Source organism: Mustelus asterias, chromosome 23, assembly GCF_964213995.1.
Source record: "Mustelus asterias chromosome 23, sMusAst1.hap1.1, whole genome shotgun sequence".
NCBI classification, from domain to species: domain Eukaryota; kingdom Metazoa; phylum Chordata; class Chondrichthyes; order Carcharhiniformes; family Triakidae; genus Mustelus; species Mustelus asterias.
Genome location: NC_135823.1, coordinates 27,438,735 through 27,575,986, shown reverse-complemented (window position 1 = coordinate 27,575,986; position 137,252 = coordinate 27,438,735). Strand labels below are relative to the sequence as shown.

General features: G+C 41.9%; 1 protein-coding gene across 1 annotated transcript; it reads right to left on the bottom strand.

Annotated features, from left to right (window-relative positions):
• Positions 1-25,514: 25,514 nt before the first annotated feature.
• Positions 25,515-116,254, bottom strand: gna12a (guanine nucleotide binding protein (G protein) alpha 12a). The gene is made up of 4 exons (XM_078240162.1): positions 115,773-116,254; positions 77,449-77,664; positions 40,441-40,491; positions 25,515-33,883 (listed from the first exon to the last, which is right to left on the bottom strand). Exons 1-4 carry the CDS (start codon positions 116,043-116,045, stop codon positions 33,314-33,316), a joined length of 1,110 nt encoding a protein of 369 aa, XP_078096288.1. The 5' UTR covers positions 116,046-116,254; the 3' UTR covers positions 25,515-33,313.
• Positions 116,255-137,252: the final 20,998 nt, after the last annotated feature.

The window sequence follows — 137,252 nt, the reverse complement described above, 5'->3', positions numbered from 1 at the left end:
GTGGGGATGTTTGTTGGTGACTGCATAACGTTCAGCACCATTCGTGACTCATTGAAACATAGAAAAAATGAACAGGAATAGGCCATTTGGCCCCTCCAGCCTGACCATTATGATCATAGCTGATCATCCAACTCAGTAGCCTGATCCCGCCTTCCCCCCCATATCCTTTAATCCCCTTCACCCCAAGAGCAATATCTAACTCCTCATTTCAACCTGCTTCCATTTCTTGGTGGAAAGAAAAGACTTGAATTTATATTGCATTTTTCACAATGTCCCAATTAAGTGCTGTACAGCCAAAGAAGTACTTTTTGAAGTATATATTTTGGTTGCAACATCGGGAAATGTGACAGTCAGTTTGCAAAGTGACCTTCCACGAGCATTAATGTGATAATGACCAGACAATTTGTTTATCAACGTCGTGATGTTGTTTGAAGTACAAATATTAGATGCTGGAAAGAACTCCCCCACCTTTCTTCAAAATGGTGTTGTGGGATCTTTTACATGGCCCTGAAAGAGAAATGGGGTCCTTGGTTTAACTTTGGAAAGAAGGCACCACTGGAGTGGGAAGTTTACCCCCCCCCCCCCCCCCCCCCCCCCTCCCCCCCGCCACGCCAAGCTTTCAGAGACAGGAGGACTACAACTGAGCCCAGAGCTAAGACAGGGGGTTCGGATGCTCGACCTGTATTGTAGCACACCAACACCATTTCCATAGGTTTAAGGTAAATTTAAAGAATGAATAGGTGAATTCTAGGCCCCACGCACCCCGACATTCTCTCCTCCACCTTCTTCTGTTGGGAAAAAGTTACAAAAGTCTGAGGGCACGTACCAAACGACTCAAGAACAGCTTCTGCTGTCAAACTTTTGAATGGATCTACCATATACTAAGCTGATCTTTCTCTACACCCGAGCTATGACTGTAACACTACATTCTGCACCCTCTCCTTTCCTTCTCCTCTGTGTACTCTATGAACGGTATGCTTTGTCTGTACAGCACGCAAGAAACAATACTTTTCACTATATACCAATACAGATGGCAATAATAAATCAAATCAAACCAATTGGATAACATCCCAGTGTAAATCCCAGAGAAAATGGGTCCCATCCCAAAATTCACTGCTGACAATCCCTTTGCACTGAAATCATGCCCCAAAGCTGATTAATTTTGGGGTTACCCAGCTTGAACTAAGAACACGAGGCGAGTTAAGCACAGGAACTGCAGACATCAAATTGGAAGGGGGAAAATGACGTGTGCTGTGATTTCTGCACCAGATTTTATGTTCTTCCTTTTGGGATGGGTGAAAGGCAGTAATTTATCTAATTATACGATCAGGTCAGCTATGACTGGATCAGGCACACGTGCAGAGCCCAACACGTTATAATTTTCAGATGAGAAGCTGCATCCAACCGTCATTTTCTGTGTTTGTCCTTGAAGTAAAAGTAAAAATTCCCGATTTGTCACGCAATGCTGCAAACCCTCGGCACACACTATTTTAAATAGGGCATTTATCTATTGTTCGACACAAAGGAAAGCCTGTCTCCAAGTACATGACCTGACCACAAAGAAACATTGTGAAGTCTTTCCATAATTCACTAAAACCCTACAGTTTCAGCAGTTCTGCCCTTGAACCCCCTATTAGAAGGGTCCATTCAACTCTGTGAACTCCATTCAGCTGCTTGGTGACCTCTTTTAAATGCTTTACTAGATGGAACCACAGAGACCAAGTTGTGCCCCAGTGTAGGTACTGCTTTTCCATTAGCTCTGAATGTTCCTCCATGCATCTAATTGAGGGGGGAAACAGAGAATGCTGAAAAACACGCAGCAGGACAAGTGGCATCTGTGGACAGAGAAATACGCTGAATGTTTTGTCAGAACTGGTGGGTATTTACGATTTAATAGTTGTTAAGCAAGTGCAGAGGCAGGGAACTGGAGGTGATTGAGGAGGAAAGGACAGAAGCTCAGGTATATGTGATAGGGTGTAAGGTTGTGCTGTAGTGGTGATCTCCTACTCTGCTCGTTTCCCAATGCCTCCTGCCCTTCATTGCTCATAAAGAGCCTCTCATTTTTAACTTTAGTGAGCAATGTGATGAGGGGAGTAAGTACGGCCGGAATTGTCCATTCTCACACATCCTGCTACCACTGCCAGCGAGGTCGGAGAATTCCGGCCTACATCAGGTCGTTTCCTGTTGCCTCACTTGCGTATTTAAAGGAGACAAAAATTCTCTTCCCAAAAGACGACCTAAATCTGATCCAACCAGACCACAAGAAACTACAGAGGGTTGTGAACGTAGCCCAGTCCATCACGCAAACCAGCCTCCCATCCATTGATTCTGTCTACAGTTGCTGCTGCCTTGGAAAAACAGCCAGTATAATCAAGGACCCCCACACACCCCGGACGTTCTCTCTTCTACCTCCTTCCCTCGGGAAGAAGATACAAAAGTCTAAGGTCACGTACCAACCGACTCAAGAACAGCTTCTTCCCTGTAGCTGTCAGACGTTTGAATGGACCTGCCTTATATTAAGCTGATCTTTCTCTACACCCTAGCTATGACTGTAACACTACATTCTGTACCTCTCCTTTCCTTCTCCCCTATGTACTCCATGAATGGTATGCTTTGTCTGTATAGCACGAAAGGAACAATACTTTTCACTGTATACTAATACATATGACAATAATAAATCAAATCAAATTAAAACCTGGAAGCAGCCATTATCCCTTTAAGTTCTTGCTTTGCTGCCATCACCACTGAAAATTCACCGGCCCCACCGTTGTCTTGACTTATAACCCTGAGCATGGGGTCCTTACCTGGGCCTGGGGGATCTTGTGAAAGGACAGGGACGACTATCAAATGACCCTGCAACCCATTGCTGTAAGACAGGAGAGATTAAATGACAAAAAGGATGGTGGTTATGGAGAATGACTAAAGTTGGTGGTAATAGGAACGAGGGAATGAACCTCCTAGAGGAGGTGCGAATTATTAGTAGCAGAATCATCCCCAGGACTCACTGTCTGAACAAAATCGCAGAATTGTTACGGTGTAGGAGGAGACCATTTGGCCCATCATGTCTGCACTGGCTCTCCAAACAAGCTTCATGATTTAATGCCATTCCCCTTGCCCCTGAACATTGTTTCTATTCAATTAATCATCTAATTCTCCCTTGAATGCCACGATTGAACCTGCCTCCACCACACTAAGAAGTTTAACAACACCAGGTTAAAGTCCAACAGGTTTATTTGGTAGCAAAAGCCACACAAGCTTTCGAGGCTCTGAGCCCCTTCTTCAGGTGAGTGGGAATTCTGTTCACAAACAGAACTTATAAGACACAGACTCAATTTACATGAATAATGGTTGGAATGCGAATACTTACAACTAATCCAGTCTTTAAGAAACAAAACAATGGGAGTGGAGAGAGCATCAAGACAGGCTAAAAAGATGTGTATTGTCTCCAGACAAGACAGCCAGTGAAACTCTGCAGGTCCACGCAACTGTGGGAGTTACAAATAGTGTGACATAAATTCTGATTCTAGGATCGCATGATAAAGACTCAGGAGGAAAAAAGCAGAAATATTTATGTGAAATAGTGTGACATAAACCCAATATCCCGGTTGAGGCCGTCCTTGTGTGTGCGGAACCTGGCTATCAGTTTCTGCTCCGCGACTCTGCGCTGTCGTGTGTCGCGAAGGCCGCCTTGGAGAACGCTTACCCGAATATCAGAGGCCGAATGCCCGTGACCGCTGAAGTGCTCCCCAACAGGAAGAGAACAGTCTTGCCTGGTGATTGTCGAGCGGTGTTCATTCATCCGTTGTCGCAGCGTCTGCATAGTTTCCCCAATGTACCAACCGGGATATTGGGTTTATGTCACACTATTTCACATAAATATTTCTGCTTTTTTCCTCCTGAGTCTTTATCATGCGATCCTAGAATCAGAATTTATGTCACACTATTTGTAACTCCCACAGTTGCGTGGACCTGCAGAGTTTCACTGGCTGTCTTGTCTGGAGACAATACACATCTTTTTAGCCTGTCTTGATGCTCTCTCCACTCCCATTGTTTTGTTTCTTAAAGACTGGATTAGTTGTAAGTATTCGCATTCCAACCATTATTCATGTAAATTGAGTCTGTGTCTTATAAGTTCTGTTTGTGAACAGAATTCCCACTCACCTGAAGAAGGGGCTCAGAGCCTCGAAAGCTTGTGTGGCTTTTGCTACCAAATAAACCTGTTGGACTTTAACCTGGTGTTGTTAAACTTCTTACTGTGTTTACCCCAGTCCAACGCCGGCATCTCCACATCATGTCCACCACACTTCCAGGCAGTGCATTCCAGACCCCAATCAGTCGCTGTGTGAAAAAGTTTTTTCTCAATCACATTTGCTTCTTTTGCAAATCACTTTAAATCTGTGCTATCTCGTTCTTGACGCTTTTACGAGCAGGAACAGATTCTCCCTATCTACGCTGTTCAGCCCCCTCAGGAAAATTGGTTTGATCTGAAATTGTTGAACTCAGTGTTGGGGCCAAAAGACTACACGGTTAATGGAAAGATGAGGTGCTGTTCCTGAGGTGTTTAAAATGATTAAAATAGTTGATGGTCTCCCTCTATCTGTCCCGTTTCCTCTGGCCAGGGAGCCCAGAACAAGGGGCACAATCTTAAAATTAGAACGAGGCCAAGTGATTCTCGCCCGGTGGGGGAGGGGATGACGGACGGAACCTATTCTCACCAGTGAAGCCGGCTGCTGAGCTCCAGGGATGCCATTGCGTTGAGGCCCCAATCTCCCAGTATACAGTGCACACACAGGGAGATCTCCTGTTACTCCCCCAATCCTCCCTCATGGACATTGGGACCCACTGCCGATTGGTCACTGTGCCGGACGGACTCCCTTGGGCCCCCCTGCACACACCTCCCCCCCCCCCCCCCCCACCCCCCCACTGACCGATTGCCATCCCAAACAATCAACTCCCCCCCCCGTCCCATCCCCCCACCTCCCAAATGACTGATCAACCTCCCCCGTCCTAATCACTGCCCCAGCCGATCCTCCCCCTCCAATCACAGAGATTCCCTCTTCCCTCCTCTCCTACGGAGCTTCCCCCGACTCCCCGTCAGCGCCCCACAACTTCAGACCCTGCCCCTTCAGGCCTCACCCCCTTGGCACTGCCCAGTGACAGAATGCCAAACTGACACTACTAGGGAGCCAGACTGGCACTGCCCAAGGGGCACTAGCTACCCCTATCCCCAACCACCCAGGGGGCTTATTCCCACAGATGAGGCCACCCCCATTGGTGGGGGCCATATGTGATCCTCACCGGTGAAGTGAATTTTAATGACAAACATTCAATAGAACGGTGACCTATCTACACCTATATTCACCTGTGCCCATTACGTGCCTACGGTTTCTTCATCTTCTTCACCCTCAAGCTTTGTCAAGGTGTATTCCCAGGATCCACAGCTGAGGTTGGTTCGGCCTGCTGACTTCAAAGCCCTGCTGCCTGAAATGATCTTGGCGGGTATCCCCTTGGGGGCTGGGACCGTGAAGGTCCAGGCCTGCTTTCAGGCAGCATGAATGTTTGACTGCCACCCTCCTCATTGTCAGAGGCTGGAGGTGTGTCACTCACAGGGAAGGGGGTTTGTCAGATGAGCTGGAGGCACCTAGGATGCCCTGGTTGGAGGGCCCCGGCCTGTATTCCTGCTGATCCTCTGCCCTTTGGGCTCCCGGGGGCCCCTGTGCTCCTCCATGGGATGGCGGGACAGCAGGAGTGAGATCAGAAGCCCCACCATCCTCTGGCACTGACACTCATGGATTCCCACCAGTGCCTGCACCATGCAGTTGAAGCCTGGCACCATGGAGGTCATGAGCTGAGCCGTGGTGCGGATATCTGCTGCCATGGATGCATTTCCTGCACCAAGGTCTCCACTGCAGTCACCACCCTCGCAATGTTGGCCTCGGTGCACTGCAGTGACGGTATCATCATTTTGGATAGAAAGTGATGGGACTTCTCCAATCGGCCTCGCACTCTGAGGAGGGCTGCTGTCATCCCCTCCTGATACTCACAACTCTGCCTTTGCAGCTCCAGCAGCTGTGGGACGACTGGGCCCAGGGGCACATCATTGGCAAGGGGCTCAGCAGAGTCCTGGGCTCCGGCATCCCTTCGAGCGCTATTTAGAGTTTATTGAAATATTGATTTCTAATAAATGTATATTAAAAACCTTACATTTTTGCATATTTCATGCTTCAACCTTTTCTATTATAAACTCCGATATCCGCATTAATGTTGTAAACCTCTAAGTAAACTTGTCACCAATCGCGGCCCTGTTGCATCTCAGTCTTGCATGTTCCAGCTCCCCATCCTGTACTGTTTGAGAAACCCGAACGTTGCACCGACTCTACATCTCTGCTTCCCAAACAGCAACAGGTTACCCTCCCCAAGCCCTATCCCATCCTCACTTATGGCAGGCCGCCATCTATTTCAGGCAATCAACACGAACCATTTTCCATCACAATAGGAGTTAATTACAGAGGCATCATTCACAATTTATTAAGCTCTCCAGCTATTTTGGGCAGATTTAGTTGTTCAATAAGCTCGAAGCACCTTGTTAAAGTGCAATTATTTTAATTATTTAATCCGCTGTACTTGCTGATTTAAAAGCCCTGTTGATTTCAGGAAAAGTCTTCCAGCAGCTCTGTGCAGTTCATTAAGGTGCCATTACCTTGGGTCACTTACGGTCTGCTAATCAATCGTCAGTGTGAAGCAACCTGTTAAAAAAGACTTGCATTTATAAAGTGTTTTTCGGATGCCCAGGCCATCTGTAATTTCGGCGGCCTGGAGAAGTCTGTGTTTCATGTTTATGTAGAGCTCGAGGTTGGAGCTCCTCCACTACCTGATGGGGCTGTTTCTCATCTTCTGATTGCACTTCCCTGCCATGCTCCTGATCTTTGGCCATCCAGTGCAATGGGGTTGGGGTAGATCGGCGAACCTTCTCATTGAACTGCTCCTGGGCCCAGTCATTGACAGATCCTGGCAATGGGCAGTCAAGGAGATTGCTCAGCCTGACTGCCTGCCTCTCTTCCACGGTTACGTCTGTGCCTGGATGCCCCTGCCGAGAGAGCACGCAGCATCCACCAGTACGCTTCAGGCCTTCCACGACTCGTGCGCATTATCAACTCCAGGAATGATATTTTAATTTAAATTATTTCCTTCAAAGTTTGGACTTGTTCTTGTTTCATTTGTTTTCATTACAATGGGTCAGTGGGGCCCCTTTCAGTGAGAAACTTGATTGGTAATGGATTTACAAAAGAGGCATAAATTGTCTTTTGCAAACACAAGGGGGGAGATACTCCGGCCTCCCAGCCGCGTGTTTCCTGCCGGCGGGAGGTGGCGAGTTGTTTGCTTGTGGTGGGATTCTCTGGTCCCGCAGCTATCAGTGGAATTCCCATTGACATCACCCCACACCGGTCGGAATCCACTGGCGGGGAACGCTGTCAGCAGGGCCAGAGAATCCCGCCGGCATGAAACAGCCGGAGAATTCCGGCCAACATGTCACAAATTGCTTTACAGGAAATTATGCAGAGTCATGGAGTCATAGAGGTTTACAGCATGGAAACAGGCCCCTCAGCCCAACTTGTCCATGCTGCCCTTTTTTTTAAAACCCCTAAGCTAGTCCCAATTGCCCACGTTTGGCCAATATCCCTCTATACCCACCTTACCCATGTAACTGTCTAAATGCTTTTTAAAAGACAAAATTGTACCCACCTCTACTACCACCTCTGGTAGCTTGTTCCAGACACTCACCACCCTCTGTGTGAAAAAATTGCCCCTCTGGACCCTTTTGTATTTCTCCCCTCTCACCTTAAACCTATGCCCTCTAGTTTTAGACTCCCCTACCTTTGGGAAAATATATTGACTATCTAGCTGATCGATGCCCCTAATTATTTTATAGACCTCTATAAGATCCCCCTCAGCCTCCTATGCTCCAGAGAAAAAAGTCCCAGTCTATCCAGCCTCTCCCTATAACTCAATCCATCAAGTCCCTGTAGCATCCTAGTAAATCTTTTCTGCACTCTTTCTAGTTTAATAATATCCTTTCTATAATAGGGTGACCAGAACTGTACACAGTGTTCCAAGTGTGGCCTTACCAATGTCTTGTACAACTTCAACAAGACATTCCAACTCCTGTACTCAATGTTCTGACCAATGAAACCAAGCATGCCGAATGCCTTCTTCACCACTCTGTCCACCTGTGACTCCACCTTCAAGGAGCAATGAACCTGTACCCCTAGATCTCTTTGTTCTATAACTCTCCTCAATGCCCTACCATTAACTGAGTAAGTCCTGCCCTGGTTCAATCTACCAAGATGCCTTGCATTTATCTAAATTAAACTCCATTAAACATGTGTGCATTACTTTTACTCCACGTGTACTTTTGAAGCATTGTCATTGACTGCAGTGTGGGAAACATGACAGCCAATTTGCACACAGCCAGCTCCTACAAACAACAATGTGATAATGGCCAGATCATTTTTTTAAAATGAATTTTGATTAAGGGATGAATTTTGGCCAGGGATAACTCCCATGCTCTTCCTAAAAATGGAATCTTCTTCGTCTGGCTGAGAGGGTAGAAGATAAGTGAAAGGTGGCACTTCTGACAGTGGAGTGTCAGCTTCTTGTTTCGATTTTTGCACTCACGCCTTGGACTGGGTCTAGAATCCACAACAGTTCTCGATCAAAGGCGAGAGTGGCAGTAGCCACACAGTGTCTGATATATATAGCCCACGGGAATCCACTTCACATAGCTGGCAAATGGCATAAGCATCAACTATAGGGATGGAAGCTGCATATGAATAAAAATGCGTGACTTTAAAACGGGGACTGAATCACAGCGTGCCTTGCTCTAAATATCCTCCACCCTGACACCATTACACCCCCACTGCTTTCAATTTAGGGCTGCTCTTTTCCTCGATTTCCCATGTGCAATACCAGGGAAGGTTGATCGGGGTATATATAGTAAAAGTTGTGTTGAAAACATTTGGCTAGTTTACTGTGCCGCACTATAATTTGAACTGGGACCCCGCCCAATGGGAAAGTAATAATGTGTAGTTATTTTTCATCTGGGCAAATTATCACTTGCCTTGGCACTAAAAATAATACTCCGTTCCCTGTGATCATGGGTTCAAGTCCCCTGGGAGAGAAAGAAAAATTGGGAAAACAGAAACGGATTAAAGCAACAGACAGCAGATGGTGCGCAGTGGCAAAGCATGTGTACGTTACTGCAGAGAGCACAAGGTCTGACCCTCAGTTTGGTTATGGGGAATTCAAAGTAAAGGGAAATTTTAGCCATTTATTCTAGATGTTTTCCTCACCCCCATCCTTTCACACATATAGCAGTTTTTCTATTCCTCCATTACTTTTGTTGGTGTCCTGTGACATTGAAGTGTGATTAACCCAGATAATGAGTGCTGGTAGCCTAAGAGTGGCACAGTGGTTAACACTGCTGGTTCACAGCGCCTGGGACCCATGTTCAATTCTGGCCTCTAGTGACTGTGTGGAGTTTGCACGTTCTCCCCATGTCTGCGTGGGTTTCCTCCGGGTGCTCCTGTTTCCTCCCACAGTCCGAAAGACGTGCTGGTTAGATGCATTGGCCATGCTGAATTCTCCCTCAGTGTTCCCGAACAGGTGCTGGAGTGTGGAGACTGGGGGATTTTCACAGTAACTTCATTGCAGTGTTAACGTAAGTCTACTTGTGACTGATAAATAAACTTTTCTGAGCATGATGGCTTGATCAGTCATCACCATTATTATTTTAACTCCACACATGTCCACTTTCGAGCAAGGGTCATTTGGACAACTGGCACTGTTGACTGGACCACTCACTGCTTCCCTCCTCTCCCTCCCCAGCCCGAGGCTGCCCTGGATCCAGGACTGCCAACCTCACTTGCACACATTTCTGAGTTTAATGGCTGTCACCAATGGTTGCCCAACACATCCGTTCTCACAGCTCACCCACTTCCCATACCAACTGTAAAGTCAATGCGTTCTTTATAACGTGTTTGAATAATTTGTGGCCAAGCCTTTTACCCTGACTCCAATATTTTTATAAATAAGAAAAGGTGAAAAAGTACAATATCACTTTCAATCCCCAATCATTTTCTGACTGGAATACTCACAGTAGTGACTTGGAAATTGATCTTCAATCCTGGGAAAGTCCAGGTCAATCCTGGAGGGTGACAAGCCTCCCTTGCTGGTTTGGTGGGTGCTCCAAAACAACGAGATTGAGCAAAATGGGCAGCACGGTGGCACAGTGGTTAGCATTGCTGCCTCACAGTGCCAGGGACCCAGGTTCAATTCCGGCCTTGGGTCACTGTCTGTGCGGAGTTTGCACATTCTCCCCGTGTCTATGTGGGTTTCCTCTGGGTACTCCGGTTTTCTCCCATAGTCCAAAGATGTGCGGGTTAGGTTGATTGGGCAGGCTAAATTGGCTCTTAGTGTCAGGGGATTAGCAGGGTAAATATCTGGGGTTACAGGGATAGGAGCTAGATGGGATTGTGGTCGGTGCAGACTCGACGGGCCAAATGGCCTCCTTCTGCACTGTAGGGATTCTATGATTCGATGAAAATATTCTTTAACCAGTGGGTGGTTAGAAATCAAAATTCTCTGCAAAAAAACACATCGTTAAAGAAGTGGCCACAAGTTATTTTAAAATAGAATTCAATAATTGCTTTGAAGGGGACATATCAGAGGTCACAGTGGGCAGGAGAGTGGGATGAGACAACACGAAGAAAAACACTAGCATGAGCTGGTTGAGGGAATAGTCGGTGTCTGTGTTTAATAAGGGCAGAATTCCCACTCATCTGCCATAATTTTGGAAGAACACTCATTTACACACGTACTACACTCTGCCAGAATTACAAGGGCAAAACAAAAGAGGAGGAGCAACAGTTTAAAAAAAAATCAGATTCAAAGGGTCTTTTAGACCCAATTGCCTCATACATTGATCAATTACGGTTTGTCTATCAACATCATTGCTGCAGGTTCACTCACTCTGACTTTTGACCCAATGATAATGAAGAAAAGGCGACATCCTTCCAAGTCGAGATGGTGCATAAAGTGGAGTTATTCCCATGTACCTGCTGTCCTTGTCCTTCTAGTCATGATGTGGAGATGCCGGCGTTGGACTGGGGTAAACATGTCGATATGCGCGATCTTCTTGGAGATCCTCTCCACTTGTCCTTCTAGGCAGTGGAGGTCACAGGTTTTCCGAGACTGAGTACGAGGTATCCCTGAATTATCCAAACAGGCTAACAATTTTTTTTATAATGACGGGTTACAGGAAGTAAGGTCAGAGACTGCTTAATGGAGTATAAACACAAGTTGAGACTTTAGGGCTGGATGACCTATTTCTTCATTGCAAATTCCACGCAAGTCTCTGGACAATGCAAATTCATTTGTGCTCACTCACCCATATTGGGTCTTGGTCATTAATGCCTTGATTTTAACATGCTTCGCCCAACTTTATTCCTGACATTTAGCACATTAAACAACATTGTTTAAAGGAGGGGTTGAGATGGAGAAAGAGCTTTCAGTTTGTCTGACAACTTAATTTAAATTGTAGGTTGAGGATTGCCTCAAGATAATATGGGCTTGTAATTATATGTTGTCTCAATCTCTCAAATATCACAAGGCACTTTTCATAAAACAAATCACTTTGAACTTCAGTCACCGTTGTTATGGAGGTAAACAAGTCATAACATTATCTTTAAAGCTTTAATTTTACAATCATGTTGCCAGGAAGTCACAGTTAACCTAAGGGTTTTGGGTTTCTTCGTTGGAGTTTTAATCTGTTGACTTGTTCTCCATGTTTTCTATAACCTTCCTCCACATGTACATCAGGAGAGATTTAATTTTAATTCTCTTTCCTGAACTCCCTCTGCCTCATCCCAATGAAGATCAACAAAAGCTTCATCTTTCACTTGAGCATTTAACAATGCTGGCCTCAACACTGAGTTTAATAAGTTCAGACCTTAACCACAGCTCTCATTTTCATTCTGTAAATATTTATTCCTCCTCATACCCATTTTTCATTTCTGTACTTGTCCCATCAACACCTTTTGCCTTACACCATCATCCCTCTTGTCCTTTAATCACTCCTGCTTTCTACACCATCACAGGCTTTCCTTTTTATTCACCACTTCACCCCTCTGAACCCCACGCCACCTTCTTTTCTCTGGTTGCCTATTTAATTAAAAACTTCTAACCTTTTCTAGTTCTGACGATCTGATCTGAAACATGGTGGCATAGTGGTTGGCACTGCTGCCTTATAGCGCCAGGGACCTGGGTTCGATTTTGGCCTCAGGTGTGGAGTTTGCACATTCTCCCCATGTTAACGTGGGTTTCGTCCGCGTGCTCCAGTTTCCTCCCATAGTCCAAAGATGTGCCAGTTCGGTGGATTGGCTATGCTAAATTGCCCCTGAGTATCTCTGTTGGAGAATTGATGCAGACTCAATGGGCTGAATGGCCTCCTTATGCACTGTAGGAATTCTAAGATGTTAAATCAGTTTCTCTCTCCACAGATACCACCTGGTCTGCCGAGTGTTTCCAACATTTTCCTGTTTTTCTAGCAGATTTCCAACATCTTGCTTTAGAGATTTAATGTTTACTATTTGCTATTTTGGAGCATGTTGACTGCTGAAAATAAGCTTAATCGGATTCACTGATGGATTTTAGCTAATTAAAAGTCAGTTTCAGTAGATATCAATCACACCTTAAAGTACAAACACTCACTGCTCCAATCAATAACTGAGGAATTTGCTGTTAAAATTACTTAACATAATGCAGTTAATATTTCAGTGTGCTGGTCATACTGCAAAGAATATAGAAGAGGAACACCTGGTGAGATATCCAAACCACACAGCCAAGTATATTCCATTAATGTATACAGTACATGTATACAAATATGTTAACATGTAGTACATGCATTGCATCTATAATGTACGCATTACATTTGCATTAGGGCACACAGTACACACATTACAAATGCGTTAATTTGGTTTGCACACTGTTAGCTTTAAAGATGACAGAAACCAAAGAAGGCGTTTCTAAACCCAGCTAAAAGCAAAATACTGCGGATGCTGGAATCTGAAACAAGAACAGAAAATGGTGGAAAATCTCAGCAGGTCTGACAGCATCTGTGGGGAGAGAATAGAGCCAATGTTTCAAGTCTGGATGACCCTTCGTCAGAGCTGACTAAGGGTCATCTAGACTTAAAACGTTGGCTCTATTCTCTCCCCACAGATGCTGTCAGACCTGCTGAGATTTTCCACCATTTTCTGTTGTTGGTGTTTCTAAACCGTTCGGTTTCAGCATTTCTGTCGCAGGCTCCAAATTAGTTTTTTTGTGTCCTCAATCAGCAAACAGACAGCTCAATGTTATGGGTATACAGACTATGTGGCACGGTGGCACAGTGCTTAGCACTGTTGCTTCTCAGTGCCAGAGACCCGGATTGGGTCACTGCCTGTGTGGAGTTTGCATGTTCTCCCCGTGTCTGGGTGGGTTTCCTCCGGGTGCTCCGGTTTCTGCCCACAGTCCAAAGATGTGCTGGTTAGGTGCATTGGCTATGCTAAATTGCTCCTCAGTGTACCCGAACAGGCGCCGGAGTGTGGCCACCAGGGGATTTTCACAGTAACTTCATTGCAGTGTTAATGTAAGCCTACTTGTGACTAATAAATAAACTTCAAGATGAAAAATGGGCTCACAACACAACAGTCACTGCATAGCACAAAGTCAAGATCTATCTCTCAGTTGCAGTAACCAGAATCCACTCACCAGCCACATCTAGAACCTTTCCAGCTTTGTAAAGACTGGGTAATACAGGAGAGTGACAAATGGACTTGAAAAATAATCCTGGACCTGGATGTGCAAGGTCCGAGCTTCCACTGGGATTGTCATGGGACCCGGCCAGGGCCAAGTCTTTGCCCAGAGGTAGAAGGCTGGAGTGAAGATATCCTCATTTGATGTGCCTGCGGCTTTAGTTGATGAGGATATGGTACATCTTTGAAGTAAGAAGTTTAACAACACGAGGTTAAAGTCCAACAGGTTTATTTGGTAGCAAAAGCCACACAAGAAATAAACCTGTTGGACTTTAAACTGGTGTTGCTAAACTTCTTACTGTGTTTACCCCAGTCCAACACCGGCATCTCCACATCATGACATCTTTGAAGGCCATTGCACCCAGCTTCCTCACTTTGGGATTAAAGAAACAGCATGGCCATGAAAAGATTTAGGATAATCAAATTTTATTTGTTTTCTGAGAGTTCCATTCAGGACGAAGGGTGGAAGACACAAAGCGCCAGAGGCTGCAGTTCCATATATCTAGGGATGGCGTGATGGCAAACACACTTCATGCTAGCCTGGGCATCAAGGCTGAACTTCACAGCACCCAGGGACAGGCAAGAGTTTGTATAGTGAAGTGTGTGCCTGTGTGCTGTAGTTAAAGGAAATGACCTACATTGACCTTAGGTATTCTAACAGGGTCAGTGGCAAAGGTAACCAACCGACTGATACAACCCCTCCCAAAGGAACTCATCGACCTGTGAATGAAGTCAAGTATTATAATCTAAATCGACTGAGTTTTCTTTTCACTCCTGCGTCAGTTGAATATTTATTTTTTAATACATTTGATTCATAGCTTGCTGCTTGAGTCATATGGTTTGTCAAAGGGTGTTTACCATCAATCAAAAGGCTGAAGAAACGGTGCATAAACCATTGAGATCTATAATGGAAAAAGGGGTTTACTGTTTGCCTGGAGGCTGTTTTCTTAGATTATTAGTGTTTAAAGCCAAGTTTTGGTTCGTAGAAAGTGCATGCTTGCTTTTGGAAGCTGACATTTGCTGTAAACTTGAATTTAAAATTTATCTGGTAAGAGTCAGAAATGTGATTCCTCCACCGGCTGCCCTTCTCTACCCCTGTAACCTCTTCTGCCCTACAACATGCCAAAATCTCAGCACTCCTCCAAAGCAAGTCCCTCCCACATCCAGGTTTCATTCGCTCTATCTGTGGAAGCCATGTCTTCAGCTGTCACAGCCCTCCCTAAATCTCCATACACTTTTATTCCTTTAAGTTCTCGGATTCCCTCACTAAACTCTTTCCTCCTTTAAGTTGCTCCTTAAAACCCACCTCTTTGGCTAAGCATTTGGTCATCTTCCCTGACATCTGCGTATGAAGCTCAGCCAAAATTTGTGAAGCGCTTTGGGGCAAATTATGACATGAAAGACAACTGCAAATTTTTGTTTTTGGATACAGGCCAATCAACCCTCTCAATGATCACAGAACTGCTTTTTTTGCAGGCTATTATACCATGTATAGGATTTCATGTAACATTTATTTTAGTTGCTAGAGTAATTAAACAGTCCTCCACAACACCACAAGTGTCATGACTTATAAAGCTTAAAATAATGTATCTATTGATGATATATGCTGGTGGGAATTAAATGCTGCAATTCAATTATATTCATAAATCATTCAAGCTTCCTCGTGATCAGAATCCAGAACCGAATTAAAGTTTTAATTTCCTACAAGCACCAATTATTTTTTCTCAAAAATGTCTGTATTAATACCGCAGCCCTATTAAGACAAATATCCTGACACTTCGTACGATACAGTGAACTGTTAATATATCATTGTCGCATTTCTAATTACATTAAGCCTATATTCATTTGGTTTTAATTTTCGGATGTTGGGCAAACAGAGAGTCTCTATCATTTCCTATTAATTTACATTTTTAACCAAATGCATGTCAGTCAGGAGAACCCGACTTTAATTAAATGAATCAATCATGCTTATTTTCTCTACAGCGCCAGTTGCTTTGTGGCATCTTGCACAGGTGGCCTTTTTTAAAAACAAATGTTGGTCAGCAAGTTGAAAAGGAAGGAATTTGAATTTATACATGGCCTCCATAGAGCCATGATCTGAGTCAGGACATCCCAAGATGCTTTTCGGCCATTGAGGTACTTTACAACAGAGTGGCCAGCATTTTCTGCCATTGGGATCTTCCTGTCCTGTTGACGCGAACCCCCCTGCTACACTGGGGAAGGATCCCTGTTGACAGTGGTGGGACTAGTAGATCCTGGCCAATGCCAGGTTGCCTGTTGTTCTTAGAATCCCTACAGGGCAGCAGGAGGCTATTCGGCCCATGGGGTCTGCACCGACTCTCCAAAAGAGACTCTTACCCAGGCAAGATCCCTGTAATCCGTGCATTTACTATGGTTAATCCATCTGACCTACACATCTTTGGACACGAAGGGGCCATTTATCGTGGCCAATTCACCTAACCTGCACATCTTTGGACTGTGGAAGAAAACTGGAGCACCCAGAGGACACAAGGAAAATGTGCAACCACCACCCAGACAGTCACCGAAGGCTGGAATTGAACCTGGGTCCCTGGCACTGCGAGGCAGCAGTGCTAACCCCACTTACTCAAAATAGCTTCAAAGAATCCTGCATATCCACCAATGTGTACAGAAAAAGCCTCAGCTTAACATCAGGGGCAGACGGTGGCACAGTACTGTCACTGGACTAGTAACCATGATGTGGAGATGCCGGCGTTGGACTGGGGTGAACACAGTAAGAGTTTTAACAACACCAGATTAAAGTCCAACAGGTTTATTTGGTAGCAAATACCATTAGCTTTCGGAGCGCTGCTCCTTCGTCAGATGGAGTGGAAATGTGCTCTCAAACAGTGCACAGAGACACAAAATCAAGTTACAGAATACTGATTAGAATGCAAATCCCTACAGACAGCCAGGTCTTAAAGATACAGACAATGTGGGTGAAGGGAGCATTAAGCACAGGTTAAAGAGATGTGTATTGTCTCCAGACAGGACAGCCTGCAAGTCCAGGAGGCAAGCTGTGGGGGTTACTGATAATGTGGCATAAATCCAACATCCCGGTTTAGGCCGTCCTCATGTGTGCGGAACTTGGCCATCAGTTTCTGCTCAGCGACTCTGCGCTGTCGTGTGTCGTGAAGGCCGCCTTGGAGAACGTTTACCTGAAGGTCCGAGGCCGAATGCCCGTGATTGCTGAAGTGCTCCCCCACAGGAAGAGAACAGTCTTGCCTGGTGATTGTCGAGCGGTGTTCATTCATCCGTTGTTGTAGCGTCTGCATGGTTTCCCCAATGTACCATGCCTCGGGACATCCTTTCCTGCAGCGTATCAGGTAGACAACGTTGGCAGAGTTGCAAGAGTAGGTACCGTGTACCTGGTAGATGGTGTTCTCACGTGAGATAATGGCATCCGTGTCGATGATCCGGCACGTCTTGCAGAGGTTGCTGTGGCAGGGTTGTGTGGTGTCGTGGTCACTGTTCTCTTGCAACTCTGCCAACGTTGTCTACCTGATACGCTGCAGGAAAGGATGTCCCGAGGCATGGTACATTGGGGAAACCATGCAGACGCTGCGACAACGGATGAATGAACACCGCTCGACAATCACCAGGCAAGACTGTTCTCTTCCTGTGGGGGGAGCACTTCAGCAGTCACGGGCATTCAGCCTCAGACCTTCAGGTAAGCGTTCTCCAAGGCGGCCTTCACGACACACGACAGCGCAGAGTCGCTGAGCAGAAACTGATAGCCAAGTTCCGCACACATGAGGACGGCCTAAACCAGGATGTTGGATTTGTGTCACATTATCAGTAACCCCCACAGCTTGCCTCCTGGACTTGCAGGCTGTCCTGTCTGGAGACAATACACATCTCTTTAACCTGTGCTTAATGCTCCCTCCACCCACGTTGTCTGTATCTTTAAGACCTGGCTGGCTGTAGGGATTCGCATTCTAATCAGTATTCTGTAACTTGATTTTGTGTCTCTGTGCACTGTTTGAGAGCACATTTCCACTCCATCTGACGAAGGAGCAGCGCTCTGAAAGCTTATGGTATTTGCTACCAAATAAACCTGTTGGACTTTAACCTGCTGTTGTTAAAACTCTTACTGGACTAGTAACCCAGAGGCCCAGGCTGATACTCTGAAGACACGGGTTCAAATCCAGCACAAAAATCTGGAATTGAAAACCAGTCATTAAATTATCAATTGCTGTAAAAATCCATCTGGTTCACTAATCCCCTTTCCTTTAAGGAAGGAAATTTGCCATCCTTACCAGTACTGGCCTACATGTGACTCCAATGCGATTGACTCAATGGAAATGGCCCAGCCGGTCACTAGGTTCAAAGATAATTGGGGATTGGCAACAAATACCCACATTCCAAGAAAACAGCACCTCCAACATTGCAGCCTTCCCTCAGTACTGCACTCAAGCATTAGCCTATATTATGTGCTGAAATTTCTGGACTAAAGCTTGAATGCAACTTTCTGACAGGCTCAATGTATAGCATACTGGCTGGCCATGGTTGGCATGCATGATTTCACTATGAGGAGCATCCTACATAGGCCACAACCTATACTTAAGACAATTACATACACGCATTTCTGGCAGGAGTAATTGGATGTCAGGAGCAGGGCTTCTGGGATTTCACTACCGCAGCCCCACTTCCAACCCTCAATTTAGTAAATGGACCACTAGGGGGAGAGTAGCATAGTCATTATGCTGCTGGACTAGTTCAGCAGTTGAAGAGTTTATATTCAATTCATAGAATCCCTACAATACAGGAGGCTATTCAGCCCATTCAGCCTGCACTGACAACAGTCTCACCCAGGCCCTATCCCCATAACCCCACTTGTTTATTAATCCCCCTGACATATGTGGTGATTAAATTAAATCTAGAATGAAAAGTTAGTGTCTGTATTGGTAACGACACAATGACTGGATTGTAGTTAAAAACTCCCGTTTCATTAATGTTCTTCAGAGAGGGAAATTTACCGTCCATTCCCAGCCTGGCCAATATCTCTGTCCATCCCACAAACTGGTGACTCATAACACCTGAAATAACCTAGCAAGCCATTTTGCTACAAAGTATAAAAATAAAACCACTGTACAGACCTCCTGGCATTAAATTAGCATTGGATTCAGTCCAAAGATGTGTCGGTTAGGTGGTGAATTTAGGTGGTAAATGCATGGGGTCATGGGGATTGGGGGGCAGGAAGGGGTAGACGGCTGGGTAAGGAGAATAGGTGCAGACTTGATGGGCCAAATGGCCTCCTTCTGCACTGGAGAGATTCTATGGTTCTATGACAAACACCTACTTGACCCTACAAAGGCCTCCTTATTAACATGTGGGCGCTTGTGCCAGTGTTTGGAGAGCTGTCCCATAGACTGGCCAAGCAATTACGCGATTTAATCACATTCGCGGAATCATGCTTTCAGTCAACGTTCCAGATTTCTCCACCATCGTCCCTGGTTATGTCCTACCCCTGGCAGGTCAAAACCACCACAGATGGCGGCAAAGTGGTTACAGTTGAGAGGGAGTGGTCTGGAAATCCTTAATACATACGCTGGATCCCATAGAGTCTCAAGACAACAAGTCAAACCCTTGTTTCAATTACCACATATGCCCCTCCCTCAGCTGATGAAACGGTGTTGCTCAAATTTGAATATCACTTGGAAGAAAAACTAAGGCTAGCAGGGGTATGGTGTGTACTCTGTGTGGGGAAACTTTCATATCCATCATCCAGTGTGCTCAAGCAGCACCACTACTGACTGAGTTGCTCCTTCATAGGTCAGTACAAGGACAAAGACGTTAAGGTAAGCTATCGAAGGCAATTTTTGGCATCCCATTTTATTAAGCAAACTAAAGTCATGGACAACATACAATATCAAAGCACCGAGATGATAATGGATTAGAAAGTTAAACCCCACCAAATTTTTGTTCAATTTATTATTACATCCCAGATGAAATCAGAAGCTCCATCCTACATTTTTGAGTTGCTGGAATGAGCCGTAAACCCAAAACCTCCAGTCTTGGAGACAAGAGTGACACTTATAAACTTTATGGATCTCATGCATTTTCAGTTGCACAATGCTAAATTTTGATGCTTCTGTCTAATCAGAATCCTGAGTGGTGTATTTACACAGTGGTATAAGGAATTCACTATCATTTACAACTTCATACTGAACCATTGCAAACAAAGTGGGTCATGAGAAGTGAAAGCTCAAAAGTAGCAAAACGAGCAAAATCAAACAGGTGAATGAAAACACCAAATAATTGCTGTTGAAATGAAACAGTCACTTTTGAATCCTTCAACTTGACAATTCCTCCATCATTGAATACAGTGAAGGCTGGAATAGACAAGGGATATGGGCAGGGAAGTAGTTGAAAGCCAAGACCAGCCATAACCGTAATGAATGACAGAGCAGGTTCAGTGGGCCATTTGGTCTATTCTTGTTCCTATTTCTTATGTTCTTGGCTGCAACCTGCAGTCTAAAAGTGTGTCCTCAAAAGGGTCTCAACATTGCCTTAGTAGAGATTTACTTTATTATTGAAGTCTGGTTAAAACTTAGGAAAGCATTTCCTTCACATTGCCCTCCTTTCCTGAAAGCACTGCACCTTGTACATACAAACTAGGAGCGGTAGAACATTCGGTCTCTCGAGCCTGCCCTACCACTCAATAAGATCATGGCTGATTTGATTGTAACCTCAAATCCATATTACCACCTATCCCCAATATTGCCTGCCATGTCAAACAGGAATGTTGTGAAACAGAAGAGTCATCATACAACGGATCCTCATCTTTTCTTGGAGGATTTTGCCAGTCTGTAGCTGGAGCAACGTGTTTTCCAAATGACATAGCAGGCAATTCATATCCCTTAGCTTTCCCTCAATTGGCCAAAATTTGTGAGCCTCAACAAATGGCATTTGTGTTCAACCATAGAGGTCAAAGACATCTATTTTTTTCTAACCCAAGATCCCCCAATGTGGATTTCCAGCAGTGAATGATCATGCAACAATCAGTAGCAGAAACTCTTGCTGATTTCTCAATTTTTCACCACTGCTGTCCTGGCAAGATGAGGCAACAGCATAGATGGGGCACAGAGAAGGGTAAAACAGGGGTAAGGGGCTGGGGGAAGCACTCTTAACATTTTAACCTATAATAATTCCAGGAGTCAGTGCTTTATTGCACAAAATAAAGCAAAACCACAAGCCTGTGGCGAACACAAACAGGCCCCCATTGGGACAATACAACAATGAACTTCTTTTGTGGGGCCTTCACGAACAACCTTAGCCGGTACTGGAATTGAACCCGCTCCGTTGGCATTGCTCTGCATCACTAACCAGCCGTCCAGCCAACTGAGCTAAACCGACCCCCAGCAGCACAAAACAATCATGGACTTACTCAGGAAACTGCTTAATAAAGGGCTCGGTATATGAGCTCCACCTTCTAAGGTAATTATCAATCACCAGGGAGCATGTATTCTACAAGTCCTACAGGGAGATCAATCTGGGATTCCCCATGCAAGTCCTGGGGGTCATCACAATCAGAAACATTTAGTTACTATGGTTAAGTTTTACCTTTGCCCACATGGTCATTAATGAACAATGATGAGTGAAGAACTTGAACTGGCATCATTTCTTGAATTGGCAGTGGAATATGCAAGTTCATACTTGCTTTCATCAGGATATCAGAGTCTGATGAAGGAAATCACACCGAAGCTCAGGCAGCACAGAATGAAAAATATTGAAGTCATGATCTAGGCCCAGTCTGCTTCTCGCCCAGTGAAAGGCAAGGGAGCAGATTTAAAGTGAAATGTCACTATTACATTCAGCCATAGTGAACTGCAGCAGCTTTTCAATTTCACAGTAATAGAATGATGATTCACTCACTGGTAACGCAGTTATAGCAACTTGTTCAATGCTCATGTGGAAAGCTCTATGGGATAAATCCTGTCAATCTCATCTGACATCTATTTCAAATACCAAGACTCAGGCTGACAATATCACTGGACAGAAACAACCAATAACTGCCAGCTTGACCATTCTTTTAACTTGTTCAAACAGAAAATTAACACCGAGTAGAAGTGACCTATACGCGGCCCACAAAACACTTTCAAAGCAACTTCATGGTATGGTCCACTGCTTGCTTACAAGTGCCTCAAGTTATTCAGGCAAAAATATTCTTTCATGTCGGAGACAGCTACATCCCTGTACTCTATGCAAGCATCAAAGTTGGAATTAAAGTTTATTTATTAGTCACAAGTAGGCTCACATTAACCCTGTAATGAAGTTACTGTGCAAATCCCCTAGTCGCCACACTCCAGCACCTGCTCGGGTATACTGAGGGAGAACTTAGCATGGCCAATGCACCTAACCAGCACGTCTTTTGCGACTGTGGGAGGAAACCGGAGCACCCAGAGAAAATCCATGCAGACTCAGGGAGAGCGCACAGACTCCACACAGTGACCCAAGCCAGGAATCGAACCTGGGTCCCTGGCGCTGTGAGGCAGCAGTGCTAACCACTGTGCCACATGCACAGACAACTGAAAAGATTATACAAGGCTGCGTTTACAAGAGTGGAAAAAAATACAATGGTTGAATTCTCGACCATGTTTTGTGACCTACTAAACTATTAAGATTTTTTCCTCAATCCCACTTATTTTTCAGTATTTGAGTTGTGTCCCTGGGGGCTTTGGATTTACATTTGTGACTCATTATTGAATGTCAGAGTTCAGTTCAAGGTCTGTTAGTCAGCCCTAAGGCTCTACTGTGGGAGATGCAGAGTCATTAGTGAAATCATATGATGTGACTTGTGACTTGCCATGAAAATGACCCATGTTGGGTTAAGTACCGTAGTCTCTGGAACAGAAATGAAGCTTAAAATTTTGATGTTCAGTGGGGGGAATAAAGCTAAGTTGCAAATGTAACCGTTGCACAATATTTTGGATATTTCAATTAATCACATCCCTAGGCAAATTGAACTGAAGATTCCCTGAACAATTTTTAAAACGGGTTGATTTAATAGTCCATGAAGTAATGGTGAATAAGATGGAGTACTTTGATCATTGGCCAGGAGCAACTAATGCTTTCAAAGCATGAACTAATTGTAGCACCTAAAGTCTTGGCACTACCACTTAGCAAGAATAGTTCTTACTCCACTTCCCCAGTCATGATGTTAAACAACTTTTCATATCTCGACAATCTGCTCATAGTGAAACAACTGAAACCTGCTTAGCGACTAGATAGGGTTCTTAAATCTTTAGAAGTGATAAGAATCTTAGAAGATTCTAAGATTCTTATCACTTCTAAAGATTTAAGAACCCTATCTTCCCTAAGAATGCTTCCTCTTTTGTGAAAAAAAACTTGTGGGCATTACACCCAAGTGCATTCTGCACTCTCCTTTCCTTCTCTATGAACAGTATATGCTTTGTCTTTCTACATTCCCAGCTTTTCCTTACCACAAAGTTTTCCTTGTTTTCTCAGATTGCTTGCTTGATTTTGTGGATCTATTTATAGTTTTCCATTTTAAGCTACTCGTAAGTTTAGTGGATAATTTAATTCTCTCCTGTGCATAAATTTCCATCTTTTAACTTCTTTTCGATTGAAGGATCCCTTTTCAAATGAACGAGATACCTTCATCTATAACGCCATAGAATTCACATTAAAGTACTGCATGCAAAGAATGTTTTAATATTGCTTTTAACTAAAGATATTTACTTACAGATATAGTGATCTTCATGCAACTCCCAGTGCTCCTCCATGTCCACTCACTCCTAGGTGCGACATTTAGTATGGTTCACACCTAACCTTCTGTGCTTTGTAAGTTATGATGTGGAGATGCCAGTGTTGGACTGGGGTGAACACAGTAAGAAGTCTAACAACACCAGGTTGAAGTCCAACAGGTTTATTTGGTAGCAAAAGCCACTAGCTTTCGGAACAGGCTGTCCCTTCGTCAGGTGGGTGGGAGAACCCACCTAACTCCCACCCACCTGACGAAGGGACAGCCTGTTCCGAAAGCTAGTGGCTTTTGCTACCAAATAAACCTGTTGGACTTCAACCTGGTATTGTTAGACTTCTTACTGTGCTTTGTAAGGCCAGCCCTGCTCTCTGCTTTCACAATTTGAAAAGTCTCTGCAGATTCCTCAGGGGTTTGCAGACCCCAGTTTGAGAACTGTTCTTTTAAATGCACCAACTTTGGAGCACCTGATTATCAGAGGGCAGAAGCCGATAGTAAAAATATCTCAGAATCTGACTATTTCTCTACTGCACATAAGTAGGCCATTCGGCTCAGCTGGTCTATACTGGCATTCGTGCTCAACACGAGTCAAGACCCACCTAACACCATTAACATATTCTGTCTCGTATGCTTATCCAGCTTCCCCTTAATAACTGGGGCAATTGGGGATATCTTCCTTGGTTTGTTGATATCACTAAGGCAGGGGAAAACTAGGTAATCTATTTAAGTGTGTTTGGTGCTGATCCCTGGATGCAAAAAGTGGGAAGCCTCTTACTCTCCAGGAATGACATCCTTCACCCTAACACAATCGGAATTGATCAAGCTCCGTGAATTGCGATGATCATCAACTCAAAAATATTCCTAACATCCTGCATCTCAAATTCAACATTACCAGCGCCACATTTTCTATTTGCTTAAATCATTTTTTTTTTTAAAAGCGCACCATTTTTGTGACACCGTTGTGGCATTTCTCACTTTTGTGGCAATCCTGTAAGGGGATATCTGATTTATGCTTGTGCGTGAGAGTCTAAAACAATTTCATAACAGCCAAAAAGTTAGTTTGCAACCCCAGAGTTCAACAATAAAGTGGGGATGGGCCTGGATTAAAATGCAAGAGAAGTAGTAATGCTGTTCTTCTATTCAATAAGTATTTGGAGAACGAACCAGGGTCTGGCCTTATTTACTAGACTCAGCTGCCAGAAGGCGTTAAAGGTATGATGCTCTTGGGCAAATGATGAGGTAAGGGGAGAAAGAGAGCACTACACTGGAGAAAGCCTCCAATAAAGTCTGGGGAAAAGCACCAGCCGTTTCCTTTGAGGAAGGTGCATGCCCTGGAGAATCCTAAACAGATGGAGGGGGTGGTGGGGAGGGAGAAGGGGAAGGAGGCGCAAGGAGGGGTGGGGGGTGGGGAGAGACAAGGTAAGACGGACAAAAAGCAGCAATTCAACATGTCTGATCACATAGCCAGTTTGATTCGTACTGGGGCGGCACAGTAGTTAGCACTGCTGCCTCACAGTGCCAGGGACCAAGGTTTGATTGGGTGACTGTGGAGTTTGCACAGTCTCCCCATGTCTTCATGGGTTTCTGCTGTGCGCTCCGCTTTCCCCCCCACAGTCCAAAGATTGAGGTTAGGTGGATTGGTCATGCTAAATTGCCCCTTAATATCCCAAGATGTGTAGGCTGGGGGGGATTATTGGGGTAAATCTGTGGGGTTAGGAGATAGGACTGGGGTGAGCCTGGGTAAGATGCTCTATCACAGAGTCAGTGCAGACTCGATGGGCCAAATGGCTTCCTTCTGCATTGTAGGGATTCTATTTTTCTATGTACATACACCAATTTTTTTTTTACTAATATTCAAAATAGACAATCACACAATGTCAACATTTAGCAGCAAAAGCGAGAGCCAACTTTTTAAACTGCAGTGAATGCATTTTTCAATTTTTTTTATTATCAGATTGTACAAGAGTTTACACACTTTTTTAGAATATGTTGGAATACAAAACAGAGTACACAGCATTTTCCAGGTTACAGGGTACTTGCAGAGTGATATATCGAGGATGTGGTTGGAGTGGGTGCAGGTTTAGTGAGTTGGGACTGAAGCATATGGTGAAATCCGTTTCCAGATTAAACTAATATTGCATTCCATGTGTCAAGAGTTTGGCAAAAAAAACTATATCCCACTATTCAGCACCTCAAAAGTACAGAATTATACAAATGGAGGACATTAAATACAGGCAACTACAATCCACATAAAGTACACTTTAATATTTATAAAGTCATATATACATAAAACATAATAGAAAGCAATTTGAGCTAAAATACAATTTATACAGTTAACAAAGGCATCGAGTGTTTACATGGTTTGTCTTCATTTCTTTACTTGTATCTAATTCAAACCGTGGTGAGTAAAGCTTAGTAGAGTTAGTATCACTGTGTCCATTAAGTATATGAGATGCTACAAGTGTTTCACCACATTGATTCTGTGGAATGATTTTCCTCAAGATATAAAAGTGAAATCTGCTTATTCTTTAGGAAGTCAGGCAGCAACAGCTGACCCTACGTGCTCTGAATGTCCTTAGCATTTTCTGAATTTGCTCATTTATTAACGATCGCTGCATGATTCTGTAAATCAGCCTCAATTAGAAAACATGTATAAAATTCATACCAAATCTTGTTCCTTTACTTGAGATATCTTTTACTATTTTTAAAATGTAAAAACTTATTTCTCTATACAAAGTGGTTGGGGTGGATTATCTTCAATGCACCAGCTGCTCAGGTTTTATACTCAGCTACAGAGTCATGTTTACCATTAGTTTTCACGGAAAAATCATTTTAAGAAAAAGGGGAGGCAATTTTTAATTTAACAAGTACATCTGCTTTCTTTTTTAAAAGTCTTTGCCTACAGGTGCCCATCAGTAAACAGCACAAGATTTTATAATTGCAAGCTCTTTCTTGCAAATGACACAATACAAAAACCTCACTTAAAATGGCAGAGGGATTAGGATTCATTTGACAGTAATGGTTTTGTATCTATTTGCTATATCATAATGAACCACTATAAATTTATCAGTGCAAGATTCCTTTGCGTTCTTCAGCTTTTAGACAGTTTTCAAGGGTTAACAAGAATGCTTAACTAAGTCACACCTTAGCTCAATTGGTAGCACACTCATCTCAGTCGATTGATTCAAGTCCCTAAACATACAAACAAAATCAACCACTTAGGTGTAGCACTGACCGCATCTCCTGAGGTGCCATTTTCAGAGGCCTGATCGTTTGATCAGGGGGATATTAATAGATCTGACAGCACCATTTGGAGAATAGTGGTGAGTTTTGTGTCCTGCCTCAACTTCTCTTTGAAAACCACCGCCAATCAAAATTAACTGTTTCCTCACTGCGCTGCTGTTTGTGGGATCCGGCGTTGTGCTAACCTGACATTAGTGACTACATTTTAAACAGCACTTAATTGGTTGGCACTTTAGGTCATCCTGAGGAAATAAAAGGCGCCAAATAAATGCAAGCTTTTCCTTCTGGCAGGAAATGTTTTTTTCTGACATGCAAGAACAAAATACTGAACTAAATAAACGTTCCATGTATTTGGATGGAGACTTGTGAGCTTAAAAAAAGGCACTCAATATTGTGAAACCAAGGAAAGAAATTTACACACATTTCCACAACTGCTTTCTTGATGCAGAATCCTGTGCATGCTGCCTTGCAGGTTGTTTTCAGCCCCTTTTACACGGCAGCACAAGACAGGATGTGTAACAAAGCAATTCATGTGCAGCTAATTAGTATATATAAAAATAAAACTGCCATCCTTTTCATGATCAGTGCATATGAGCATCTCAAAACATGCCATTATCTGGCAGCCATATATTCTGGTGCTTATATTTGTTCATTTTTACTCAGAGATATGACTGTTAAAACTGAAAGCGCATTGGGCTGGATTTGGCTGGTACAAATTCAACAACTATAGAGATTTTACAATTCTGCAGTTACAGGGTTAAAGCAGCACAGTGTGATCCACCTAGTAGTCCAGTACAAACAACTATGGAATGTACCAGGTGATCAGCACTATACTGATTCACTCAGGTGAATGACCAAAGGTGAAGTTTCTCCACACCCTGTTCTTTTCTTTCCTGCCCCAAGACAACGGAGAAAGAACTTAAGACGCTGCTCAACCCCAACCGCATTCCACAGATGATATACAGGTTGCTCTACGCACAGTTCCTTTACAATAAGCACTTATTCAAAACTTCCAATTATACATTTATTGCAATAACATGCAGTTCTGTTTAGTGGTAGCTCTCAGAGTCAGATGGCTGTGGATTCAAACTCCAAAAGATGCATACAAAAGTGTAAACAGCCACTCCAGTGCAGTGCTGAGGGAGAGTTGCACTGCCAAAGGTGCTACCCTTCTGATTAAATTGTTAATCCGAGGCCCCACCCGTTATCTCAGGTAAATGCAAAAGACCCCCTTCCTGACCAATATAAATCCCTCAACCAACATCACTTTAAAAGAGGAGTACTATGTCATTATCTCATTGCTGCTTGTGGGACCTTGGCAACCACATTTCAAATGTTACAACAGCAGCAACACTTTGAAAGTACTTTGTGCTTTGGGATGACGAGAGGGGGTGAAAAGTGCTCTAATAAATGCAAATTTTCTAACCGGATATTCATGCTGCATTATGTTTCCAAGTCCATCATAATAACAACAACTGAGCATCCACTCTATTTATCCAACATTCAGCTGGTGAGTGTTGGAGGATGGAATTCTTGGGGACTCAAACATCATCTGTACAATTTAATCCAAGATCTGTTTGAAGTTAAACCATCTGACCATGTCGTTCAGCATATTAAAACTAGAAATCTGAATCCGAGCTCACACTTTCCTCTAGTGGAAGGAAGATATTAATTTGACAACCCTGTTCTTCACAACTTAACACAACTATGTCGTGGAATCACATATCACTTTCCTCTGAATGCTCTCCAGTACAATGATATCCACTGCAAAGTGAGCTGTGTTATTAATTACATTACAAAGTTAAAATTGGTTGGCACTTAACACCTTGGAAATACATGCCAGTTCTTCACTAGTGCTGTTGAGAGCAATCTCATTAACCTGATACTAATGAACAGTTAAAAGACAGCTTGTTGCCCTCTGACGGATTTGTAAAAGGTTACCAGAGTTCCACTCTAACTAGGTGGTTAAAATTCCATCTTGGACAGCATTAAGATGGTCATTTCTGTAAAGTAGATACAAATCCTGGTAACATTTGTATTTTTCAATCCCAAAGATCAATTAACTGAATCAACTTGGGCATCGCTGGCTGGACCACATGTTTTGCCCATCCCTAGTTTCTCTTGAAACTGAATGGTTTGCTAGACCATTTGAGGGCAGTTGAGAGTCAACCACATTGCTGTGGCTCTGGAGTTACGTGTAGACCAGGCCAGCTAAGGCGGCAGGTTTCCTTCCCTAAAGGACATTAGTGAACCAGATGGATTTTTCCGACAATCGACAATGGTTTCATTTGTCAATGGATTCTTAATTCCAGATATATTTTACTGAATTCAAATTCCACCATCTGCTGTGGCAGGATTCGAAATCTGGCCCACAAACATTAGCTAAGTTTCTGGATTAATGATCTAGTGATAATACCATTAGGCCATCACCTCCCATAACAGGATGATACAATTCCTAACAAATATCATTCCAGAATAACTTCAAACAACCTTGTTTTGACCGAAAATTAGACTCGGGAGAGGTGACACCAATGGGCAGGATTTTCCGCCCTCACTCGCCCCAAGGCCAGAAAATCCCACCCGAGGTCAATAGGCCTTTGCATGATGTGCCCACTATGATTCCCGTGGCAGGTGGGACAGGAAGTTTCCGTCCAATGGGAGGTAAATCGCGAGAGCAGTATTGGACCGTGCAGGGCAAGAAGCTTTGCAACATGTCTGCAAATGATAAACAAATTGAATTTCAATGGCAGAATTTATTCAAATTTCATGTAAATGCATGAAATACAGTAAACAAAACCTAGCAAAATATTGTGGAATGAAATGAATGCACAATGAAGTAATAAGGTTTCAACTATGTTCAACTGTTTATGCTAGCAAAACTATCTGTAATTGGAATCTGCCGCTGAGCAGTTCTTAAGTATTACAGGAAAACAGTTTAGGCAACTTAAAGGATCTTGCTTCACGCTCTGAAGCTATGGAATAGAATTTCAGCAGATGATTCCCAGATTATCCTCTATACAACTTCAGTGAAATGGTGTTATCTGCCTTTTATGCCAAATTCTATAGGATTTCCATTGATCTTAAGGCAGGAGCTCAAAAGAAATCCCACAGAAATTCTACCCCAAGTCACTTGGCTCAACAGCAGCCATTAGCAATGGAAGCTAAGTGAACGTTTGCAGAGAAAAGCGTTTTTTGGGTGGGGAAAGGGAAAAAGAAAATGTGGGCATAAAAGGAAGAAGAATTTCAAACTAGACAATAGGGAAAATAAACTATCTTAAAAGCAGCCAATACTGCAAACATTGTGCCACAAAACAGTCTGCATCAGATAAGTCAGGCACAGACCAACAGTGAAATGCTGGTATTGCAACAGCAAAGGAACGCATTCACAACATACCAGAGAAGGCAATTGAAAAAGCTAGTACATGACAAAGTGCACTGCAAAAGGTTGGCATTAGATACTGGTCAAATATTTGTCAATCCATCTATCTTTACTATAACAAAAAACACCATCTCGAGAAGTGATTCTTTAAGCCCTGATGTTCCTTTTCATGTCATCTCAGTTTTACACATATACCCTAAAAAACAAGAACGAGGCTAAGGAAGAACGACACAGCGTAATGACCACAAAATGAAGCCCCCACTGTGAACAAATTTTTCTGCCAATAAAACTGGTCATTCCAAACAATTTGTAGTGTAAAAATAGGAGGATTTAACAGATGGGGAGACTATTTACTGTTTTAAGCATCTGGGATTTAGTGGGAACAAGAGGAGGAAGAGAGAAAGAGAAGAACAAAAAAATCCCTACTGATTCTAAACGGTTCATTCTCCACGTCCGCTTCACTCAGTGCTACAAAGATGGTTAAGTGCACTTTATACATAATACAATCGTGCAAACCCTAAACACATAAATATACAGACATCTGATTCTAGATAAATTAATTCTGGCTTGTTTTACACTACATCATGCTCTCTTGGTAGTTAAAGATTGAAACCATGCAGAGGAAAACATTTGAACGAGTTCATGTTACAAGTAGTGGTCAGAGATGAGCACGCCATGTACAGGATAATCCTTTGACTAAGGTTAGAAGACATGAAGGTGATTGAAAAATGGGAAACATTATCAGTTTAAAAAGCAAGCTTTCAACAGAAGACTTGCTGAAAAGATTTGACTCTCTAATTCTGATTGGGTTCTTAATTACATTTTGCTGACATTTCCCAAGGAATCTCTTAAAATTTTAAGTCTAGGAAGAAATCATTAAAGGGGGAGAAGAGGAGGAGAGAAATTATTACTTTTCATGTGAAGATCATAGAGAATTAATTTTAAAAACTGAAAATATCTTCCCATTCATTTTAAATGGTTAACTTCCTGTGAAAATATTTCTTTACATTGTGCAGTGGAAAGTAATGATAAAAAAGCAAACACTATCGACATGCAGCTGAAAAAGAATGCGTGAGAATCACATTGCGTGGGTTGGTAAGTTTGTCATTTTCAGATGAATATCACAACTAAAACTGACTGGAAATTTCTTGAGTTCTGAAAATTGGTTTTTAAAAAAGCAATAGTTCTTACTATTGTACACCGAGTAGCAAGGCTAATGCGTCATTTTAATGCTAGTGTTAAACCACTCTTTTTAAACAGTTTACCTTCGTTACGCATTAGCCATTTCAAATAAAAATGTCTCTCAGGGTGCAGCCAAATTGCCCCCAGTTTAACCCGACTTCAAACTCAGGTTAAAAAAATTAACCAATGATTTGGTTAACGAATTAACCCACCTTTCATCCTTTCCTTGTAACAGGGCAGTTTAAATCTATATGCAATAAACAGCAACAACAATGAGGTAAAGCGTTGCTGTCTATTGCTGAAAATACTTTTTACTGTATAGGCTACACCTTTTGTTACACAATTTAGCACTGAATTTAAGTATGATTTTCCATATTAAAAAAGTGTGGCTAAAGTAGTAAGAAAATTCCAAGTGAAGTGAAAATGTGAATTTTCAGAAGGAAATGATCACAAAAGTGAAATAATATCAAACAAGCTCAAGATCAAACTAATAGTGCCAGAGCAAATCTAAACAAAGAAAGTGCTTAAAACTACAGGTAAATCAAAAAAAAACTTGGTTCTTTCATCTCCAATTTAAACCTGCTGCATTTATCCTTTTAGTGTGCTGCATGATAAGATATTTAGTTAAACCAGATATACCAGTAGGAGACTTGGAATAAAAACATGCGCCATTTTGAGAGAGTGAAAAAAAATTCGCCAAAAGTCTAAACACCCTAGATGAAGGAATTGGAAGGTTTTCTAGGTCACATCTGATCAAATCAATCATACTAATGGCGGTGCTATGAAAAATGCAACTGGAATCTGCGTCACTTAGTTCTGTTTTCACGATTCCTCTTGGATGGTTGGTGGCAGCAGCCACTCACTCCAAAAGAGCAACCTGTGACTCACATCCCAAACCAGCTGTGCTACAAAAGGCTGCACCGCACATTTGGATTAATATTTCATTCAAAATCTTTACTCTGCTGAGAATCTATTGGAAAAACAAAAGTTCATACGCAACATGCTGACGGTTAGTGAGGTTTTGACTTGTTTTCAGGTATGTAACTGAGTTTTGAACAGCACTCCAGACAGCATGCATTTCCATCTCGTCACCAAGCTTAAACAAAGCGCTTGTAAGACATTCTATGAATGCCCTACACATAGCCGTAAAGGAACTTTACGGAAATGACAATAGCTGTCAGTAACAACACATTCACAATAAAGCAGGCTGTACCCTAAACCCCTGCAGTCATACTTAATTGTGAAAAGATTTACACAAACAATGAAATAAACTGTCAAGCCAGGTCCTTTACATTGTAGTCCCAAATGTCTACCAAATTAGCACTGTTGTAATTGCCATTTTTGTAGCTACTTGCAGCATTCTCTCTGAAAAGCTATAAAGCAAAGGAGGATCAGCATTTCTGGGTATGCCATCCACTCTCTGCCAAGAGTGATTTCAGACACCAGATCTAGTTTGTATGTGGCAGTCGTAAATAGCTGAATTCCAGGGAGTGCTAGTGTCCATAAAGTAACTTGGATAATAAACTTTCCCTGAACTTTAATTGATGCAGACATCCATGCAAGCACCCTTGAGTTGTATGCCATTTTGGTTTGTAGAACGCAATAGATTACAATACATGATTCAGTCACCCAACTTTACCAAGCACAATTAGAAAAGAGGCCTTAGTGCAACAAATGTCTAAACCTATTGTTCATTATGCTTCTGATGTCTGAGCTCTCATATAGAATTGAAAAAGGACACTTATAAGCACTTCCAATAAGATGCTGTCAAGCATCAAGCTTTCATATAATCAATGATGTCTATTTTATACCCATGACCAAAAGTATCAGCAACTCTGTGCTCATGAACACAGTGCTGATGGTGGAGGAAATACCAAAGAGCAACACAAAGTCCAATGATCTCACCATGTCTCTTCACTGCAACATCACATCTTTCAAATTTTCCTGCAGAATAGTGTCTTTCACTGCATGGAATACAAACCGAATGTTTTCTGTGTCAATGGCTGTTGTGAAGTGGTGGAACAGTGGTTTGGTGCGATCTCGTCGCTTGTTGTTGAAGCACTGCACCAGGTACTTTTGTACATCCTCCATCTTGTGAGGGTCCCACTCAAAGTTCGGGAAATATTTCTTAATGTTGACTGTTTTCACCTTCCCCACAAGCAAGTCCATTTTGTTGAGGAACAAAATAATGGAGACAGAAGAAAACAATTTGTTGTTTACGATTGTCTCAAAGATATTCATCGATTCTACCAGGCGATTTGTCCGCCGGTCTTCCATCAGGACCTGGTCGTATTCACTGGAGGAAGCCATGAACAGAATGGATGTAATGCCATCGAAGCACTGAAACCACTTCTGCCTCTGTGACCGTTGACCACCCACATCTACCATTTTGAAAGGAATGCCTTTTATGACAAAATCGTGCTCCACAATTCCTTTGGTGGCTTTTCTTGCAAGCAGGACATCGTGTCTGCTGGGAAGGTAACTCTGAAATAAAGAAACTAAATTAGATAATATTGCACAAGGAGATACATTGGTGATCATCACAAATTTTCTTTTGCCATCTTTTTTATTGCCACCCGCCAGCAAAAAGAAAACCTTAAACACATTCGAATTGGAAGAACTGCTAGATTAGCAATGCGCAGTTTTAAGATGCTTATTTCGCAAGCCCACAATCACAGCAGGTTCAGGTTCCAGCAATGACTGGACACCAGCCAGACATGGAACTGAGCCTTGTTGTTTGCTTTTGAAAGGAGGGGAGGGAAAAGAAAGGGAACTACTTGGCAGATGTATTTGTTTTCTGAAGGACACATATGTTTTCTCCCAATTAGGTCCCATGCTACCACGCCGGTGGCATGTCCTACATTTAGGAAAATGATCAGTTACAATGTTCACTGTAAATAACTGCGCTCAAATTTAATTTGGTTAATATCAGAGATTTTAGAAGCAGTGGGTGTGTTCAGTAGATATTTGAAAAACGTTCTTTCAGTGAGATTTGTGTACTGTCCCTCAAACATTGAGCAATTCTGATTTACTTAAAATAACGTGCAAAATTTAATCTGAATGGCAGCAATAAAAGCTGGCATCACTCATGGCATAGACAAAACAAAGCTCAGAAGCTTCAAGTTGAAGTTAACTGAAATCTTCTACTCCAATGTTTCTCAGAGAGCGATTGCAAAGCAAAAATCTCACAAAGGGAATCAAAAGCCGGAGTGGTTTGAGTGTTCTGAGTCTGAGATTATTTCTTTGAGATCACTGCCACATGTTTAATTTGGTTGAAAATGCCATAATATTTCTGATTTCAGCACACAAAAAAAAATTTCTTCTCCCTCAGTGTCCAACATTAATTTTAATTTAAAAAGCATACTCGTATTAATTTTAATAACTTCAGGTTGATGAGAAAAGCTTTGGTCAGCTTCACTGCCATTGAGAGATTAAGCTGATTGCAAATTGATTCCAGTCTGTATTAAGTTTATGATCTCAGATGGCTATTCCAAGGCTGCAAATTTGCTGCTGTAAAAACACATACTCTATTCTCAAAAGCTGGGTAAATCAACAATAAATTGAAGCTATAATTTGGTAATGCAAATAGTGCATTTGTAAGCTAATGATAATTACTGAATTTACAGCTTGACCAATTAGAACATTTTTTTTTTAAACTGCAAATTTCCAGGAGACAAACATGTAAATTTTCATGAGACATGGCAGTGATTTCCAAACCACTCAAGTCTGAGAATCCCAGCCTAGTTTGTACTTATGATGTGCTGCCAACAGGAAAACTTGGACTGAACAAAGAACAAAGAACAGAACAGCACAGAAACAGGCCCTTCATCCCTCCAAGCCTGTGCCGATCATGATGCCTACCTAAACTAAAACCGTATGCACTTATGAAGTCCGTATCCTTCCATTCCCATCCTATTCATGTATTCGTCTAGATGCCCCTTAAATGCCTCTCTCACCACCTCCCCGGGCAGTGCGTTCTAGACATAATCAACTAAATTACTGAACACCCAGAGCAGCAAATATACTACTTAAACTGTAATAGTCAACAGAAGTGCAGTAAAATTGCTGTGGGAAGAGGAGGAGTTGTACTTCTTGACTGACAGTTTCTGTAAGTTCATCAGTTGTAGGTGCACTACAACAACTGTCAACATTGGGGCAAGAATCATAGAATCATAGAATCCTACAGTACAGAAAGAGGCCATTCGGCCCATCGAGTCTGCACCAACCACAATCCCACCCAAGCCCTATCCACATATCCCTACATATTTACCCACTAACCCCTCTAACCTATGCATCCCGGGACACTAAGGGGCAATTTAGAATGGCCAATCAACCTAGCCCGCACATCTTTGGACTGTGGGAGGAAACCAGAGCACCCGGAGGAAACCCATGCAGACACGGGGAGAATGTGCAAACTCCACACAGACAGCGACCCGAGCCGGGATTCGAACCCAGGTCCCTGGAGCTGTGAAGCAGCAGTGCTAACCACTGTGCTACCGTGTCGCCCCAAGACTCAGGAAAAAAATCTGGCACGGAGACTTGAAAATTCAAAAGGACTTCCAACTTTAGGAATTACCATCAGAAGCAACTGATGGCAATCATGGCCAGACAATCAGAGTGTCTTAAATCAAACAGAAACATTAATGTTCAAATGGCACAGGTGAAGGCAGGACAGAATTACCACTAAATATACCACATTAAAAAAATAACATCCTCCTCATGCAGAATCATCCAGTACAGGAGGCGACCATTTGGCCCATTATATCGGGGTCAGCACATTGGTGCTGCAAACTGTTTCATAAACAAATGCATTTGAATGAGAAGCAGAGCAGATTCCTATGAGCTTAAGAATGCTTGGTTAAAAGCAAAGTGTAGCCTCTCCTTTTCAACTCTTTTGTTCCCCCTTTTCTCAACACCCTCTCACCAGCTTTCTTCCTATCTTTTGCAGCTTGCCACTATAAATGAAATAGTCAGCAGTCTTAAACAGCCAAAGGAAAAGTTTCTTGACAGAACCCTGGGTCACTAACTACAAAAGATATCTGGGGAACATAACATAATAAACTTTTGGCATCATGCATTTTTGGAAGTGATGAGCATTTCATCAGTCCCAATGTCAACACAAATCCAACCACTTATTTTTCACTAAAACAAAAGTAAAACACTGCAGATGCTGGAAATTGGAAGAAATAAAAACGGAAAATGCTGGAAAAATGTAGGTCTGTGGAGTGAGAAACATGATGTGGAGTTGCCGGCATCGGACTGGGGTAGAACAAAGAACAAAACAGCACAGGAACAGGCTCTTTGGCCCTCCAAGCCTGCGCCGCTCATGTGCCCAACTAGGCCATTCTTTTGTATCCCTCTATTCCCAGTCCGTTCATGTGGTTATCTAGATAAGTCTTAAACGATCCCAGCGTGTCCACCTCAATCACCTTGCTTGGCAGTGCATTCCAGGCCCCCACCACCCTCTGTGTAAAATACGTTCAATGTGAGGGGGGGGGGGGGGGAGAGAGAGAAGAGAGAGAGGTTTAACACGGCTATCACGGGTCTGGAATGCGCTGCCGGGCAAGGTGGTGGAGGCGGACACACTGGGAACGTTTAAGACTTATCTAGATAGCCACATGAATGGAGTGGGAATGGAGAGATACAAAAGAATGGTCTAGTTTGGACCAGGGAGCGGCGCGGGCTTGGAGGGCCAAAGGGCCTGTTCCTGTGCTGTATTGTTCTTTGTCCCCCTGACATCTGTGTTGAACCTTGCTCCCCTCACATTGAACCCGTGACCCCTTGTGCTCGTCACCTCCGACTTGGGAAAAAGCTTCCCACTGTTCACTCTATCTATGCCCTTCATAATTTTATACACCTCTATTAGGTCGCCCCTCATCCTCCGTCTTTCCAGGGAGAACAACCCCAGTTTATCTAATCTCTCCTCATAACTAAGACCCTCCATACCAGGCAACATCCTGGTAAACCTTCTCTGTACTCTCTCCAAAGCCTCCACGTCCTTCTGGTAGTGTGGCGACCAGAACTGGACGCAGTATTCCAAATGTGGCCTAACCATCATTCTATACAGCTGCAACATCATATGCCAACTTTTATATTCTATGCCCCGTCCAATAAAGGCAAGCATGCCATATGCCTTCTTCACCACCCTCTCCACCTGTGCTGCCACTTTAAGGATCTGTGGATTTGTGCACCCAGGTCCCTCTGTGTCTATACTCCTGATGGTTCTGCCATTTATTGTATAGCTCCCCCTTACATTAGATCTACCAAAATGCATCACTTCGCATGTATCTGGATTAAATTCCATCTGCCATTTCTCCGCCCAATGTTCCAGCCTATCTATATCCTGCTGTATTCTCTGACAATGTTCATCACTATCCGCAACTCCAGCAATCTTTGTGTCGTTCACAAACTTACTGATCACACCAGCTACATCTTCCTCCAAATCATTTATATATATCACAAACAGTAGAGGTCCCAGTACAGAGCCCTGTGGAACACCACTAGTCATGATGTGGAGATGCTGGCGTTGGACTGGGGTGAACACAGTAAGAAGTCTCACAACACCAGGTTAAAGTCCAACAGGTTTATTTGGTAGCAAATACCATAAGCTTTCGGAGCACTGCTCCTTCGTCAGATGGAGTGAAATGTGCTCTCAAACAGTGCAAACAGACACAAAATCAAGTTGCAGAATACTGATTAGAACGCGAATCCTACAGCCAGCTAGGTCTAAAAAGATTTTTAGACCTGGCTGGCTGTAGGATTCGCATTCTAATCAGTATTCTGCAAATTGATTTTGTGTCTATTTGCACTGTTTGAGAGCACATTTCCACTCCATCTGATGAAGGAGCAGTGCTCCGAAAGCTTATGGTATTTGCTACCAAATAAACCTGTTGGACTTTAACCTGGTGTTGTGAGACTTCTTACTGTGAACACCACTAGTCACAGACCTCCAACCGGAAAAAGACCCCTCCACTGCTACCCTCTGTCTTCTATGGCTAAGCCAGTTCTCCACCCATCTAGCTAGCTCACCTTTTATCCTGAGAGATTTAACCTTTTGCACCAGCCTGCCATGAGGGACCTTGTCAACCGCTTTACTAAAATCCATATAGACTACATCCACGGCCCTTCCTTCGTCAATCATTTTTGTCACCTCCTCAAAAAACTCAACCAAATTTGTGAGGCATGACCTCCCTCGTACAAAACCATACTATCTATCGCTGATGAGATTATTCAGTTCTAAATGCGCATATATCCTATCTCTAAGAATTTTCTCCAACAACTTCCCTACCACGGACGTCAAGCTCACTGGCCTATAATTACCTGGGTTATCCTTGCTACCCTTCTTAAATAACAGGACCACATTTGTCTTAACAGGTAATCAAATCTGAGAAACAGTTATCGTTTCCCATCTCTCCCTATGACGCGTCCTCAGAACAGGGGTGGCATAGTGGTTAGCACTGCTGCCTGACAACGCCAGGCACCCGAGTTCAATTCCCAGCTTCAGATCACTGTTTGTGCGGAGTTTGCACGGTCTCCCCGTGTCTGCGTGGGTTTCCTCCGGGTGCTCTGGTTTCCTCCCACAGTCCAAAAGATGTGCTGGTTAAGTGCACTGACCATGCTAAATTCTCCCTCAGTGTACCCGAACAGGAGACTAGAAGATTTTCACAGTAACTTAATTGCCGTGTTAATGCGAGCCTACTTGTGACACTAATAAATAAACTTTAAAACTTTAAACAGTAGACACACATTAGTCACAAAGGCACTGTAAATTACACACATGCACACACAGTACAAATAATATAAAGATCAAATATAAACGCCAGCCCATATTGCCACCTGTACAGGCATTTGATTTCTTTCAACACCCGCCAGTAATCGGTTTCCCATTTGAAACAGTAATCCAATTTAAACTAATCAGTCTCAAAGGAGTCTTGTGTACATGCAGTATTTGACACTGCCTCACTGAAATAGTCCGATCTCTCCTTCAATGCAATTTCAGTGGAACCCAATTCTCGCCCAATGCTCTCAGTCTACTCCTGCAGGAAATAACTTTCTGGAGAAAGGCAGACAAAGAAATGCAAAGTGGGGCTTTTGACACAAAGTAGCCAATTTAGCATCATTCCTCCATCAGGACAAGTACCAAAATGTGCAGATTAGGAGGACTGGCCAGGCTAAATTGCCCCTTAGTATCCCAAGATGTATAGGTTAGATGGAATTAGCCATGGTAAATGCGCGGGATTACAGGGATATGGCGGGGAGAAGGTCTAGGTAAAATACTCTGTTCGAAAGTTGGCGTAAAATCGATGGGCCAAATGGCATCTTCTGCACTGTAGGGATTCTACGAGGGCAAGTATCAACTGTTGAATTTTGCTACTAAGAAGACTTAAATGTTTGAATAAGGACACATAGGGTGTTCTATGACTTTGTTGTTAACAAATTGGCTGGTAGCTTTTCCAACATGAGCATCATCGCACTCTAAAAATGCCTGGTAAGGTCTCGCACAATGAACCAGTTTTGAGGTGTGGCAAGTTGCAACATGCCCGTTTGATATTAAAGGAAAGTGACAAATGGTAGGGGGAAGGGGAGAAAAGCAACTGGCCCAACAAAAATATATAGCCAAGTCATGATGCGGTGGACACACCAACCATCAACATAATGCAAAATTGAACTTTAAAATTAAATTTTAAACATAGAATCCTACAGTGCAGAAGGAGACCATTCGGCCCACCAATCACAATCCCACCCAGGCCCTATCCCCACAACCTCATGCACTTACCCTAGCTAGTCCCCCTGACACTAACGGACAATTTAGCATGGCCTATCCGTCTAACCCGCACATCCTTGGACTGAGGGAGGAAACAGAAGCACCCAGAGGAAACCCACGCAGACACGGGGAGAATGTGCAAACTCCACACAGAAGTGACCCAAGCTGTTAGGCAGCAGTGCTAACTACTGTGCCACCCATATAGCCAGTGCAACCTAGCGTTCCAAATTAGCACAGGTGAATTTCCAATGCTCGATTGTTAGCATAATATACTCACCAATTGTCCAATCTGGTCAAGATTATCCAGAAAATACTTCACGGATTCACCCTGTTGGCAGGAAAAAGTTAAGAAAAATCAGTTACAATTTCCAAAATTAATTGGAATCCATTCAGATCAGGGTTAAAAGATTAACCACAATAATTCTCTTAAAGCAGAGTGAACTCAAACCAAACATTGAATCATTGCTGAGTATGCTAAAAGTCTTTTTTCACTCGCAAATTATAGAGTAATGTGACAAAATCAGTAGGAAATCTTTTAATTCTGAAGTTTATGAATAAAGTAAGGTTCTCAGATCTCAATCAGCAGCCAGACTATAAATCACTGCAGAATTGTAACTCTTCAGCTTGAATCTGAATTTTATTACAGTAAAAAGATCTAAAATTTTGAAGAACAATTATTAAACACTGGATTTACATGTTACTTTTTGTTCTATAAAAAAATCATCTCTTTTCACCCACAGAATCTCAGTACATCGCAAATCAACTCACCCCCTGCAATGTAAACAACAATAGTCAAACATCAATGTGGCAACCATTTGATTTATCACCAAACATCCACCATTTCACAGCATTCATTTAAACCCATGACACTTTTAAATTCATTCTCATTTAAACAATGAAAACAAATTATGCAACAAACCTGTGAAAAACGTGAGATTTAAATACATTTGTGCTGAATTAATGTAAATAGCAAATCAAGAGTTTTAAAAGCGATTGGCAGTGCTGCAGCAGAAGGTTTCCTGCATGGTGGCAGCGAGACCGGCGAGAATAACTGCTTCTTGACCTCCTGGTGTTGTGAGACTTCTTACCGTGTTCACCCCAGTCCAACGCCGGCATCTCCACATCTTGACCTCCAACCATAGATTCCTTCCCTGCCGCCCTTGCTGCTTCAATCATTGCTGCTGTCTCTGAAGGAGCTGCAAGTGGGAGTGAAGGAACCTGTGATTGGAGGAGCTGTAGCAGAGTGTGGGGGAAGGACAGAGTCTGAGATCGGAGAAGTAACTCCTCACAGATTCTGTCTCTCCCATATTCACTGCTCCTCCAGTCATAACACCAAATTATTTTCCCATCCTCACTGCGCTCGTGCTTTCAATTGTTTAGCCCCTTTTCGACTACGGAGGCAGTGAATTTGAAGTCACATTTAGAATGGTGGAATTCCAGAATCTACATGTCAGACGTCTGCCAAGCTGAAGAAATATCTCATCCCTGCACTTAATTATTGTACATCAAACATAAATATCCTAGCATGAATGGGACACAGGAGTATAGTTTGGATGGTGGTTTCATGATCAGAAAACAGATCCTATTTGGAAATCCAGAGAAATTTTAACCTGAATACAAGAGTTTTGCGATTAATAATATCAACCTCTCGATGAGAGATCCCCAAAGTTCCAGTCGTACACAAGTCCTCTGCATCACCTCTTTTCCCACAACGTTGATGCCTGCTGCCTTCTGTTCTTACCGTCAACTAAAAATTTCATCAACTTTGCTTGCATTTTTTTGTTCTTCCCTTGCCACCATATAGTTCATTCTTCCTTTCCTTGCCTTCTCTATCGCCATTTCTAGGACTAAGTTGTTAATCAATATCTAATAAGAACATAAGAACATAAGAAATAGGAGCAGGAGTAGGCCATCTAGCCCCTCGAGCCTGCCCCGCCATTCAATAAGATCATGGCTGATCTGAAGTGGATCAGTTCCACTTACCCGCCTGACCCCTATAACCCCTAATTCCCTTACCGATCAGGAATCCATCTATCCGTGATTTAAACATATTCAACGAGGTAGCCTCCACCACTTCAGTGGGCAGAGAATTCCAGAAATTCACCACCCTCTGAGAGGAGAAGTTCCTCCTTAACTCTGTCCTAAACTGACCCCCCTTTATTTTGAGGCTGTGCCCTCTAGTTCTAGTTTCCTTTCTAAGTGGAAAGAATCTCTCCATCTCTACCCTATCCAGCCCCTTCATTATCTTATAGGTCTCTATAAGATCCCCCCTCAGCCTTCTAAATTCCAACGAATACAAACCCAATCTGCTCAGTCTCTCCTCATAATCAACACCCCTCATCTCTGGTATCAACCTGGTGAACCTTCTCTGCACTCCCTCCAATGCCAATTTATCCTTCCGCAAATAAGGGGACCAATACTGCACACGGTATTCCAGCTGCAGCCTCACCAATGCCCTGTACAGATGCAGCAAGACATCTCTGCTTTTATATTCTATCCCCCTTGCGATATAGGCCAACATCCCATTTGCCTTCTTGATCACCTGTTGCACCTGCAGACTGGGTTTTTGCGTCTCATGCACAAGGACCCCTAGGTCCCTCTGCACATTTGCTATTATTTCTTCCAAAGTGAATAACCTCGCATTTGTTAACATTATACTCCATCTGCCAGATCCTCGCCCACTCACTCAGCCTGTCCAAATCTCTCTGCAGACCTTCTACGCCCTCCACACGATTCACTTTTCCACTTATCTTTGTGTCGTCTGCAAGCTTTGTTACCCTACACTCAGTCCCCTCCTCCAGATCATCTATATAAATGGTAAATAGTTGAGGCCCCAGTACCGATCTCTGCGGCACGCCACTAGTTACCATCTGCCAACCAGAAAAGCACCCATTTATTCCGACTCTCTGCTTCCTGTCAGATAGCCAATCCCCAATCCACGCTAACACCCTACCCCCAACTCCGTGTGACCCAATCTTCTTCAGCAACCTTTTGTGAGGCACCTTATCAAACACCTTTTGGAAATCCAAAAACAACGCATCCACCGGTTCCCCTCCGTCAACTGCACTAGTCACATCTTCATAAAAATCCAACAAGTTAGTCAAGCACGACTTTCCCCTCGTGAATCCATGCTGCGTCTGCTTAATCGAACCATTCTTATCCAGATGGCCTGCTATTTCTTCTTTAATGATGGATTCCAGCATTTTCCCAACTACAGACGTTAAGCTAACCGGCCTGTAGTTACCCGCCTTTTGTCTATTTCCTTTTTTAAACAGCGGCGTAACATTAGCCGTTTTCCAATCCGCCGGCACTACCCCAGAATCCAACGAATTTTGATAAATAACCACTAACGCATCCGCTATTACCTCTGACATCTCTTTCAGTACCCTGGGATGCATTCCATCCGGGCCCGGGGACTTGTCCACCTTCAGTCCCGTTAGTCTACCAAGCACTGCCTCCCTGGTAACATTAATTGTATTGAGTACCTCTCCTCCTACCAACCCTCTATCATTAATATTCGGTAAACTATTTGTGTCTTCCACCGTGAAGACCTACACAAAAAAAACTTATTTATAAACCTATCAACTCTCACAGCTACCAGAATTACATCTCCTTCCACCATATTTCAATTACCTGGTGTCTACATCCCATCCATTCTGACAATGACAAGTCCCATACCAATACTTCTGATGGCTTTCCCTCACACCATCAACAGTCTTAATATTTTACCTCTGCTTTATGGTTGCATGAGGAGTTCTTGACTAATTGCGCAACAGCATGAGATACACATTTTTTGCATCGACTCCAATAACATCTATTTACTGTATGAAGAACTTCTGCTTGCATTTCTGACAATTACTTAACAATGAGCTGTAATTATAATGAAGAGCTTTACGACATCAGCAACTGCTTTAGGATAAACAGACTTACAGAACAAATTACTCGTGTAGTAAAAAAAACCTAAGCAAGTGGACATCTCATTTACTCTTGCCATTATGTTCCTTTCAACCAGGTATAATTTTTTAAAATAGCTCATTTGATCAACCAATATTTTGATGAACAAATACTGGTCATTCAATAAGTGGAAAATTTATACCTATGGAAAAAAAATCTAAGTCATTGGGGACTTCCAGAAAAATATCAAGAGTTTTAACATTACAACATCTAGTCACAGTATTAAAGAGCCTACTGTGATCTGATAAGAGTTTAGCAACTCCATAAACCAATTCCAATAGTCATTTCTAATCCTGATGCTTCAGCGCTGGGGGCTGAAGCACCAAACCATTTATTGGTGCACTTAACATTTGTCGTTTAATGCAGACCGACAATAAAAGACAAACTCCGATGGGTTGATTTTAACTCCTCCCACCCAGCAGAAACAGGGCAGTTAAAATGGCCTCTGAGCTGTTTATGCAAAATGCTTCCAATCCCTCAGCATGTTCATGATATGCAATAGAGTACTTTGCTTGTGGTAATTGGTCTCAAACTTTAATGAGCACCTTCCGGCAGTTCTACTCTCGCCTTTTTTTCCAAAACAGCTGGCTCTGGTTGTTCTAGTTTCTAATAACAGCTTGTTTTTGGGTTGCTTCTATGTCCTTGGAAAAAGAAGAGCACATAACTAGCCACATCAAGAGCCCTGAAATATCTGACCCTGCCCTGAATTTAGCTTTTAACACACCAGGACACCATCATATTACAGATGGATAACATGAATCAAGACTTCTGTCGAGCATCTAGCTACTTTAAAAGAAACATCTTTTATACAGTTTTGAAGCGTAAAACTTTAAACCATCAGCCAAACCAAATTTTTCCAATGAAAATCATCAGAAATGTCAAGGCTCATACCTCTGGGCACCAGAGGGAATGCTCGATACACCATTGTACTTTGCTCCACTGTAAAGTTTTTTTTTAGGGATGGGGGAAAAGGGGAAAGTAATTATGAAGATAAGTATAAACTTCAATTGAATAAAAGTTATTGCACGATGGAGCTAACCTTTTCCTGTACAAAATACTTGTCTGAGAAAACACATGTTCAATGTTTTAAATATACATTTTTCTTTAAAGAATATATTGAAAAAACAAAACATGTAACTAGGGCCCTGGATCTGCACCTTTAATCCGAGTAAAGATAGTTCTCGTCCATAAATCTCTTAAAAAAAGCAGCATGGGTTATATTTTGTTAACAGATCAGCATCTTCATTAGACTTTGGAAGTTAACAAAAATGTAATGACAAACGGTGCTAAAATCAGTTGCTATTTATGGACAATATCGTTGTATCAACTATTTCATTCAAAGCAAAAACGTTTATCAAAACTTGGCCACTGGTAATACCTCTTCCAATTCATTTAAGAAAGTCAGTCATAAAGTTGCCACCTGAACATTCTATTCCAAACCACAATAACTCTGAAAGATTTAGAGAAGGCATGTATAGCATTCAGAAATTTTATCTTTCTTCAGAAATACAAATAAAAGGATGGGGCACAGTCAAAAAGGTGAACATCTTCAATTCAAACAATGCTGGATTCAGAATAGTTTAGCAGAAGAAAACTTTTATTGTAGATATCAATTTCAGTCAAGTCAATATTTACTTGGATGGATATTAAGATCTTGCAGCCTGAAGATAACCATTGCAGCAATACCAAATGAAGAGTACATCTTTGCAAAGTCTAAAATGGAGGTTCATCTTAACCTCATGAAAATCTAAAAGAAAGAAATGAGCACTACTTATTATCCATCAATGTGCTTAGAAAGGATTACAAAATAACATGTCTGAGGGGAATTACACGGCAGTAACCTTAGAGAAGGTATCAAACATCAGAGAGGAAAACTTAAATACAGCTTCCATTCATATAATGCCTCCAATATGGAAATAAAACAGCTAGAAGGCTCTTCACAGATGGTTTACAAGCTGAAGGCAGCATTAGAAGTAACACAGAAACGTACATAGAAAAGAGAAGCAGGAATAGGCCTTCCGAGCCCTCTCTGTCATTCATTATGATCTTGGCTGATCATCAAATCAATACCCTGATCCTGCCTCCCCTCCCCCCCCCCCCGGAGCTATAACTAATTCCTTCTTGAAATCACGTTGTGGCCTCAACTACTTTCTGTGGGAGTGAATTCTACAGATTCATCACTTTCTGGGTGATGAAATTTCTCCTCACCTCAGTCCGAACCAAAAGGTTGGTCAAAGGTTTGGGTTTTATTGGGGGGAGGGGGGGGGGGGGCTGTAAAGTGGAGGAGAGAGGTGGATGAGTTTAAGGTGGAGCTTTGGGTTTGGGGTCTCAGCAACTAAATGCATTTTTACGAATGGTGGGACAAAGTTAGGAGGGGGAATGTGCAAAAGCCCAGAGTCAGAAGCACTGACAATCATGTAAAAAGCTGCAGAGGTCAAGAAAGTGTGAGCATGTTGTAATATCCTAAGAGGCTATCATTTTTGATCATGTCCATTTTAGCTTGGTGCTGGGACAGAAACCTGGCTCCAGAGATTCAAATGTGGAGTTGTGCAAATACATTCAAACACTTTGCTGTGGAATTAGAGTTGAGAGATAAAATGGTGCTTTGCATGGAGAACGGTCAAAAGCTTTTTTTTTAAAAAAAGAGCAATAGCAGTCATTTTTGGAAGGAGGGGAAACAGGCACCTCAACATCAGGAAATAATACCCGAGAAGACAGCATTTGGTAGCATGGAAGGCAGAAAGATAAATTGAGTGGTCAGCAGTTTAAGGGGAATGGGGTCAAGGGACCATTTGACAAACAAGATCACCTGGGGAGGGGGATAATATAGGAAAAGAAACTAAAGATGGACATGGACTTTATGGGGAGGTGACCTGGTGGTAAAATTTATTTGGTGGGCAAGGAGAAGGAGGTGAGAAGTCACAGAGTGGAGGTAGCTCAACAAATTGCCCCACCCTTACTAAAGTAGTCATCCAGTATCTTCTTACTTATTGTTGTGAGTTACAGGGTGGAGAAAGCAGTAGACAACATGTTAAAGAGGCAATGCGGAGGAAAAGCCTGAGGTTATCATTTTTCTCCAGCATGATCCCGGATTACCTAATTGCTTTGGCAAAAGAGAACAACGCCCAATTGTGCCAACATGATGCAACGTCACATTACTAAAGCAGTTATCTTTCAGGTATATGCACACCTGTGCCATTTGGATTGGAGGGAGTGAAGTTGTGGTTCATAAATAGGAATGATGAGGATGTAATTCATAACATAAAACTAAATCTCTAGAACGGAATGCAGCCTTGTAAATGTCGACAACGGGGACCCAAGACATGTGCAAGTAGATTGACATCTTTACCAACTGGGCAGTAGCATGGAGCGAATCATCCATGATAGACCTTCATTCTGTCAAACTTTCTGAAGTGAACAATTCTACTTTATTAGACAACTTTTGCTCCTTCCCAAAATGAAGGGGATCATTTAAAACAAATGTATAAAATGCTCTGTAAATAAAATGTTTCCATCCCCATGCAGGTTTTTAAAAAAATACTGAAATGAACCTGATGTGTGTATCCAAGTTTGTAAATTTTTTTTTAAATACACAGAGGCTAATGTGGGTTGTGACTATTAATAAAGGGAATATGGCTGTGCTGAGAATAAAAGTTTTGTTAGCAGCTTCAGAACATAGAGTACTAGCTAGGATTAATAGTCATAAGACAATATGCCTAAAGGGAGACTATTTATAACAGTGCTTTATCTGCACAAGTTAACCTGTGGTACATTTTACAGTAACACGCAGCTTGTTTTAAGTTTACAATAGGATTTCACAAATTTGAGATATAAAGGAACCACAGTTACAGATGTAAGCTGCTTGAAGACTGCACCACTTCACTAGCAGCTCTCCCCAACCTATCCTTCGGCCCTACAATCTGAATAGAATTAAACACGGTCTCAGTTTATAGTCAGAACGTTTTTGCAAATGTGACCTGTCTCCGATACATGGAGGAGGATTATGACAGTACACTGCTAGCATACATGCGTATAGTCTGAAATCATTTCATAGTCAAACATACGTGATGCTAAATACAAACCCACTTTATAAGCAAACAGAGTGCGCTTTATTCCCTCAGTTACAACATTTTATCTTCATTTCATACAAGAAGCCACCATTGGCAGTCCCAGTACTAGGAGCAGAGTGTAGAGCACTGTTATTTTGCAACCAAGAGATAAACCACATTACAGCGACATCAGCACGCACTACACTTGCAGCTGGAAATTCTTGAATGGTTAAACATTCTCTCATAGGCAAAGGGGACATTGGAGACATGATTTTGAGTGAAAAATAAACATGATAAGCACTTAAAATCTCCTTTGTTTCATCTTGTGGCAAATTGCATCCACTGACACAACAAAACCATATCCGAGTTTTGACCAAATACAAGTATCACATGAAATGATGTGGTGGTGTGAATATAAAATAGTGCAAACAGAATTATTCAGGTAAACCACATTTCAAGAGACAACAATGTGGAATCTCAAATCTGCAATAGAAAAGTATAATCCCACTTGCTTCAATGCACCTTAAAAAGATGCTATTTATGAATGCTTGTGCATGCCTTCTATGCAGGGAAACAAGGTGCAATCTGATGAGTATGTTGCACTGTCGGGACAAAATAAATAGAACAAATAAAATGTAATTTTGATATTGTTAACAGGATATTAAGTTCTTCAAGAAAAAAATGTTCAAATTCAACAGTGAAGCATGATACTGGCTTAGCTAATTGACTACCTGCTGTTCTAAAATTTATATGATTTGTTTTACTCTCTTTAAATTAACTCCACGATACCAGTATTTTCAACTGGATTGGGAAGCAACCATCTTAGAAATTCAAGCCAAACAAATGGTAGCATCCACTCCATGGTGTCAGATCCTATAGTAAGGGGTGACTATGTAACTAGGTGAAGGGTATATACAAGACATGTCTAGGAATGTAATTTTCAAAAGCAAACACAGTTTTGTATTGTAATTTAAGTTTGAACAGCAGTCTGCTTTTAAAAATCCAGCAAACATATATTCTGGCTTATAATTTTAGAAACATTTAACAAAACCAAAATGCTCAATAATTTAGACATAACCAGAACTCTCTACATTTTGAAAATTACAGGGTGGCAGCACTAAAAGTTTGAGCTCATTGGCAAGCAATTAATCATTACAGTTGAAGTACTGACTCAATTCTCTCTACTTATTTTAATATCCTTGCATGCACATGGGTACGTATGACTGCTGCTGTAATGGTGTCACCAGTTCCCATTGCGTGGGGTTTCATGTAGCTGACAGCAACCCCAAAATAAATTTAAATTTATGCCAGGAAGATGTTAAAAAAGCCACTGCCAATACGAAAGCAGATCTTGGATGCAGAGACTTCTCTTCAGCTTACATATACACACAATTCAGACCAGCTCAACTTCGAACTTGGATATTTGTCAAACACTACTGTTCAAAATTGTATGCTCTTGGTGACTTTTAGTTTTTTTGCCAGTTGGTTAGTACTTATGCTAAAAGAGGACTTCTCAAAATATGTCCGAGGAAAAAAAGGAATAGACTATGAAAAAAGTGTGAAAAATTACATCTTGCATAAGAATGGTCATAGATTGATCAAAGAACATTAACACCCTGAAAGTAGTCGGGGGCAATTCTCCCAGCCCACTGTGCTGCTGTAGCAGCCAGGAGACATAAGCGGAGGCCATGTAGCAGGCTTCCCGCTGGGCACGCCTCCAGCCTCCAGAATTCTGGTGTAGGCAGCTCCATGCCGGAAATTGGCACGGAGCTGATTAAAACATTTAAATTTGAATTTTAATATTTAATAATTATTAATATCAGTCCTGGGCCTGCTTGCCTCTCCCCCTTCGCCAGGAGTGTTTCACTCCAGCGGGCTTTACAATAGCTCCTCCACTAACAGGAAGCCGGCGGCCCAACCCTGCTGGAATGAAGGGGGCCCACGGGGGCCGTGTGCAAGGTGGGGGTGCCCCCCTGGGCTTTGCCAGCTTGGCAGTGCCAGCCTGGACTCCTGGCACTGCCAAAGGGGCAAAGTTGATTTGATTTGTCACATATATTAGCATACAGTGAAAAGTATTGTTTCTTGCATGCTGTACAGATAAAGTATACCGTACATAGGGAAGAAAGGAGAGCATGCAGAATATAGTGCTACAGTCAAAGCTAGGGTGTAGAGAAAGATCAACAATGCGAGGTAGGCCCATTCAAAAGTCTGATGGCAGCAGGGAAGAAGCTGCTCGAGTCGGTTGGTACGTGATCTCAGACTTTTGTATCTTTTTCCCAATGGAAGAGAGAATGTGCGGGCTGCGTGGGGTCCTTGATTATAGAAACATAGAAAACTACAGCACAAAACAGGCCCTTCGGCCCCACAAGTTGTGCCGAACATATCCCTACCTTTAAGGCCTACCTATAACCCTCCATCCTATTAAGCTCCATGTACTCATCCAGGAGTCTCTTAAAAGACCCTATTGAGTTTGCCTCCACCACCACTGATGGCAGCCGATTCCACTCGCCCACCACCCTCTGTGAAAAACTTCCCCCTAACATTTCCCCTGTACCTGCCCCCCAGCACCTTAAACCTGTGTCCTCTCGCAGCAGCCATTTCCACCCTGGGAAAAAGCCTCTGAGAGTCCACCCGATCTATGCCTCTCAACATCTTATATACCTCTATTAGGTCTCCTCTCATCCTACGTCTCTCCAAGGAGAAAAGACCGAGCTCCCTCAGCCTATCCTCATAAGGCATGCTACTCAATCCAGGCAACATCCTTGTAAATCTTCTCTGCACCCTTTCAATCCTTTCCACATCCTTCCTATAATGAGGCGACCAGAACTGAGCACAGTACTCCAAGTGGGGTCTGACAAGGGTCTTATATAGCTGCATCATTATCCCCGGACTCCTAAACTCAATCCCTTGACTGATAAAGGCCAGCACACTATATGCCTTCTTAACCACCTCCTCCACCTGTGGGGCCGATTTTAGAGTCCTATGGACCCGGACCCCAAGGTCCTTCTGATCCTCTACCGTACTAAAAGTCTTTCCCCTTATATTGTACTCCTTTATCCCATTCGACCTGCCAAAATGGACCACTATGCATTTATCTGGGTTGAAGTCCATCTGCCACTTCTCCGCCCAGTCTTGCATCCTATCTATGTCCCTCTGTAACTTCTGACATCCCTCCAGAATATCCACAACCCCACCAACCTTCGTGTCGTCGGCAAACTTACCAACACATCCCTCCGCTTCCTCATCCAGGTCATTTATGAAAATGACAAACAGCAAGGGTCCCAGAACAGATCCCTGGGACACACCACTGGTGACCGACCTCCAATTAGAAAAAGACCTATCTATACACACTCTCTGCCTCCTTTGGGCAAGTCAGTTCTGGATCCACAGGGCAGCAGCCCCTTGGATCCTATGCCCTCACTTTTTCTAGATTATGCTGGTGCTTTTCCGATGCAGCAAAAAACATAGAGAGTGTCAATGGATGGGAGGCTGGTTTGAGTGATGGACTGGGCTTCATTCACAACCCTTTGTAGTTTCTTGTGGTATTGGACAGAGCAGGAGTCCAGCTGTGATAGATCTGGAAAGAATGCTTTATATGGTGCAACTGTAAAAGTTGGAGAGTTGTAGCAGACATGCCAAATTTCCTTAGTCTCCTGAGTAGAGGCGTTGGTGGGTGCCAAGGTGGCAATGCCCAGGGGCACCTTGGGAGACCTGCGATCAGGTGCGGGGGGTCCTCGCAGCCAGCAATGTGGGATCGCGGGGATGGTGAGTGATCAGGAGGCTGGCAGTGCCACCGCAGTGCTGGTGGAATAGGCCCCGCCCACTGATTTTTAATGTTAGGGCTCTCTGCAGTACTCAGTCTGGGAGATTCATTTTGAAAGTCCTGCTGAAAAAAGCAGGTGGATTTACTCCAGCTTTTACGCGAATTCGGCACTTAGAATGTTTTGGGCGAATTCCACCTATCCACTTTGAATATCACCAAACCTATGTCAGATGGCTAATTTTAAAAAAAATCAGTCACAGTAAGATCAGTAAGCCTACAGAACACAGGCAAATGACCTTTTCCTATACCGTAAAATTCTACAGCATGAAAATACACTTAATTGTCCATCCTTCAAAAATTGCATTTGTTAAAAACAAAAATGAATATGAAATAAAGTCTAAAACTGAATTAAAGATTAAATTGAAGCATGGTTTCTTGCACCTAAACATTGGTCCACAAATTTTATCCCGAGGCTGGAAATTGAAACAAAGACAAAAACTACTCATTATCTTTCGAGCAACAGTTTACGATTTCTCATAACATTTAAACAAATTCTCCTGGGAAACCAGCTATATTTGGGTTTGAATTCCTTTCCTGAAGGGCAGCACGTTGGCACAGTGGTTAGCACTGCTGCCTCACAGCACCAGGGACTTGGGTTTGATTCCTGGCTTGGCTCACTGCCTGTGTGGAGTTTACACATTCTCCCAGTGTCTGCGTGGGTTTCCTCCGGGTGCTCCGGTTTCCTCCCACAGTCCAAAGACGTGCTGGTTAGGTGGATTGACCATGTGAAATTCTCCCTCAGCCTACCCAAACAGGCGCCACAGGAGTGTGGCGACTAGGGGATTTTCACAGTAACTTCATTGCAGTGTTAATATAAGTCTAATTGTGACACTAACAAATAAACTTAAACACTTAACAGCAACATCAGCTCCATTTCTGATCTTTTGTTTCAGCCTTAAGCACATCATTATTTAAGATTCAGGAGTTAAACATGGGCTACATAACTTCCAAAAATCTATTTCAGAATTACTGAGTATTATGCACAGAATCCAAAAGATAAAGAGTAGAACAAGCAAAAATTACTGGCGTCTTTACAAAACAATGAGAGAAAACTTAAATATAGGATTCCCTTCCTGACTGTCCAATATTTTCCTCTCAGGCAAATAATCATACAACAGTCAGAATCCTAATACAAGCTGGCAAGCCTTTAGACAGAGCTGATCTCCAAAGCCATGAGGGAAGCAACAGGAAGTGCAATTATGGCCATGTGTCACTGACTAACTTGCTGAATCTAGGCTAACCATAAAAGGATGCAACAACCATCACAAAACACAATAAACATGTCAAAAGCTGACCCAATCTCAAGTCAGGGGACTCATTTCTACTTTCCGACTTTACAACAGTTCTGGGATAGAATGTCTCTCAAGTCACGTAATCAGTTAGAGAATTGTTAGCCTCAGTGCTTGTTGCTATAAGTACAAAAAAAATTAACTATGATATAGCAATAGAGTACTACAAGTAATATTTTGGGATAAGAGAAAATCAAGATAGACCCTCGACGTTAACAAATTTGCTCTTTCAGAACATGGGCTGAGTGCCCACTAATTGGCACCAAAACAATATGATAACCATAATTATTCAATTTCTTTAGAATCAACAGTTTGTAAGTGGGGCCAGAAGGTGGTATGATACATCATGGAAGAGAATATAGCTCCAAAATCTCCAACAAAAAGTTGGTTTTCCAATTAAATTTCCTAACTTAAGATCAAGTGTCATCAGATCACCAAGAATCAAGAACACAAAACCAGTGTGACAACTGGGTTTGAAATTAAAATTAGGGAGCTACCAATGCCATCTTGTAAGAGATACAGCACACGCAGCACTGAAGACACTGTCACAATCCTCAAACCATAAATGCCTTTAAAGACCATGACCAGAATTTCACGCTCTCCCGTCAGTGGATTTTTAGATGGGTGGGAGCGTGAAACTGAAGGGATGGGATTCCCTCTCCACACCAGCCACTCCTTCAAGACCCCAATCATCCCTTTGCACCACCGCCCTCCCCTGTCTCCCCTCCACATTCCCTATCCTCCCCACCCTGGGACCCTTTGAATCTACCGGGGCCTCCTGTGCCCAGACGTAGGGGACGATCTTACCGGCTCGTCATGCCGGTCGATCAGCGTGGTGAGCTGATAGGATCATGTGAGGATGTGCCCGGTTGCTCGCCTCTCACGATATTACTGGCCCTGTTCTGCCAGCATAATCAGTCTCGCAATCTAATATTCATTTCTCATTTTAATATTATTAGTGAGCCCAGGACACAATCATCCAGGCTCACTTGCCTCAATGACCTCGCCGGTGGGGGTCCTCACTCGAGAAGATCTCGAATGGTTCCCACCAATGGGGATCTGACGTGATGGCCTCACCAACAGGAAGAAGTTTAACAACACCAGGTTAAAGTCCAACAGGTTTATTTGGCAGCAAAAGCCACACAAGCTTTCGGAGCTGTTTCCAATGCCGGCATCTCCACACTTTTGCTACCAAATAAACCTGTTGGACCCTAACCTGGTGTTGCCAAACCTCTTACTGTGTTTACCCCAGTCCAACGCCGGCATCTCCACACTGAAAGCTTGTGTGGCTTTTGCTACCAAATAAACCTGTTGGACTTTAACCTGGTGTTGTTAAACTTCTTACTGTGTTTACCCCAGTCCAACGCCGGCATCTCCACATCATGCTCACCAATAGGACCAGAGGCCATTGAGGCTCCCCCATGGTCAGGGGCAGAAAGTGCCCCGTGGACAGTGCCAGCCTGGGACCCTAGCAGTGCCCACTGAGCAGGGTGGGGCCTGAAGGGGAGGCAGAGCATGGGGAGCTCCTTAGAGGCCGAGACATGGGGGGGGGGGGGGGGGGGGGGGGGGAAGGGTGGTTAGAAATGGGGTTGTGTGACAGATTACCAGTGCACTGTGCTCACAGTAGAGAGAGAGATCAGGGCGCACGTGCAATAGCGCTCTCTAGCAATCTGCAGTCAGCTTCCCGATGTGAACAGACTCCATCCACTCCCCCTACTGCAGAAATCACACTTTGCCTCATTTTCTTTTTCTAAGTGCCATAAGATTGCGTCTGGGAGCTTGCCCAAAAAATAGGCGCGATTCTCTCCTGTTTTCACGCTTGTTCAACACTTAGAATATTTTTGGTAAGATTGCCCCCTTAGTCTCAGGCTTCCTCCTGCATTTCCTCTCTAGTCCACTGCAACACTATCGCTGCAGGGACTGGAGAGCTGTTGGCCAGATTGTCTGGCAGCTCTCAAAAGCATGACTTTCTCCTGAGTGAAGGGCGACGGAAGGCCTGCCTGCAGCCATTTAACGCTCTTTCGAAGTCTACAGGAGATGTTAATTGCTAAGAAGTGCGATCCTGACAAGAATTTAAAAAAAGAGACTTTCAGATTAAATCAAGGACAGCTTTATGTAGCTTTCCCCCCCCCCCCCCCCCCAAAGAGTGAGAAGATTCGATTTTGTTAAGGTTTTGGTGAAAGAATATCTAGAAATTCTGTATTTTAAAAAACTGTTCCAATAAAGATACAAATTTCACTGCAAATGTTTTGTGGGTCTTCGCTAATTTATTTGTAAAATGCTGTAACCAAGCACAGAGCAACACCAACCAGATAAATCTTTTCATTTTATAGTTCTAAAATCTCCCGAGTAAGCTGAAATTGAAGGAAAGAAAGCTCAGGCCAGGTGTCTAAAGGGCCATCTGCAATATCAGGTTCACGGCTCAGCATCGAAATTTAAAATCTGCCTCTCAGATTCTAGTTCTGAATATGGTCAATGTCTTCAATTAAAGATTGTTCCAAATCCCTTTGGAAAATAAGGCAGCTTAATCCAGAAGTTGCCTATTTAAACCTTCTCACAAGGATGGAAACACGGTTGGAAAATAGTCATGGAATCTTGATGCTTAGTGGAATAAATTAATGAAACAAGCAGAAACTACAGTGATTTCAAGTCTTTAAATTACTCCCTCATATGAGTTATTTTCCAGTAATATATGTGCTATTGGACTGTGCTGAGTGCACGTAATTGTACAACAATGATCACATCCTCTTCCAACAATGGGGTGAAAGAGTCTCACCTGGAATTTAAAGTCTAATGGATCTATTTAGGCAAATATGTAACTGTCATTGGCTGTCCCTCAATATGAGGATTTTCTTCCGCTGCTTTCCTTCTCTACTCCTGTTCTGCCTCATCATCATGAGGATTTTGTCATTCTGAATGGCTGGTAGCAGGCTTCTCCCAGTCATTAATGTCAAGCCGCACTCACTCAAGGAGAGCTTCCGAGTGCCCTGGAAACGTTTCCTCTGTCCTTCCCTGGAATGTTAGCCATTTGAGAGTTGAGAAAAAAGGACCTGTCCTATTAATCTGTTTTTAAGCAATAACGATTAAAGGAGCAAATCTTGTCAGAAAGAACCAAGAGAACTGCTTGTTCTTTTTCAAATAAATAATACCATAGGGTCTTTTATATTCACCCAATCACTGTGCAGAAAAACGTGGTTAATCCCTCACTTCCAACAATGCAGCACTCCTACGTGAAGGTACCCAATGATTCTTCAGAAGGCAGGCTACATTCCACACAGTCACACTTCACCGTTGAATGCATTGTAAGAGGTCAAACAACTGTATGCCTGAATGTGGACTGAGTAAAGGGGCTACGGTGTTCACTTTAGTCCCAGAGTTCTCAAAACCTGCCTTTATTTGAGTGCATAAGCTCGACAAGTGTTAAAGCTAGTTCCGTGACCTTTTTCATAACAGAAACATACTGACATAAATAACGTACATGTGATCAAGTCCTTCCTGCACAGATCTCAAGACAAACGTAATAGACATGAATCTGACTGATATCTAGCTTTTCTGAGGAACCCATATTTTTGTTTGCGTACTGAAAATTCGCTGTGGAAAAAGTTCAGTTTGCACAAGTAACTAAAGAGGTTTTACAGTTACCAAGTCTCATGGATTAATCAGCAGTGAACATCAGTTTAAAACAGCATTAATATTGCTTTAAACTATAAGGCTCATTTTAATTTACTTCACTCCTGACAGAATTCTTTGGTTACCTCGGCTTGATTGACAAATCCCCTTTGAAGTAGCCAGCATATTCAACCTCTTCCAGTGGTTAAAAGCTGTGTCAACATGACTTAAGGCTCTTCCCAACTACAGGATAGTTTCACTCTGTATCTGTCCCTCTTTCATCCTGTACACACCAAAACAACCTGCGGCCCACCAAAAGGAATACTGCAAATAAACCTACTTCACTGCATAGCTCTGCAAAATAAATGTTTATGAGTTCAAATAAAAACAGAAAGTTCTGGAAAAACACAGCAGGTCTGGCAGCATCTGTGGAAAAAGAAACAGAGTTAAGGTTTGAGTCTGTATGTCTCTTCTTCGGAATCAGAGTCTTCCAAAGAAATAAAAACAGAAAATACTGGATAAATTTGTCAGGTCTGGCAGCATCTATGGAGAAAGAAACAGAGTTAGCGTTTAGAGTCCATATGACTCTTCTACAGAACTGAGGGATAGTAATGTCATTTAGGGTTATAGGTAAGCCTATATATATAGGCCTGGGTAGGTAGGGACATGATCGGCGCAACTTGTGGGCCGAAGGGCCTGTTTGTGCTGTAGTTTTTCTATGTTCTACATGAGTGGAGTAGAATGGAAGTTCTGGGACAGGTCAGAGCAAAGGAGAGAGTGACTAAACAAGTCACTGTTTTTATTTCAGATCTCCAGCATCTGTAGTATTTAGCTTTTATTTTAGATATTTATGAGGGTCTGCCTTCAACAAAATAGGTTAGAATCAAAGTCCCTGCGATGCAGAAGGCGGCCGTTCAGCCCATTGAGCCTGCATCAACAACAATCCCACGCAGGCCCTATCCCTGCTACCCTGACACTAAGGGACAATTTAACATGGCTAATCAACCTAACATGCACATCTTTGGAATGTGGGAGGAAACCCATGCAGACATGGGGAGAATGTGCCAACTCCACACAGACAGTGACCCAAAGCCAGAATTGAACCCGGGTCTCTGGCGCTGTGAGGCAGCAGTGCTAACCACTGTGCCACCCACAGGCTATTCAAAGTAACATACAATGGTTTTTCCAAGGTGAGAAATATCCAATGCAATTGAAGTTGTGGGCATTTTAAAATTGTTATTACAGCGACAGCTAAGCTTATTCCAAAATAAACCCTGTTTTTGAACAAAAATGATGAAACTAGCAAAAATATCTTGTCAAATCACCATGATACAAGTATCACAAGACCATCAGTTCAGCAAATGAGATATTTGTTCACTCATTAAACCGACTAGGAAAAAACTCATTTGACTTCACAATTCAACATCACCAGTCTCATTTCCAAAGCAATTTTTTGTGCCTTTCCAGCAGTCAAAGGTATTCCTGTTTCTGCAAATTTGATAAGGTTGCAAACTTGATTCATGTTAGTTACTGGGGTTGCAAAAAAAAGGAAAAATTCAATTGATATCAACTGGTAAGTCACAGGATTTCTTATTGACGTTTTCCATTTTGTGCCAACCCAAGTTCAACAAGGAGCTAATTCAGGAAGCGTTCCAGAGGCAAGAGAAGCCGCATGTAAATTTTGCACCATGATATGAATAAATTCAAACAGATCAATAGTTACGGCTTTACAGATGCCAGAGAAATAACCTGCACAGCAACAACAATCTCAAACTTTGAAAACATGCACCTGGTCACTTATCTGCACCTAGCACAAGAGCAGAGGAAATTTTGGAAACCAGCCTATTCAGGTAACTGACCTGCTTTGTTGCTGCTTATTTTCTTGAAGTCTGGAATAGACTCAGCCCCTCCTTATATGGCTTTTTGATTCCAATTACTGGAATCAGTCCATTTTTTTCTATAAACTCAAGCAGTGTTTCAATTTAACATTTGACTTTTTTTCTGCTGCAGGCTTTGAGCTGTGGAGTGTGAGGACATTATTGGTCAGGCTCCCATTCCTCATCACTTTGCATGGATGTTTGCTAAATTTTGGCTATGATGTCCATGTAGTTGAATATCCTACAGATTTAAACATTGGGCTCATCAACTGGAGTTTTAATTTTTTTCAGAACTAAATTATTTCTTTTTGCAGTGACCTTTAACAAATTTTCCACGTTTCTATTTGCATTTATAACACCATAACAATGATTCCTTCATCTTCCACTAGATCCTCAAGTGACCCTAACTTCTTTAATTTTAAAAACTATTACAGAATTGTTACGGCGCAGAAGGAGATCATTTTGCCCATCGTGTTTGCACCAGCTCTCCAAATGAGCATCACGACTTAGTGCCTTTCCCTGTCTTTTCAATATATCCCTGCACATTGGTTCCATTCAAATCATCATCTAATGCCCTCTTGAATGTCTTGATTGAACCTGCCTCCACCACACTTCCAGGCAGTGCATTCCCAATCCAAACACCCAAAAAAGTTTTTTCCCTCATCACATTTACTTCTTTTGAAAACCAATGTCTTCTCATTCTTACTCCTTTTACGAGCAGGAACAGTTTTACCCCAGCTATTCTGTTCAGCCCCCTCATTATTTTGAGCATCACTATCAAATCTCCCCTCAACCTTTTTCTCTCAAGGAGAACAGTCCCACCCTTCTAATCTATCCTCAAAGAAATTTCTCATCCCTGGAACCATTTTTGTTAACCTCTTCTGCATTCTCTCCAATGCACTCAGATAATTATGCTTATAAAAACATTATTGTTTATGCTTTGTGTTATCTTTTACACTCCCCTTTCACCCTATTCTGCACTGATCTGCCATCCTGTTCGTCAACTCTTTTGTCCATTTTAGTCAGATTCCTACTAATTTCGCTAAATATTTCCTTCTTCTAGTTTAGTATCCTTATCCTTTACTCCGTCACCTTTTTCTATTTCCACATTGAACTATTATTTCCCAATTAGTCTCTTACTCTGAACGGAACTAAACAATGTATTTCTTGTTAGACGAGAAACATATTCATCTAGAAAGCAACACCGCATTCATTTTTAAAACAGTCTCTGCTTTGACCACATACATTAACTTGATCCCAGGATTTAGCAAAATAACCAAAACAAACATCATTGCCCTGTTATTCTTGCATAACCTCAACTGCTTGCAGGTATCCCCTTCTATATGATCTCCTGTTAGATAGCCTGCAATGCTTACACGTCCAGGTGAATTCTATCTTAATTCAACTCTACAAAACACATTCTTCTAATGCAATAGAATCCCACTCTATCAGTACACTTCCTAACTTTACTGTCTGTTACACTTTAGCCTCGTCACTTCTTGGGTGGGATTCTCCCAAAAAAATTCAAAGTGTCGAATTTGCGTAAAACCTTTCTTCAGCAGGATTTTCAACATGAAAATTTGTGAACATTTAGAGAGGCTTAATATGCTCAAAAGTAGTCAGCACGGCTTTGTCAAAGGGAAATCGTGCCTTACGAGCCTGGTGGAGATCTTTGAAAATGTGACTAAACACATTGATGAAGGAAAAGCGGCAGATGTGGTTTACATGGACTTCAGCAAGGCGTTCGAAAAGGTCCCCCATGCAAGACTTCTTGAGAAAGTGAGGGGGCATGTGATCCAAGGGGCAGTTGCGTTGTGGATCCAGAACTGGCTTGCCTGCAGAAGGCAGAGAGTGGTTGTAGATGAGTCTTTTTCTGAATGGAGGTTGGTCACCAGTGGGGTGCCCCAGGGATCTGTTCTGGGACCCTTGCTGTTTGTCATCTTCATAAATGGCCTGGATGAGGAAGTGGAGAGATGGGTTGGCAAGTTTGCTGACAACACGAAGGTTGGGGTGTTGTGGAAAGTTTGGAGGGATGTCAGAACCTGCAGCGTGACATGGATAGTATGCAAGACTGGGCGGAGAAGTGGCAGATGGACTTCAACCCGGATAAATGTGTAGTGGTCCATTTTGGCAGGTCAAATGGAATGAAGGAGTATAATATCAGGGGTAAGACTCTTAGCAGTGTAGAGGATCAGAAGGACCTTGGGGTCCGGGTCCATAGGACTCTTAAATCGGCCTCGTAGGTAGAGGAGGTGGTTAAGAAGGCGTATGGTGTGCTGGCCTTCATCAATCGAGGGATTGAGTTTAGGAGTCGGGAGATAATGATGCAGCTTTATAAAACCCTCGTCAGACCCCACTTGGAGTACTGTGCTCAGCTCTGGTCGCCTCATTACAGGAAGGATGTAGAAATTATTGAAAGGATGCAGAGAAGATTTACAAGGATGTTGCCTGGATTGGGTGGCATGCCTTACGAGGATAGGTTGAGGGAGCTCCGGCTTTTCTCCTTGGAGAGACGAAGGATGAGAGGTGACCTGATAGAGGTTTACAAGATGTTGAGAGGTATAGATCGGGTGGATTCTCAGAGGCTTTTTCCCAGGGCTGAAATGGTTGCTACGAGAGGACACAGGTTTAAGGTGCTCGGAGTAGGTACTGAGGAGATGTCAGGGGTAAGTTTTTCACTCAGAGGGTGGTGGGTGAGTGGAATCGGCTGCCGTCAGTGGTGGTGGAGGCAAACTCGATAGGGTCTTTTAAGAGACTCCTGGATGAGTACATGGGACTTAATAGGATTGAGGGTTATAGGAAAGTCTATTTATAAGCCTAGGTAGGTAGGGACACGACCGGCGCAACTTGTGGGCCGAAGGGCCTGTTTGTGCTGTAGTTTTTCTATGTTCTATGAATCGCCCACACTCTGTACTGCAGAGTGCACTAGTGAGATTTACTCCAGAAACCAGTGGGTGGGCCTATTCCCGCTGGAGAGGCTGGCAGAATAGCACTGAGCAGGCCACTGCACATGCGCCGATCTGTCAGCGCCAAGGTCAACACACGTGCAGTGGCCCGGCACTGCTGGTCTCCTGATCGCTGGTCAGCCCCCTGACCCCACAGTGCTGCTGTAACAAGCCCCCCAAGGCCCGATCGCAGGCCCCACGAAAACGTCCGGGAGCCCCGACCTCCCACCCAGTGCCGATCCCCCCCCACCCCGACGGCCAGCCCCAATTGCTCCCTCCCCCACCAATCCCAACTGCAGAGTGGCATTGGGAACTCCCCACCTCCATCGAGTGCCCCCCAGAGGCCCTACCCCCTAGGAACTGCCTCATGCCCAGTGGCTAACGCCAAGATGCCCTCGGACAATGGTACTTTGTCCCTTGGGCAGTACCAGGGGGTCCAGGCTGGCACCAAAGTGGCAACGCCAAGATGGCAGTGCCCCAGCAGCACCTCACCTTCTGGGGCTCCCCTCCCACCAGTGGGGTGAAGCCGCCAGCTCCGCGCAAGTGGGGAGCTATAGTAAACCCTGCTGGAGTGAACCACCTCTGGCGGGAGGGGGAGGCTAGCAGGACTGGAGACTTCAGTCCCAGGCCTGCCATTAAAATAAAAATTATTTTAATTTAAATTATATTAAAATTTCCTGCTGCATATATTAAGCAGCTCCACGCCAATTTCCGACGTCGAGCTGACAGCACTGGGAGACGCAGAGAGACCTGGACGCTCTGAGTGAACTGGCCACTTCTAGAGTCTCCCGGTCCACTGCGCTAAACAAGCAGTGCAGCGGGATGAGAGAACCACCCCCCATATCTGGAGTAGCGTGTACAATTTTGGTCTCCTTATTTGAAAATACAAAATTGCTATTGAAACAGTTCAGCGAAGGTTCATTTGACTTATTCCTGGGATGAATGGCTTATCTTAAAAGAAAGGTTTAACAGGTTAGACCTATACCCTTTGAGATAAGAAGAAATAGAGGTGATCTTACTCAAACATACAAGAGCTTGGGGGAGTTGGGGGGGACTAGCAGACTGGGACTTAGTTTAAGAAGACACGGTCTCCCTTTTAGACAGATGAGAATTTTTTTCTCTTGAGGATCATTCGAGTGTGGAATTCTCTTCCCCTGTAGATAGTGGAGGCTGGGTCTTTAAATCTATTCAAAGCTGAGTTAGATGGAATTTTTTTTTGAATATTGCTTTTTTTTTGAGAACTTTCAAACATTCAGCACCATATGCAACAAATTCCCAGGATTCGGCAAGCACAGAACGATCATTGTTTCACATATATACTTGGAGAAGACCAGCAAAGATCAATACAAGTAATTCAAGGTTGCAGACATCATAATCCTTGCCATTGCAGTCAGTGTCTCCCTTTGTACAGATATTGAAAAGATAAGTATGGGGGGGGAAATCAGGATGTGGAGATGCCGGCGTTGGAAATCAGAACAGCACAATAAGGCCATGAAAGCATGGCATTTGGAGCACACCCTTTCACAGAACAAAATAGAAAAGAAAGTCTCCAAGGACAAGGCTCACTGCAAGGTACCATCAAGACAGGGGATACCCTCAAATGCAGCTCTCCCTCAACACAAATGGGACCCCCATATCAAGAAGACCCCCCCCCCAACAAGCAACCAGGCAGCTTTCAGCTCTGCCCAGCCAATCAAGTAACCTCAGAAACCCAGTCCAGAGATATTCGAAACTCAAAGGCCAATTAACTATGCAAGCGTGTGCACCACTACACACCTCCCCCACACTCCTACCAACCAGCAGGGCCAACGGCAAGGAAAGGAAGTCCAGTCCACTCCAGGATGTTTAGTCTGCCTACACCACCACAGGATAATCACAGGATTTCTCAGACCTAGAAAACAATGAAAAACACAACACCAATGGTGGGGGGGTGGCTCTTTCCTCAAGTAAAATGAGGATTTAAGGCCAGACCAACCACCTCGCCATCTATCTGTCCACCCACCATGCTGCTGTGGCGCTACTCATCTTCCATATAACTAAAGCAAAGGGTATTACAAAAGAATGTACTCCTTCTGTGCAAATGCAAGAATTACAGCACCTTAAAAAACAGAAATATGTATCACATGACCTTTAAGACGTACAACCCACTCAGATCACTCCCCAACAGGAAGAAAGGAGGTCTCCCAGACGGAGGTCAAAGGTCCCAACCCCTCCATCACCGGTGAAAGAATCATCAGCAAAGATACGAAAGATAGTGATCCCAAATTTATAGGGTGACAGGCAAGGGAAAAGAAAACAAAAATCCCAAGACTCTGTTCAACACATACTCTTAGCAGGATAAAAAAAACAACATTGCATAATCAAGAGTAAAATCACAAAGGAACAAAGTCCAGGATTAATGACGGACTGCAGAATTATAGGCCATCACAGAGTTAGAAAGTGCCGAAGCCTTGACTGGATTGATGAGAAGCATTCAGGAATCACCCAGATATTTAACCCAAGTCTCCGCGATCAGGCTGTTGTCCCAGAGCCCAGGTTGGCAGGAGCTCTGGCCCCAGTCGGCGGGGAACATCTGTCGTGATCAGCCACCTCCAATCCTTCTACTGGAGTATCGAGATCGAGACAACACAAGACCAGTGGTCGGGGTCTCCAATTGACCCCAGGCCTTGAAAACCGGATGAAACATGCTTCAAACTCAAGATGCACACCCCTCAAATCAAGATTGTGAAAGCATAGCAGCCAGTTCTCAAAATCAGCTGGGAATCTCACCGCAGCTCTTCCTCAGCCCGGGAGGACTAGTTCACAGACAATCCTCCTCTGGCCATGTCCCCACAACATAAATTGGACATTTGACACACCATGCAGCAAGATTTCCAAGGATCATAAAAGTGGTCTTCATATTGGCGCCACCTCCAGCTCCTGAGCATAGGCCTGCTCACCAGCAACATCGCAAAATATATATAAAAGAGTTACGAAGTGCAGACAGGAAAGTGGAGCTGAGACCACAATCAGATCACCCATGGTCTTATGGATTGCAGAGCAGATCTGAAGTGCCAAATGGCCTACACCTGTTCCTATGTTCTACCATCAAAATGGATGATCACCCATTCCTCATTAATTACTTTGCCTTGAGGCAACATCTTTTTCAAATTTACATTCCAGAACCTCTTCAGCCTTTCTTCAGGGACCTACAGAGGCTACAGTTGCTCTCTTCCATTATTTCCACCCATTGCCTTCACCCAATTCTAAAACATCTTAAAAAAATTAATAGAATGAAAAGTTTAGCAACTTAACCTCTCAAATTTAGGTTTTGGCCAAATAATCCCAAGGTTCAAATCCCTCTAAAATAGTGTTTTTTTTTCATTCATTCAATGGACATGGGCTTCGCAAGCTAGGCCAGCATTTATTGCCCATTACTAATTACCTTCGAGAAGGTGGTAGTGCGCTGCCTTCTTGAACATCGGCAGTCCATGTGGTGTAGATACACCCGCAAAGCTGTTAAGGAGGGAGTTCCAGAATTTTGACCCAGCAACAGTAAAAGAATGGCAATATATTTCCAAATTAGGGCAGTGAGTGGCTCCCCCCAAGGTGGTGGTGTTCCCATGTATCTGATTTCCTTGTCCTTCTAGATGGTAGTAGTCGTGGGTTTGGAATGTGCTGTACAAGTAGCCTTGGTGAGGCCTTGCAGTGCATCTTGTAATCAAAGATAACCTCTCTCTGCTAAACTCATACATAAGGTCTTAATTAACATAGCCCAACAACCAAAGAGTGAAACAAACAGTTAATCATACATTCTACATGTAGCATTATTCAATCCATTACTGGCTCAATCCAGCCCATGTTCAAGACACCAAATAAACAAACTTAAACAGATCTTAGTATTGAACATTAAAAAGTAGGCAACTCAAAGTACACAGAACAAAGTACAAGCACACAGAAAAAATAAGTAAAACTTTCAATTAATGTAAAGGACACTTCATTGGCATTTCACATTCTGCTGACTATGCAGGCTGGACTCGTGCGTAGGTTAGTTACTAAAAAGTAGTCTTTAATTTTGAGATTTGAGATTTTGGGAACTGTACATCTTCAGGCTTTTCTCCGAAAACTTTATGTTTAACAGGGAACTCGATCTCATTTTCAATTAGGATGATGAAAAATTCTTTCCCACAAGCCACCAACAAAACTACATATGATTTAACAGAAAACGCTGGAAAATCTCAGCAGGTCTGACAGCATCTGTGGAGAGAATAGAGTCAATGCTTTGAGTCTGGATGACCCTTCATCAGAGCTGATCCTTCATCATCAGTTCTGATGAAGGGTCATCCAGACTCAAAACATTAACTCTATTCTCTCCCGACAGATGCTGTCAGACCTGCTGAGATTTTCCAGCATTTCCTGTTTGTTTCAGATTCCGTAATCAGCAGTATTTTGCCTTATACAGGATTTAATATATTTAGATAAAATATATTTTTTAAGCTGAATGAAGTGGGTTTTCACTTATGTCCTTTCAAAAGAAAGGACATAATTCTACAGATTTCTTTTTCTAATATTCAAGTGTTATGAACACTTCAGGAATGCTACTATTGAGACTTTTTGACATTTGGAAATATCACTCAAGGCCATCTCAATTATTAAATGATCTCATTGGATAATTTAATGAAATAAACATTCTCACTGTTTTCCTTGGATATGTGGCAACAAATAACTTTACCCGAACTCCCCGAGGGAGTCAGAATTCTTCCAATAAGATCTTAAAGTTTAAGACAGCAAATTGGAGGGTATTGTTGATTTAACAGGTTTAGTAATGGAGAGAATCCTAAAAATAGCTTTTTAAAACCCTCAATTCTTTTATCTCCAAGGCCTGTTCAGCTTTTAATGACATGCTTTGAAGAAAATGGAGTCACAGACCAAGCAAAGTGTCTCAAGACTAATTAACTTCCTCAGTTCTCAATTTCTACAATGGTGAATCTTTTGTTGTACCTACTTAACAGAAGCTGGCTACCTCATACTTGTATAAACACAAGTCAGACTGATCAACTAGGCAGGCCACACTTCTGCATTCTTTTCAAACTGATCACATAGTATATAAATTACATGTTCTAAAGAGTAGCAGGAACACTGATGCACTTATGTGGATCACCACAAAGACAGAGGTTAACTGTTGCTGCTAACATTTAGTTTGAAATAGCAGATACTGAGTCATACATGGCATCACCAAGGAGAGATGCAGATCTGAAATCAATGGCCTTGAAGGACAAAATCTTAACATGAATTTAAGCTCAAAATGGAGAAATTGAGCACTTTTCAACACAAGAAAGGAAAGAATTTACATTTATATAGCACCTTTCACAACCTTAGGAAATCTCAAAAATATCATGTTGGCTGAAATGTTTTAAAGCAGTCACTGTTGGAACGTAGCCAATTTGCACACAAAGTTCCACAAATAGTAATGACAGAACTGACGTACTTTGATGATGTTAGTTAAGGAACAAATATTGTTCAAGGCATTATGGTTCTTCTATGAATAGCGTATAGGATTTTTAAGTTAAGACGAGAGAAGACAGAGCCTTGGTTTGATGTTTGATCTGAATGTAATTGATGAAGACGGAGCACTCTCTCAGTTCTGTCACAAGATTATGTGCTTAAACTTCTGCAATGAGGCTTGAATACACAATCTTCTGATTCAAACATACTACCATTATTAGACTTACACCTAAATAAGACCTCTAGTGTGTTTAGCATGGTTAGAATGATAGTTAGCTCTTAGCTCTACCCAAAAATGTCCCCCATCTCCGAATATAGAAAGTCTCAATTTAGTGGCGACTCGGGGATTTTCACAGCATTGTAGTGTTAATGTAAGCCTACTGGTGACACTAATAAATATGGGTGCACGACATAAGCCCGCTTGTAATTTGGGACTCACTTAAATGTAAATGCTCTAATTAGCCAGGCAGTGAGCCCGGCACCACTAGTGTCTCCAGTAGGCAGAAGCCGCCTGCCTGGCATCAGCCACAAAGACGAGCAGCAGCATGTTGGAGGCTGCCGCTGCTTTGCTGAAGAGAGCAGGCAGCTCCCTCAAGGGCTAACAGTGTGCAGAGTGATGAAAGGGCTATGCAGCCGAGGTAATGGAATCAATGTGAGGAGGTCCTCCTCCAAGGAGTACAGCTTTAAATAAATGGAGTGAAAGTTTCTGATAGCCCTGTGGCAAACCTGTCAGCTGTGCACTAAACATGCACTATACTGTTTAGGATTGTCAAATTAAAGGTTCAAAGTTGCACTCATAAATGCACAAGGTCAGGAAAAGCTTAAGGGGCTGTTAATTGGTGGCAAGCTGGTTGCCCATTCTTGCTCCCCTGCCAGCCCTCTGAAAATTCAAAACCATTTGAGAGATGTCAGGATCCTGAGGTTTTTAAGTCATACCCACATTGGGTGCCCACACTGAGGTACTTTGAAAATCAGGCCCAGTATATCTAAAATGGTGTGTTCCCCATAATTGACCCCTTCAAGTAGATGAACACATGAATACACTCGGAAAAGGTGAAAATAATTTAGCTACACTTCTGACTGAAAATGTTACATTGTAAAGTCATGAACAAATTACTGCCCTCATAAATGAAGGTAAGGGAGAAAAATCAATTGAAATCCTGTTGTGTGCACCAAGTGAAGATTTTATGAAGCCAACTTGTAGGAGCTTCACCAACAGTGTGACGTAATGCCATTATTGTGGCAGTCACCCATGCAAAGGGAGAACTGAATAGGAACAGGAACATCATGCTACTGAAATTTTACAGCTTCACAGGGTGAGTTTAGAGCAGACTCGAGCTGAACAGAATCACAGAATCCTACAATGCAGGAGGCCATTCGGCCCATTGAGTCTGCACCAATCACAATCCCACCCAGGCCCTATCCCCACAATCCCATGCATTTACCCTAGCTAGTTCCCCTGACACTAAGAGGCAATTTAGCTTGGCCAATCCACCTAACCTGCACACCTTTGGAGTGTGGGAGGAAACCGGAACATCCGGAGGAAACCCACGCAGACACGGGGAGAACGTGCAAATTCCACATAGACAGTGACCCAAGCTGGGAATCAAACCCGGGTCCCTGGCGCTGTGAGGCAGTAGTGCTAACCACCGTGCCGCCCTTATTGATCAAAAAAGACCCAACACCATTAGCCATGAAAGCAAGAGATCACCCTCTGAAGTATGTTCGATAATCTGCATGCATAATCACGTAACAGACAAATAGCTTCACGTCAAGAGGCTTCACGATTTCTAATAGGTCCTAATTGTAGTAATGCACCAGTGATTAAAAAATGAAGAGTCAGGTACCTGCAGCTTTCCTCACCATCTCAATCAATGCAATTCTTGAAGGCAAAATATAGCAACCATAGCTTTCATACAACTCCTAGTGACCACTATTCAGGGCACCACAGAGATGGTGATTTCCCAATCCATTCACGTCAAATGTGCATAAACAAGCAGTGGGCAGTCTGGAAAATGCATAAAAATATCTGATGTTTATGCATCAACTTTGGTCAAGAAGAAAAACAAACATTTATTTGGTTTTAATAGGGATTATGAATCCATTTTAGAACTGTTTTACCATTAGAAAGGATTTGGCAAAGAGATTCCCCCTTCTCTAGATTTGATGGTTGTGGAACTTAAATGAACTCCAGACAGCAGAGCTATGGACAACTTTCTAAAATTGACATTGCCTATAAAATCTAATCATGTCAAAGTGCAGGCATTAATAATCTACAGATGCATCATAAATTATTGGTATTTTACAGAATGTATCCAACATTTGAGATATTCATCTTCAATAATTGCAAGTTGGCACTTAACAGTGATTCCACTTGTGAAAGGACACTGAATATCAGCTAGCAAAAGTTCTTAACAAATACGACTGCAGCATAAGGACATACTCTGCAACGTGCCAAGATAAAAACATTCAGGAACATCATGCTACTGAAATTTTACAGTTGCATAGCCATACACTTGACTAAATACTGCCTACAAGAATTGAATCTAACAACCCAAAACCAGGGGCTTGAAAAACGAGTTGCACTATTGACATTCTAAAGTTAAGTGAGATTTCAAAACTATACTGGATGAAAAAACCTCAATTTTTTTCAAATTCTCGAGAAATAAAATACTTCTGTTTAAAAATACCAATTGGATCTGGTTTGATACATTCTTTATAAATGAATGTTTTATGCTCACTCAGATTCACACAAAAGGATTTTGAACACAAGTTTCAACTCACCATGGTACGCCAGTGCACTTGTATCATTAACATAGCTGCTCATTTGTTGCCATGCGCAGTATAAGCTTCACTTGACAGTAAAACTACTGGTCTACCTAGAGGACATCACAGTCTGCAGGTCCTAGCTCAAGACTGTAGCCCAAGGGATGGCTGTTCAGTGAGGAGACTAAGAGCAGTGGGGAGATATCACCGTAATTGTCTCTCCATTGAGCCTGGTCCTCTCAACTCTTGAACCGAGATGGAATATAATGCCAGGCAAGAAAACTGAAATCCATTCTAAGCTTCTCTCCAAACCTTTTAAAATAAGTTTTGGTGCATTATGCACTTGCTAAAGGTCTGCTTTAATTACCACAGGGCATAGATTAGATTTTAAAAAAATTAAAGGTGGAGATAGGCACTTTTTAAATTATGCGAGGTGTTTCAGCAAACTTTTTTTCTTGTTGGGTGCATGCTGAGAGATTATTTTCAGGTAAGGCATTGATCAGTGAAGTATTTTGACAGTGCATTTGTCTGCCCAAGTGCAGGTAGCATTTGGAGGAGCCAGGTTTCTCAGCACTTGTCTGTGGGCTCCTATGGAAGAACCAAAGATGTGTCAGTTAGGTGGACTGGCCATGCTAAATTGCCCCTCATGTCCAAAGATGTGGTTAGGATAGGTGGATTAGTTATGGTAAATGCACAGGGATATGGATAGGCTGGAGAGGTGCTTTTTTGGAGAGAGCACAGACTCAATGAGTCAAATGACCTCCTTCTAAACTAGAGATTCTATGGTTCTACAACAAATGTCACCAAATTCAATAAATCCGGTAACTTATAAGCTAACAGCAAAATGTTAAGATTTTGTAGTGGTCTAAAACTGACCTGGCTCACAAATACCTTTCAAGTAAAGAAACCTGCTCCCTCTATCTGCTCTGACCTATACATGGCTCCAGTCTCGCACCATATCACTGAACCTTAAAGCCCTCAGTACAAATAGAGATGGGAATAAATAAGTCTTGCCCACATATGAAGCACAAATAATAACAATTCCCAATTGTACTGTGGTCTAGGAAAAAAAAGCAGATGGGCATCAAGGGATAGACAATCCAGATGGAAATAAAATCTGACAGCTGTTTTCTTAAGTTAGCCTGCTGAGGTCTAAGCTTCAGGTTCTTTCACAATGCAGATTACTTTCTTTTCAGTATATATATTGAAAATATATGCAAAAATATTGGACAGGCAAAGGCCAGACCATTGGACCCATTCTGTAGAGAATTTCATTACCCTCCTACCTCAACCCAAAGTTTCCAATCTACCACTCTACTGGAAGAGACAAGATATTAAAAAACTTAGGTCAATTCAGGAAAATAAGAATGCTAAGAAATTCATTTGACCTCCAAAAGCAGCCAAGACAAGTTGCAAGAGGTCACAAAGACAGTAAGGTACATCAGCCAACAACCCAACTTATTTTTGCATCTCATATCAACTTCAGCCAGAAACTTTTCCAGCTGGCAATTTGTTCAAAACGTTCTGCAAAAAGAAAAAACTCTTGACATCTAACCAGCTTTATGTTTCTGTAAACACACATGCCTTTCTATTCACCAGCAAAGAACTGAGGAACAAGATTGATATGCATTTATATAGCACTTCTAATCTAAAGTAACATAACAACAATTTAGTATCTATTTTCCTCACAAAGAGAGAAGACATCAGGAGATTTGGCCAATAGGTTGGGGGTTTCAAGAATGGTCTTAAACAGGAGGGAACTGAGACACCGTGGAGGGAATTCCCAATATTGGTGACTAAAAGATCACAAGCTGCCAATCTTGTGGCAGATGCAGAGGTAGATGCACAAGAGCTCGAGTCAGATGAAGCAAGAATCAAAGCTTCATCGAAGTTCCAATGATTGGCCACAGAGGACCTTAAAGATAATGGATGATAATTTTAAATTTAAGGTATCAATTTAGATGGGTGTAGCCAGTGAATATTCTGAGGTTGCTACTGATACCAGCTCAAAGCTCATCACAATTCTTTAAAGCGGCGTCAATGCATATTTTGAAAGCAATATAAACTACAATATTTACTTACAATTTATTTTTTCATAGTGCAAAAGGATTTTTCTCAGCATATACTCAGTATCAAGTTCTAAGCAAACCTCAGTGAAATCCATACAAAAGTTTTGATTTGACACCAAGCAATTCCACAAGACTTTCAATAAATTCCATGAACAAATTTAAATGAATAAGCATGCATGGTAGTGCTGCATGTTAACTCTCATCTTTCATGCAGGTTATGGCCTTTTCAGTTTTTGGATGGGGCGCAGCTCATCAGTTTGTAGGTAAACTCTCAAATCTACTTTAAGAACTCTGCTTTACTGATCAATTGAAGTGCTATGGATATTTTGCAGAGATGAGCTCTGCTTGTGATCAAATCCTGAACCCTTGTTTCTATGGAGAAAACTAACATTGTCATCATTCTACAATAGTGGTTCTCAAAACTGTGTACTCATCCCCTGGAGGTAAGGTGGGAGAAACTGTCTAATGGTGGATTTAACTTTCATACCCTCATTTTTCAATTCGTTATTTTCTTACTATATGTGTCAGTGTAAAATAAAAAGTTAAAATGATAAATACAATATCCCAATGGAAGCTTACATTGGCTGCTGTATTTCCCCCCCTCCCCCCCCCGAACGCAAGAGCACATGACGTGATTGAGGGACAGGCTGACAGGTTTGTCCCAGAGAACAGTTTAGCTACCAGCAACCCCTCAGCCTGCTCTTTCCCAGAGTGGATCAGAAGTTTCTGTGGAGGGTTCGACCTTTCCAAATTACTTGGAGTCGCCTGCAGCAATGCATCTTCTAGGAGGGAGAGATCATCTCCCATACTTACATGGCCTTATGCTGTAGGAGCATACCAGTTGGCAGTTTCCTAAGGGTGTGCACCCTGGATGCGGAGGGAATCATGGACTTTGGAGATGTGAGGAGTCAACTGCTCCAGTTCAATGACCATGGACTGCAGGAGACCTTTGTCTATTAGCTGGCTCCTCTGAGGAAAACGCATGGTCCACCCCGTGAGGAATGTCTTGCACGCAGAGATGAGCAAGGTTGCTTCAACATCCTGCCGTCAATGATCAGCACAGAGAAACTAAGTGGGATCGATGAACCAGTGCAAACCGTTTCTAAACAATGTGAGGCAGGGCAATCTGTTGAAAACTTCAGTCACTTCGGCAAGACATTCAGAATTTTCATGCTTTTAGAGAAAATAGCTAACTCTTGATCAATATTGCTTCTAAACTGCACAACAACCCACAACTGTCCGTGCAGATTATGCACAAGATGGCTTTAAAATCACCACTTGAAACTTTTTTACATGCCCACAAATGCAAGGGCCCACTCACTTACATAAATCGCCCATGTGCTCCATAAAAAGTCTACACTGCTTTGGATATCACAATCAGAAAATCTACGTACATTTAATACTTCATTAACAACATATCAGACATTTTATTGAAATATGTGCTTGATGATTTCAACACTTCTTGATTATGTGCAGATAACCTGAATAGCAAATTCAACAAAGTTTGCATTAATTTTGGCTTAATGAAAAATGGTTCAAGTAACTTCACAAATGGAAGATGACGGGAAGGAATATGAACCATGGAGGGAAAGATTAATAAGAGCTGACTAAATTCTGCCCAAAAAACTATTTTTAAGATGACCTTTGGAACAGAGACTGTGGACATGCAGAGGATATGAGGGAAAGACCAGAGCCAATGTAACAAAATGATACACCACTGGTGAGATAAAAGGGAGGAAGCTGTACTACAAAAAGGGACTGGAAGATATCACAGAATCCCCTTATTGCAGAAGAGGCCATTGGGCCCATCAAGTTTGCATTGCCTCCTAGAATATCCCACCCAGCCTCTCCTCCACCCCATCCACCAACCCACACATTTTCCATGGCCAATCCATCTAACTTGCACATCTTTGGACTGTGGGAGTAAACCAGAGCACTCAGGAGGAAACCCATACAGACAAGGAGAACACGCAAACTCCACAGTCACCCAAAGCTGAAATCAAATCGAACCCAGTCCCTGGCACTGAGCCAGCAGTGTTAAATGAAAGGCAATCTTATTGAAACAAAGATCATGAATGGACCAGTGAGAAAACCGACCAAATCCACTCAGCCTCTCACCACAGGACAACCCCCTCATCCCAAGGACCAGTCCACTGAACCCTCGCTGTACCACCCCCAAAGATATACTTGCATTGGAGGCAGTACACCAAAGATCCACCAAACTGATCCCTGGGATGAGATGTCGTAGAAAGTAATGCAAGATTTGGAGGATGTTTTAGAGATGGGCTGCAATAATGTAAAAATAGTTTGGCAAGAATGATTAGCTCCATTTAATGCACTGTGTGATAGGGGCCAGTGGTAGCTTAATGATGAGTGAATGGGACTTGAAGATAAGATACAGGTTGCTGTATTTTAGACAAAATGGAGTTTGTGGGGGATGGAAGGGCACTGGAAAAACCTAGTCTTGAGATGACAAAGAATGGATAAGGGTTTCAGTGACATTGGATAGCAGATGGAAGTGGTTAAATTGCTAACATGCTGACACTTCAGCTTCCACATGAACAAGACAAATTACATGTCCCCTTCTTTAGAACAAAGGAACAACAGCTATTAGCCAGACCTATATCTTGATTTTTTAAAACCCATTGATTGGTGGAGTATCAGAATTAACCAGGTTTCATAAATACCAATATAATACTGAAGCAACTGTGTCAAAATGAGCATGCTGCACCTTTAGTACTGGGGAACTGTTCAGAATACATTCGTGCAAACTGAAATAAAGACTTGTGCTATGGAAGTTTTAAAGTTTAGTACTGTAAATGTATTGTTCAAAACATTTCCTGATAATGTGATCACCCATCTATTGCACAGCACTAAAAACTATATAATCTACATTGGGTTATAAACAAACAGACTGAAGGCTTCTTCTCAGTCCCATATTCTGAACTTTTTTCCCTCCAGTATACTGACCTTCATTACAAGTTGGAAAAAATATAAATGTTGATTATATCATGCCATATGCCTACAAGTCCAAAGTTGTGCATCACAAATACTGGCTAATCAACTTTTCATGTAGGACACAACTAAGGGCGGCACGGTAGCACAGTGGTTAGCACTGCTGCTTCACAGCTCCAGGGTCCTGGGTTCGATTCCCGGCTCGGGTCACTGTCTGTGTGGAGTTTGCACATTCTCCTCGTGTCTGTGTGGGTTTCCTCCGGGTGCTCCGGTTTCCTCCCACAGTCCAAAGATGTGCGGGTTAGGTTGATTGGCCAGGTTAAAAATTGCCCCTTAGAGTCCTGAGATGCGTAGGTTGGAGGGATTAGCGGGTAAATATGTGGGGGTAGGGCCTGGGTGGGATTGTGGTCGGTGCAGACTCGATGGGCCGAATGGCCTCCTTCTGCACTGTAGGGTTTCTATGATTTCTAAGCTATACAGACCAACTATTCAACTTTTCACAATATGTTGAAAACAGCAATTTTATGCAGGACAAATAGTTGACCTTAAGATTAGAAATCAGCTCCCCCGATAACTTAATGCACGAGTTCACTATGTCCTGTGGTACTGAGCCATGCACATCAAGAAAGTCCCAGGCTGGAACCCCGGTCTGCACTGAGTTGTAAATTAACAGTCTCCTCTTTGCTTCAGTACAGCTGGCAGAAATCCCCATAACCCATCAATGCCTCAACTTCGGACAAGCAACAAGGTGGTGTGTGGGAAGCAGCTCCGTCTAGACAGTTTCCCTTCCCTTCAAATGTATTAATAGAGAAGGCTTAGTGCAAGGATCAGTGAAGACTTGGAATCTAACTCGGGCCCTTTGTCCGGAATCCAACATTCTCCAAGACCAAGGCAGAATATTTATGCCTTGGCACCAAACACTCTACAGTTTATTTATTCCTTCAATACTGGGAACACTTTTCTTTAAAAAAAATTAAATGAAATCTTTACTGAACAGATTCTATTACACTTTTAGACAATTGTTTAAATACAGCTAATCAAATATAGATCAACAGAATATTTAGCCAATGCCACTGCAAAATGCATGGAGTAACTTAGCAAGGGCATCAAATGAACATCCTGCTCCTCACTGGTGTCCTTTTAAATGCATAAGAAAATGCACATTTAAAAAAAAACATCCTATTCAGAACTGTGCCTTTGACAATACCAAATAAGCACCAAGGAGAAAACTGATTTTTAAAAATATATTCTTCCTTATCTTCAGCTGCTTTTTGTTTGGTTCACTGTTATTCAATGCTACTGGCTCCTGTCACAGTTTCACACAGCCAGCAACAATTCCAGAACTTGCTAATAGCAGTTGCCATGCAAAACCCATTATTTACCAGGTTTTCTCAATAGCCAACTTTAGAAAATCCGGGTGACCTACTTTTGGAAAACCTATGCATTGGGAGCCAGAGCAACCAGCATGCCAATCATCCAATATCAAAAAAGTAGTTACTGTCAGAACTCCATTGTGGTATCATAGTAGGAAATGCATTCACCAGATGGTTAAGTCGGAGGGGGAAAATAAACAAAATGTTCACATTTTAGTGCAAGAACTAAGTTCAGCAAGTGACAGAAACATAAACATAGCAAATAAGAGCAGGAATAGGCAATTCAGCCCTTCCAGCCTGCTTATTATGATCACGGTTGACCAGTCAACTCAGTAACCTGTTCCTGCTGCCATGAATGTGCCAACAGGTTAAAAGCCACCAGCATTTCAAAAGGTATTTCACAGGATGAGAGTCTCTTCATACGTCAGTCCCTTCATCCCAGGAATCAGACTGGTAAACCTTTGCTGCACACCCTCCATAGAAAGAACATCCTTCCTCAGATAAAGAGACCAAAACGGCACACAATATTCCAGGTGTGGTCTCACCAAGGCCTTGTACAATTGCAGCAAGACATCCCTGCTCCTGTACTTGAATCCTCTCGCAACGAAGGCCAATATACTATTTGCCAACTTCACTGCATGCTTACTGATATACAAGGACACCCAAGTCTCGTTGCATGTTCCCCTCTCAATCTATAGCCAAGTAATCTGCCTTCCTGTTTTTGCTACAAGTGGACAACCTCACATTTATCCACATTATACTGCATCTGCCATCCATTTGCCCACTCATTCAACTTGTCCAAATCACAGTAAAGCATCCCCACATCCTCCTCACAGCTCAAACCTCCACCCAGCTTTGTGCCGTCTGCAAATTTAGAGATATTACATTTAGTTCCCTCACCTAAATCTAGACCAAACTGTTTATTGACTTGAGGAAACCAGCAGTAACCTGAGCTAAAACTTTACATTGGTGGCATTTTGACATTTTCAAGTTGTGTGGAGGCTAGTTATCTGCTACATCGAGTCCCTCCCCCAAAACAGATCAACATATTTTCTCTTCAATCTGTGCATCTCGTTAGAATTGCTTACTTACCAGCTGAAATTCTCGCCTTCTGTTGTATGCTTCCTGGATTCCTGAATCTTGCCAGAGTGCCCTCAGTGCTGGCACGTACAATTGAAATGTGGCTGGCTCTACTGGCATACCACATTTGTTTTCAAATGCCATGACAAACATTCCATGTTTCTCATTTTCAGTATTTTCCCAGGGAATGCCCAGCTTGTTCCTTGCATCCACCAACACCTTCATACCCTAAAAGAACAGGAGGATAACAAAGGGAGGTGATTAACCACTTGCATTCTGTTCAATAATTTATGATTATTACATTATTTTCATATCCAACCCAATTGATGACTGGAGTGCTGTCATTTGTATGAAAATTAACTCTGCACCTTTAATGAATCTTCAAAACTGGAGACACAAATCTTCCCCTTCGTACTCCATTTCCCCAAATAAAATCAGAATACAAGTGTGAATCGATTCAAGCTCTAGCCTTATAGATAGGCGTTACTGCCAACTGCAATGAGGAATTATAATATTACTGGTGTCATCAAAACAGATTGCTCTCTCTTGTAAAACCTAATCTTCATCCGTATACACATAAAACTATGTTTCACAAACAGTCACAGTTTGAAGGAAAGATTTAAAAAACCACCTTTACTCACTTCCTAGTTTGCAATGCACAGGTGAAATTAACTGACAAGATTACATCATTTATGTGGTTTTTCCGTCTTTAAATAACATGCATTTTCAACATACTGCAGGAACATAGCCTAACTTGATAAGATTCTAGCTAGGGAAAATAAATGATCACTTGTACATGAAAACATTAATGCTGTAAAAAGACAGTGTCTACAGGTTTCCAACTGTCGTGTTGTCGAGCTGCAACAATATGGTCAGAAAAAACTGACTGAAAAAACTCTCAAACTTTACCCCGAATTGCACCAACAAGCAACAGCTAACAAGTAACCTTTCCTGTATTAGATAATTCATATAGTTATTCCTGATAACTGATTTAATTTTACACAGTATTGAATTGAGACTAATGTCACTATACAAAGTTACTTCTTTTGTGAAAAGCATTTTATGCAATGACCAGAAGCTTCAGAAATCAAGAGTGCAATATGTAATTTTGCACGGTATTCAAAATCTTTGTCTGAGTGAGTGTTCATATACCACCTTAACTGTAGAGGCACCCTGTTCTCAACAAGAGAGGTACTGCATGAGTTAAAGGCAAAAATAAATAAATTAAGCTCATAACCCCAATTAGGCCAGGTACTACTTACTGAGCAAAAGCTTAGAAATGTTTACTTATATATGTTCAATTGCTTATGGCATGACTGTATATGGAAAACAGGTGTAATGAATTCCTCCTTTAACCTGGTGTTGTTAAACTTCTTACTACGGAAAACAGGACAGATAACTACTGTTAACATAGATGCTAAAAAGCATTGTTTCCTTTCCAGACTTGTAAAATTGGTTCCTGTGGTAGTACTCCCAACTCAAGATTCATACACCGTCGGTTTAAGCTCTTCATCCAAAGCGATACTCATCTTCCGTATTTTATCAAAATGGTTGTTTCTTGATAAGCCATGGAAAATAAAGTCCTAGGCACTATTTCAGTTAAATGTTAAAAGCCATATAATACAATTTGAAAAGAAGGGGATTTACCCAGTAGCTTGGAAAACAAAGCAAAGGAGGAATTCATTACAAAAATTCCCTATTTTATTGTTATGCTACTTCGGCAAGTTAGATTTGGGGTTCATAATATTTCTCAAGCCATTGAAAATCAATGAGATAAAAGTCAAGGTTCAGTGTATAATAAGGTGGAGTGCACCTCACTGAGGGCATTTAACTTCTGTTTTCTTACCTTTTCTTTCTTCCTGCACCGTCCCACTCCCCATCCTGTGCAAAAGCCAAGAATTCGACCGCTCTAGAAAACTGTTTCTCTTTGTGTCCAATCACCCAAATCATTCATTTCTTTCCTCTTCTCCACTCCATATTCCTCCTGTTCACATTCATTCAGCTTCTTCCTTCCCTACCCTAACCCCTTCGCTTCCTCCTACATTCTCCTTCCCAGCCATTTGCCTTCTTGGCCCTACTACATCCATATACCCACTGCCCCCAACGCAACGTCTAAACCTGCATGATCTGAACACTTGATCTTGAATCTGCATGCAATGACATGGAACACTATTGCCAGTGTATTAAAAATAAACTTGCATTTGGGTTACAATCTATTAATATGCAGTGAGCAAACATCATGGAATATATGCGATCTATCTGCACCTGCAGCTTAAAAAGGGAGGGGCAAAAGGACAGATTCCCAAAAACTTGCAGGTTTAAGGAAACAAAACAAATAAAATTTTGATCAGGTCCATTTCAAAACCTTTTAGGTTACTTGGAAAACAACCAAATTCCAAATTCTTCAACAATAGAATGGACGGCATAGTAGCACAGTAGTTAGCACTGCTGCCTCACAGCGCCAGGGCCCCGGGCTTACAGCCTTGGGTGACTGTGTGAAGATTGCACATTCTCCCCACATCTGTGTGGGTTTCCATCAGGTGCCACAGTTTCCTCCCAGTCCAAAGACGTGCAGGTTAGATGGAATAGCCGTGGTAAATGGGGATAGAACAGAGGGGAGGCGCCTGGGTGGGATGCTGTTCCGGAGAGTCGGTGCAGAGGTAATGGCCCAAATGGCCTCCTTCTGCACTGTAGGGATTCTGAATGAAAAGCCTTCAGAAAACTTGAAAGTAGAAAATAATAGTTCTTTCCAATTACCCAACATCATAAAGATGCTACTGAACAAAACCATACAACTCATAGCTATTCAGAGTCAAAGCAATTAGAATACAAAAGTCAAAAAACGTCAGATTATCTAGTTGGGATGAGTTCTTTTTTTAGATTGACAAAAGCAATTCTAAAATTTTGCCATCAAACCCAAAACACACACACACACAAACACAACACACGCAATTTAGTCAAGACATAATCATGTAAAACAGCGGAAGCTAGGACAATTACAGTTGGTTCCAGAAACAGCAGGCAGTATTCATGAACTAATATTTGGACTGCACTCAATTTAATTCTGCGCAGCTAATGTATTTTTTAGTCTGCCCGTTTATTATTTCCAGTGTTCAGAAAAGCAACCGTTATAACGTGAAGGCTCTTCTTATTGTTGAGAAGAGCTTTCCTGAACTGTTATTTTGTTTGAATTCTTTTATACCATATAGATTACCCAAGTTCAAAAGGCATTGTTACTCCTCAATTTGGCTGTAAAAACAACTGCTGCCAATTGCATGTAGTCATTCTTATATCAACTTAGAAACTTCAGAAAGACCCCCAAAACTCACACCAAGTAAAACTACTTGTAAACTTTGAGATAGGGTGGGAGGCAGGAGGAAAAAAGTTTTAAAAAATAAATTACATATGTAGACTCAGATTTCAAGTCCACAATATTTTAACTCCTGGAACTCAAATGCATGACAGTTGCTCATCCAAAACAGGCAAAATGCAGCACCTGGTCTGTGCATTGAAGCTCTGATCAGCATCCAAGGAAAGCTCATCAGCAAGCATGTAATTCCTAGGAGAGGCTTTTGGTGGGTCTTGCAAACCCTACACCAAGCTCCATGAAAGGAAAGATACACATATATTTTGAAGGGCCTCCATCCTTGGTAGATGCCTCAGCTTTGCAACAAAGCCATAATGGACATAAATTTAGGAGGTTCCTGCTGGTTTCATACAGCTGCTTGGGCCAAACTGCAGTGAAAACAACTAAAATGGTGGTCAGTGGGATTCCCACAGAATTTGAATAGTTAAGCTAAATGCTCCATTAAAAATCTGCATCCATGTCCCATCGAACTAGTATTATCAATTTGCATACATTCAGTCTGCTTCTGCTTGGTACTGAAATCAACTTGGTCAAAATCACCAACATTCTCCCACGTGACGATAGGTATAACAGAATATCCCTCAACACATCTTTGGTCTCTCCCCAGTCTTCAATATGATCAACTACTGCAACATGTGTCATCACCTGCCTCTATCATCCATTCCATTTCATAAACCTCTCATTGTCCCATTTCTATTGGTTTGTGGATAGCCACACATCTCCCATAATAGCTTTTTATTTTGCCTCAAAAGGGCATCATCGATATTCTCTAAAGATTAATCCTTTGATCATTTTTCCCCACTTACACATGGCCATTTGGCAACATGAAAGCATGACTCGACTTCCTTAAGTGCCAATGGTGCCAAGCAATACAGATCTCAAAGATGCTATTTTGTCCACTAACTGCAAATGGATGGTATCAAGTTGTGAGCCAGAAATTCCTTCAGCTAATCATAGATTTCCTGTCCATTTCTTGCCAGAAACTGAGGCAAGTGGAACCTGCAAAGCTGCAAAGGGCACTCAAGTTAAACTCAATAATGTATAATCTTGGTACCCTGCTCAACTCTGAACTTCAAATTGCACTTCCAGTTTCCACACACACAACACTTCACTTAGGACTTCACCTAACCCGCACCATTGATAAAATCCTTATTCACCCATCAGCACCATTGACTTGACTTTTCAAATGCCTTTCCAGTTGTTCTCCTGAACTTCACCCTACATAAACTCTCAAGTCATCCAGACCTCTACCACTCACATTCGTATTAAGAGCGGTTCTCATTTCTACTGACCCCCACTTGCTCTTCAGTCCCCGCTGCATTAATTTTAAAATCCATATCTGTTTATATAACTGCAGGGCGGCACGGTAGCACAGTGGTTAGCACTGCTGCTTCACAGCTCCAGGGTCCCGGGTTCGATTCCCGGCTCGGGTCACTGTCTGTGTGGAGTTTGCACATTCTCCTGCGTGGGTTTCCTCCGGGTGCTCCGGTTTCCTCCCACAGTCCAAAGATGTGCGGGTTAGGTTGATTGGCCAGGTTAAAAATTGCCCCTTAGAGTCCCGAGATGCGTAGGTTAGAGGGATTAGCGGATAAAATATGTGGGGGTAGGGCCTGGGTGGGATTGTGGTCGGTGCAGACTCGGTGGGCCGAATGGCCTCCTTCTGCACTGTAGGGATTCTATGATTCTATGATAACTGCAATACAAATCAAAGATTGCACCCTGTTCTTCATATTCTCCCAATTCCCGCTATGTGTTCCCAACTCATTTATTGTAACGAACCTGGGACATTAAAGGCACAATGCAATTATTTATAATTTTATTAGTTTGTTGGAGTAAGCTTTTTCGACTGAGTTTGGCACTAAAGGTCGCAGCAGTAAAAACGAATACTCCACTTCTGATACTTTAGTAGCTTCAAGTACTTTCAGGTCCTCTAAAATTTCAACAACTTGCCACACCCTCAAACAAATGTGAATATCGTGTCAAACTGATATACTTTCAACTGTATCAGCAATCCTAGCAGCAACCTCTTTGAAAACGTCAGTTTTGTATTTTAGTTGCAGGTTTATTAGTAACCAGATTATGCCTTCTATACTCATTAATTCAAGGACCAAATACTGAAGGCAGGGTTTGATCTGAGATGTGCAGCTTCAGAAGAAGGCAAAGAAAAGTGGATCTAAAGCAGAATTTCTAAAGTATACTGTGAAGAGCAATAATGGCTAATAATTAATATTGGCATAATCATTAACTGGGGCACAGCTACTTGGTTTTTCCAAGTTACTGGCATAAGCTAAAAGAACCAAAATGGTCACCTTTTTATTTGATTTACTATTGTCACATGTATTGGTATACAGTGAAAAGTATTGTTTCTTGCACGCTATACAGAAAGCATACCATTCATAGAGTACAGAGGGGAGAAGGAAAGGCGTGGGTGCAGAATGTATTGTTACAGTCATAGCTAGGGTGTAGGGAAAGATCAACTTAATATAAAGTAGGTCCATTCAAAAGTCTGATGGCAGCAGGGAAGAAGCTGTTCTTGAGTCGGTTGGCACGTGATCTCTCACTTTTGTATCTTTTTCCCGACGGAAGGAGGAAGAGGGAATGTCCAGGACACGTGGGGCCCTTGATTATGCTGGCTGCTTTTCCAAGGCAATGGGAAGTGCAGACGGAGTCAATGAATGGGAGTCTGGTTTGCGTGATGGACTGGACTACATTCACAATCCTTTGTTGTTTCTTGCGGTCTTGGTCAGGGCAGGAGCCATACCAAGCCGTGATACATCCAGAAAGGATGCTTTCTATGGTGCCTCTGTAAACATTGGTGAGAGTCATAGCAGACACCCCAAATTTCCTTAGCCTCCTAAGAAAGTAGAGGCATTAATGGGCTTTCTTAATTATAGCACCAGCATGGAGAGGCCAGGACAGGTTGCTGGTGATCTGGACACCTAGAAACCTGAAGCTCACGACCATTTCCACTTCATCCCCGTTGATGCAGACAGAGGCATGTCCTCCACTACACTTATTGTCTCCTTCATTTTACTGATATTGAGGGAGAGATTGTTGTCGTCATACCATTCCACCAGATTCTCTATCTCTTTCCTTGCCAAATTCTTACCACAGAGTTCACAGCATCACTTGTAAAAGTGGAACAATTTAAAAAATTGAATCATTTGCAAAAATTAAACCACACTGATGTTCCCAAATCCAGATCAGAGGAAGTTCTGTTTCCTTTTCCACACAGAGATTACATCACTAAACATCAACATTTGGGCAAGTAGCTTTTGATGTGACTGAATATTCGGTGTTCACATGTTGTGTGAAACCACTTCAGCCAAGTTCAGACAATGTACTCCTAATACATTGACGCACAGGCAGTGAGTACATATGCCCAAGTTTGATAAATAGAACTCAAGACATGCAGCACAATCTAAATTAAGAAAAGGGAAGGATAACAGACAATTGCTTATTTTTGAGAAGTTGTTCTTGAACGGCCTGGGCCATTTATCAGGGCAAGAACTGATGCCAATTCAATTGCAAGAGTAGCAATGTTGCCTTTGGTAGGACTGTCAGGAGGTACAGCAATGGCTTGGGACAAAGTGATAGAATTGCATGGTTACAGCACAGGAGGCGGCCATTTGGTCCATTGTGTCAGTGTAGCATTCTGCTAGAGCAACTCAACGAAACCCATTCCCTTGCCTTTTCCCCAGAACCCTTCACATTTTTTTCTCTTCAGATATTTATTCAGCTTTCTTTTGAAAGAGAATCAGCCTCAACCACACTCACTGGCAGTGAATTCCATACAGCAACCACTCACTTCATAACTTTTCCTCATGTCGCCATTGTTTTCTTTTGCCAATTATCTTGAATCACTGCCCCTTAGTTCCTTCCACTATCCGGAACAGTTGCTCCCTAACTATTCTGACCGAACTCCTTCCGATTTCGAACACCTCTATCAAATCTCCTCCGTCTACTCTTCTCCAACTGCGTTTTGAGTTCAGTTAAATATACTCAAAAAAGGTTTTTCCTTAAAGGTGCCCTTGGTTGCTAAGCAACAGCTCATTCTTTCTCCAAGCTCATGTTTACTTTTCCCACTGTAAACTCTCCCAGTATAATAGATAGTTTGAACTAAAACCAAACGCCCCCAGACATGCAAACACACTTGGTTAACATGAATCTAACTAGAGTCTTACCCCTTTCCTACACAAAAACAGTAACTTAAACTTGCTTAAATAGACACCTTATTTCTAACATTCAGCAATACAAATATAGATAATTTAAAATTACCTCTGCTTCCTGCAAGGTCCTCATCTGTGGAGCTATTCGTGAATCTTTTCTGCACCCTCTCTAATGCCTTCAAATCCTTCATGAAGTGTGGTGCCAGAACTGGATACAACACTCCAATGCAAGTCACATCAGTATTTGATGCAGGTTTATTATAACTTCCTTGCTTTTGTACATTATTACCCTAAGCCCGGGTACCCGTATGCTTATTAACTGCTTTCTCAACCTGCCCTGCCATCTTCAAAAGTTTAAGTATATCACCCCCCAAAAGGTCCCTTTGCACCAGGACAGCCAACTCTTAGAAAATAAAACAAGGGACATTTCGACTATGGAACTGAGGTGGGGCGGGGAGAGGAGAGAGAGATGGGCGGGGTGGTGGAGGATCAGGGTCAGAACAGAGGAAAAGGAGTGATGGTGAGATCAGAGGGTGGGTGGTGCAGTATGGCTGTTCATTAAACAAAGATGCACAGTCAGTGGCAATAGGAGGCTCCAGATAGTCTCAAGGTTTGCTGCTGAAGAAATACATTAAAATGACACCCCAGGAAGACACAATACAGGACACATGGCTCAATTACTGAGCAATCCCATGAAATATGGTATGGCTGGTTACTTTGCTCTGCACCCCTTTAGAATTGCAACCTTTATCTTATAACCACACTCTTAGCAAAATGACTCATATTTCTCCAAATTAAAATTTCATCCGCCACTTGCCCACCCATTCCATTGGCCTATTTATGTCATTTTGAACTTGATCACAATATTTCCAAGTTTTGTGCCACGTGAAAATTTTGAAATTCTACTCTGTACGTCCAAGTTTAGGTCATTAACATAGATCAAGAAATGCAGGTCCTTGTACACCATACCAGCTACGTTATCCTCAAAAACTCTTATCTCATCAAAAAACTCAATCAAGTTAGTTAAATATGATTTCCCCATACCAAATCTGCACTGGCTTTGCTTAAATTAATCCATATTTGTTTAAGCAACTGCTAATTTTGTCCCGAATTATAATTTCGAAAAGCTTTCTCACCACCGAAGTTAAATCGACTGACCTGTAGTTGTTGGGCTTATCTTTACACCCTTTTTTGAATAAGAGCACAACATTTGCCATTCTCCAGTCCACTGGCATCACCCTGAGTCTAAGATTATTATCCCTATGACAATCTTGCCATTATTCATCATCATGGCCGAGGTTAGCAACTCAACACCAGATAATTTAATCTATGATGCTCACCAAATTCATACAATGTTGTGCTCTTATTGCAGAATTAAACCTCGAGAATAAATTCCATTTTCCAATGCCTTATTTTTACTTCAATAATTGGACCTTCCTCTTTCTCCTCCTCTGTCACACTTTCCCAACACTCAGCCTGACTAACTCATTTCTCATTCACTAACTGAAAGGATGGGAAAGTGAACCATTTGCCAAGTTTTTACAGATACTATACTTCAGCAGATTGCAAAAATAGTTCAACAGCAACACAGATGCATTCACCCCCGTCAGTGTTTCCTCCTACAGGAAGTGCCCAATTTCTGCCCAGCTTCTTATCCCATAAACAATTAGGAATTAACTTGTGCTTCATAGCTGTCGGAGACAATGTATAGCGCACTAGTGCTTGTGCCAATACCAAGATGTTTGTTTCTCCCCCCGCCCCCCCCGAAAACCATGCGAACCCATGTACGAGAAGGAAAAAAAGGACAGTAAATTTAGAACTATGCAATAAATAGGTCATAAATTAAAATGAAACATCCTTTACTTTGTTTAGTTTAAGTGGCATATAATGACAAAAATGCAATTTGTTTAGAGGAGGTCAGCTCAGAACTTAAAGGAAGCAAATCATACATATTATTGAAGCTGAATCAGACTGTACTTCAACTGGTGTCAATTTAGTTGCCTGACACTACTTGTTACAGCAAGACAAAATCTAAACTCCACAAGTACCTACTTTTAAGAGTGATTAACATCCGCAGGTACTTACGGTTAAGGAAAACATCAGCAATTAAAAAAACGATGTTCATTTTGCCCATATAAAGTTGGTTACATATGAAAACGATAAAAAATTGTAAAATTCGGCACATTACACCTCATTTACAGATGGCTCATCTCAGCCACCATTGCTTTGAAACAGACCCTCCTTGTGGTAAGTATGGATTCCAGGACCAGACAAAAGATGCTCACGCCAAGCAGTGTTGTGATCATTTATAGGCTGACTTTTGCAGGCAGCCGAGAGTTTGAACCATGGGAAAAAAAAGCTAGCAACAACCAGAGTCAAGCACTGGACAATTTTTTAAGTGGTATTCTCTGTAACCGTGATCCATTATCCTTGCTCATTCTTTTCTACAGCCTTTGGTACAGATAACATCCTGTCCTGTGCTTCTACTCTGTCTCACTTAGTATGCCTGCATTTAGATGTTCTACACATGTATCCAAATGAATCCAGAGCTTCTCCACCAAACGTTTCTCTTTCACTTCCACAGCACCATTTCTACATGTTATCCTTTGACAACAACAACTGCAGATATACTATAACACCCAGCTATGCCCTTGTTATTTTTCTGAACCCCTCCCATTACTTCTGTGCCATCAGACTGCTTGGTCAATATTTTTCTCTAGTTGAAGCTTGGGAATACTGAAGCAATTATCTTCAGTTTAGTTATAAACTGTGCGCCCTTGTCACCAATTCCACCCCTAAGCGCACCACCGCCACTCCCCCACAGCCCAAGCATGGCCCAGAGGCTGAACCAGATTGCTCGCAAGTTTAGCATTTGACTTGTCCCCAAGCTCAGTTTGTGCTCCCTGTCCTTTTCATCACAAAGGCCACCTACTGCTACTTAAATAATACTACCCAGCTCTGTCTCTGAACTCTGGTACTGTAATGCAATGGTAATGTTATTGGACTCCAGGAGCCTAGACTAATAATCCAGAGAATGCAGTTTGAGAATTTAATCTCAGTTTTTTTTAAAAAACTGGAAATAAAAAGTGGCCGTCATTAAAACTGACCGTGAAACTATCGGGTTGCTCAAATAGAAAAAACACCAACTGCTTCACTAACATCCTTTGGGAAAGGAAACCTTCCATCCTTTACCAATGTGACACCAGTGCCCACACCAACTTGTGGCATGTCAAGGTACTCAGTTGCATCAGGAACTGATATGATGGCGCAACATAACACAACACATGTTCAAGGAAACAAATGCTGGACTTGCTGAAAATGGCCATGTTCCCAAGAATATAGGATGGAGTTTTCTGGCTGTTCATGTCGGCAGGATTTTCTGGTCCCGCTGTAGTGAATGGAGATTTGGCAAAGCACCAAATTCTGCATCCTCGCTTGCAGCGGCGACAGGGTGCAAATGGCCAGAAATTCTGGCCATATTTTTAAAGCAGCTCATCTTCTGCTAAAGCCTTCAGCCAAGTTTTTGTCACTTCCAAATTCGACTATTCCAATACTCCACAATTTACACTTTAGAAACCACCTCAACGAATCTCTGCTGCCCATAATCTATGTTACAAATCCCTGTCTCCAGTTGCCCTCACCATCTCAAATTTAAAATTTTCATCCTCATGTTGAAATTCTTTCATGGCTCTGCCTTCCCCCAAGAGCACCACAGCTTTGAGAACTCTACATTCTGCCAACTGTGGTCTGAATTGCATCCCCCTTTCCCTTTGCATCATCATTATGGCCATGCCAGGAGTAGTCCAGACCCCAAGCTCTGGAGTTACCTCCTTAAACCATCTCTTTGCCCTCTTCCATTAAGGTCAAGCCACTTAATAGCATGTAATGGATCTTTTCCAGCCACTGATGAAAATGCAACAAAATAAAGGTTGCATGCTATGATTTGAAGAACTTGTGCATTTGCAAGCTTCAGTTATTTTTCTACACTAACACTGTGGAATCCACCTTGTAACAAAGCCACTTCCTTAAGTGACTCTGCACATTGAATATTGTATACTCTTCTGCCAACAAATGTACTTACTTTGAGTTTTTCAAAGGCAAGATTAAATGTATTATATTGCTGGTATGATTATTAAGAATAAATAAGGAAAGAATTCTGACTCCATTATGAAAAAAGGTACACATGTAAAATGTAGTACAGGACTTGTACTTAGTGATCTACACTCTGAAACTTCTTCCAAGATGCATTCTGCCTTGGATAAATCTGCTTCAGCAAGTTGCACCCACATTAAAAAAATGTACACAGACACCATGAATAATCACCTAAGAACTACAACACATGGCTCAATATCCTCCGGCTTCATTGCACAGTAGGTGTGAGTTAACCATTAAACTACTCACCACACAGCATTTGTAGATTTAAATAAGTCATTGTGCAGTGTTTATACAAGTAGCATGACTGGTATTATAATGCCGAGACATTGTATCAAGGAAAGATAGGTTTTGCAAGTTCTAATAGCAAACGCAAGCTTTTATCTGCTTAGTTCAAAGTCAAGGCAATGAAGCATGAAATTGACTGCTCATTCTATGTAGCTTGCAAGACAAAACACCAAAACGTTTTTCTATTTGTGGAGATCAAGGAGCAGATTTTTAAAATGTTAATGGAATGTACCACTCTCTTGCCAATGCAATGCCCAGACCTGTTTCTATTCTTCCGGCAATCAGGTGCCAATCAACCAGCCCCCACATTGAGCGAACTGATGATGGAAAACGGAGCCATCAAAAAACCCCACTAATTAGGCTGCTCACTGCCTAGTACAAACATACAGAGCGTACACAGTCCATTATACCTCAAAGTTGCAACAGAGGTACCATATACATCCAACATATGGAATTTCAATTTGCACAAATTAATAACGTTCTTGCCCAATTCAGGCATATCCTTAATCCACCCTTGTAATAGCCCTGGGCAAAACTGCAGCTGAAAGGAGTGGAAAGCACAGTACTCTGATTTTACTACAGCTCCATCTTCATCCAGCTGCCCAAATTAAAATTGTTCCTTATATTTAGCTTAACGAAACAGTGCTCTGTTTTTCAAACAATGTCACACCAAACATTTTCAGTTAAGAGATTTGCTGACACTAAAACTTTCTCTATGAATTATATGCATTAAATTCAGATTAGAGCAGGTTTCAAAGTAGGAAGTCAACTGACCAAAGGAAAGGTTATTAAACTGAGGCTTAATAATTGCAAGCAATTGGTTCTCTTCACTTTTATCAAGATCTGTATTGGAAAATACAGCAGTAACTTGCGCTTCTTACTCATCCATCTTCTAATATTTGCAATAGTGCTACCTATAGGCATCAGTTAAGACTGCTCGCAACTGTAAAATTATAGCCAGTGATGGTCTGGCTAAAAACTGATGACAGTAATTTTCTAGCATTAAACCACAGCAAGATTAAGAGATTGTGCTGGATCTTTCAATTTCAAGCAGACATTATGAAAGTGGCCAAGCTTAACAGAAAAATACTATACATGCTGCTTTCAAGTAATCAGCCAGCATACAGTTCGGTCTTCAGCCACCAGCTCTCATGGAGAAATATCGTGCATACATCCTGCTATGCTCTCTGGAATGAGTTCATACCTCACATATGCACTGATTTCATGTTAAAAAAGTAAATGAGCCCCCCCCTCCAAATCCCTGGCTGCAAATCTAGAAATAGATTCACAAAGCCTTCCAGCCCATCTCAGCTATGTTCCCTCTTTGAAAGAACTACCCATTTACTCCCACAATTGCATTCTTTTTTCACATATTTTTACTTTTTCCAAATAGCTATCCTTTCATATATTCTTTAAAGCCATTACGATTCTCCCCTCACCACATTTTTGTGTAGGAAATTGTATGTCATCACATTGCTTTGTGTAAAAAGAATAAACTTCCCCGAGTCTCTTATCTTTATTCTTTCAGAGATGATCTTAAATTTGCGTCATCTAGTTACTCACTAACCGATGGAAATAGGTTTTACCTGGGCAAATCGTGTTTGGCCAACTTGAGTGAAGTTTTTGCTGAGGTAATAGAGTTGAGGGTAATGTGGTCTATATGGACTTCCAAATGGCTTGCTTGAAAAGTTGAAGTCCATGGAATACAATGGACAGTGGCAGTCTGGAAAGGAAGTTGGCTGAGTGACAGGAAACAGAGGGTAGTGGTTATTTCCCGATTTGGAGGAAGGTACATAGTGCAACTTCCCAAGGTGTCTGTACAAGTATCACTGCTTTTCATGATATATATTAATGATTTAGACAAATACAGGAAGTGCTGGAAAAACTCAGCATGTCTGGCAGCATTTGTAGATAAAAAATAGGGTTAACATTTCAAGCAGAATAGAACTCTTTGTTGGAACTGAAGGGAGGTAGAAATACGAGTCTTATACTGTTGAAAGGAGGAAGTAGGAGGTAGAACAAAAAAGGAAGGTGACTTCAGGGTGCACAGGGTACAATTTCAAAATCTTCAGGTGATAGGAAGCTTGGAAGCGTTGCGAAAGGAGGAGGAAAATAGTGATAGAATTTAAAAGGACATAGACAGGCTTGTGGAACGGGTGGACACATGGCAGATGAAATTTAATGTAAAGAAATAACATTTTGGTATGAAAAAGAGGAGAGGCAATGTAAATTGAATTATACAATTCTAAATGGGGTGCAACAGCAAGGAGTCCAGTGGTATATGTGTGCACGACTCATTGAAGGTAGCAAGGCAGGTGAAGAAAGTGAATGCCAGGTTTTACAAATAAAGGCAGTGCCAGAATTTGCAGTCCCAGTTCAAAACCGCATGAGGTTGGGAAATAGAAAGAAAGTCAACTGAGCAGCAACGGCAGAAGTTCTGCCTCCACTTCCATCAGATTACAATTTTAACTTCAGTTCTAATGAAGTGAGAACCAGTCTCTTCTCAAAACCATATCCTCTAATCCACAGTAAAAATTAGCAAAGCTTCATCACCCTCCTCTCCATGGAACTAGGTCAATAGTTAAGAATATTGAGTTATGGAAGACATAAAATCTTATTTAATAGCTTTGTCACAAATCACCAATAAGTTAATTTAAGATTTTAAAAATGGTACAATTTCAAGACCTTGATATATGATACAAAAAAAACTAAACTGAATTAACTCAATTAAATTAAAACACATCAGGTTTAGTCCAAATTACATCCAACCTTTGACTTTAATTCAGTGGCTGCAGCCCGAGGCTGCATTTTCAGATTTGAAATATTTCCTCCCAGGTTAAAACGGAAACCTCAAAATTTGTTCTCCTGCCCCCGAACTTCAGCTTTTCCACAATGACAAATACAGAGGAAATATTGAAGAAAATAAAAAGCACATTGTCCTGGCCTGAAATTTCTGCAAGCATTTACTGTAAATTTAATTGCAGTAATCTAGTTACTGGACTACTGACCTGGTTTGCAGATCAGCTGGAAAACAAAGAGTTTATTCATTCATTGGTTTTTAAATGAATTACATAGGTTTTTAAATGAATTACATAGGTTTACAACTGAACCACAAATTAGTAGGAAAGGAAACTGAAAAAACACAAGTTTTTGTTTGGACATAGAATCATTGTAATACTAATCCTATGATACAAAAATTAACATAAAGCTCCACGTATCACTACAAGGACTCATTGGGTAGGTTTTTACAGTTCTGTAATAATTTGCAGCTGGAGACGATACTAATGGCAATTACAATTGACGTCAAGAAAGCCATTATGAACAGGCTAAGTTAACTTGTCCAGTAGCAAATCTCCATTAAAATTAATGATATTACCTGCCTTATGGATTAAAGATTACGTGCACTGTATCTCTTGTATACTCTCAATGTGAGGTTAAAAAGTGATTTCTACTTTGGAATGGAGTGAGTTTACAAGAACAAAGAAGATTTTGCTCGCTACTGATTAGAAACAGGAGATTAGAAATAAGTTAAGCAGAGTTTAAAACTATAAATGCTGCTGTAGCTTCAAGTAGAAGTTTGGTTTACAACTGTTCACGTGCCAAGTTTTAACACTTTAGCCGGAAACCTCCAACCTCATCCGTGGCTGGGATTCTCCGGTGCCGCTGCGATGAATGGACTTTTGGCTGAGTACCAAATTCTCCATCTCGCTAACAGCAGGGGCGGGAATGAACGAGCTCAGACAATCCCATCCCTGAGCTTTGTACTGGACTTGTACATTTCAATGCAATTTACACAGAAGTGCCCAATCTACTCTAAGTTGTATTTTTGAAACAATAGGAGTCACGATGGAGTTACAGAACTGAAGATTCAAACAATAGGAGCAAAGGGAAGTGGAAAGGAAGCATTTGCTCTCCTACATGTCCCATAATACATGCTTAGTTTTCATAAGTAATGCTAGATCTCCTACTACTATATATTGGATGGGATTCTCTGATCTCATCCGATCTTGTCCCTCTTCCAGCGAGAATGGAGAATTTGGCACTCAACCAAAAATCCATTCACTGCAGCAGCACCACAGAATCCCAGCTGTGGATGAAGTCAGAGATTTTCAGCAATTGATTTTTCCCAAAGATGATTCTGTGTTACACAATAGCAGTCATTCCACAGCATACAAACATTGACTAAACCTACAATCAACACGTATTACAACAAAGGTCATCTCTGACCAACTTCCTTGACTTCAAGGATGTGGCATCTCAAGTGGACAATTGCAAGCCATACATGATGTACTTCAAAATGCTTTTGCCAATGATCAGCACAGCTTAAAACAGCAGGATTGTGTGTAAATCTTGGACAACGATAAGAATGGAGCTAAAGGATAGAAAGCTACAGGTACTTGCTGGAAGCATTAATAAGGTGGAAGTAGTATTGAGCGGCGTACCCCATAGATCTGGATGCCACTACTATTTCAAATTTAGATTAATACCTTGGGCCCAGACATTCAAATAAAAGTATGGGAAGAAGAGTATTCAATGCACAGTGCTGAAATAGCTAAGCGAACTGAAGATGAGTGTCCTAGTTGGTTTACTAAAGTCAGCACCCAATAGTTCCAATCAAAGTTGACCAGCATTCAACAAATAAAGAGCCAGAACAGAAGAAAACAAATCAAGAGAAAGTCGTGATCAAACTACACCTCAGGTATGTGTTACGGAGGGGAGGTTGCTCTCCTCTGAGAACAGACACTCAACCACTCAAAGAGAAGTACAGTGGAGCCCCGTTTTAACGCAATGGTTGGGGTCCATAAAATGTTATCGCGAATGTTATCAGGGTCGCGCTAATTCACTAAACCGGAAATAGTAAAAAAAAGGGTCAGTCGTACGATCGCATAATATCCAATTTTGCGCTAAATCGGGGCGTGTAAAATCGGGGCTCCACTGTACCTCGTTTCATAATCTGTTAGTGTGCGAGAAGGGGTAATATCTGTGCTTCAGTAAGTTTTAGTGGTTAAATCAAAATAACTAGCTGAGACTCTCTGTAAAATCAACAAGTAACACTTTATCTAACTGACAAGTGAACAGGTTAACTAAACTATTAACAAACCGAATAAAACACTATTTACAGATTACCAAAACATCAAATTCAAATCTAATAGGCTGCTGTTATCCAAATGCATATTTTAAATTGATTGGGTAATCTTCAAAAACAGCTGGCTGTCCTGGCAACACGACTGCCTAGCCTTATGATACAACGTTTCACTCTGTGCTCTGTTTACTTGCATTTCCATCTCCTCAGTACAGAAAAAAAATCATCTTTTTTAAAAAAACAGAACCATGAAATTTTACTCTTAGCATTTTACATTTTATAATTTTACAAACACTAACTTCACAACACATGCAACCACAAGTTTCAAGTTTTTAAATTTGTAACATCTGTTTTTAAATGGATCAAGCACAAAGTCGTGATCAAACTACACCTCAGGTATGTGTTACGAAGGGGAGGTTGATAAAATTCTGCCAACAAGATTTCCCACAGAAAAGTAATCTCAAATACAACATGGCTTTGCAATCCTTCATGTTGTTTAGCACTTGGATCAGTGATCCATCACCAAGGCACTATGCCCGCTAACCTCGTGCTGAAATAAAAACAACAAAGGGGAGTCTTTAAGCCTTAGATTTCAAAATTTCAGGCATCAGCCTGTTAAGAACCCAATTCAAATACAAGGCATGAATTAGCAGTCGAAAGAAACATCTAGACTTTCCAAGCACTTTTAATGATCCAAATATAATATGGTGCTGCCTACATTTCCCAATGAATGTGATGTGCAGGTACAACAGTTACATGAAACTTTAATTGAGCCGAACAATAGGCCCAATTTTACTGAGACAATAATACAGTAGCCTGTCACTTCATAAATGCTCTGCTTGCTGATTTTTTAACTGTTCAATGAAGAGTCAGATTTTTAAGTATTCTGAGTCAGGCTTAAATTCCAAACAAGAACAATATTTTGAAGTTCGCAATCAACAATTTACTTAATGTGATACCCTTACTATTTGCAGCAGCATTTCCATCTTAAAACACATCTTTCCACCTGGTTCTAAAATCATCTTGCTCTTACTACAATAGTAAAACTGAAGAAGAATAAACACCAAGTTTTCCTGACTGACGTGTTTCTTCACCATGTGTGGGAAAACACATTTCTGAACACGAGCTCAACAACATAATGGACCAAGTATGTTTTGCAATAACCATCCCTCAGAATTTCAGGATAATTTGGGAAAGTAATAATACAGGTTTCACTGAAAGTCTCCTCCACCCATATATATCATGAATGAGGGGCCTCACCTGCATGCAATCTATTAAATATGATAATATGTTGGAGCTTATGCTAGGCTGTGGTGATCCCAAGATGCAGCTTTGTATGGAGGAGGCACATGTGGCAAACCTTCCTTTCTATTATTTCCCAGGCTTACATACCCATCCTCCATTCCCTTACAAAGCTTCTTCCTGGTATTTTTGACCAAATAAGGATTCTAATTGAATCATTGCACAACCCTCAAAAGAACTGAAAAACGAGTTACCTACCCAACTAGGTAAAAGCTAGCGTAATCAACCTGGGTCAGTATGCTTGCACTACATCATTACATATTTTTTGATATCTCATATAGGGCTTTCTTTTAACCCAGTATAGATAAGTGTATAGCATTGCAACTCATATCAGAGAGCTACTTTTGGAACTGAAAGGTTTATAATGGGAGCATTTTACAAGGATATTTACGAAAATAATCAGTTACGGTATTATATAGGCAGCAAACATTAAATGCATTAATTCTATTAATAGCTATCAATATATTAAGTCTTGCAAATGTATTTACCAGCTACCAATCTTCCCATTTTTGAATTCCGATGTCCATACTCGTAATAGAATTTGCCCGTTATACTGTAATTACCCTCCCAGTCAGTGGAGGAGCTATGCCAACACTGACAGGCGCACATAGTACTGCATTTGCATAGAATTGCCTAAGAAGTTAAAATGAGGATTGAGTTAAATTTGCTTTTCCTGGTCCAATTATCTCCTGCCTTATTCAGAGACAAGACTTAGTTATGATTCACCACCTGCAATCCCATGAGAGATTAGCTATTATTGAAACACAATTCAGCAGTTAGCATTTAATCTGAAAAATGGCGCAGAATTTCAAGTAATATTTATCTATTTTACAAAATATACATAACTTGCAACTTAAATCACACAAAATGGGAATTTCATCGGTACCCTTAAACTAATTTTTGTTGATTTCATGCAAGTTTATGTTCTTGCTGCTCACTTTTTAATGACTTGCAGAAAACAGTTGTCATATTCAACACCCTATTCAGTACTCAGAATAAAGTAGGTGGGAAAGCAAGTGATGAGGATGACACGAGTCCACAGAGGTATATGGACAGGTTAGGTGAGCGAGCTAAAACTCGGCAGATGGAATATAATGAAGAAAAATGTGAAATTATGCACTTTGATAGGAAGAACAAGGCAGCTGAATATTATTTAAATGGAGAAAGACTGCAGAAAACTGCAGCACAAAGGAATTTGGGGGTCCTTGTGAATGAATCACAAAACGCGAGCATGCAAGTTCAGTAGGTGATTAGGAAGACAACACCTGGAATACTGTGAACAGTTTTGGTCCCCTTACCCAAGGAAAGATACTGCCTCACATGCCAGTGTATGTTGATCCCAGGTATGGAGGGATTCTTCGGAACAGAAATTAAGTAGATTAGGCCTGTACTTATTGGAGTTTAGAAAAATGAGAGGCGACCTTACTGAGACATATAGGATTCTCAAAGCGCTTGACAGGGTAGATGCTGTTTCCTCTTGTGGGAGAGTCTAGAACCAGAGGGCGTAATCTAAGAGTAAAGGGTCGCCCATTTAAAACAGACGAGGAGGAATTTATTCTCTCACAAGGTAGTGAATCTGCGGAATTCTTTTCCGCAGAGGACTGTAGAGACTGGGTCATTAAGTATGTTCAAGCTGAGATAGACAAAGTTTTAATCAATAAGGGAACCAAGGGTTGTGGGGATAAGGCAGGAAAGTGGAGTGTGGATTATATTAGATCAGTTATGATCTCATTTAATGGTGGAGCAGACTCGATGGGCCAAATGGCCTACTTCTGCTCCTATGTCTTACGGTCTAGCTAAATAATATCACTGTAACAGCCAATCAGAAAGATACTGCAGGGAGAGGTGGAAAAATAAATGTTCTTTTAAATTATGGCCGGATTAGGATAAAGGAACATATACAGAAGGCCTGACAAAAATGGTACAAAACAAAATGGTAAAATGTTAAACAGGAATCAAATGGATTGGGGGCAGGGGTTAAGGAGGGAAGGTAGTTGAAAAGAAAAAAAATTGCATTTGTATAGCACCTTTCATAATCTCAGCATGTCCAAAAGTGTTCCACAACCTGTGAAGTACTGTCACTGTTAGGATGGCATGGTGGCACAATGATTAGCACTGCTGCCTCACAGCACCAGGGACCCAGGTTTAATTCCTGGCTTCGGTCACTGTGCGGAGGCTGCACTTTCTCCCCATGTCTGTGAGAGTTTCCTCAGGTGCTCCGGTTTCCTCCCACAGTCCGAAAGACACACTGGTTAGGTGCAACGGACATGCTAAATCCTCCCTCAGTGTACCTCAACAGGTGCCTAAATGAGGCGACTCGGGGATTTTCACAGTAACTTCATTGTAGTGTTAATGTAAGCTTACATGTGACAATAATAAATCAACTTTAAAAGGTTACATATATGAATTACAAACACAGCCTCTATAAAATTAATGTTTACTTAAAAGAAAATCAAAACAATTACAAATCTCTAACAAAATCATTAATTTGAAATAAGTGACCAGCTACTGAAGTCAAGTTGCATTGAATTTCAATCGTTTCTTAAATAGCACAACAATCTTCCTAACTGAAGGGCTTTCTTTTACATTCACTGTAGCAGTGTATGCAATGTTGCAGCTCATTATCAGCAACATGGTCACACCTTACACTGTCCCTCTAGTTATTTCATCCTTCTAATACTCAAATTGGGCAGGTGATGGCCTAGTGGTATTATCGCTAGACTATTAATCCAGAAACTCAGCTAATGTTCTGGGAACCAGGGTTTGAATCCCGCCTCGGCAGATGGTGGAATTCATCTAAAAATATCTGGAATTAAGGATCTACTGATGACCATGAAACCATTGTCGAGTGTCGGAAAAACCCATCTGATTCACTACTGTCCTTTAGAGAAGGAAATCTGCCGTCCTTACCTGGTCTGGCCTATGTGACTCCAGAGCCGCAGCAATGTGGTCGGCTCTCAAATGCCCTCCAAGGGCAACCAGGGGTGGACAATAAATGCTGGCCAGCCAGCGACGCCCATGCACCATGAATGAACAAAAAAAGTTACAATCACAAGCTGATGTGACAAAAACAAAACCTGTAGTGATGGCAGTTGTTAAGCAATTCAAAATTGTGGATAGTTTCCTGGTTCAATTTTGTAGTCAATTATATGAAACAAAATATCCTTCAACCTACATACACACAGTTTCCCTGAGAAATAGCATGACTAACTTATTTATAAAGGCTGCTCGATTGTTGATTTGGAGAGAAAGAACAGGCAGAGTTTCGCAATTTCTTATTAGCCATTAATCTACTGACAGAAGTGTAGTTTGTACAGGATACTGGAAACTCCACAGGTTCCAAGTCAAGTATCAGAAAATACAACTTCAGAATGGCAATTACTTCAAATTAATATTCTAAAGCCTCTAAATAAAAGAGAGTCAAACCAATGCTTTGGCTGCAGTCTGAAAAGACAACTGAAATATTACTTACATACAAGACTAGATTTCACTAACTTTTTTTAAAACTTTCCGTGGAGTCACCAAGCAGTAGAAAGTTAGTATATTTTGGCTACAGCAGAGAAGGAAAGGAGAAACTTTAAACTACAAAATTGCTTAATATATATTGCTTTCCACTTTGAGCAGTGCTTCACCATCCCAGTATAATATTTCACAGATGCCAAGTTGCCACTTTACATCTTGTGGCCATGAGTGGAATTAATAATTTTGATGACATGTCAAACAGATGGCTCCCCCATTATGTACCCCATTTTGGTTTTCCTTTCTGTAGAAATCAATGGGAAGGATAAATAGGGGCAAGTGTACAACGGTTGGCTGATCCAGTTTTATATCTCCAGAGAGCTTGTGGTATATGGGGTAATATACTAGGATGGATTGAACATTGGAAAAAATGAAAGGAAAGAGAGTAGGCATGAATAAGCTATTTTTGGGACAGCAGGATGTAACTAACTAATGGAGTGCTGCAAGGATCAAGTACAATCTGTATCATTGACTTCGGTGGGAAAGCTAGTTGTGAGAAAGGTTGTACAAGTGATTGGGCAAGATGATCGGATGGAGTATAATGTGGGAAAGTGTGAAATTGTCCACTTCGCTGGAAGAATGGAAAAGCAGAATCATTTTTAAAAGGTAAGGAACCAGTAAATGTTGGTATTCAAAGGAATTTGGGTGTCCCTCCCTTGTACATGAAACACAACATTCAGATACAGCTAGCAATTAGTAAGGCAAATCTTTCATTGCTGACATAAAATGTATTTTGTAAATATCAAGCACATTACAACTATGTTGAGGCGCCACTTGGTGGAACATGTTGTATGGAGACAAGTTAAATTTCATTCCACTTTTTTATATAATAAAATACATTTTTGGGGGGGTGGGGAGTAATATATGTTAGCCTTTATTGCAAGGAGGTTGCTGAGGACACATTTTGAGAGCTGTATACAGTTTTGGTGTTACCTGAGGAAGGGTCGTAATGAAGGTTCACTAGATTGATTGCTGGGATGAGGGGGCTGTCCTATGTAGAATGAGCCTGTATTCTCTGACGTTTTTAAAAAAAATGAAAGATGAACTCACAGAAATGCACAAAGTTCTTACGAGGGATGGAGGGTGTGGATGCCAGAGACTGTTTTTCATGGCTGCATGGCAGTCTGGAATTAGGGGTCATAGCTTCAGGATAAGGAAGGTCAGGTCTTTTGGGCTCAAATGAGGAGAAATGTCTTCCCTTGGAAGGCTGTGAATCTTTGGAAATCTCTATCCTCGTCTTGCTCAGAGTATATTCAAGGTGGAGATCAATAGGTTCTTGGCACTCGGGGAATGAAGTGATATGGTCTTCATGCAAGAATACAAGTTCAGCCATGATCTTGTTGAATGGCAGAGCAGGCACAAGGGACCATGTCTACTCCTGCTTTTACTTCTCATGTTCTTATGAATGTTCCACCTGATACTTCAGAAGAGTTTTGAATCAATGGAAAGTTAGAGAAAAAATCTCCAGAAATATTTTCTGCATCGTATTTTGACAGTAAACTTTAAAGTGAGTGTCTTTTTGATAGAATCCCTACAGTGCAGGAGGCGGCCATTCAACCCATCGAATCTGCACCAACTCTCTGACCGAGTATCTTACCTGGGATCTCTCCCCCACCCTATCCCCATTACCCCACACATTTACCACGGCTAATCCATCTAACCTGGACATCTTTGGACACCAAGGGGCAATTTACGATGGCCAATCCACCCACCCTGCACATCTTTGGACGAACAGGTTGGAAAAAAAACAATATATTTACGTATATGAATTTTGAACGGAGGAGAATAAATATTATTGGTCCATGATGAGTGGCTAAACAATTGTCTCATTGCTGTTCAGTAGTGAACACAAAGTACACATACCTATAGAGGTCAAACTCATTGAATACCATTAGAATCTGAACATCTAGTTTGTAAACAGCCACCGCGATATTAGTAGGATACTAACTAAATCTGCACTGGATTTTTTAAAAAAGCACAATTGTAAGGTATGAATCAGTGGGCTCTTCCAGAAATGACCTAGCTTTGCGGGAGACGTAAACACAACTAACTGGTTTGAATACCATGGTTGGTAGCCAGCTGTCATCTAGCACGACATGAAAAACATGTAGGCCAGAATTCTCTGATGGCACTCAGCCAAATCGCCATTCACTGCAGAGGGAATGGATAATCCCAGCCATGGACGAAGTTGGCGAATTCCCCACCGTAAACTTAAAGATTGGAAATGCTCTAGTCATTGGAATTAGGTCTATACAAATCTGTACTTTAACACAAAGTAAACTTCCTAGATGCACGCAGCTCCACAATCTATTTTCGTGGAAAACACACTCAGTCCAGGCAACACGATATGAAATGCTCCAAACCAATACACTTGTCTGCACACCACATGAATTGCCCAATCGTCCATTTCAATTTGGGAGAGGGGAAGAACAATGGACAGGTGGAACAGAACAAACACTATTTAAGTTGGCCAGGAGAAATAAAACGAGAACTGTCAATCAACCTACATTGTAACAACCAACTTCATGTGGAAATTTCCAAACACAAAATTCAAGGGGCAACTATAAGGCTACAGGCACAGGAACAGCCCTTTTCTGCCCAGTGTGGCTTTTTAAAAAAAAATTAAACTCTTCTCAAGCATCAATGCAATTATGCATTTTGGACTCAAATAGCAGATTCAACTGCAATCACTTCAAAAACTGTTTCTTGCATTTTGTTTCGCAAAATACCTCGGCATGGTAAAGTGATTGGCATCTCCAGAACTTTATCCTTTAGGAGAGCAGCAGAAAGAAAAAAATAAGTAATCAGTAAAAATAAGTATGTGGTAGCAGTAAACAAAACTCAATATGTTAATATCTCAAAGTGAAGGCTAAAAACCTCTGAGAACACGCACGGCATTTAAAAATAAAACTTGAATAACTTGAGCTCAGAAAGCACAAATTACCACTTCCAGTTGTAAATTTAAACAATAATTTCAGACAGCTTCCGGCCACCTCTGTAAACAGAGGGGAACAAAATCAATACCTTCAGAATTCTACAATCTCATGTTTCAATGTGTTAATATTGAAGGTGCAATGTATGAAATAGAAGTCAATGTGAATGGTCTCCGTTGTTAGAATTATCAATGCCCCATGTTCAACAATGTTGAACTTGATTACATTATTAATTGCTGTTGATTATTAATCAAAACTTGAATCAACAGCTGTAGCCACACAACTAACTACAGCTTTAATAAAAACGCCTTTTTCCTTTAATTGGCACTTGGTGTCCCTTCAGACTTGCAGTAATGGTGGTAAAAAGGTTGGCCATACTAAAATTTGAAATTATAATTTTCCCTTCTCAAGAGTATAGTCTTTAGCAGAAGTATGCATCAAAGCTACAGCTGTCACTGAGAGCATTGAAAACAAACACAGCAATTATTGTACTATTTTTAAACAAAAATACCACTAAACAAGAATTGATTTATAAATAATTAGGTGCTTTGGCATGAAGCTGAAAAGGACACTGCCTCTTCCTTAAATCAGTACACTTACAAATCTTGTGGGAATATTTCCATGTTTAAAGTGCAGTTCGATTATTCAATTATCTTCTTGCAAAAACTATTAATCTTGGCAGGGGCACAATGATACAGCACCCTAGTGTTCAAATACATCAATCCTCACAAGAGGACAACTTTTAGGTGCAGGGAAGTACTAAGCAAGGCTCAACACAATATAAAATAAATAATCAAAATCTAGGCCTGGTCACATATTTCACAACCCACTCTCAGCTGCAACATGCATAAGGTTCCTGGACTGTAGGAAAATAGGGAGATTATTTTAAAAGGCATGTTTTTAAGAAAAAACAGTGCAATAAAATATAAGGAAAGTCCCTGTTTCACATAGATGCATACTGTATCCTTGCAAGGAGAATCAAGTCACATTTGAAAACAACACTGGTGTAATAGGAATTTTAACACTTCAATATTGAACAAAATCACAATATTTATGTCTTAGTCACTGGTCATAAATCTTAGAAATCATAGAATCGCTACAGTGCTGAAGGAAGCCATTTGGTCCATCGAGACTGCACCAACTTCCCAACAGAGCATCTTACTCGAGCCCACCCCCTGCATTATCCCCATAATCCCACTAATCCCCCTAACACATCAGGACACTAAAGGGCATGGCAAATTCACATAACCTGCACATCTTTGGATTGTGGGAGGAAACCGGAGCACCCGGAGGAAACCCACGCAGACACCGGGAGAAAATGCAAACTCCATACAATCACCCAAGGCTGGAATCAAACCTGGGTCCCTGGTACTGAGAGGCAGCAGTGCTAACCACTGTGCTTCCTTTAGAAAATAAGAGTACAGTATAGGAGTCAACCTGCAGAAATCTCAAAAATACAAAAGTATTAGCAATGTATGTTTATTCGCAATTTTTGATGTGGGCTAGAATTTAACACAGGTAGATCATATTTAAAATGATTTTTAAATATTTAAAATTTTTAATGTTCTTTTAAATGATTTTATGTACAAGTCTTTACTAACTGAAACCTGCAGGATGAAAACAAAAGAATATTAAATTAAAAACATTGGAAATGAGAAAACCAAATATAGAAGAGTTACAACATAAATTAGAGGGTTGACAATTTACACCATTCTTGTATCCCTTTTCCTTCATTATTGTGAAACGGTGCTTAGAAAGATATTGGTCGCATGAGTAGGCCAAATGGCGGTGACTTTTTTTTTTAAAAAACAGGAAATAATTGCGTGTGAGAGGAGAGAGATGAATTCGGATTTACTTTTAATCACTAAAAATTTATCAAGTAAGTGCAAAATGTAGGTATTCACAAATGTTAAAACTTTTAAGAGGCATCTGTTTGAAGCCACAAAAACCCAATAATTCCAAATTTAATTACAATTACAAAGAAGTCTGACTCTGTGATAAAGTGGAGAAGCTGCTTGTTTCTTTCTTAAAGATGTCAGAAAAAATATTTAAAACAAATTAAACAGGGTGGATAGCAACCTTTTTTTTAAAAAACACTGCACACGAGAGTTTTTATTGCACAATGGAATCAGCAACCTGAACTAGTTCGGATTTAATAGCAGACACAAAGACAAAAGAACTAGGCTGCAAAATTACCACAAGGAACAAGTAGCATATCTTATATTTTTTTCTCAAAGGCTAAACTTTCCAAAGTGGCGCACAGAAATTAATTTTCCATTACCAGCTTGATATGAAGTGAACATTAGCACAATTAAGCAAAAGCAATTAGATTTGTCAATCTGCCATAATAGCTTGCACACATCCGCGCACACGTGTCCGCCCGTGTACTCAGCTGCAGAACTGGAAATACTGCTGCTACTAAATTAGGATGCAATTATGCTGGCATTTCAAGTTTCAATCTGACTCAGGAGACCCTCTGTGGGAGCCCAGCTCCTTGGGCATGACGAACTCTACATAGCACTGCAGCCGAGCTAACAGGTAGTTAGAATATTAGTTGGACCACTTGGGCACTTTACCTGTTTTGAGAAAGCAAATACTTTGACTATCGATCTTTTAGGGTTTCCTTCTTTAGAAATACCAAGGATTATAAGTGCTGGTAATTTCCTACAAGCTCATTTTATAAATAAAATAAGTTGGTTGAATTGATAATAAATCCCCATATACCATTTCCAAAATGAAAACTCTTAACTAATTAGTACAAGATAACTTGTGAATGACTCTCATATCTGCAGACCCTTTTAAAAACTGATTGCAAGCAACTGGCACTCTTCAGCATTCTTGGGTTTTGTTCTGCCAATTTCAAGTTTCTTCCTCTTCACTATTTCTGTTTAAAATGAATGCTGAACAACATGTCAGGAGACTTACTTCCAAGGGTCGAAATATGAAGAAGGATACACACAAATTGACACTGCAGCACCATGCTAACCATCAGGTAACGAATGGCATGAGACCCTGATCCCAACCTTCCCATTAATCAGCGCTTCTGCAAAGTTTCTCCATTTCTCACCTCCCTTCCAAACAAGATCCTGCAAATTCTTCCGGGCTCTGCCACTGCAAAAAGGTGAAAGGTCAGCCAAGAACCCCGGCCCCCCATCAGTGCAGATGACAGCCAAGTTTGTGCTGGCATGAGGTCGAGCAATGGCTCCCCAAAACACTGCTTCCGGCCTCATTATTGTATTACCAACTGCCTCCTTCCATCCCTCTTTTCCATTTTCAGTTGCTTCCTCTCAGCTACTGCTCAACGCATTAGCTTATTATTTTAAAATTCATTTTACTAGGGTATGGGCGGCGCTGGCTGAGCCCAGCATTTATTGTCCTTCCCTAATTGCCCATCCCTAAGGGTCTTTGAGGGTCAATCACATTGCTGTGGGTCTGGAGTCACATATAGGAGAGACCAGGTAAGGATAATAGATTTTCTTCCCTAAAGGACATTGGATGGGTTATTACTGCGATTGACAATAGTTTCATGGTCATCAGTAGACTTTTAATTTCAGATTTTTACTGAATTCAAATGCAGTGCGATTCGAATCTGGGGCCCCAGAGCACTACCCTGGGTCTCTGGATTCTGGTCTCGTGACAATACCATTATGCTACTGCCTCCCCGAATGGTGCAGCTGAAAATCTCCTTCACAGCAACAGCAGAATTGGCCAGAATAACTGCTTCACCTCCTCCACCCACAGGGCCCCTTCTCCGCTGTTTTGCTACTTCTCCAATTATAGATCATCTCTTTTGAGCAGCAACAAGATTGGGAGGGAACCTGTGACTGGAGGAGCTGCTGCTCTCCGATTCTGTCTCCCCATGCTTGCTGCTCCTCCAATCAAAATACAGAGTGGTGACATTCTTTATCAGCATTTTGAATTTCTCACCGACTATCTTTGATTTTTTTTTAGCATGCTATTTGAGGTTTCATGGGCAAATTCACCCACATCCATGTGTATTTTAAACCCTGCTTCTATGGATGCCATGATGTGGAGATGCCGGCGTTGGACTGGGGTAAACACAGTAAGAAGTTTTACAACACCAGGTTAAAGTCCAACAGTTACCAAATAAACCTGTTGGACTTTAACCTGGTGTTGTTAAACTTCTTACTCTATGGATGCCTCCAGAGACAGATGAAAGTCACATCACTGGATAGGTCTTGGAAATTTCCAGACTGCGCTGATCTAAAAGCTGGGAACTCCTGCCTGACTGTCAATGGACCTTCACATTGTCCGCAACCCGCCTGCTACAATGGCAGCGGCAGGCGGGATGGGAGAATTCCGGCCAGTATTTGCCTTACCTTAGGGCTGCAGTAGGCTACAGAACGTTTCAGTGAGCCACAAGCATTAGGAGCCCGAAATCTTCTCTCAAAATAACAATCATATTACAGGAAAAATGCATCATCTGTATCTACGTGAAAGCATTTGGAAAGGAGAAATAAATCTATGGGAAGGCTATAGAAAAAGGACTGCTTTTAATGTCAAGAGTTTTGTCTCCTCCCCATCCTACACCCCTAAAATCTGGTTAGGCAAAAAGCTTTTTTCCCTTGAGAAAATGTTTTTTTTATTATTCTCACAGTAGGCTGAGGGCCGAATTAATTTGAGAGACACTGAGCTACAGGCCCCATTTGACAAATTACTTCAAAGGATTCAGCTGTTATGGTCCCAGCTGATGTTACTACTGAACAGTTAGGTCCCAGAATGGAACTCTGGCTCAATAGACCGTAACTTTTAGGTTTAGAGATATGGATGAAGAGAGTCACAGGACTGCCAACTAACTTTTAACAAAAGAATAAATCATTTACCAAACAAGATTGACTATAATACAATAGTTCTATACCCCACCTATATCTTCCCAGATGTACACAGATTAAGGATACCACAATTTACAAAATATATCTTATACTATAATGTTCCCAGTGGGTACACAATCCATGTTAACCAACTGTGGCCAGACACACAACATCCTGAAAGCAAGCCAATACTACTTCAGTGGATTTTCATCAAATCTCCCCAGATGTTTAACACTCTGAGCCAACTGGTCTCACTGGAATCCAAATTCCACACAAGCTTCCAAACTCCACTCTTGAAAAACGGACCACAGAATCATCTCCCGAACAACGCTTTCTTGCAGATGTCTTCACCAAGGATCCACTTCCAGGATTTCAATTTTTTTTTCCAGTATTCATGTGCCTTGGATTGCCACGCGTCTTCAAGCTTCCACACAATCTCTCAAGTACCCAGGCATGCCAACAGAACACTACTGCTTCACAGGCTGTATTATGGTATCACCAAACTTTTGATTTACCTCAGATGTTTGACTTCTTATCTCGCTGATTTTAAATCTAGTTCTTGAGCAGTCTTTCATTCCAAGCACTCTCGCTGCCTTTTACTTGACTTCTCCTCAACAGGACCTTGTTCAACTTCTTGTTCGTTCCTTTAACATTGCTGTCTTCCTGCGACATATGTTTTGACACAACTTTCTTGCACGCTTTTAGGAAGTCTGCTTTTTTCAGCTCCCTGCTCCTGTCCAGCTGCTTATGGGTCCAACTTAAAACTAAACTCAAAAGTTATTTTTAATCTAGAGTGGCCCCCTGGTTGGTGAGCAACAGCCTATTCTTTCATTAAACCCGATTGGTTTTCAGGTTGTAAACCCTTTAACTACAATGCAGGCACAGTGTAAAATGAAAACAAAACCCAGAGACATGCAAACACCTTTGATTAACATGAAGCTAACTAAATTTTTTACCTTCTTACATAGAAGCACAAAACTAAACCTATTTAAATCTATACCTTATTTCTAATATAAATTTAGATTACTTAAAATAACCTGTTTCCTGACACAGTAAACAATGTTGATTCTAGTGCAACGTACCAAACAGGAAACTCCAAGGTGAATAAAAAAGTACATAACAGTTGACTACCACCTTTTTTTTTAAAACACTTCTGGACCCAACAGACCATTCAATAAAAGAGGATCAACAGTTCTGCAACAATGATGCTAGAGGCTTCAACATTGTATGACAACATTACTGACATTTTCTCTGCAAGGGGGAAAAAAGTGCCCAAACAACTTCTTAAATGGGGAGGGGGGTTGACCAAATATGGCACCAAGCAGCCCTGGCAAAACTGAAGTCAATAGCAGTTAAAAGGCTGAAGCAAAGGAGTGTGATGAAATACTCTCCACTTGCCCGGATGGTGCAGCTCCAACAACACTCAAGAAGCTCAACACCATCCAGGACAAAGCAGCCAGCTTGATTGGCACCCCATCCATGATGATGCAGTGGCAGCAGTGTGTACCATATACAAGATACACTGCAGCAACTAACGAAGCCTCCTTCAACAGCAACTTCTAAACCAGTATCCCCTAGAAGGGCAAGGGCAGCAGACACATGGGAACACCACCATCTGCAGATTCCCCTTCAAGACACATATCATCCTAACTTGAAACTATATCATTGTTCCTTCACTGTTTTCCAACTGTTGCTGGGTCAAAATCCTGGAACTCCTTTCCTAACAGCACTGTGGGTGCACCTAGATCACATGGACTGGAGCAGTTCAAAAAGGCAGCTCACCATCACCTTCCCATGGGCAATTAGTGATGCGCAACAAATGCTGGCCAAGTCAGCAATGCCCATATCCCATGAAATAATAAAAAAAAGAGATGGTCATGGTTGCTCATCATAGACTCAGATATGCAAGATTTTCCTCGCGAAACATCTTATTCTACTTCATTATCAATGAGATGGGGCTGTGTGATTTCAATTCTAGTATTATAATAAAGGAAACTACCACCAGTTTAAAGTAAGAACCTTAACAATGCCCAGACCTTGGTTGCCAAATGGCAATTAATATTCATGCTACACCTGCCAGTTAACGAACATCAAAGAAACACCATTATTTTCCCATTAACTTGAAAAAGTTAAAGTTAATTTATTAGTCACAAGTAGGCTTACATTAACACTGCAATGAAATTACTGTGAAATTCCCCTAGTTGCCACACTCCGGCGCCTGTTCAGGTCAATACACCTAACCAGCACATCTTTCAGACTGCGGGAGGAAACCGAAGCACCCGGAGGAAACCCACGCTGACACAGGGAGAATGTGCAAATTTCACATAGACAATGACCCAAGCGGGAATCGAACCCGGGTCTCTGGCGCTGTGAGGCAACAGTACTAACTACTGTGCCACCATGCCGCCCCATCGACATCACTATCGGCAAGCCCTTCACTATTAACATCCTGCAGGCCTCCCAAATCTACACCATAAGTATAGGAGCCGGGCGCTGGGAACTTTGAAATAAGTAGCTCACCTCCACACCCATCAAAGCCTGACCTGATGGGTATGGCTGCAATAACATTAAGGAAACTTAAAACTGTCCGTACAGAACAGTTCAATAAACTGCTGCCCCTGCCACTGGGCACTATTCACAACCAGTGCACAATTGTTGGATTACATACAATCTACAGGGTGCACTGCAACTACTCATCAAAACCACTTTGAAAGCATCTCCTTCCTCTGCAACTTCTATCATCAAGAACAAAAGTAATAAGGCTGCGGGAACACTATCACCTACGAGTCACAAACATCCTGATTTGGACATACATTACTATTGCTTCAGTCAGTAGTCTGGAATTTCCTATCCAACATCACCACCTTAAGAACTCCAAAGATTAAAGGAAAAGGTTCACCACCACATCCTCAGAGCAGCTAAGTCTGAACGACAATTGTGACTATGATTAGAACAAACACAAGAAGCAAACATGAAAGTGGAAAACTTGTAAAAATAGTAGATCAAATTCAGATCAAATTGCATTTCATAATACATTTAAACCAAACTTATTTTATCAACAATTCTAAACAGGCCTGCATACAAGGTGAAACTCTCATTACAAAATTAATTAATTCCCATAGCAAATGGTTGCAAATAGGGACTGAGATTCTCTTTTCCTCCCTCCCAAAACAAAAAAAGTTTGAATGCAATCATATGCCATTTCACACCTTACTAAAGTGGCAATTTTTCACCTACATACTTGCACAAGGAGTGCAAGCACGCATCTACATGCAGGGAGTGCCACAGCTGAGCCAGAACATGTCGGCACCCAATGTTAATTTGTGGAAACACACACATACTTTGCATTATAACAATCAAAAGGATCTTTGGCTGATTTTTCACTCAAACTGGGAAATAGAGTAAAATAAACAAGCAGAAATTCTGCCCTGGCTGAGATGATCGAACTCAATAAAGACTAGGGTTCCACCTGGGACACGGCCTACTTTCCGTGACAACTTGCATTTAAAAAGCCCTTTTAATGCAGCAAAACATCCCAAGATGCTTCACAGGAGCATTGTCAAAAGAGATTCATCACCAAACTACGTAACATAAGAACTAGGAGCAGGAGTAGGCCATCTGGCCCCTCGAGCCTGCTCCGCCATTCAATAAGATCATGACTGATCTTTTCATGGACTCAGCTCCACTTAGCTGCCCGCTCACCATAGCCCCTAATTCCTTTACTGTTCAAAAATTTATCTATCCTTGCCTTAAAAACATTCAATGAGGTAGCCTCAAGTGCTTCATTGGGCAGGGAATTCCACAGATTCACAACCCTTTGTGTGAAGAAATTCCTCCTCAACTCTGCACTAATTCTGCTTCCCTTTATTTTGAGGCCGTGCTCCTTAGTTCTGGTTTCATCTGCCAGTGGAAACAACTTCCCTGCTTCTATCTTATCTACTTCCTTCATAATCTTGTATATTTATATAAGATGTCCCCTAATTTTTCTGAATTCCAAGGAGCATAGCCTCAGTCTACTCAGTCTCTACTCATAAGCCAACCCTCTCAACTCCTGAATCAACCGAGTGAATCTTCTCTGCACCCCCTCCAATGCCAGTATATCCTTTCTCAAGGGAGACCAAAACTGTACACAGTACTCTAGGTGTGGCCTTACCAGCACCTTACTCAGCTGCAACATAATCTCGCTGTTTTTAAACTCCATCCCTCTAGCAATGAAGGACAAAATTCCATTTGCCTTCTGAATTACCTGCTGCACCCGCAACCGACATTTTGTGATTCATGCACAAGGACACCAAGGTCCCTCTGCACAGTAGCACGCTGCAATTTTTACCATTTAAATAATAGTCAGTTCTGCTGTTATTTCTACCAAAATGGATGACCTCACATTTACCAACATTGTACTCCATCTGCCAGACCCTTGCCCACTCACTTAGGCTATGTATATCCCTTTGCAAACTTTCAGTGCCCTCTGCACACTTTGCTCGGCCACCCATCTTAGTGTCATCTGCAAATTTTGACACACCACACTTGGTCCCCAACTCCAAATCATCTATGTAAATTGTAAACAATTGCGGTCCCAACACTGATCCCTGAGGCACACCACTAGTCACTGATTGCCAACCAGAAAAACACCCATTTACCCCCACTCTATGCTTTCGGTTAATCAATCCTCTATCCATGCTAATACATTACCCGTAACACCACGCACCTTTATCTCATGTAGCAACCTTTGGTGCGGCACCTTGTCAAATGCTTTCTGGAAATCCAGATACACCTCATCCACAAGTTCCCCATTGTCCATTGCACATGTAATGTCCTCAAAGAATTCCACCAAATTAGTCAAACATGACCTGCCCTTCATGAACCCATGCTGCATCTTTCCAATGGGACAATTTATATCCAGATGTCTTGCTATTTCTTCCTTGATGATAGATTCAAGCATTTTCCCTACTACAGAAGTTAGGCTAACCAGCCTATAGTTTCCCGCCTTTTGTCTACCTCCTTTTTTAAACAGTGGCATCACATTTGCTGTTTTCCAATCTGCAGGAACCATCCCAGAGACCTGGTAAATTACCACTAGTGCATTTGCTATTTCCCACGCCATCTCTTTTAGTACCCTGGGATGCATTTCATTAGGGCCAGGAGGCTTGTCTACCTTTAGTTTGCCCAACACTACCTCTTTCGTGATAATGATAGTTTCTAGGTTCTCAGCTGCCATAGCCTTCTTGTCATCAATTTTTGGCATGTTATTTGTGTCTTCCCTTGTGAAGACCGACACAAAATGCCTGTTCAATGCCTCAGCATTTCCTCATTTCCAATTATTACATCCCCCTTCTCATCTTCTAAAGGACGAATGTTTACTTTAGCCACTCTTATTTTATATATTTGTAAAAACTTTTGCTATGTTTTTATATTCTGAGCTAGTTTACTCTCATAATCCATCTTACTTTTCTTCGTAGCTTTTTTCGTGGCTTTCTGTTGACCTTTAAAAGTTTGCCAATCCTCTAGTTTCCCACTAATCTTTGCCACTTTGTATGCATTTTCTTTCAATTTGATACCCTCCTTTATTTCCTTAGATATCCATGGCTGATTATCTCTTTTTCTATATTCCTTCCTTATCATGAGAAGTTGGGGCAACTAATCAAAAACGTTGATTTTAAGGAATGTCTTAGAGAATGAGTTAGAGAGTTTAGGCCTAAAGCAACCAGAGGCAAGACCACCACTGTTGGAGTGATTAAAATCCGGGTATGCAAGAGGCCAAAAATGATGGAGTGCAGAGATCTCAGAGGACTTGAGGTGGTTAGGTGGAGGGGCAAGGTCATGGAAGGGTTTCAAATAAGGATGAGAATTTTTAAAAGTGGAGATGTTGTCGTACAGGGAGACAATGCAGGTCAGCAAACATAGGGTTGATGGTCGAGCAGGTGTTTGAGAGAGTTAGTATTCGGACAGCCAAGTTTTTGACGAGTTCAAGCTTATGGAGGCTGGCCAGGAGAGCAATGGAACTGTGAAGCCTAGAAAGTAATAAAGGCATGAATGAAGGTCTCCGGAGGAGTGTTAAAATTGCCAAAAATAGCCAGGAAATTAAAAGTTAAACACATTTCCTTCTACAAATACTCTGAATGAAAAGTACTCCCTCTACACACCTTTTGGCTTTTACCAGCTGAGCATTAAGAAAGTTAGATTTTTGCTTTTGTTCCTGATGCAGCTGCTTAGCACCAGAAACAATAGATTATTCCATGCCAATGGCTTACTGCTGAAACACGAGTTATTTTCTTTATTCCTTACATATCTCCACACTGTGAAATTCAGTTTGTTAAAAATAAAGTGTCACTCAGCAAACTAAACTTTGTCTGTACATGTTTCTCTTCTCCAAGGGTTAATATTGAAGTTTCTTTTTCTCCAGCCAGTACGGCCTTTTATTTAATGTGAATTAAAGGAATAGCAGTTAGTTAAGAAAATGTTCAATTTTAGAATTGGCTTCACTTTCAGTCATTCAGCTTTTGACCTTTTTAGCCTCACTGCTTCCCTTTGTCTCAAACAGAAATATTACACTTATTCCACGTTAAAGCTCCCGACAAAACATTTGGACTCCTTTTCATGCTTCTTGCCTTCGTAACAGAATTTAGATCCAGAATAGATACTTTAAAGAATATTAGACATCACACACCTTTGCGTGTCTTACTCTTTTTAATCACACTATTGGAAGGATGTCACGAACCCGGAGAGGGTGCAGAGGAAACTTACTAGATTATCATTACATCAAAATACTAGAGCAGAAAAGGTCAAGAGAGGATTGGATATAGGTGTTCAAATTATTGAAGAATTTGATGGAGTAAACGTTGTTCCTTGCTTAAGTTTCTTTATACTTTCCTTTAACCTCATTACTTCCATGCAAGTATAGGCAGATACAAAAACTTTCAAAGGGGAAATGGATAAATATTTCAAGGGAAAAAATTGCTGGGCTATGGAAAAAGAGCAAGAGAGTGGAACTAACTGGATAGCTATCGAAGAGCCAGCAAAAATGCAAAAGGCCGAATGGCCTTCCTCTGTGCCATATCATTCTATAATTCTATCTGGATCACTGCCAAGGCCCATTTATTCACAAGTTTCATAGGGATTAAGTGTTGAAATTCGATTTCAGTATTTTTTTCAGAATCCCATGCAATTAAAATAGAATTTGACTGAATAAATCAGTTACTGCAGTAATGCTTCTCTGATATTCTCCCCCCCCCGCCCCCCCCCCCGGTAGACTGTGCTACATGTTGCCCTTCCCTGCAATCTTATTTTGTTGAAATAAAACTCTGTTGCACTAGCTAGCCCGCCCCAGCCCTTGAACATATCCACCCTTCCGACAACATCCAGAATTTAAAAATCAGGATCTGGTTCTTGCCTACATTTCCCAATTTACTTTGTTCTTTCTTATCTTTTTCAAATCTTGATGGTATCTGGCACAATTGGCTATGGGTTTTTTTTGTCTAGGTTTCTCAATATAAAAAATACTGAGCATTAAACTTTAACAAGCTGCTATTAAAAATTGAAAACTCCAATTTAACCTGCAAATTACAGGCATCAAAATCATGTCTGCAAGAGTGAAAATATTACCAGACCCTCAGAGGAAATTCACTTTTGATCCATTTCCTTGAATTAAGAAAATTGATTGGCTTTAACCATGTCATATTGTAAAAGATGACTTACAGAATACACTGAAAAGGAGATTTTGCTGTAAAAAAAAGAGGAACAGAAAAATGTGAAAATACTTTAAATGTAGACTTTTCATAAAGTGGCATCATGTGATGCACTTGAGTTAAAAGTTGTTCTCATATTAATTCAACAGAAAATTGCAACAATCGGATTGCAATGTCAGAAACTCAAAAAAACAGAATGTACTTCACTTCCTGAACAATACTGTATTCTAAATATCATATTCTAAATAAAGTACAAGACAGTTCTTTTCTAATTCCAACACTACTGAGGATTATAGAGTCTAAACTCAACATACAACGTACAAACACCTTGATGTACCCCATTTCCTAGACCAAAACATATAATTGCATGTCTGCAGGAGCAACACATACGTGCACCCATATCAGAATCGCAATACAGGTAAATCTACAACTCAATCTATAAACTCAGTGAGCAAATACCAAACATGCTGCAATGAAAACAGTGCATTAAATATATTCATGACAGTTTCAGCTGATGTAAGGACAACTGGTTAAATAAATCAGTGCATGGTACAGGTTTACCACAGGCACACACTCTGGGCTACACACTTGGACTAGGTGATCACCATAAAGGGTGAGAGCAGTGTTGACACTCCCTTCAGCTGACAAGACCTGGGGGGGGGGGGGGGGGGGGGAGAAAAGCGGTTAACAAATCTGATGCCTTTAACCAGATTTTCACAATGCATACATTTCAACAGGGAAGAGACATGTACGTGCAAGTAATGGTCTAACTCATTTGCAGAACGACTGACAGTTTTTAAAAGCGTTTGCACAGATTAAAAAACCATTGCAACTGACTTTCTGTTTTAAATTACATGTCAATAAATGAGGAGGACCATTGGACAGCATCATCCTGGCGCCCCCTCTTAACTAGTATGCGTGGGGGGAATATTATTCAGTCCTCAATGATAGCTTAGAGCTTGGTAACCCTCCCACACCCCAAACAAACGAAGATTTGTTGAGGTACCTTAATGACATTCTCGAAGATGGTGTCCCGGAACTCCTCCAGGGCTTTGCTGTCGAAGTCTTTGCCGTGAATGATCCTCATCTGTTTGAGGAAAGTGCTTTTGCCGCTCTCGCCGGCGCCCAGCAGCAGGATCTTGACCAGCCGCCGCACGTAGCGCCTCTCCCGGGCCAGCACGGCGTCGATCTCCCGGCTGCGGCGGCGCTGAGCCCGCTCGCTCTGGCTGGACTGACAGGCCGGGAAACAGGCGCCCAGGCGCTGCACCAGCTCGGCCATCGTCTCCCGTGGGCAGCGCCTCAGCAACAAAAGAGCGGGCACCGCACACACTCGCAACGCGGAGAGAGAGAATTAAGAACACAAGTCAACAACAAATTAATATTTTTTGTGTGAGGGGGAAAAGGGGCACTTCAAATCGCTCCGTCCGCCCCGCTCGATCTCCCGACCAAAACCCACCGACTCCCCCATTCATTCCCCAACTGATGGACGAAAACTTCACCGGAGGGCGGGGAAGGGGGAGGGGCAGGGCCGGGCTCGAGCAGCGGGCGGGGCTGATCCGCCACCCGCAATCTCCGATTGGCTAATCCGTCTGTCAATCGTCAGCTCTTCTGCTTGTCCATTGGACGAGCACGCCGTCCATCAGATAAAAGGGGCTGCGCCCGCCCCTCGACTCTTAACTTGTGATTGGTTAAGCCGCCTGTCAATCGTCGTCCCTCCCGCTGTTCGTTGGGCAAGCGCGCCCATCCGTTAAATAAAGGGGCGGCGCCCTAGCTGCCCGTTCCCATTTATGATTGGTCCGGCGGCCGGTCAGTCACGCGCTGCCGGAGCGAGCAGCGGCCCTCTGCTCCGGGATTGGCTCCCTTCGCCGTCCATCAAACTGAATCGTTTCACTGATTGGATAGCGCTGCCGTCCGGCCCTGGCCCGGCTTCGGTGAGGATGGAGGTGGGGCAGTTGCTTCTGTTCTTTGTTAAATTTTCTCCGTCAGAAAAGTCATCTATACAGATTAATCCTTCGACAACCGGGTAAGATCCCGGCGCCGCGCCACACCCGAGATGAAAGCGTCGACGCCTCAAATCACTGTCAATCGGCCTCACGCAGCCAATCCTTGGTCGACCCTTAGCGGCTTGGCCAATAGGATAAGCAGCTTTGCCATCAATCAGACGGGTAACCGGCTTCCAATTGGCGCAAACCGCTGTCAATCATCCAAACCCCACCCCTATCGGCCACGCCTAGTTTGCCTCTGCCCCAGTTGATGGTTGAGCTGAAGTTGAATTTGAGGAGAGGACAGACAATCCCCCAAACAATGGCATCCAACATAATTGCAATTCCAAACATCTGCACTGTGTTTAGAATTCCTCCCATTACTCTTGAGAATACAGAGGAGATGGTAGATAGCAATCCCAGATTTGATCTGATTTTTTAGCCAGGAGATTTTTTTGGCTTTTGGGTGGGTGGGGAAGTGTATATATTGTGATAATAATACAAGATGCAGCAGCTGTGTGGGAGGGTTTGATTGACCAAAGAACCCCCCCCCCCCTCTTATTGTTAATGTTTTGTTTTTATGCTTTTGTCATTTCCTTTTAGGTGCTGCCTGTGGTTCCATTGGTAGTACTCATGCCTCTGAGTCAGAAGTTTGTGGGTTGAAGTCCCAAGACTTGAGTACGTGATCCAGGCTGACATTTCAGTGTAGTGCTAAAGGAGGGTTGCACTCTGCCATCTTTCAGATAAGGCATTAAACCGAGGCCCCGTCTACCCTCTTGGGCATACATTAAATAATTCCATGGCACTATTTTGAAAAAGAGCAGGGGCTGTGGGCAGTATTTAACCCTCAATCCTCACTGCAAAAGCAGATCTTCTGGTAATTATCACACTGTTGTTTGTGGGAGCTTGCTGTGTGGAAATTGCTTGCTGCATTCCCTACATTCCATCATGATTAAACTTCAAAAGTAAAGCGCTTTGGGATGTCTGATGGTTGTGAAAGTTGTTATATCAATGCAAATCAACTGATGCACTCTGAGACAGACTCCCACATTTCACCCTCCGTAAGCTTGCCGTGCAACCCATGCCCTAACTTGCACCGAGACCCTTTCACTCATTACCCTGTGCTTGCAGTGGTTAGCACTGCTGCCTAAAAGGGAGGTGATGGTGTAGTGGCATTGTTGCCGGACTAGTTATCCAGAGACCCAGGGCAATGTTCTGGGAATCCGGATTCAAATCCCACCAAGGCAGATGGTGAACTTTGAATTTAATTAATAGTGTAATGATGACCATGAAACCATTGTTGATTGTCATTAAAAAAACCGTAGTAAGAAGTTTAACAACACCAGGTTAAAGTCCAACAGGAGAATACAGAGGAGATGGTAGATAGCAATCCCAGCTGTTGGACTTTAACCTGGTGTTGTTAAACTTCTTACTGTGTTTACCCCAGTCCAACGCCGGCGTCTCCACATCATTAAAAAAACCCACAGTGCCAGGGACCCTGGTTCAATTCCTGGCTTTGGTTACTGTCTGTGTAGAATTTGCACATTCTCCTAGTGTCTGTGTGGGTTTCCTCTAGGTGCTCTGGTTTCCTCCCACAGTCTGAAAGACATGCTGGTTAGGTGCATTGACCCAAACAGGCATCGAAGTGTGGCAACTAGGGGAATTTCACAGTAACTTCATTGCAGTGTTAATGTAAGCCTTACTTGTGACTAATAAATAAACTTTTACTTTAACACTCCTCTAATTTTGACCTTTTAGCATCCCCAATTTTAATCATTCCACCATTGGTGGCCGTAACTGAGTTGCCTAGGTCCAAGCTTTGGAATTCCCTTTCAAACTCTCTACAACATTTTCCTTCTTTGAGATCCTTAAAATCTAACTCTTTGACTAAGATTTTGGTCATCTGTCCTAGTGTCTCTTTATCTGTCTCAATGTCATGTTGTTTTATAATGCCCCTTGGGCTATTTTACTGTGTTTTTAATTATGTTAGACACTATATAAATTCAAGTTGTTATTATAAATCAAACACAAAGCAGCCATCCTTTCATAAATGATCAGTTTTTCATTTGATCTATAATCAATCCTTATTTTCTGGGTGGAAGCAAAGAGTTACAATAATCAACTTCTACATAATATAAAAATTCCCACAGAAGAATTGCCATCAAGCATCATGAATAAAGAGGTGTGGGGGCCAATCACACAAGCTCTGTTAATAGTTGACCGATGATGTTATTTCCTAGAAATCGATGATCAAATTATCAAAGTAATCTGAACAAATACAATCTCGTTCAGGTGAAAATGAAACAAAATGTTCACAATAAGAAACCTTTGACTTTAATTAGAAAATGACAGATGATTAAGAAGCCACAGGTTGCTCAATATCCTGATGGGTGATTAATTAAAAAGCAATTTTTTGAACAGTGAGGAGGCATAGCAAGCGATGCAAGTCATGTTAATTGTTTATTTACAAGGGCGATGCCAGACTGAGAGGTTATACCTATCAGAAAAGTTTGAACAGACTGGGGTCCTTTTCTGTAGAAAAGAGATGACTGAAAGGTGACCTTACAACAGTCTTTAAAATTATGACAAAGTTAGCAAGGGTAAACATAGAAAAGATCTTCTACTTGGAGGCAAAAGCAATATTAGGGTCTATACAGATAAGATAGCCACCAATAAATCCAGTAGAAACTTCTTTATTGAGAGTGGTTAGATTGTGGAACTGCTTAATACAAGAGTAGTTGAGGTGAATAACAGAAATACCATAGTCTGGCCAATGAATAAAAGGCAAAGACCACAAAAGAACTATTCAGATTGTTTAAAATCCTTCATTTATTATGTCACAAATAGGCTTACTCTAACTGCAAAGAATTTACTATAAAAATCTTGTAGCAACCATAGAAATAATTTGTATTTATATAGTACCTTTCAGAAACCCAGGACGTCCCAAAGCATATGCAATCAATTAAGCACTGTTGTAACATGGGAAATGCAGCAGCCATTTTGGGTACAAGGTCCCACAAACAGCAGTTACATCATCTCTTTCATTGATGTTGATTGAGAAATAGTCAATATACCCTGAAAAAATCATGTGGAATATATGAAATATTGTTGTATACTCTTGTCATCTTCATGATTCATAAAACCTACCCCTAAATATTGTACTGACAAATGGTACTGGACAGAGTATATTTTAAGGATCTAACCCAAACTGCTCATTTTTCACCCATAGAGCAGAGGAGGAGACCATTCTGCTTTTCATGTCTATGTTGGCTCTTTGAAAAAGCTATCCAGTTAGTCTCCCCTGCTTTTCCCTGTAACTCTGCAATGGTTTTCCTTTTCAAGTTTATGTCTATTCTCTTTTGAAAGTTGCTATTGAATCTGCTTCCATCATCCTTTCAGTCAGTACATGCAACTCGCTGAGTGAAAAAACACATCTCTTCAACTTCCTACTGAGTTGGTTGCCAATTATCATAAATCTGTGTCCTTTGGTTACTGACCCTTCAATGAGAGAAACCAGTTTTCTCTATATACTCTACCAAAATTCCTCATATCCTATTATGAGTGCGAGGGTTTTTAAGGTGGGTGTGTTTTAAATTAATTCAAGGCAAAATGGAGCAAATGTGACCTTGTTTTGTCCGGCATTAAGCCGATGTGACCTGGTGTCCATGAGGACAAGGTGCCTAAGTCAAATCCTGTTGAAACCCAGGTGCCAGATTTAGCACCTCAGCATAAAAGGGAAGCAGCTGGCTTAACTTTGTGTAGACTTACGGACTCGCAGATTTACTGACTTTGAAACCCTAGATACAGGGAGAGAGAGAGAGACAGGGACCTAGCAGTTGCTGTGAGCAGAAGAATAGACTGTTCTCTTTGAGCCCCCAGGCAGAATGCTAGTGGGAGCTTAGCCTCTAGTCAAATAAATGGACCATGTAGAGACATAAGAACTTTAGCATGGCCAGGCCAAAGAATAACCGGAGAGTGCCTTGCTGCTGGATGTCAGTTCCGGAATTCTCAGCGGTTTGAGACACAAGATAGAGAGAAGCCAGCACATTGGAAGCTGGGGGTAACTTTGGGCAAGTTCCTGTAAAGACCACAATTCAGCAGAGAGTGCTGCGTAATGCATAAATGTTTGTGTGGGGTTATTGGCTGTGTTAAGAAACTAATAAGGAATATCTGTTCTGTTATTTAGAATATGAGCTGCCTACTAGGTAATGTTCAGTTGATATTGATGTGACTAAACACGTTGACGAAGGAAAAGCGGTAGATGTGGTTTACATGGACTTCAGCAAGGCGTTCGATAAGGTCCCCCATGCAAGACTTCTCAAGAAAGTAAGAGGGCATAGGATCCAAGGGGCTGTTGCCTTGTGGATCCAGAACTGGCTTGCCTGCAGAAGGCAGAGAGTGGTTGTAGATGGGTCTTTTTCTGAATGGAGGTCGGTCACCAGTGGAGTGCCCCAGGGATCTGTTCTGGGACCCTTGCTGTTTGTCATTTTCATAAATGACCTGGATGAGGAAGTGGAGGGATGGGTTGGTAAGTTTGCCGATGACATGAAGGTTGGTGGTGTTGTGGATAGTTTGGAGGGATGTCAGAAGCTGCAGCGTGACATAGATAGGATGAAAGACTGGGTGGAGAAGTGGCGGATGGACTTCAACCCGGATAAATGTGTAGTGGTACATTTTGGCAGGTCAAATGGGATGAAGGAGTATAATATCAAGGGTAAGACTCTCAGCAGTGTAGAAGATCAGAAGGACCTTGGGGTCCGGGTCCATAGGACTCTTAAATCGGCCTCGTAGGTAGAGGAGGTGGTTAAGAAGGCGTATGGTGTGCTGGCCTTCATCAATCGAGGGATTGAGTTTAGGAGTCGGGAGATAATGATGCAGCTTTATAAAACCCTCGTCAGACCCCACTTGGAGTACTGTGCTCAGTTCTGGTCGCCTCATTACAGGAAGGATGTAGAAATTATTGAAAGGATGCAGAGAAGATTTACAAAGATGTTGCCTGGATTGGGTGGCATGCCTTACGAGGATAGTTTGAGGGAGCTCCGTCTTTTCTCCTTGGAGAGACGAAGGATGAGAGGTGACCTGATAGAGGTGTACAAGATGTTGAGAGGTATAGATCGGGTGGATTCTCAGAGGCTTTTTCCCAGGGCTGAAATGGCTGCTACGAGAGGACACAGGTTTAAGGTGCTGGGGAGTAGGTACAGAGGAGATGTCAGGGGTAAGTTTTTCACTCAGAGGGTGGTGGGTGAGTGGAATCGGCTGCCGTCAATGGTGGTGGAGGCAAACTTGATAGGGTCTTTTAAGAGACTTCTGGATGAGTACATGGGACTTAGTAGGATTGAGAGTTATAGGTAAGCCTATACATATAGGCCTAGGTAGGTAGGGACATGACCGGCGCAACTTGTGGGCCGAAGGGCCTGTTTGTGCTGTAGTTTTTCTATGTTCTATGATATTGCACTTTGTTACAGTAAATTTGTTAAAACTTGAGATCTTGTGTGATTCCTTTAAGTCAGACACTGTGAATTCAAATTTATTTTTAAAAGTTAACAGTCTCTACAGGGATTATAACACTATCATAACATCAAGAAATAATACTTGATCTCAAGACTATTTCTATACATCCATCTTCCCATTGTCTTTTTTTAAAACCAATTTTTAACAGAAGTGAATTAATAGTACCGTGACTATCAGGTGCCACAAAAAGCTGTTATGAATCTTCTGTTCCATGAATAGCATTGCATGATCATAAAACTCCAGACAGCATTAGTTATCAATGGTGAATTAATCTTGCAGTACAATCTCAATTTCTCCCCATAATAGAATCTTGATGTAATTGAAATACCCCAAATTTCACATAGTACAACAATAATTTACATTTATATAGCACCTATTACATAGCAAAGAAGGCACTTCACAAAAGCAATTATTGGATAAAATTTGCCACTGATCCATGCAAGGACATATTCAGACAGACAATCAAAAGCTTGGTCAAAATGGTCAGTTTTATGAAATTTCTTCAAGAAAGATGTAGAAAGGCAGGTGGAAGAGAATTTCTGAGCTTACAGCCAAGGCAGCTGAAGACATTTTTTTCCCAAAAATATACTTTTTTCATAAATGGGTCATCAAACATTCCAATTATTCCAAAATGACCATCACACTAAAAGCAATAATATTCAGGTTCTTTACATACATCAAGTAACATTCTGAGATGTTTCAATACAGTAAGGAAACATTTCAGACATTTAACAATGGTCTTAGAAATGTTGCAGTTATTTTAAAAGTTGTCTGCATAGAAAAAGTTGCACTCTGAGGTGCTTAGGTACAACTGAGATGCATGTAACATTTACTGTATACATTCAATGAGTCATTTGGTCCAAGGAGGTTCTGCTCCCCTTTGTTCACTGTGGTTGAACGGTCTTAGACAGCGACCTTCCCCATTGTGCATCTGCGGCAGCTGCCCCAAGCTTTAGTGTATCCCTCAGCATGTAGTCCCGGACTTTGGAATGTCCCAGTCTGCAACACTCAGTCGGGGATAATTCCCTGTACTGGAAGGCCAGCAAGTTTCGGGCAGACCAAAGAGTGTCTTTCACCGAGTTGATGATCCTCCAGCAACATCTGCGTCCCTGGGAATAGCCCGTAGAGCACAGAGGCCTGTGCCACAGAGCTGTCTGAAATGAACCTTAACAAAAACCATCTAATCTTTCTACAGACATTCTTTGCAAAGGCACATTCCAGAAGGAAGTGGACAATGGTCTCTTCCCCACCACAGCCACCTCAAGGGCAACATGCAGATGGAATGATACTATGGGTGTGTAGGAAGGCTCTGACTGGGAGGGCCTTTCTCACCACCAGCCAAGCAAGGTCTTAGTGCTTGTTTGAAAGTTCTGATGATGAGGCAATCTTCCAGGTGACTCTGACAGTCTGCTCAGGGAACCATCCAATTGAAGACATGGCCGACCAAATGGTGCAGTGTGAAAGGTGAAAAGGAATGGAGAAGTGTAGAGATGCCAGAGTTTTGCATGTTGGAGGGGGCTACAAAGGCATTTTGAACACAAAAGGTGAAAAGGAGAAATTTAAAATTGTGGTAACGCCAAACCAGTAGTCAGTATGGCACAATTCCCGAGGCATAGGAATAAAGAGATAAACAACATAAATAAGATTGATTGATTTTGATCTTTTTGAGAGATTGGTTTCTGTCAGACAGGAATAGTTCAGTGTCAACAGCCTGTGTAATGAATCAACATCTTGCACAAGCCTTCACCCTGGAGATAATTCCAGTGGAAAATTAGAAGGCAAAGTAATGGATGTTTATCTGAATTTCCAGACATTGAAGAGAACCAGTTATGCAGCAGCAAAGGTAAATCTTTCGTAGATGACATATCTGAATGAAATTAATAAATATTAACTAGATTAACAAATTATTTGGATCTATTTTTGATGCCAAAGTTGATCTAGCTCAGCCAAGCTTTACATTTGGTAGATAACCAATCTGTAGCTCTAATTTTCCATGCCATTTTGACCCATCAGAGTCCAGGGGTGACATCACTTGCATATGTAAGATTCCTGTGTTTATATGTGTCATATAATAAATGCAGCAGTACAGAGAAAAGGCAACAACAGGGCAGGACAAAACAAGTTTTCTTGTGGCTCAGCTGCAGCTTGTTTTTATTGGTTTGTCAAATAACTTGTGAGCTTTAAATCACATTCATGTTGCCTGAGAGCAAAGGCAATTACTATAACCAGAAATGTTTTCATTTGCAAGATAGAGTTAAGTGTAGCATTAGCAATAGAGTCGCTACATTTATGATGATTTGTCATAACTCCAATCTCACTGGCATGTTTCCAGGAACAAGATCGTACTGGCATGTGGCGAGTCTAATTTCACATTTTTTGGCCTATTGTTCTAAGATTAATTGTACTTTTTTCATGGACAAATTGCATATCTTGAAATCCTCAATGTTGGTTCTTAGTCTAATGTCTTCTAGAAGTACAATTAAATCCAAACAGTAAGTCATACCAATAACAATGCTACATGCATTTACATATAATCTTCAACACAGTGACTCAGGATTGCTTTCTGCTAAAAATTGACACAGACCCAAATAAGGGGATAACTAGGACAGGCGAGCAAATGGTCAAAGAAGTTGTTTATAAGCAGCATCTTAAAGGAGGAGGAAAAAGGTGGTGAACAAGATGAGAGAGTAGGAAGGTTGAAGGTGAATTAGTGAGGGAGCTGAAGAAAAGCTTTTGCTATGTGTGGATGATGAATTTCATGGGATTAGGACAAATCAATGAGAAAGTGGTCAGAGATAGCAGATATGCTTGAGACATTAGGAGCTGAGAGGCCATGTGGTGGTGAGGTTGAAGGCTTCGCCATGAAATTTGACTGGAGCAGTTTAATGTGACAGTGTTTGGGGAAGGCACTCTGGAGCTTAGGACCTAGATAGCTGAAGGCACAGATGCAAGATGGGCCGAGCAAAGTGGAGAATGCACAATTGACCATTTAATGGTCAGCCGATCTTGTGCAGAGCTCGTCCAAATTTCAAAAGTGCAGACAAGACCCTACACTGAAAGTGCATAGTCAGAAAGTTACCCCTTGACAAAAAATTGATTAATTTGGAACACAGTGACTATTGTCATAATTGGATCATTCAGGTGAAATACTGCAGCAAATACCTAACCAAATCGCTAGCATTTTCCTGAGGTTGCATTTTTCCACAACACTGCTTTTCACAGGTAATTGAAAAAGACTTTGAAGTGTGTCCAAGTGATCATACTGATGAGGATTGGGAGTCTGACAATGATTTACTGCCTCCTTGTAGCCAGAAGTCTCTGTAAGACACAACTGTCAGAGATATTTTAATCAGAATTTTTTTGCTTAATTATAGAGATTTTAATGAATGTGTTTATGCTGTAAAATTGAATACATGGCGACAACTGTATTGAATCTTGGAAAATTAATTTTGCAATGTTATGCTTTCAAGACAAATGTGGTAAATTAAATGCCTTAGGAAATGTCTTTTCACTACCCTTTTCGGCAAAGACAATCATGCTTTTAATTTTTGGTTTATCAATTCCCTCCAACTCTCCACCTGAAGACAACCAGTCTCTCACTAGATTACAGTTGCATGGAGAACATCTTTGATACCTTCCCAAGAGGTCATTAATCAGGCTTGAGCCATCTGTTCCACTCCCTCATCTCCACTATACTGACTAGTGAGGCACTCTGAGACATCTTTTTGTAGTAACTAATGCAGTAGAGATGGAAGTTGTTACCTGAGTTTAATTTACCTGGCTGTTAAACCCATCACTTTCCATACCAAGCCATATGGCAATGCCTTAACGCTAAATCGCATATTGATCTCTCCTTCTGCTCCTCTGGCACTTTTTCCTTCTTCCAGTACATTGACCTCATCACCAAGATGTATTCCTAACACCTGACATCATGCAAGTTGCAAGCTAAATGACTTCAACGTACAAAGCTCGCCATCCATCTTTCCTTTTACTTTGCTGCCCTCAGATTTCACCCATCACATAAACTGCTCCAGTTATATCAATGACAATATTCTCATCTGCACCTTCCCTCATGACCTCTCAATGTCTAAAGTCTTGAGCACCTCTAGAATCTCTGATCACTTCCTCATCAATTTGCCCCAATCCCATGAAACTCATCGTCCACACATAGTAAAAGCTTTCCTCCAACTCACCCACTAATTCACTTTCAAACTTCCTGCTCTCTCTTTCTCATCTTTGCTGCCATTAACATTCTAAACTGTTCTCCTTCTGTCTGCCTATAACTCCTTCATTTGAACCAATTCTTACCTCTGTCATTCCCCTAGTACACTCCTCATCTTCATTCTCGCGTGCCAGACAAGATAAACCCAAGTACCGAGGTTAAAACCAATTCAGTCACTCACATCAGAGCTAGCTCAACCACATTAAGCAATAATTCCTTGTTTGTTAAACTTCTTACTGTGTTTACCCCAGTCCAACGCTGGCATCTCCACATCATACCTCAGATAAAGCAGCCTTTTGTTCCAGGATGATCATTAACCCTCGTCTCCAGTATTAAATGCAAAGAGGTCACTCTTTTTAGCTGTACAGTGTCAATAGTACTACAGGAATAGAGTTCATTTTATTGGAAAATATATACCAGAATTTTTACTGGCTTGACTCACAGGGAGAAGGTTTGATTTGATTTATTATTGTCACATGTATTAACATACAGTGAAAAGTATTGTTTCTTGCGCGCTATACAGACAAAACATACCGTTCATAGAGAAGGAAATGAGAGAGTGCAGAATGTAGTGTTACAGTCATAGCTAGGGTGTAAAGAAAGATCAACTTAATGCCAGATGAGTCCATTCAAAAGCCTGACAGCAGCAGGGAAGAAGCTGTTCTTGAGTCGATTGGTACATGACCTCAGACTTTTGTATCTTTTTCCTGAAGGAAGAAGATGGAAGAGAGAATGTTGCAGGTGTGTGGAGTCCTTAATTATGCTGGCTGCTTTGCCGCGGCAGTGGGAAGTGTAGAAGAGTCAATGGATGGGAGGCTGGTTTGCGTGATGGATTGGGCTACGTTCACGACCTTTTGTAGTTCTGACTTTTTGTAGGTCTGCCAGAAAGTCGTGGGGAACCTGCAATTTGGGAATCCGCCACATATTATGGAGTTTACTGCGAGCCTTGAGGGCAGACGAGTTGACAGGATAGACCTTTAGATGAACAGGGAGCTAGTTTGTGAAGTCCACAGGAGAGGAGATGGCCTTGGTAAGATATTCTGTCATAGATTTGGTGCAAACTTGATGGGCCATATGGCCTCCTTCTATACTGTAGGGATTTCATGAACACATCTTGGACAGCAGAACACACCTTCTTGGCAGACAGCCAACCTCCAGCCTCAGTTAAAGCCAGAAATGGCTCGGGCACTTGCGGGTTTGGATTCGGGAAGCAGACTTTTCAGACTTTGACCCTTCCACTCAACTCAAACCCACCTTTTATTTAAATGTAAAACTTAGTTCATTGTGTCAGGTGCCCAGCTGTTCCATCACCAATTCAGTCATTTTCATCCTTGTGGAACTTTAGCATTAAAATTGGAGGAGACAGGATTCTTTCTCAGTGATTTCAAATACTTTATACACTCCCACAGTTACAGCCTACTTTAAGATGACTGGCTTGCATCAGTAGAATAGCTTGCAACTTTCTTTCTCACTGGATTTTTGCTCAAATTGCATTTCTCTAATATTTAAAATGATAAATTGAAAATAGTACTTTTTCCCAACAGTGTAACCACATCATTCTTAACCACACCATGAATTGTCTTTTTCCTTTCAGTATTATACTCCAAGCCACAGGCCCAGCTAATAATGTAAGCCTTGGTTGATTCATTTTATTTGGTGCATTCTTAAATAAACTCAGTATAACTTTAGAATTAACAATGAAAATTAATTTGTAATATCATGCATCATTCGCCAAGTATTGTAGGATTGTGGCAACAGTGGATATCTAGTTTATTTTTCTTCCCTAAAACCTCTGGAAAGAATAAAAATAGAACAGTGATGTTCATTGCATATCCACGGATACTTTATTGGCGCTTTAAAGACTTATTTTGTAAAGCATAAAGGCATCTGGGGCAAAGGAAGGTAAATCGTGTTAGGCTGCAAATCAGTTATGTTTGAAATGCATCTTAGTGTAGGCTTGCGGGGCTGAATGGCCTCCTGTTTCTATGACATTGAGCAGCAAGGTGAGGGAGTATGAAATATACTGGACAGCACAGAAGAATGTACCCATGAGATCAGTCAACCAAGGTTGGCATTATTAACTGTCGTACAGGAAATTCAACAAGAAGGGAGTAATTGAGGACACAGTGCAGAGGTTCATCCCAAACAAAAGAAAGGTTATCAGAGGGGGGATTAGGCAGCCATGGCTGACAAAGGAAGTCAGGGAATGCATCAAGGCAAAAGAGAGAGCCTATAATGTGGCAAAGAGTAGTGGGAAGTCAGAAGATTGGGAAGGCTATAAAAACAAACAGAGGATAACAAAGAGAGAAATAAGGAAGGAGAGGATCAAATATGAAGGTAGGCTAGCCAGTAACATTAGGAATGATAGTAAAAGTTTCTTTAAATACATTAAAAACAAACGGGAGGCAAAAGTAGACATTGGGCCGCTCCAAAATGACGCTGGTAATCTAGTGATGGGAGACAAGGAAATAGCTGAGGAACTTAATAAGTACTTTGCGTCAGTCTTCACAGTAGAAGACATGAGTAATATCCCAACAATTCAGGAAAGTCAGGGGGCAGAGTTGAATATGGTTGCCATCACAAAGGAGAAAGTGCTAGAGAAACTAAAAGGTCTGAAAATTGATAAATCTCCGGGCCCAGATGGGCTACATCCTAGAGTTCTAAAGGAGATAGCTGAAGAAATAGTGGAGGCGTTAGTTATGATCTTTCAAAAGTCACTGGAGTCAGGGAAAGTCCCAGAGGATTGGAAAATCGCTGTTGTAACCCCACTGTTCAAGAAGGGAACAAGAAAAAAGATGGAAAATTATAGGCCAATTAGCCTAACCTCAGTTGTTGGCAAAATTCTAGAATCCATCGTTAAGGATGAGATTTCTAAATTCTTGGAAGTGCAGGGTCGGATTAAGACAAGTCAGCATGGATTTAGTAAGGGGAGGTCGTGCCTGACAAACCTGTTAGAGTTCTTTGAAGAGATAACAAATAGGTTAGACCAAGGAGAGCCAATGGATGTTATCTATCTTGACTTCCAAAAGGCCTTTGACAAGGTGCCTCACGGGAGACTGCTGAGTAAAATAAGGGCCCATGGTATTCGAGGCAAGGTACTAACATGGATTGACGATTGGCTGTCAGACAGAAGGCAGAGAGTTGGGATAAAAGGTTCTTTCTCAGAATGGCAACCGGTGACAAGTGGTGTCCCGCAGGGTTCAGTGTTGGGGCCACAGCTGTTCTCTTTATATATTAACGATCTAGATGACGGGACTGGGAGCATTCTGGCCAAGTTTGCCGATGATACAAAGATAGGTGGAGGGGCAGGTAGTATTGAGGAGGTGGGGAGGCTGCAGAAAGATTTAGACAGTTTAGGAGAGTGGTCCAAGAAGTGGCTGATGAAATTCAACGTGGGCAAGTGCGAGGTCGTACACTTTGGAAAAAAGAATAGAGGCATGGACTATTTTCTAAACGGTGACAAAATTCATAATGCTAAAGTGCAAAGGGACTTGGGAGTCCTAGTCCAGGATTCTCTAAAGGTAAACTTGCAGGTTGAGTCCGTAATTAAGAAAGCAAATGTAATGTTGTCATTTATCTCAAGAGGCTTGGAATACAAAAGCAGGGATGTACTTCTGAGGCTTTATAAAGCACTGGTTAGGCCCCATTTGGAGTACTGTGAGCAATTTTGGGCCCCACACCTCAGGAAGGACATACTGGCACTGGAGCGGGTCCAGCGGAGATTCACACGGATGATCCCAGGAATGGTAGGCCTGACATACGATGAACGTCTGAGGATCGTGGGATTATATTCATTGGAGTTTAGGAGGTTGAGGGGAGATCTGATAGAAACTTACAAGATAATGAACGGCTTAGATAGGATGGACGTAGGGAAGTTGTTTCCATTAACAGGGGAGACTAGGACGCGGGGGCACAGCCTTAGAATAAAAGGGAGTCACTTTAGAACAGAGATGAGGAGAAATTTCTTCAGCCAGAGAGTGGTGGGTCTGTGGAATTCATTGCCACAGAGGGCTGTGGAGGCCGAGACGTTGAGCGTCTTCAAGACAGAAATTGATAAATTCTTGATTTCTCGAGGAATTAAGGGCTATGGGGAGAGAGCGGGTAAATGGAGTTGAAATCAACCATGATTGAATGGTGGAGTGGACTCGATGGGCCGAATGGCCTTACTTCTGCTCCTATGTCTTATGGTCTTATGGTCAGGAGTTGGGAGAAAATTGTAAATTTCATGAATTATAATTAAAAAAACGGAACAAATGCAAAGTACATTAAATGATTTGCAGCGGTTAAAATATCTGCTATTGTCACTTATAATGAATGCTAGTGTAATTTTCACGTGATGAGGTTTATGTTTCCCTTTTACATGTGTGATAAAGCATTGTGTATAAATAGCATGAAATGATAAATTTCTGGTGAGAGAGTTACAAAGCTGTCCTGCACATGTGAGCTTGGAACATTATAAACTAGGCGTGTCAGCAAATTTGGAGACCAAATTATAATCTTGTTGCCTTATTTAATTTGCATAATTTTTGCCGTTGGTAGTAATTTTCAAACACAACAATCATTTTACTTCTATTAGCTCCTGGGCATGATAACTATGCTGTTAGGATAATTATGATAGTTAATCTGCAGGTAAACAGTATCACATGACGGAAACTGGGAATATTCCAAAGGTGTTTCTGCAATACTTTAAACATTACTCATTAATCTTCATAATAAACAAGGGACGCTGCTCGTGAATTGGAGAAGGGTTTAGATTACTTGCCTCCCTCATCTTTGTTTTGCTGCATCGCTCTTTCTTTATCTTCATATTGCAGGGTAAAACTATTCTGTACTGATACTAATGTTGTAGGTTAAATGCAGCCTAAAGACCTTTGCTGATATTTGATCATTTTGGGGAGGCGGTGGTGTGGTGGTATTGTCGCTAGACTTGTAATCCAGAGACCCAGGGTAATGCTCGGAGACCCAGGTTTGAATCCCACAATGGCAGGTGATAAAATCTAAATTCAACAAAAGAAATCTGAAATTAAAAGTCTACCGATGACCATTGTCGATTGTTGCAAAAATCCATCTGGCTAACTGATGAACTTTTAGGGAAGGAAATTTGCCACCCTTACAGGTGACTCCAGACCCACAGCAATGTGGTTGATTCTTAAATACCCTCAGGGATGGGCAATAAATGCTGGCCCAGCCAACGATGCCCACATCCCGTGAACGAATAATTTAAAAAATTTAACCGTTTTCCGTCTCATTAGCTTCCACAGAAGTGTTATTTTGAGTCAGTTGACAGCGGAACCACTTCCAAGTCAGAAAGTTGTGGATTAAAGCCACAATCCAAGATTTCAGTACATAATCTAATGCAACACTCCAGTACAGTGCTGAGGAAATGTTGCATTGTCAGAGATGCTGTCTTTCAGATGAAATGTTGACCCACAATGCTGTTCAATTGGCTTAAAATATAGAATAAATATTCCAGTTTCTCCTGGTGTCCAGGTCAGTATTTCCCTTCCAAACAACATCACCAAAAAATCCATCAACTGATTATCGATTTTGTTTGCCATTTGTAGCATCTTCCTGGCAAGCAAGCTACCCCTGTTTGCCTACTAAAACAGTAAGAAGTTTAACAACACCAGGTTAAAGTCCAACAGGTTTATTTGGTAGCAAATGCCACTAGCTTTCGGAGCGCTGCCCCTTAGTCAGGTGGAGTGGAGATCTGCTCACAAACAGGGCATACAGAGACACAAACTCAATTTGTGTCTTATTGTGTTTACCCCAGTCCTACGCCGGCATTTCCACATCATGCCTACTAAAACACAGCAACAACACTTCAGCAGGAGCCTATTGGGTGTGAAGTGATTTAGGACATTGAAATTGTGAAAATAAATTAGTATGTAAATGCCAGTTTGTTCGGTCTAATAGCATGTTAGCGCTGAGAATAGTGCCTTGGCAATTTGGCTAATTAAGCAAATTACTGCAGCCTGATATTTCTTGGCAATGCTAAGGCTCAATAGTTTGACTCCAGTGTCGCAATGTAATATTTTTCTCCATTTATTCAGTGTCAGGGGTGCTTGAACTTTTTAACTTTGCCTTACTGAGCAATTCTACTTTTCAATTATACTTGCCACATCCAACATTAGGAGTAGAACTGAAATTGTTTGCTGGGAGGGAATGTTGTCACACAGCACTCTTGTACTTTAGGACAAGGGGCAAACTTTTAAAAGTAAAAAGACATGCTGAGGCCCTGCTGGCAAATCAACAAGTCAATGATTTACCTGTCCCTTTTTTCACTATTAACCATGAAACAATGTTGTGCTTCAATACAGCTGGTAAGTAAAACAATACTGTAAGCAAAAGTTAAAAACATTATTTATTAGTGTCACAAGTAGACTTCCATTAACACTACAAACAGTTACTATAAAAATCCCCTAGTCGCCAGATTCTGGCGCCTGTTCGGGTACACTGAGGGAGAATTTAGCATGGCCAATGCACCTAACCATTAAAGTACTGTGGCAGATGAGGAGCGTTCAATCATAGAAATCCGAAAATGCAGAGGGAGGCCATTTGGTCCATCGAGTTTGCACCAACCACAATCCTACCCAGACCCCATTCCCTGCTGGTCCCCCTGACACTAAGGGGCAATTTAGTCTGGCCAATCCACCTAACCCACACATCTTTGGAGTGCAGGAGGAAACTGGAGCACCCAGAAGAAACCCATGCAGATGGGGAGAATGTGCAGACTCCACACAGACAGTCACCCTATGCCAGAATTGAATAGAGGGCCCACTTGATTTACGTCACATCATATTTTTCCTGCAAGTTGAACAAATTGTGCACCATTGCATGGATTGACTTGAGCTTCTTTTGTAATAATTATGCAGCTGGCAGAGATTTGCACTGATGTGCGTTGCGGCCACGGAATGTACCAGACATCTCAGCTGGTAGTCATCAAAGAGGCTACTAATACCTTAACCAAATGAAAGGCCTCTTGGGACCCTGAATACTTCTGCGGTGTGTCAAGTTGTTACGGGATTTAGATTGTGAAACTCTTCGGACAACTTTCAAATGAAAGAACAGCTCTGCAGTTAAGTCGTGGTCATTTTCTTTTTTGAAAATCAAGCCATTTTTGTTTTTCCTTCTCAGTCTCCCCACACCATTTGGAAAAAGACAATGTTTCCTGTAACTGACACTGTGTGTAGCCTGCTGTTGAGAACTGGACAAAGAGTAGGCAGATGGCTTCTTTCCATTTGGCACCCAGTGCAACTGGCCTTGGAAACTCACTGTGAGAGTGTGGGGGTGGGGGGAGGGCATGAATGCCCCTCCTCCTTTGGTGCAGATAAACTGGGAACTTCAGAGGGCTGGAGGAGAACATTGATTCTTGACTGTAACGTTTTAAAGCACCCTTGCCACGCGATGGAAATCTTGGCTGCGATTCTGCCTTCACGACCTGCAACTTTTCTGTCGGGTCGGAGTGGGAGATGCACATCGGCAGCCTTGAACCGGGATTTGCTCATGTGCTGGGAACACATGCGCATCTCCCAGAGCTGGCGAACAGTTGCCAGTCAGACCATGCTGGAAACTGGCGGGAAGGCAGGTAAGTAATTTAAATCTTTTTAAAATGTATTTTAAATATATTTATCAGTTCATTATTGGGAACTTTCAGGTCCCGATCGATTCTCACACCCCACCAGGAGTCCTTTATTCCAGCGGGGTTCAGACTAGCTCCCCATATTTGGGGAACTAGCATAAGACCCCACTGGAAAGAAGGGGGGCAATCGAGGCCCCCCAGGGGGTTGGGTGGTAGGGGGGGTGGTTGTACCCTCTGGCCATCGGTACCCTGGCATTGCCAGCCTGTGCCCCTTGGCACTGTCCAAGGGGCAAAGTGGCACACCTTGGCACTGCTCATCGGAAATCAGGAGCTTATTGTGGGTGGGGCCGAGGGGTGATCGGTGGGGGTGGGGGGGTCCTGCTGCAGATAGAATCGGTCTGGGATGGAGGGAGAGCAGCAATTGGGGAGGCCTGTCAGGGGGGGGGGGCCTGACCCCAGGGGAGGTCAGCGGTGGGGGGGGGGGGGTCTGCCGGGGTGAGGAGGGATCGCCACTGCTGGAGGGGGGAGGTGGGCTGTGTATTGGGGCGTTTTGGGACTGGGGCGAGTCAGGACTGGCTCAGGAATTGCTGTGGGGGCCGCGATTGGGCCATGGGGGTGGGGGAGGGGGAGCTGGAGGGGCAGCACTGCAGTGGTCCCAGGCTAGCCAGCGATCAAGCTGGCCAGCAAACGGAGACTGACAGATTGGAACCACTGCACATGCGCAGAGTTCCAGAACTGTCAAACTCCAGCGCAAATAAGCCCCGCCCCCCAGGTTTTTAATGAGATTCACGACTGGGACCTCTGCATTGCACAGTGCGCAGAGATTCAGGTGAGAAGCTGAACTGACAGAACAGCCGGGATTTAGAACAATTCTCCCACCAATTTAGCACTTTTGGGAGAATTGCAGCCCTTATTTCAATGTTTCGGACTGAAGAGGTACCTTAGTGGCCTAAACCCAGGGAAGACTGTGTGGGGGTGGTGGTATGCAACAGTGATCAGCAAACTAAAGTCCATTTCTGCTGATCTTCCTTGACCACTGCTATCAACTGCCATCGCCTGCCAGTGCACAAGACAAATGTAACTTTCAGTTAACCCTCTCAGTACCTGTATTCAGAAATACATATATACGACTGTCCTCATTTACTTTCTCAAAATGGCTCTGGACATTTCTAATGCTTAAAAATTGTAACATTAGTTAAATAGCCGACAGCAGGAAATATTTCTTGGTTTGGAAAAGTTCCCTGATTCAACCAAAGGACCTGCGACCTTGTTTCTACTTATAATGTGATTGCATTACTTTGACCTCATAATTAATTATCCAAACTAACATACTGCTGACTAACTTATTAGTGGCTGGAATATTTTAGCCATATCTATAAATAGCTTCACATCCAGCCCTCACACTCACTCTTTTGGAAACGCTAATGTGAGTGCTGGCTTTCTGCCACCGTGCAGTAAACTTAGACTAAACTTAGAGAGCTATGTTGCCCTAGTTTATGCAGGCGGGACTGGGCGTAAATTGGAAGCTATTTTTCTTTGCTTTAAAGGCTGCTTTTCACTAGTCTTTCAACATTGTGTTTGATCCCCTTGATTACTGATTCCAGTAGGTTTGGAGTACGCTTGATTTAACATTGCCAAAAAGGCATTGTATTTCTTGGTGTCGAACATTTTTCCGTGTAACTCAAGTGCTATCCAATTTCTTTGGTCTGAGACACATTGTTTGTACACACACGCACAGAGTTTCTTTTCATTGTCTGTTACTTCTTAGCTCATTTGTCTCCTTCAATTCACATCCAAATCTGAGTCTCTTTTTAACATTCTCTGGATTATTGTATGTAATATAGAATGAAAGCAGGTGGGAGTCTGAATGAAGGCAGTGGTACTGCTCAGGGTTCAGGTGCTATTCATAAATAAAAATAGAAAATGCTGGATAAACGCAGCAGGTCTGGCAGCATCTCTGCAGAGAAACAGAGCTAATATTTAGGATCTAAACGATCCTACAGAAGGATTCATAAAACTGGCAACAGGATTAGGCTCATCAACACCTTGAACCCGTTCCACCGTTCAGTCAAATCTGAACCTCAATTCTCTTTGTATGCTTTTGATCATGACCCCATTGATACCTAATAAAAATCCATCAGTCTCATGTCTTGAAAAATTAAGTTTAGTCAGTACCAACAGTTTATTGGGGATTTCCACTATTCTTTGTGCAAAATAAAAAGTGCTTCCTGATTTCACTCCTCCAGGGCTGCACAGGGCACAATGGTTAGCACTGCTGCCTCACAGCACCAGGGAACCAGGTTTAATTCTAGCCTCAGGTGATTGACTGTGTGGAGTTTGCACATTCTCCCCGTGTCTGCATGGATTTTCTCCAGGTGCACCGGTTTTTTCCCACAGTTTAGAGATGTGCAGGTCAGGTTGATTGGCCATGGTAAATTGTCCCTTAGTGTCAGGGGGATTAGCAGAGTAAACACATGGGGTTACGGGGATAGAGCCTGGGTGTTGTCAGTGCGGGCTCAATGAACTGAATGGCCTCCTTATGCACTGTAGGGATTCTATGATTCTAAAAGCCTGGTTCTTATTTTAAGATTATACCTCTTGTTCTGGATTCCTTCATCAGAGGACATAGTGCTCCATAATGATGTTACTGAATCATTTGAACACCTCAATTAGATCGCTTCCTCAACCTCCTACCCTCAAGGACATAGAAGCCAGATGTTTGCAGCTTGTCCTCATAATTTAATTTTTTATGTCCTAGAATCATTCTGATTTATCTGTTTTGTACCTACTTCAACACCAATATATCTTTACTGTGCTACGTTTCCCAAAACTGACACACTACTCTAAGGGCTGACCAACTGAAACATAATGAATCAAATAAATAATCAATGTGTTTTTTTAAGATGACAGTTAAGGGATAATTATTGGCTTGCATACCAGGAGATCTCCTTTGAAATAGTGGCAAAGGATCATTTACTTTCATTTGAGGTGCTTTGGTTAGATGGCCCATCTGAAGGTAATGAGGTGCCAGACAAGATATGTGTTTAAGCCATTGGAACGGAACCCAACCCACTCCTTTCTTACTCAGAGTACTATCCCAAGTCACAATTTGGATGAAGGTTGACATTTCATTCACCTTTTTGATTCAAATTCAAGTCCCACTCCATTCTAGGGCACCAGCACAAAAAT

Excerpts from the sequence above, each read along its gene's own strand:
- gna12a (XM_078240162.1), bottom strand. The coding sequence starts at position 116,045 with ATGGCCGAGCTGGTGCAGCGCCTGGGCGCCTGTTTCCCGGCCTGTCAG. Across the intron at positions 77,665-115,772 it reads TCTTCGAGAATGTCATTAAG|GGTATGAAGGTGTTGGTGGA; the intron begins GTACCTCAACAA and ends CTGTTCTTTTAG. Across the intron at positions 33,884-40,440 it reads TTGACCAGATTGGACAATTG|AGTTACCTTCCCAGCAGACA; the intron begins GTGAGTATATTA and ends TCTTTATTTCAG.